Below are 118,094 nucleotides of genomic sequence, written 5' to 3'. Positions count from 1 at the left end.
ATGGCTGCTGTGGAAACGTTTTTTTTTTTTAAATAACTATTTTAAGGGTTTTAGAGTGAAAAGACATCGTCCAAAGCCAGTTTATGAGGACCCTGACCACTTCCTATTCCCCTCATTATATTAAAAACAGGACTGCTAATCAGCAGAGGGCGCCCGCGAGTGAGTCCTCAGTGAATGGGAGTAAATAGAGCTCAACGGCTAAAAACGAAAAGTTAAAATAGTTTCTAATCTTTTACCCAGAACGTTTCTTTGATTTTGCGAAGTAGAAGGATGCATTTCAGTAAAAAAAACAAAAAAACAAAGAAATCCTTCCTATATGTTTTCTTTTTTTCTACAGGTAACGGGTTTTGGGCAGCAGGAGGCGGGGCTTTACTTCTAGAGCGTGATGATTGATTGGCGAGCGGAGCAGCTCATTGGCTGTTCGCGCTCACTGACGTCACAGCACATACACGAGCGGCCGTTTTAAACTCCCATAGTTCGAGTTTAAAAGCTCTTAAATATATAACAGCAGTGTTCAAATGTTTGATGATATTCAGTGTTCAGGAAATTATTGCATAATTTTACATTAAAAATGTTTCAGCATTTATAAACCATGATCTTGCTCAAACGCTCCATATCAACCCATTCATTTTGCACTCACTCGGGAGCGCCCTCTAGCGTTTGAGAAAACCGTAAAACGTTGCAGAGTGGAAATTCTCCCGTCTGTAAGTTCTCTGCTTAGTCCTTTTTCAAAAGGTTTACTCCGTTTTCCGCCACAAGGTGGCGCCCAAATGTCAGAGATGCGGTAAAAGTCTACTCGAGGAAGCGCCGGAGCTGTTTCTCACGGCCTCATCCGCTAATCCCCCACTACAGTCCTTATTACAGGCCTTATTCTCATATTTACTTCACATTTCGCCACCACGAGTTCACTTTCACTTTTCGGCTCTGTGTTCATTATTCTTCTCTCAGAGAAATCACAAAACGGCAGAGTTCCTGTTGGTTCCCGGCGGTGTCTAATAGTCAGTCACTAAAAGTGCTTAGTGTTTTCCTAATGGGTTGATTTCTCAGTGTAAACGATTCTAATGGTTTAACATGTGCTCTGGGACTGATTCCGGATGCATTTGATGGTTTCCTAATGGGATCTAAAGGTGTTCTAGGAAACTAGTGCTTTCTAAAGGTAACCATTAAGCCAGTTCCCATTAGAAAGGCAAACCATTAGATTTTAATCCTAATGGTTTTAACAGTCTTCTGTCAGCAGGGACTCAACACATTCTCAAACATACAAATGTAGGCATATTTACTGAATTCAGCCACTGCACAGAGCCTAAGGTAATTACTCCCAATGCCAAGCACTAGCTACTCTTCAAGTGTTTTTTCTATTTAGAACCATGAGTTTTACATAGAACCATTTTGTGTTTAACCATTTCACCATGTTGGGATTTACACAACTTTCTATTGCTATGTTCTTCTATTGTTATGAGGTCAAGCTTGTAACAATAGAAGAACCCTTTTTGATGCTATATAGAACCATTTTCAAAAAGGTTCTATGGAGAAGCATATGCAGCACATTCTTCATCATTCAGATTTCCATGTAAGCATGAAATGGTTCTATATAGAACTTGTGGTTAATAGAGCTATTCTTACTTACCTTTACTAAAGAATCCACCTTTTTTAAGCGTATAAAGTCCAGCTAGGAAAATTTGTCTGGCCAACTCGTGGGCCACATCCTGAAGTTTACTCTGGCTCAGTATACAGGTAAGTGCTCAGTCCAGATTTGGCCCACACACTGTAAAGTGAGTAGAACTAATAGATGTGGCCCAAATCTGGCCCAACTACATTGTTGGTCCACAACCTTCACGGCAGAATTGGCCCACAAATATAGACACAAGGCAAAACCATGTGAAGCTGTCCAACATCTGGCCCCATTCTGACCCACATGCCTCTGCCCATCTGCCTGGTAATCCAACAATCACGTAGAACCAGAGAATCACGTAGAATCACCCCAAAACTGCCTGCTGTCTGGAAGTGCTATAAACACAGAACTGGGCTGTGGAGCAGTGGCACTGCGGTCTCTGGAGTGATGGAGCTCCATGCAACACCTTTGGAGTAAGTTGACATGGTGATGGCATGAAAGAGTGTGTTGTGGAGTTTTGATGTTGTTGGAGTTTTTAAACACCTCAGCGGCACTGCTGGACTGAGAACAGTCCTCCAAAAAAATCCAGACAACAGCATCCTTTGGGCAGCATCCTGTGACCACTGATGCAAGACTAGAGGATGACCAACACAAACTGGGCAGCACTGTAGAGAAATATGAGTTGGTAAGTTTCTTTACTTTGGGCTATTTCACATCAAACCACTCTACAGGAATTCAACTTTCAAAGACTGAATTATGCAGACCGGTTGTAAAATTGCTGGAATTCCCCTTTTACACCCTTGATTCAGTTGGATGAGCAGGTGTCTACAAACTTTTGCACTTGAAGTAAAAATTCAGTTCACACAGAGATGCATTATTGTATTCTGGGAAGAAGAAAAAAAAACATACAGCTGATGAAATTCTTGCCGAGCTCCACCATAGGGTGTGGCAGTGCACGCTGAGAGTAGACAGACGGGTTTTGAGCCTGGTGGTGGTAGAAAAAAAATGCTTGTTTTTTTCTCTTCTGCTGGAGACTGTTATGTAAGGGAGGGAGAGTCTTCCCACCTCCCCTCACTGTTTTTGTTTTTCTCAATGAGCCAGGCCTTTGCTCTCCCCAGCTCAGGCCCCTACGCCTGTCCACCGGGCCCCTTTCCTGGAAAAAAAAAGCCCAGCAGGGGCCACTCGGGGGCAGATTTTGAGGAGGGGGGTGCGTAGAGAGAGAGGAGAGCAAGAGAGGCAGTGAGAGAGTTGGAGGGGTGGGAGGGGGTCTTCTTCCCCTTCCTGTAAGTCACATGGCTTCAGATTTTGAGCTCGGGCCCTGCAGAAAAACCTCAGATTTGGCCAGTCCAGGCTGTTCTCTGGTTAGAACGTGTTGCGTGGGTGCGGGTCACTGAGGGCACGGACTGCATGTCACTGAGGGCGCTCGGATCAAGGTGGGATTAAGTAGCTCATATCCTGTTCGCTCAGCATTGAAATATAGCGCAAGTGTGAGGCGTGTTTATGTATGTGTTATGAGCCAGATGTTTACAGACGCTCACACTTATAGGCAGTGCTCAAACTGAACCAATTCATCTTGCTTTTCTGACATCCACCGTGTTGCAATAAGAGCTCCCATACAAAAAAACACAGATTTGCTTTGTCTGAACAGCGTTCGGCCTCCAGCTACCATGAATTGGAGAGGAATTCCACTGATTTTCCCATCTTTGTGTGTAATTCAATCAGGGAGACGTAAACAAAGTCATTCAGACTGGTTTGATGAGAAATGCCCTGTTCTAGAGAAACTTGATAACTCAGATTACCTTATAATGAGGGTGATAGGAACCAGGGGTCACCATGTCTCCGACACATTTTATGTACTATACAGACTGACCAGTGAACCTACACATCTTCTGATTTTTTTATATGGGATGTTGACAATGATGAAGAAATCTGAAATCTAAAGAAAGAAGCTTTCTTTGTCAACTGTTTTGCTTCACCGCATGGTGAAAAATACATTTTAGGCCAAAAGATTACCTCAGTATTTTAATTTGTAAATATTTTATACACTAATTTTTTTCTAAGGGAGCTTTTAGAGGCTTTGAACTCTTCAAGCATCTGGTTCCTACCACCACCATTGTGAACAACTCAGTTTCTCTAGGAACGGAACATTTCACATCAGACCACCCTGAATGACTTTGTTTATATCTTAACCATTTTTGTTCAAACATTGATAGAATTACACCCTCTTTCTATTGGCATATGACACATCTTCTTTGCTTCGGTGGCTGCTCCACTAGGCTGGAACTGTAATATGTATATCTGGCCTCACACTGATTTGATAATGATTCTTTAGGAAATTATTTATAGCAGCATGAAGTTGATTTCACCACGATTCAGTTAAATATGATTAGTTTGGTACAATCCAGAGTTATTGGATTAGAAAATTCACTGAATAAGTAAACTATTTGTACTCTTTGCACTTTTAAGATAATTACAGACATTAAAAAAATAAATAAGTATGAAAATAAGTTTTTTGCATTTGGCCATATTTCAGATTTTATTTTTCCCCCCAATGTGTTAAATTCTGCAAATAAACACTAAATGTGTGTAACGTATTTTCACAATCAGCACAACATGTGATCGAACCAGGGGTGCCAAAATTTATGTCCAGGGTTTAATAAGACATACAATCCAGTGTCATTTACAGTATATTACAAATAATATCTACATTTTTACAGTGATGCAATGAATGCACAGAAATTGCGCAGTGCTGCCAACAGAACGGTGGGCAGGGCCACATTAAAAGGCCCATTGAATATTATTACGATTGATTATAATGGATACTGACATTCCAAAATCAATACAGTTGAATCGCCATCTAAATCGATAAAAAATGTTTCTAGAGCATCAGTGTGTTGATGCTGTACTGCTAGCACAGAGGTATTGGTTCATGAACTGCCTGTTCTGATATGTAACTGTACATTACAGGATTGGCATCCCAGGTCAAATAACAGGACAAACAGCAAGGCCAACATAAGACAGTAGTCAGTAAGTGCTGGAGCTCTGGCACTCAGGCTGAATCAGGCTGTGTCCAGCTATGTGTTCCAAACCAACCTATAGTCACATGGTTTCCCAGGTGATTTGGTGTGTTCTCCTTAAAGGAACCATTTAGTGACCACTTAGGTTTGAGGTTGTGTGGTTCATCAGCTGAGACATGTTTGATGTGGAGAAGTTTGCTACTTCACTTCTGCACCTGTGCTGCGAGGCTAACATATGACATGGTTGTTCACATTGTAGCGTGTCCGCTATTTAAAAAGGCACAAGTCATTGTGCTTTATGAAGCGGCTGTAGTCGGCCACAGCCGCGCCGTACAGTAGCCAGGCTTTTGGCAAACAACTAGCATTACACACAGCTCACATCTGCACTCTCTCCCTGCCAGTTCCGACTGACCACTCTTCTTCCTTTTCTAACAGATACATTTTCCCAAAGAAGGCCAAAGAGTCCACCTTCTCATTAAGAGTCCTTACCAGAATAAACCCAGATTAAACCAAAAACTCAGATTAAACATATACACATCCCTGGAACATGCTACAATATACTTTCCAGTACAAGCTATTCGTTTTTTGTGAGGGGATACCATACCTGTATAAATAAGGAGAAAGTAAAAAGAAGATAAGTTTTAGATAAGTACATTTAAAAGATACGGTGATTAGACTGTTAGACTTCTAACAACTGAGCAAACCCTGGTGGACCACCAAAAGCGTCTCCATCAGATAAACAACACTTAAAGCTTTCATATTTGACAAAATCAAGCTCCACTCTGGCTTCAGATCTGAAATAATCCAAGAGTCGACATACAGTTGGGATTGCTTGGATTGTGAAAAGCAGAAAATGCAACCAACTTCTATGGCTGAACTTTAGTGGTGTGGAAAAACATCCCTGTAGATTTCTTTGAGAAACTAAAGCCAGGTGTGTTGAAGACCGGAGGCTGTAATGAAGGCAAAGAGTGGACGCATTAAATACTGAAAATATGCTATTATGAATATTTGTTGTGGCTTCTGTGTAAAATCTGTTAAAAATGTGTGTCCTGAAAAAAATTAAAGCTGTAATAAAGGTAAAATGGCAACACTATTTTGAAAATCTTATTATATTCAGTTGTTGACGCTTTGTGTAATTTTCTGTTAATTAGTTTCTGCTTTTTCGAGATTGAAAAATGAATAAATAGTGCACAATGGTGGTTCACTGGAAATCAAAAGGCTAAATGAAACAGTGGTTTCTGACTGTTTTACAGTAAACGCTTGATTTTTTTTTTCTTTCCAAAAAGCTATTGCTTTGGCCTGGACTGCACGGTTTAGATAAATGAACATAGACCAAGGAAGCTCAATCAAGCTCTACCCAGATCTACTCTACTACTCTCTCCCGTCACGTTTAAAACCCATTTCAGTCACTAAGTTCAAGTTCAACAGACTCTAACTCTGCTCTCCTTTCTGGAGGTGCTGTGGATCCAGCTTAAAGTGGTGGTAACAGAAGACGGCTTTAACATTGACCTTTGATTGAATTGGAACATTCTGAACAGATCTGGTCCTGCTTGCTTATTCAAAGCTCCCACTGGTTCCTTCCTTTTGATTATCTGGTTTACATACTGACCTGTCATGTATGGTGGTGGTCCACATCACAGGCTTTATACATTGCAAGATTAATACCAAACCAAGAGCTGCTTTGCGACCCCAAAAGCTTTTTTCTTCTTCTTTTTTTTTTCTGTAAAGAAGAGCATGCTTCGGAATTCTCCAGCTCACGGTAATTTTAGCTATGCGTCTGCACGGCTTCCACGTTTCGGAAACTAGGAATGTAAACAGTGCTCCCATTCTTGTTTACGTCTTGGTTTTGCGGTATAGAATTGGTCTCAGTTAGGGCTGGGCAGCAGTGGAGCTTTCTTTCTGAAGCTTTTCCTGCCACTCATCCTCTGCTTCCCCGCTTAATGGAGTTTAAAACCTGAATGTTGCACTGTAGTCCCTCATATAAGGTTCTGAAAATGAGCATTTGTTTTTCAATATTAAGTCAGAAGTGTGCAAAGTTGGGGCTAACACATCTACACAGGACATGCTCATGCACACCTACTGTATACTTGCAGAATTTAACATGTTAGGAAAAATAAACATAAACATGACTTGTGCGAAGGTTTTGGCAGATTATATATAAATGGATAATGTGCCAAAACTTTTGCACACGCAGGATGATGCTATATTCAAATGTATTCTCTGTTGCTCTGAGAAAACCAACTTGACAAGGGTGCCCAAACTTTTGCATACCTCTGTACACTGTGGTTGTTAAGTTACACTGTGGTCCAACTAGCAAGCATGGATGTATTGTGTATAATCTTAGTCTCAGCACTGAAATGCCCAGTTTCTCCTCGAGACTCTCAAGACTGTGTTCGACATCTGCGAGAGTGTAGCTTTTAAACCCAGTGTGTTTAGTACTTTGCATGTGAAGAACCGTGAGGTGTAATTGGTTCATTAACCCCCCCAAAAAACGTAAGTAAAAGAGTTTTTTACTAAGGTGAACGTATGATGTTCTACACAGCTGTCACTTCAAATAAGTGCAGTTTGAAACAATCTTTCCAAAATAATTTACACTATTTAGTTTAACAAAGTCAAATCTGCCTCTCACAAAAATTCAGCTAAAAATCACAGTAATTTACTGTGTAATTTATTTGTCAATTTACTGCACCTACACTGTACTGTACATTTACAATACTGTTCACAAATAAACTGTTGATTGGTAAATATAGCTGTTTACTGTATTTGTACAGTTCTATCCTGCACACCTTCATTTCTAATGTACAGCTCATATCAATGTAAAATTTACAGTAATCATTGGCAGCAGAGCTCTCCAGAGTGCTGATTTACAATACTTTATTTTTGTTATTGTTATTATTATTATTATTACTGTTATTATTTAAGAAAAAGAAAAACTATGCAAATGGGAACCATAAAAGCCCAAAAATGTCCAGGCAATCTAGTTTAACTGAATTTACAACAGCAGTACTACAACTACCACTGCACTCTTAAAACAGATAAAAAACAACACATTCTGTCTTTAACTGGACACATCAGAGGGTTGAAGGCAGCATATAGTGTTTTATTTTTAATCCAAAATGGGTCAAAATATTTCTACGCTCAGTTTCTGATTAAACACAGAATGTGTTAAATTAGAAAACAATGACACGAAGTGTTTAAATAGGTAACACAAGTGTGTTGTTGTTTAACATTTGACTTTTTAGAGTCTTAATTCTACTACTACTACTACTAATAGCCGTACATTAAGTAATAATAAGAACAGTAATAATAGCCTAATAATAATAAGAAGAAGAAGAACATAATAATAAGAAGAATAGCTGTCCTTTTTGTAATTTACTGTTTTATTATTAATATGATTATTTGTTGACATTATTATGATAAAATAACAATTTAATAATAATAATAACAATGATAATAATAATAATAATAATAATAATAATAAAACACTACACCACCGTTTCTTGCTAACGTAGTTAAGTGTGATTAGTCTCTGTCTCTCTCTCTCTCTCTCTCGCTCTCTCTCTCTCTCTTCTCTCCCTCTCCATCTTTCTCTCTCTCTTCTCTCCCTCTCTATCTTTCCCTCTCTCTCTTCTCTCCCTCTCTATCTTTCTCTCTCTCTCTTCTCTCCCTCTCTGTCTCTTTCTCTTCTCTCCCTCTCTGTCTCTCTTCTCTCCCTCTCTCGCTCTCTCTCTCTCTCTCTCTCCCTCTCTGTCTCTCTTCTCTCCCTCTCTCTTCTCTTTCTCTCGCTCCCTCTCTGTCTCTCTTCTCTCCCTCTCTCGCGCTCTCTCTCTCTCTCTCTCTCTCTCTCTCTATTCTCTCTCTCTCTCTCTCTCTCTCTCTCTCTCTCTCTCTCTCTCTCTCTCTCTGTACAGTTCGAGCAGCGCTGGAATGTTTTCAGTGTGGCGCGCGCGGAGCGGGGCGCTCCGGCTACGCCCACTTCCCGATCAGCCAATCCGGGGCGGGTAGCTGTTTCAAGGCGCCCCTCTAAAGCCCGTCGAAAGCAAAACAATGATAGAATAAGTAAGAAAACGGCGCTTTTCCCTCTCCGCCGCCGGTCCCGGTTCGCCCGGATCGGAAACGGAGCGAAACGGGCCGGTTCGCGTTGAACATCGGAGCGCGGGAGGAGCGCGCGCGCGGGGTTGTTTATCTGTAGTAAGGGGAACTTGAAACCGCCGCCCCCCCCACCCCCCTTTGCCCCATGTCCTCGGTTGTTTTCCTTCTTTCGCCTGGATTCTCCATGTTGTCGGAGCAGAACCGAGGGGCTTCCACTCTCCACCGCGGGGGGCTCGGGGTAAACACACACCGCACGGCGGAGAAAGCGGGGACCATGAGCCCGGAGAAGAGCTGATAAGAGGACAACAAAACACGAAGTGCCATGCCCCTCCCCTGTGGAAGGCGGGAATAAGTCCGTATTAAAAACAAGATAAACAGCGCAGCGCTGTTTGTGCAGTTGGGGCGGAAGGTAGATTTGTTAATGTCGAGCTGGTCGCAGACCTGGCTAGATAATGTTTTAATGTGTTTTTTTTGGGGGGGGGGGGGGGGGCGGATGTTGTGTGCGTTAGATGGAAGTTTCTGTCTATCATCGCACAAGTGCAGAGAGAGCGCGAGAGGGAGGGAGGAGGTTCAGCTGGCGTCGAAAACAGGTACGTTGTGGTTCTTCTTCTCAGCTGTCAGCCGTGTTTGTTCACTGCGAGGCTGAACTTCGCTTCTCATTAGCCATTGTTCGAATTTCCCCGTTCCACCTTAAACGGTGCAGCACTAAATATTATAACGCCTCGGGCGCCAGAACGTAAAGGCTGCACAATTTAAGGCGGAAGGGTAAAATTATAACATGAAGCCGAGTCCAGCTTCGCTTATCCGATCCCCTCCGAGTGTCTGGCTTCGGTGCGTGTGCGCGCGCAGAGCGACCGAGTCCCGTTTCCAGCACTGACAGCTCCGCTCTGGCTGCTGCTGCTGCTGCTGCTGAGTCGCAGGTCGTAATGGCAGTAATAACAGTGAGCGCTGTCCTGCCCAGAGCTGAGCGCGCTAAGCAACTTGTTTACTGACTCTTTCAGCGGTGCGCGGTCTTTCTGAGGGACCTCAGCACATCGCACACCACAGATAACACGGGGGAAATAACGCAGGAAAGAACGGGATAATGTCCTGTATTAACGACGCCCGGAAGCTGCTTTAAATCGCGTGTTTATTTATTCGTGTGTTTAAGCTGCTGTACGTTTTGTGTATATATAACGTTAAATATGTAGCGGGGGGGGGGGCAGGAGGGGGGGGCAGGAGGGGGGGGGGGGTCCGTTGGCTTGTTGTTGTTTACAGATTGAAACCCTCGATCTGTTTCTCACATTCATTAGCTCGTGTTTCTGCCAGCGCCGTGTTGACCTACATAAATATCGCATTTGTTCACTCTAAAATGACCCGTTTTACTTAAAATAACATAACACGAACTATTTTGCCGCCCAGAGGAAAAACCTGAGTCAGATTGAGGCGCGCGCGCTCAGTGCGTGGCTTTTTTTGCACAAACTGAACCCGCCATTTTGTTGAGTACAGCTCGTCGGTCTGAGCTGCAGAAAAACGGCAGATCGTTAAAAACAATGTGCACCCGTCGCCCGGGCGTGGAAACGCAAGGTGCCGCGGTGGAATGCGCGAACACGCCCGTCGGGCGCGCGCACGGACGCGCTCCCGCCCCCTGTCTCTCTCTCTCTCTCTCTCTCTTTCTTTCTCTCTCTCTCTCTCTCTCTCTCTCTCTCCATCTCGCGCTGCTGTCAGAGGAGCGGAGGGGAAATTGACAAAGCAGCGTTTCTGTTAATCAGATACCTAAAGCCGAAGGTCGGGCCCGTCCGGCCGGAGCGGGGTTGGGAGTGAAGGGTCGCTCTGGTCTTAAAGGGGAAGTCCTCCGGTTTTTCGAAATTCCTGCCTTAACCGGTTGAGGTGTGAACACAGTCACTCAGAGCTGTTTGGTTTGAGCCGCTCGGTTGTGGAGAGTCGTACTGAGCCAGACTGGTTCACACGGGTGATGATGGGAACCGGACACCCAAAGTGTTTAATGGCTCTGAAAGTCACAGAAAACACGTTTTCCGTATTTCCGACACTCTGAATGTTTCCATCTCAACAACTGAATTATGCATTTAGAAATTCAGAAAATTCCGCTGAATTCCCCTTTGGCTCGTCCAGCTTCACTGCGAAGTCTGGGGGGTATTTAACAAAGAAAGATATTTTATTTCCTTCTGTCCACCTGAGGTGTGGACTTCTCTACCAAAAACAGTCATTCATTTTTACAGGGCTGTTTCGGGTTGGAGCGCCTGCTAAGTGGTGTAAATGTAAATGTAATTTTCCGACCTGGCTTTATCCCTCAGATTTAAACAGGCGGTTTTTCTCAGTTTGCCTTAAAGACTGATGTACGTAAATGACCCTGTATTATCCCTCATTCAGAAACGCTCAAACACTCCTTATAACTTCAGCATGAGTGAGTGGCCGAGTGCTGCGTGCTGAATAAACACATAAATAGGTAAACGTGCTTGTTTTTGTGACATCACAAAAACGGATCATTTGAAACAGGCCGTTTTTGCAAATCAGATGCCGCATATGGGCCATAACAAATGTTTTAACAAGTATTTAAAACAAGGAAAATTCAGTTCAGTGTGTTCCTTTTAAGCCAAAAGTTAATCTGCCCAATAGGAGAGAAGCTAAGGGACGTTCCTATTGGGCAATCCTCATGCTTTTATTCAGCTTAAGTGTACTGAGAAATCCTACTCTGTGAAATAGACCCCCGGTGACAGGAGCAGATGCCATGCCATCTGAAAAAAGGAGAAATGTTCTGCATTTGTAAGCTTGTTTTGCCACCATGTTGCAGACAGTCAGTCTTTTCAGTAACGTTAGACTCGTTCTGAATGCAGTTTGTGCTGGTGTCCATCGTTCAATCACTTGTACTTGAAAAACGGCCAAATTCAGTCCTACAACGGTTATTTTATGCTTTTGTAGGTGTGACTGTGCGTGAGACGCTTTATGTGAATGTTTACGAGGCTGCTGGTTGCAGATAACCAGTTTAAAGGAATAGCTTTATCCCAGGACTGTATGTAATGTGGAATAGCAGATCTTGGAATAAAGAAGTGGTGAACTTTAAAATGACATCTGCGTTAAGAATTCGTCACTTGCTCTGAGGGTTTATTATAAAGCTACATACAGTCTTTGGGGCCTATTTTTGGCCTTAGCAGAAAGGGCATAAGCAAAGGGGGGGTCAGGCTGTGTGTGATGCAGCCAAGTCCTGTCCTGATACACAGAATAATCTTAGGATTGTACTCAGGTTCATGGGCTCCTCAGACATCAACTACATTTATTGGTGTAGAGCACTCACCATACCACTCAATCGGTTCTGTGAGGAACTGAAGAGGGAACCGTAGTTCTTCATGTAATGGTATTAAAGCAGTGTTTTTATCTGCCTTACAGGAGTGCCTGTAGACTGTCTTCACATTTGCTTGAGTTACTGAGGAATCATACAGCCCCCAAAGTTTCTTTTTAGACGGAGTCTGTAAACTTCAGTCTGTTTTGTCTGTTGTGAGTCATTTGTTGTGTCCTTTAGCGTTAATATGATACGCGGCAGCTGCAGGGTAAGTGAAACGTCTCTATTATTTTGTAAACAGCACTCAAATAAAGTGAGGTAAGCAGGTAAGACGTTTCATGAACAGCCTCAGTATCTTAGAATCCTTTTTTCTATCTAGTATTAGTATTAATATTATTCTGTCTAGTGTTATTTGCTCTCTTTGGCGCTTCACTTTATCTCCTTTTATTTCTTCTGTGACCTATTGATAGTTTTCCAATGATGTCGCCGTCACGCTGCCACCATTTCGGTAGGCAGCATCGGGTTCACACAGCAGTGCTGTGGCGGTTGGTAATGTAACAAAGCCCTAACAGATAAAATCGGTTTAAATCTCACCTTTAGAGCATTTTAACCAATATATGTGAGTGTATTGACTTGACCCTTATTTGGTTTGTTGCTGTAGTGACAACAAGCACACTAAATAGCGCAGTAAGCAGTGTGCAAAAAAGTGGCAGATATAAGATCTGACGTGCACTCATTAGTGTAGTGGGTGAAGTACAGAAGGGTGTGGTTTGAGACGCGGCGTTAAATCAACAGTGAAGCAGCTCATTAGCTGCTGAGTAAACATCTCCAAGTGAAAGTTTAAAGCAGGTGTTGATTAAAGATTATTTATTAAGGTAAACGGATGTGTTTGTTGAGGCCAGCTGACGTTGGCTTCACATTCACTAACTTGCGAAATTCATTCTGCATTTAAGAAAGCTCAGTGTAAATGCAGCACCGTTTAAGGTGGAACGGAAAATTCAGATGAGAAGCTGACTACAGCTCCATCATTATGTATGAATTTATTATTTAAGTGCTTTGGCAGTTTTGGTGGCGTTTCTATTCGTTTTGTAAAACACCACTGGACTCTGCAGGAATGCAGGTTATACAGATCCAGTCCACCAGGCTAGCTAATCTTATCCTCATAGGTTTTTCTGGAGACGGCATCTTAAGCACCTACATATCTCTTATCTTTTTAGTGGTCATTCTGGTCTATTTTACTTGGTTTTTATCCACTTGCTGGGTTGTAGCTGCAGTAACGGTGATGAGACGAGCTCTGTCAGAGTCACAGTTCGCCAACCAACAGGCAGCGTGGTGTTCTTAACGACATATTCAAATACTGTGAGTTTGTGTGGAGATGCGTAAAATATTGGAGGTTTGGTGATGTAAAGGAGAACAGCGGCTGTAGAGCTACATTCTGCCAGTGCACCATGTCTGCAGGCAAATATTCACAAAAGTAAGAAGCAGTTCGTTGCGGTGTTGTTGTTTAGTGCTTATTGGTGATGTAGAAGTTATCCAGCTGAGATTTAGTTTGAGTATCGATAACTGAGGCGAAAGCCTGCAAACTTTTAGTTGCTTAATGTACCGAATGTGTTCTAACGCATACCTTACATTTAAGACAATATCCTGTATTTTCTGTTCTGTACTGTGAGAAAAATGGCAATTTTCATAGTTTCTTGCATGTATGCCATCATGTTTTCCTCTGTGGAAAGCGTGTCAGAACATCATTTGACTGTGTAAACCTTGTGTGTAGAATTTTTTGGTCTGCTAAACATGGCTTTACATGACTTGAGCTTCCCTGTTTATCATTTAAATCGCACACTAATCACTAAGCTGATTAACCGAGAAGGTGAAGTGTAATTGATTATATGCAGCAGCCTGAATCATATGCTTTTGTGAGCATGTTGAGGATATTATTAGGGCTGGCTCTCAATTCACTACTTTTATTAAGCTGAATTACTGCAAAATAACAGGTTATTGAATAACGTAAACCACTCGGCTTGCTTATTCCAAAATCTAGACTACTGATTGGCTGATTGGCCGGATTACATTCTGCATTCATGTTATTAATTCTCGATTAGCCTACAATCCATTTAGTAAGTGCACTCACTTCTGGCAACTCATCCTTATTTCTTATTTAAGCCACACTCACTTTTGGTTAATAGCTAATTCCAAAGAAGGTATTGAAAAAAGTATCGCTGAGGAAGTTTAGATATTAGTACTAGATAAATTGGATATGGGAAACTCTCAGTGCTTAAAGAACGCAGCTGTGTGTTTTGTTACAAAGAGCGTGTCATTAATCCTATTTAATAACATTTAAAAATGATTGTACTCATTTTTTGCACTACTGGCCTTTTTGACTTGTTCTACCAAACCTCGAAACAAAATACAGAATATACATGATGTCATTTAATCATTCAGGTAGCCTATTTAAACTCAGTGTACATCCAGGGTGACCCTCCTTTACAATGTAGCTGAGCATTAAACAAAAACTAGACGAAATATATAATATAAGTGTAACAAAGCAAGTGGGATAAAGCATAAGGATATTATTAAAACGGCATGGAAGACAAAATAAACTTTAGGCTCTTTAAAACAAAAAAAACATCTCAAAAGAAGAAAATAAAACTGACGTAGAAAAATAAAAAATCAAATAAAACAACCAAATAAAGAAAAAAAGAAGAGGATAAACAATAAAAGTGATAATAATCAAATGGGAAAAGCCAGACAAATATTAACAGATAGAAAATGAATTTAAAAAGATGGAAAAAGGGTTTCGTGTGTTTTGTGTTCAAACCTGTGTTTGTAATCTGTTTTGCCATCACATGACGTCTTAACTGTCAAACAAACACCTGGCGTAATGAGGTTGAACAGTGTTGGTGGTGTTTTGTTGGGGGGCGGGGCTTGGGATTTTTTTTCCAATGGCATTTAAATGCATTTAGTCAGGTTTGTTTTGTAGGGCGTGTTTTGCTGTAGAGTGGAGAACACAAAGCCAGTTACAATCTCCTCTAAGAACCACAGAAAATCGCCCAATGAATCAACAGCCCCCCTTCTCCTTCCTCCCACCCCGTTCACTAGCCTGCTTCTAACGATTGTGCAACACTGTTCCATCTGTGTATATCAAATCTTTCAAGGGCCGTCGAGTTCATGGATCACGTTCATTCTCCTCCATTTCCTGCGCCTTTTGTGCTAAGCGGAGCTTTATCAATGAGACGGACGAATGCGGAGCAGCGAGCAGTGACGCAGGAGGCCATTTTCCCCCCTCATCCCCTCTTTTCACTGCACACGCCGCTCGTATGTTACATAAGATGATTCCTATGGCTACATAAGCCCCTCAAAGAGAACAACATGGAGGAAGGGAGGAAGGGAGGGAGGGAGGGAGAGAAAGTGAACGTAGATGGCTTTTCTCATCATTTCCAACACTTTTAACTCGTGGCATTAGCAGCAGTAAAATTCTGCCGTAGTAATGTGTAAACAGGTTCCCCAGAAACATCAGTTGGACTGTCCGTAGAGATGAAGCTCTTCCACAGTCAGGAGGCTCTTTCTTCTGTATTTTTAATCTATAAGGCATGTCCCAATTTCAGGTTTCTCTCCACTGCAAATATTTGAACAAAATATGACAGAGAACTTTAAATATGCGAGAGGCCCAGAAGCCCAGCCTAAAAAGCCCTGCCGCAGATGTCATGTTACAAAACACGAGCTCCGATTTCTGCGCCCGTCTTTTGTGGCATATGCACTGCGAGGGCTCGTTCCTGCCAGACTCTCCTGTGATGAAATGGCGGGAGTGGTTAGTGTGTGTATGTGTGTGAGTGTTTTGCACTGAAGGTACATCTGAAATGTGTGGGCTTTCCCGCCCTCTGCGATTATATAACATATACCAGCCATGGCCAGCAGCCTCATTTAAAACAGATTTTCTGTTTTCTGTGCGGCGGAGAGGGGAAGTCGAGCAAACAGGATGATTTTCTGACTCTGATGGCTGCTGCCTAAAAACATCGAAGCGCGTGTTTCATTCCTTTTCAGGGTGTCAGTGACTCAAGACACTCAAACCTTACATTTGCTCGACTGTTATTGTTGGAGAAAGAGGAATAGTCTTTCTTTTGGGATGAACACACAGTGCTGGGCGGCGTTGCTGGAATTCAGTATCATGATATTTTCCGAAGTTAGCACAGCCTGTGACGAGTGTTTGAAGATTTAACTCTGCATTAATGCAGTTATTGAGCACATGCTTCCTGAGTGCTGGTTAAAATACTCTACATTAAAATAATTTCTTAGAAACTTGACCCAGCTTGTTTTGGGACTGTTTGCTTCTGTTAAAGTGACACCATAAGACACCAGCCTTACACAATACTGGAAATGTTAACTGTTTGTTCATAACAGTTTAAAGCACCCAGCAATACTGTAGGCTTACCTTTTTAGGTTTGAGCACCGGTGTTGCTCTAAAATGTAGTAGCACGAGGAACATGTTTCAGTGTTCAAGAACAGCCTTGGCAGATCTCTAGGTTTTCATGGCTGCCTCTTCAGATGAGTTAACCAGTGTTTTTTTTGGATACCGATGAGAAATTGTGTTCTGCGTAGTTTTTTTCTCCTTTGTGGACGATGTGCCAACATGTTTCTGGAGCTAGCTAATATCAACTAGAATAGGTAGCCCAGTTAGTGATACAGCTGCGCTATTTATGTTGTCTCAGGCGTGTCCTTAACAGTGTATCCCTGGCAGTGTGCTCACATTCAGGCACTCATGGTGTGGAGAAGCAAACTGTAATGTGACATGTTCACTTGCATATTTATAAGCAAAATCATCACATTTCACTGAATTGTTAGCAAACATCAGAATAGTCATTTCAGTATTCATAAACTATCACATCGATCAGTTAATACCAAATACTCGGTACCCACGCACATCCCTAATGTTGTTATCAGTAAAAACTAAAATAAATGTTTTTTTTGTGTGAATTCAGTTGCAGCACAGACAGTATATCGCCTAGTGCTTCATACCAGTACTAAATGCATTCTTACGAGCTGATTACTTGATTAAAAAACTGTAGTCAGTGAACATTTCCATTACTGATGATTGGCTCCGAGATTAGTTCACACGTTGGACCTACAGGTTATAATAATGCTGTGGATTGCAGATTCTCTGTAAAGGAAGAGATATTAATGCTCAAGTTGCTTTTGTGAGCATTGTTGAAAGGGACAAAACCCACACCAGCAGATGCCCTGATACTGCATATTTAATATTGTCTTACTGGCCTCTCATGATTAGAAACAGCTTGATGGAGACATTTTTATGTTTTTTTTTGCCACGCAGTGCTTATTGTTTATTAGGTATTTTGAAAGGTTTTGTTTTTATTTTTGACCAATTATTCTGGAATCTTTCGTTATTGTTTAAGAATGTTTACTGTTACAAAATGAAAAATGAATCATTAAAATAATCACCACATTACTCAGTCATATGATTTGTACTGACAGCCCTGATTCCTACACCGTACTAGGCTTGTGTATTGAAATGCTTTGTTACCCTCTTGAAAGGGTACACACTCTCAAATGGGTTTGGCCTTGGTGTGTCAGACTGCTGATAGCCTTAAGAGGGATCCTCGTATACCAGTGGCTTAATCTTGTTATTTCGTTACTTCTAATGTAGTATTATATAATGTAATTAGCAGTTAGACCCCCAGAGCCTGTTTTTAAAGAAGAAGCTTATATTGTTTTTTGTGTGTTTGTTTTCTTGTGGATCCAACAGATATGGCAGACTGTTCCTTGAATCAAAAGCCTGGATGTCAAAGCACCTTTAAAGAACTCAGCTTTTTGCCTTCAAGCTCAGGATGCCCAGCAGCAAAGCAGCACCTTCCCATGATGCCTTGTTAGTGCCGGAGGACAAAAGGACTGTTGCCAAGGTAGCTATAGCTTCCTCAAAGTACCTTTGTGTCAGTGATCTGTTCTCATACAAACCCTGAATGCAGAGCATGGACAGTTTTTCATGTCCAGGAGATATCTGGGAGGGAAGCTGTTGTCTGGTGCAGTGTTTACAGTGAGGATGTTCTGTCTATAGTAAGTCCATAATTTATCAGTGTCTGCACTTGTGAACTTATGTACAGCGGATCAGTAGATCACGGAACATCTGCGTGTTGCAGGACCTCTTTCTGCAGGTCAACTAGTGGCTCTACATTTTTTTTCTGTTTTATCAGATTAACTCGGACGGTAGGGTGAAGTGATTCTGCGTTGAGCAGTGAAAAATTCAGTCCTCTCCGTAAAGACTGCCATGTGGAGATTAAACGGACAGCACAGCTGCAGCTTGTTAAAAGGTTGAGTACAACTGTCACAATAAGAAATTGCACTTTTATAAATGTCGACTTGCTTGCTCACGTACAAAGACAAAATTCCTTCATTATTTCCATTAAAATATATTCCATTAGTTTTATCAAAGAGCAAGACTGTGAGGGACCTTCAAAACAAGCTAAAATGACATTTAATGGCTGTTGTGGAAAAAGGCTTAAAATGAGCATGTTTTATGTAGTATTTTCAAATGTGTTATTGGGAGGTTTTGGTCTGTTCAAAAAAAAAACTACAGAAAAATAAATAATGTTGATACATCATGATGAGGGTCATGTATGTGAAAACGGTTCCATATTTTGAGCGGGAAGAGGTTTAATTCTTCTTTATTATCTGTTAGAAATAAACTATCTTGGCGGTAACAAAACATTAGCCGAATTAATTAAATCCTCACAATTTTTATAATGAATTTATTGTATTTTAAAGATCTTATTTAGAGTCATTGTGGACTATTTCTGTCGGTCCGTTTGTCATGAATTAGTCACACGTGGTGTTTTTTAAAATGTGTTGCTGTAAAAGGTGAAAACACTCATGATGTGACGGCAACTAAATGCGATTTACAGAGGTTTAAAAATGCCATGATGACATTTTGCTTGAATTTCACCATAATCAGAAACCAAATCTGTACTTTGAGCTCAAATACAAGTTAAGGACAGCAGTTGTGGTTTTGTGAATGCAGTGCTGTCCCATATCTACTGAGCAGCCCGTAGACGCCAGGCCTCAACTTATACTCATCCGCGCTGTTGGTAAATCATGGAAAACAGGCCGTTGGTTTACCTGCTTTGCTCTGATGAACTTTTGTCCGGCTGAGTTGAGCTCCAACACCAGCTTTATGCATAATAATGAGGCGCTGCAGCTCCTCTCATTGGCTGGCTTGTGTTCCTAGGCTGTGGAGCAGCTATTCTCTAAAGCCACAGGATTGTCTCGCTCACTGGAATGAATCTGATGGAATATTTGGACAGAGAAGAAAGTGCCAAGCAGACGGGTCCTCACTGAGGCATATTAAAAGCTTTTCAGTGTAAATTATGAGAAAGTTATGTCTGCAAGTTATGTCTTTAAGAAAAACAAGAACAATAAAAAAAAACAGAAGAAGGTGTAAAAATATGTGGTGCATCGTTTGATGTGTATCATCAATTTTTAAATGCTACAGTTGGTTATAATCTGTGCTAAAGTTATCCTTAAGTTTAAATTAAAAAAGATCTGACATCACACAGTTTTCTTATTGAGAAGTTAAAGTTTTTCAGAGTGGTTTGATGTAAAATGGCTCATAGTAGATAAACATAGACTAGGATTTCTTTAAAATAGTGGTGATAGACACCAGGGGTCACAATGTCTACAACACAAGTATAACCATTTTATTTTCTACGAAATGATATTACCAGTGAATCTACATGTGTCATATGAATTTTTATATCTAATGTTCATGATAGCAAAGTAGTAAACTGAGGCATATTATAGCTTTTCGTAACCATTTTCTCTGAGCTACCTTCAGACATCTGGTTACTATTACTGTTGTGTACAATTCTGACTGAGCATGTCACATCAAAACATTCTGAATGACTTTGTTTATATCTTATTAATTTAATTTATAAAAATCAGTGAAATTTGCATTTTAAAAATGTGTTAGCCTATATTTGAATGTAGAAATGAAAACAGTTAATTGTTTTTTATTGTCAGTATGCAAACATTTGTACAATTTACATTTTTTGTTATTTATGTAGTAAAAAATCAAAAAGAGAACTTGTTTTGTGGTATTTGTCAGCTAATGTAGTAAAATGCAGCTCCTGCAAACGTTGGGACACATTTTTATATGTTTTGTTTTAGGCTGTTAAACTACCAGATAAATAGAAATTGTGCACTAAAACTGGCAGAAAAATTGACACATAATTTGACCAAAGGTGCATGCAACTGTATATTCCCCTACTGTGTAGTCTAATTTATGTGTTCAATATAGTTTAATACTAATTCCGAATTATACTAACATAAATCACATCACACTGAAACTTGAGATTTCATGCACTGAATTGGTCCCTAAAGAACTGTAATCATTTACATAATTGCGAGGTGAAAGATTTACAGCAATGTTTATGGTTTAAGACTGAGTAAGTGTTTACAGCTGCACTGTAAAGAAGGCATGAGTCCAGTCGTGTGTGGTGGATTTGTTTGATTTACAAGGTGACCTGTTACATGAAGCAGTCATATACATACATTAACTCGCTGTTTGTTGACTCTTTGGCACTGACCTCTAATGATTTTGTCTTGTTTGTAGATCCCAGCTGAATGTGTGGTCATAGACCTGGACACGATGCTGGGGCATAGCTTGCTGAAGGTATTGACCCCATGGTATCAACTGTATGGTGTTACATGTGTTAGGTATTTGTACTCCATAGGTCCAGCAGCATGTCAGGTTTAATGTATAAACCATATAACTGGTAATACTTAACCCATTTAGTTAACATTCATGAATAACACCTTAAAGTTGAAAAAGGGTAAGAAATCGAAACTCTCTTCCCAAGGATAACGATGTGAAGCACTGCTTTTGTAAAACATCAAATGCTAAATGAATGCTGATGGCACCCCTTTGTGGAGAGTTGTTAGCCTGCTACATGTACATTTTCAGAAAGTATCTTTGCTAGTTACCAATAGCTTAGAAAAAAGAGACCTGAGCTCAGATCCTGCTAGAAACAAAAGTCACTGTAGATACCCAGAAAAAAGGAACGGAGTTGAACACAGAACTCTGTGCCATGCAATGCAATACAATACAATACAGTAAACTACAATACACAGTGCGTTCCACAATACAGTAAACTACAATACACAGTAATACAATAAATACAATAAAATATGAGTAGTGCAGGAGTGAGAGTATGCACTATAATGCTAGCTTGCTTGCACAGACTCCCCTTAATTTACGTTACGTGAGTGGAAGCGAAAATTAATACTGATGTGCTTTGGAACTTCCAAGCAACTCTGCAGTTAAAAAAACAAGTTAGAATGACGAAGTTAACATAGAGCAGTAACGTAGAGTTAACTCTAACCTGAAGAGAAAGTTCCTCTGATCTTCCACTATGGCTGGTGTGCAGTATTTTCTGTGCAAATTAAGTGCCCTGGTGGTAAGTTGAATTATGAAAAAGCAGCTGTAACAACAGACAACTCAATGTTTTTAATGTGAAAAACGTGTGGGTGTGGTTTCTCCGGCAGGGTGTGATATTAGCACGCAAGTCGCTGTGAATCTGCTGCAAAGAAGCTCATGAGCGCTTCTGTTTACAGTAACGTTTATTATAATGATGGGTGAAGTAGTTCTCAAAAGATGCTGGGTTACTCAGTATCTCGTTGTTTAATTTGTGTGTTTTTAATTTTTCATTAAAACAGTTCATATTAAAAAAGCATATAGACTGAAATAGAATAAAAAGTAGGTCAAAGCTGCCGCAGACTGCTTCTTTTTTTGGGGGGGTGGGGTTGGGGGGCAGTGTCTTAGATAATCGCAATTTTTTAACTATAAAATGTCTTTTATTTATTTTTTGATATCACCCAGGCCTAGTAAGGTGTAACACTATATTAAAAGGTCCACAGTGGATGGCTTTGGAAATCAGTGCTGCAACACTATTAAATAATGAAATTACACTACTGTGTAAAATTAAAAGTTGGTAACACTTGAAGCCGGCTGTACTACATTGATGTGTCATATCTGATGTCATATGCTTTCAAGAAATGTGACAGATTTTGTAAGTGTGTTGGCATTATCATAACATGTTTGATGTCATGGCAGCTTGTGCCACATGCCAATTTTTACTGCGCTACTCTGGTTAGATGTCATGACATCAAACCTTGCGGCATCTTATGACATGACATTTAATGCTGGCATGTTACTCGACAAAACCTGTCACGACAACTCATGACAGCATTTGACATCCGATATGGCATGTATTGGTAAAGCCAAACATCTGGGCAGTAAGCAGTAGTTCGTTTGAAGAAATGCTAATATTAGAATGAACACAAACAAATAAACAGTACATTGTGGTTTGATGTGTGTAACCATTTCCAAATCTCTCCTCAAGAACATCCAGTATTAGCGTACATTTACTCTCCAGGACCTGCTTCACATAATCTGCCCTTCAGTAAATTATAATCAGGTGCTGCTGATGAAATTGAACAGATCAGTGCAACGGCTGGAGAGCACTGGGGTCAGGAACCACACCTGTATATCTCACCAACATATATTAATCATTTTGCTGAAAACTAGGCCTGTCCTGATCATGATGTTTTAGCTCACGATTAATTGCCATATAAATAAATATGATCAGTTTGATTATGTTTTTTTAAAAGACAGCTGAATCGTGTTAAAGTACAAGTCTAAAGCGGCCAAATAGGTTGATTAGCTGTCAGCTTGCAGTGTATATGTAGTAGATCCCCAATGACGACATTACATTACGTTACTCACTGCTGCCCTTTATAGGTGATAGAGCAACAGTCAGACGTTAGAACTTGTTTTCGTGTCTCAATAAATGCCTTTTCGGTTTTCTCTTATTTACATGTATTTGCCTGAACCCAAATGATAAAAAGTCACTCAATTCATGTTTTTGCGATGGAAGCATAAGATTGTGAAATCTAACAACTATAGGAAAATAATTGCAGCCAGCTCACATAATTGTGAGTGTATGAAACGTATGACAGGCCTGTTGTAAACAGTTTGACTTTATTTGTGTTTATTCTATCACACAAGATCATTTCCTCATGGAATATTTGAAAATCTAGTATTACATTACAGTTATAAATACTCAGTCTCTTCTTATACAGTTATTATGAAACTTGAAATGCACACATGTGAGTATATGCAAACATGGATCACTGTGTGGTTATTAATTAATTTACCTTGCCTTGTCCTTAGGGTGTACGCAGTGCACAGCGGATCTCTCTGAGTCTGTGGAGACTGAGGCGCCCCCACACAGCAGGTGAAGACTTCATGTGCAAAGCATGTTGGTGTATATGAGAACTGAGAGACTGGTAATCCCCTGCTAGTGAGCTGGTGTTTTTATTAGCTTACACATTGAACACAAATGGGATGTGCCTGAGGACAGAGGGTGATTGTTTTTCTGACTTCAAGAGTGGACAGAGTGCGCCCTCTGGTGGACAAGGGGTGGAACTGTCAAGAACCATAACGTATATTGTTAAATTCTCCTCCCTGTTTTTTTGTTTGAGAAAACAGTAACACTGTGTTCATGGTCTTTCAGCAACTAAACAGCTGTGAATGTGTTTATTTATTTCTTTGCGGAGGATCTTATCACGTACATATATTCCTTGAAACCTTTAGCTCCTTGAAATCCTGTGTTTGGCTTCTGCCTGGTTCAAGTAATCCAGGATAGGTTGGTTCTCACTGGTACGGCCTATTCTTGATTACTTGTTTCAGGAGGAAGTTACCAGCAGCAGAACGGAAAGCCCTACCATGCTCTCACGATTCTTAACTGGAGAGGAAATTAATGCTGTTTTGTGATCAGCTTGATAAGTCATTTCCAAGATGCAATTGCTCAGGTGACGTTGGGGTGGTTTTAGAGCTAATAAACGTATGAGCTAGAGTTGAAAAATACTGCAAAGTAGCTTAAATAGAAAGTTGAATTTCATGGTTCTGAATGTTTTATTACACCTTGGCTGCAGCTGGTTGCTTGCAAAGTAGCATGATGACGCCTGACACACCAATGTTTTTAAAGTGGTGCATGAAGATTCTTTCACTATTTTGCCAAAATAGCTGCAGTTTTAACTGTAACTCACTTATAGGAATAAACAAATAAGTAAATGTGTGAAAAACCCTTTAACAATAACAGTAATTGCAAGCTATGACTGGACTAAAGAACAGATTGAGTAGATGTGGAAGTGGCAGAATGTCATTCATCCATTTAACCTATTTTAGTGCCCAAACCCTTAGAAATTACAGTTATCTGTAAGGTCAACAGCATGCTGTCATTTTTCATCTGTTATTTCTGATGTGTAGCTCATGGAGAGAGGAGGAAAGCTGGGGATGAACGTGTAGTTTCGAAACTTTCAATCAAGACCATGTTTATGTTTGTAAGTACAAGCAGAGATATTGTATTATGATTTGGCATTATAGACACTGTTTATCATTAAAAAACCGAAAACCTCACTAACGCAGATCCAAACCTGTCGCTGAAGAATGTAAATTCTTTCTTAATGTGCCGTTATGCAGTGAACTCTTATTAACTGTGTAGTTCTGTTACATTTAATAAGCAAAATGACAGTAATAACAAGACATGTAAGAGCTCACTTATAGACCTGCACTCCAAACCTCTACATGCAGACCATATAACCTGCTCTTCCATGTTCTTCCCAGGGTGGAGTGTTAAAGAGCTGAGCTGCCTCAGCCAGGAGCCCAAGACCCTTATCCTGGACGAATCGTCCACCCTGAGAGCTCCGTATGTAAACTGCTGCCCTTGTCTATCTACTTTATAGTGTTATAGTAGGAAAAACAGGTTATAGTTGTAAAGTGTCATGTTTAGGTGTAGTATGAAGTTATTTTGAGGCAAGATATGATCATTTGATTAGCTGGGTAATATTGATAAGCTAATGAAATGCTAAACAGAACGTCCGTGTATCCTGATACTATCTTTAGGATTATTAAAGCGATAGTAGTGATAATTCACACAAAAGCAGTTGATCAGCCAAGACGTTTGGTTGCTAAGCAGTATAAAAACTTATACAATACAAAGTTGTAAACTATATGTTTACGATCATCATGCACTCTAATCGTTAAGTATTGACGATTATAAAGTTGCATAGCTAAAAATAGTAGCAGCTGCCAACTTTCTCTTTACTTTCGTCCATAGCTGTGGTAAAACGTTGGAAATGGAAATGCAAAACTCACAGACCACCATTAGTTTATTCAAATTTCACTTGAAAAAGTCATTAAGTTGTTCAGATGTTTTTCAGGAGGTATTTCTGAGAACAGATAAAAGATAATCCACTTGCCCAGGAAAATAAGTGAAAAGTCAGGTTTTTTTTGAGTCTCCAAAATAAATAATAAAAAATGAAGAGGAACAAAATTCATTATACAGAGAAAATAAGACTCCTAACAGCCATGCAAAACCTGGCAGACCACCAAAACTCCAACTCCGTCAGATAAACAACACATAAAGCTTTCATCTTTGAGAGAGAGAGGAGGAAATGAAGCTGCACTCTTGCTGCAGATCTGAAAAAATTCACAGGTGTTTCTGTCCATCCTTCCACTGTGAGAAGACAACACTGAATCTGAAAGGATGTGCAGCTGTTTCTGAGAATAAGACAAAAACGTAGCTGCTGGTGTTTTCAGAACAATGGACTGGCCACTCCAGAGTCCAGACCTCAACATCAGTGTATGTGTTTGGGTTATTTGAATCATGAGAAGCAGAAAATGCAGCGAACGTCTATGACTGACTATGACTGGAGGTGTGGAGAAACAACCCTGCCGAATTATTTATAATCTGAAAGCAAGTCTCCGAAAAGAATGGAAGCTGTAATAAAGGCAAAGAGTGACACGTTAAATACTACAAAAAGTTATACTTAGTCGTTGAGCTTTCTGAGTGATTGTTAAATGTTTTAAATATGCTAATCAATGGCTGTTTTGATGGGAAATTAAATAAACGAATGGTGGTCTCTGACTGAAGCGCAGTACTATATCTTAGTTGATGAACTTCATGTGGAGTAAGGAGGCAGTATTTGGTGTAAATAATTTTTTTTGGCCAAGCTATCAATAGAATTTAAAATATTCACACAGCATTAGTCCTCAGGAGTAGGAGACTGTTGAATATCTTTGTTCTGACAGATTCCAGGGCCTTCATTTGATGGACGATGGCGAGTTTGGCAGACCAGAGCGCCACTGAACCCAGAGAGCTCTAGATCAAGACCCATCGAGATACTGCGTCTTACTTGGTCCCTGAAATATACTAACCTCCCTATTGAGTACCTGACACAAACAAAAACACATTCACACACGACTGTAGACACATAAACAGAGGTCTGGTTACACTCATAGAAGCTTTCTTCATAATTTCCCATTTCACAGTAATGGTGTTAATTGGTTTTAGCTAAAATTGTAAGTATGAAAAATTTGGTAACGTTTTGGAGGCTTTGTCATTATGTTGTTAGTGCCAAAATGGAGTGTTCAGTCATTTATTTCAATAACAAACATAATTAAGATATAGGCTTCAAAGGATTTTAGCCTGAAGTCCAAGTCAGTTAAAGGTCTGAAAGGGCTTTAAACTCTGACTTTGAAGCACTTCGGTAGAATGAGCCGTATATTCCGCCGCGTTCCGAACTCGAAGGCGTTGTTCTCTGGATGCGGCGCATGACGGAGTCTAATAAACTTGAATAAATTCTTATACTGAAGGACCGAATGCAGTGCATTTTTTCTCTATAGCATTTGAATCCAATGTTGTAGCCCTGAATTATTGTAAATTCCTCTACTGAACAGACTACACATTCAGTGCTGTACGTTTGAGTGGTCGGTCAAAGCTGTCCGTATAATTAATGATCTTCTTCCTGCCACAGCGTTCACAGCTGTATCGTTAATGCATGTTCATGTGTTTGTGATTCAGACTGTTTACAGCTGCTCACAGCTTAAGAAATACTAATGTACCATATTTGTACTGTATCATTGTGCCTTTAGGCGATGGACGTGTCTGTATATGATCAGAGCTCAGTTGAGAAGAAAACACTCATGTAAACAAAACTTGCTGAACTGTCGTTCTCTTATCAGTGCACTTGCATATTAATTCAACATGGTTTTAGCTGCTGACATATGAACTTAAAACAACAATGCCAGTTACAACCGGTACAGTATTAGGCAAAAGTTACGGCACCCAGCTGGATTACATTTTACTGATTTTCTAAGTGAAGTTATAGGTGTGTACAAAGGTTTAGGCAAATGATGTCACAGAAAACACGCTCTGGCACACTGCACATATTAACACAGTCAGTATTTATTTGCTGAATTTAACATGGTGGGGGGGGATAAAATCTAGCTGGTGTAAAAGTTATGACACTGTATTTTATTATTTCCCCCCAATGTCAAACTCTGCAAATAAATAGAAATTATGTCGTACAATTTGCAGGAAATGCTGTATTTAAGGGACGTATAACCTTATTTTCACTTTTTTTTTCTACTTTTGCATGCAAATGTGAGCGCTTCTGCAGATTTTACAGTCAACCTGAATCCAAAATGGACCTTTTTTCCATACTATTTAATGTGCCTGGTCATATTAAGCATGACCCATCATATCATCTCATTTAAAAGCCCAAAATCTTGTTTTCTCGTAATCTTCCATGAAAATGTAATGACATTTGCTGACTATAAAGCAGCTCTTGAGTTGTAATTAGGTCACTTGTGCAGCAGTGGGCAGGGAATAATATTAAATCAAATGCCCCCAACCTAACTAGAATGAAAAAGCTCGCTTAACTCAGAGACCCTCCCTGAAACTGATTCACTTAGCAGTGCGTCACAGTACAGAAGGAAAAGTGACAAAATGTAAACGCCGTAACTTTTGCATAGGGCTCTGTTGCTAGTAGCCCCATCTGATCATCTGCTCTACACATGACATGCAAAAGCACCTAGACAGCTACTTGAAGATGCAGCTATTGTTGACTCAGGTGTTCAATTGGAAAGCACTACCAACAGAATGAGGCACTCTGCAGCAGCGACTGATGAACCTGGATTCTCTATGCTTAATGCCAAGTGTCTGCTAGAGGGTTGTAAAGCCCTCCTGGACTGTGGAGCAGTGGAACTGGGTTCTCCGGAGTGCTGAGCACTGCTGACTGATACTTCTGATTTCAGAAGAAACTAAATTCTGCTGGGACAGATGGCAACTGGTGTAATACCTAACTATGTCACCAGGGGTGCTGACATTCAGTAAACTGAGCAAAGGCTTTAAAAACCTCACTTTCTCTGAGCCAAAAGAACCAATCAAGACTGCATAAAAAGATTTTATTTAGTTGCATGAGTGATGGCAATTGCTTAGAAAGCTCAGAAAAAAAAATATGGCTTTGTGGAGGAGTGAAAAACATCTGATAGCACCTTGATATAAAAAAAGTTTACAGATATATTAACAGCTTCGTCATAAATTCTTTTGTAAACATGGCGAACTAATATAAAATATTCCTGACAATTACAACAAAATAAAATGTGAAAATAAATGTAACTTCTACAGGCAACTTAGGAATCTAATACACAGGAACACAGACGTCTCAGAGCAGTCAGACTGGAGTCGGTGTGACGGAAGGAGAACATGCTTGCATGTGACTTTGATGACATCTATAAAGGTTAAAAGTCATTTTCAAAAAACAGCCTCTTTTGTTTCTTTTTTAAAGACGAAGGCCTGGTAAAAAAGGGAGTGGAAAAATAATGTGCGAAATATCTCCATCAAGTCTTCTGCTGTGGATTGAAGTTAATCTAGCAGTAATTAGTATAAAAAATGCTGTACAGTTAAAGAGTCCCATTTTAGAATCCTTCACATCTGAAGATGAAGTGATGTGGTCACAGTTTATAAGCAGGGATCTGAAGGGTTTTGCACTGATTGTACAATAAAACACATCAAGTTCTTAACAGCAGATGGACGAATTTAAAATGAGTTCTAAATTCAGAACCTTCATTCAAATTTTCAGCTCCACCTTATATAGTGCAGCTGTTACACTGTGGCGCCTGTACATGCCTGAACATAACTGCTATGCCATTTAAGGTGGAACGGAAAATTCCTTGTGGAACCCTTTTAAAATCACAGAACATTTGATTAAAATCAGCATCAAAAGAAGACTAGCAGAGGTGATTTTACTAGAAGAGTCAGCGTTGCACTAACTGGGTCACCGCAATGTTTACAAAACTCCTTCAGTGAGGACGTTTCCTGAATTGCGGCATGTCCACACTGGGTGATGTATTGGAAAAACGTGGGAACTGTGTTTATGCCGGTGCTTTAAAGTGGGAAAGAGCAACCGTGTACAATATAGAATGAGGTCATCTTGCTGAGTCAGCCGTCACAGAGAAACTCACTAGAATACAACATTGTATGGAAACAACCTGGAGGGCATTTCACAAAGCTGGCCGTGAACCGCAGTTAGCTAGATAACTTAAGCCAGAGGTTGAGACTGTCCAATAGTAACCTCTTGATAAAGTCAGCTATAACTGAGGAATCTGGCCGTGTGAAATGTCCTCTTCAACTGGAGTTCCACAGATTCAGCAGAAGGTCTGAGAAATTCTGAGAAAGTCGTTCAAAGTGGTCTGATGTGAATCTTCTAGAGGAACCGGACGTCTCAAGCGTTTAATAGCTCTTAACCTCCCTCACAGAGGACATGGTTATGAATATGCTGTCTGTTGCCTGAGACACTGTTTTACAATAGTTCTAAGGAGGTTTTGTCCTAAAATATATAAATACAAGGGGGGCGGAGAGTAACATGCAGGGTGTTGTAAGGCAAAATAGTCCCCCAGAAAACAGATTTTTGCAGATTACCACTATTTTACCATCATTAACATTATCTGTTATAACTGGGGAGCATGTGCTGCTTCACTGGTTGTTTTGTATAATAAATTAAATAGCTGTAGTTGTGTTGTTGACATTTCGGTTCCTACTACCACCACTGTAAAGAAATCCGAATTTCACACTGAGCCACTGTGAACGACTGTCTACATCTCACTGAACCATGCAGAACTTTTGCAGAAAAATCAGTGGAGTTCCCCTTTAAAAGCATCGCTAAACAGAAACTTTATAGCAACACGTGTACATACATTGCCAGGCACAGTAAATAGATTGAGAAGGAACAAAGAAACAAGTAAGACGTGGTCTTGTCCAACCACACTGTTAAAAAGGAAAACAAGAATAAATAAATAGTAAAATTCACTGTAAAACACTGTAGCTCTCTCTCACGTGGAGAGTACTTTTATTATTGCTACAAAATTTTGCCACGTAACATAATGGAATCAATGGAAGTCGAAGTCCGACACAAATTGTACACACGTGTTTTTCTTTCTTTTCCTTTTTTTTTTAACCTTTTTACATAAAATATGCATATTAAATTACAAAAGACAGCCACATAAACACTTTTCACTTTGCAATAACTTTACACAACTATGTTAACAAAAGATGTACACAGATGTACATGTAGAGACAACATGAGAACATTCTGAGAGGTTTTTTAAAAAGAAAAAAAAATACAAAACAAAAAATCGGAAGACTTTAAATGTCTTAAGAGTTTACTCGACGGAGTCAGAACTTTGCTGTCTACTTTGCTTCTACACGAAACAGAGAATGAACATGGGTGTAGTGATATATATATATTTTTTTTAAGCGACATCGAGAGTGTGTAAAAATACGGCGGGAGTCCATGACAAACACGTCCAACTCACTGTTTTCTGCCCGACAGGAATTCTCAGATAGAAAGGTGAATTTTGTTTGCAGGAATTATATTTATTTGGAATATTCTGGTGCCAAAAAGGGAGTGTCCTGCGAGTGTTCATATAAAAAGACTACTGTCCCGCATCACTTGCATCAGGGTATAGAAAAAGATTGGTACCTGATGGTTAGTCAACCCCTTTGTCCTCAACTACCACCGCCTGTTCTCAGCCTTGACTACCACAGGAAGACAGGCTGTCGTAGAGGGAGTCGCTGAGAGACTCGGGGGTTTCTAGGGTCTGGGGGTGGGCGGGCGAGAGAGCATCAACAGGCCTCTCTCTCACCAGCTCCAGCCCAGGATCCCTCGCCGCATCAGGGCTGACGGGACCACGAGGTTTGTCTCTTCGCACCTGGGCCACCTGGGGGAGGCTTCTGGGGCCACCGTCACGACCGACTGCGGCTTCACTAGTCTTGGTGCGCTGCGATGGGAGTATAAACAACATTTCAATTTTAAATAGCATAAATATGCAATCAAAGAGGCTGGAAATTGATCTATAATGGAAAGCTGAAGCACATCACTAACTCCATTTAACATGCAGAAAGTGTTGCATATCAAATGGAAAATTATTCTGCTTTAGCATTTTTATAGATAACACAAAATTACAGCATCAGAACTTGATTCAGAAGTTGATTTGAGCTCGTATGGTTCCCTTACTTGTTACCTACAATACTGTGCAAAAGTCAGAGCTTTGAATGGCTTGCTTATCCTGGTCTTGGCCCAGGTGTGAGAAGAGAGACTCACCCTCCTAAATGAGCTCTTCTGGGTTACTGGTTCTAAGCCCTCACCTACTCCAAGATAAACATCAGATGACTCCGTAGATCCTTTGAGGTTGGGGAAAGTCCAGTTCTTTGTGGGCCCAGATCTCATAGGTGCTCCACAGACGTCAGCACCTTAAAGCATAAACATACCCACCAGTTACATTTGTGGAGGAAGTAAAAATCTTACGATGCTAATGTGTAATTCAAGAGTGGTTTGATTTGAAATGCTCTGTTACAGAGAAACTTGTCAGAATTGTTTACAGTGGTGGTGATGGGAACACTCGATGTCTGAGGAGTTTAACACCTTTACAAGTTACCTCAAAGAAAGTTATTTAACAAAGCAGTTATGAATACTCCACCTGATGTGGTAAACACTGTTTTATGTCAGTTTTGAAAAAGATTTTGTCCTAATGCGTTTAAAAAATCCATTGTGGAGAGATAATTGTAGGGCACTGTAAAGCAAATTAGTGCCCTTTTTTAAACTATCATCACCATTAAATATAAAAAAATCTACACGTGTTCACATTTTAGATAGTAAATAAAATGGTTTTATCAGAATTTATCGGAGTTTTGAAAAAGCAGCACTTTCTCTTTAAGAAATGATTAAAAAGTAAGAAAATAAGCAAATAAGTTTAGTCAGCTGGAATCTCGTGTGCTATTCAGATGGTCGTGTTCAGCTGTCAAGGCTGGGGCAAGAGAGAAATGACCCAGGGCTAGTACCTCCAGCATCAGCATGGTGTCATTAATAAGCTACTGAGAAATGGTGCACAGGTGGCTCTTTGGGAAAAGTCCAAAAAAAAAAAAGCAACAACACAAACATTAGAAGCCGTACCTTCATGACTCATGTTGGCAACCTGACTGGGTGCAATCTTGCCTTCCAGTGTGGCACCATCCACCTCCTGACCCATGATGTAGTCCTCTTCCAAAGACGACAGCTCTCTCTCCAGAGTCCAGGCCTTCTGAGGAATCTTCATCCCTGAGCCATGTCTTCCCTGGGGAAGGGAAGGATCAATCTCCCCTTGGGCCTTGCCTTTGGGGATGCTTTTACATCCAGCGTTTGCACTGTAGTCAGGCAGGGGAAACGTGCCAATACCGCTGTCCAGGGTGTGAGTGGAGATTCCAGAGCCTGTAAGAAACAGTCTGTTATTGAGCCGGCTACAGAGGAGGGGCGAGACTCTGTACAAATGTAGAAAAGATTCTAATATAAAAAAACAAGCATTTAAACCTGAGGATTCATTTAAAAAGCATCTTTAAATTTCATTGTAAATATGTTCATAAAGCTGCACTATGGTAATGCCATTCGTTCGTATTTCAAAGGAGTTCATCCCATGGAGTTCGCACAGGCTCAAAAAAAAAAGGAGGACCGGCTCAATGTTTAGGTCTCATTACACTGATGAAGATAGGATGACCGTAGTAGATAATTCACTTACATCCTTGGAAGAGAGTTCTCTTTGAACACTCTTTCAAGTTTCAGACACTCAAGCCACGATTAATCCTTGAGAGGTCTGACATTTATGATGAACAGCCAATCGCTTGAAACCCGAGGGAGCTGAGCGGCATATTTCCCATAGAAGGAAGAAGTCACACTATTTAACCATACAGAAAGCAAAGCATTTATAATGGTAAAGGGCAATGCTGTCACCACTGCCACTGTGTCAGCTGAAAAGTGTTTTTTTCCGTGTGCTTGATGCCACAGGTGTCACAAACTTAACTTAACTTGCCCTCGAAGAGGTTAGACATGCAGTTTCCATGGTGACGTAGCCCAGTAAAGGTCAAAGTGAGAGAAATTTCCAGGGTTAGATCAAATTTATTTATCTACTTTTAATGTTTGTTTGGTTTTATGTACCAAACACAGTCATAATTAACACTACCCTTTTTCCAACCTCTCTTTGTTTTACAATTAAAAAGACTGTTTTTATGAGATGAATGAGCTGTCCTGTATTTTTCTTCACCCAAAAAGCACCTGGAGCTGAAACACTCCTTTCAATTATGAATGAAACTGCTGTAGGCTGAATAGGTGGATATACTGTGTGTAAACGAGTTGGTTCAAAACAGCCTGTTTTTGCAGCTTACTTTGCATATAGGGACTTCAAAGACCAGCGAGCAAATGATATGTTATGAAACTTTGATTACTTCAGTCTCCTTTATTAAAAAAAAAAAAAGCATGAGAAATTGCTTTAATCTAATGATATGGCCCCTTTAAAAGTTAGCTGGCTAAGCAAGAAATCTTCCTTTGTGAGCTTGGCCCCTGGAGTGCTCAGTCTCCAATTGTGAGATACTAATAACAGGTTCTACATAAATCTTCCTCCCCGAATATTCTGTAAGCCAAAAGATCAGCGGTCATTTCACAGCCAAATGTGCTGCATATGCTGCAAATTCACTGCTGCAAGGGTGTGATTCACTGTAAAACCTGCAGGGAGAAATGTGTGAAGCCACTAAACTTGTTTATAGCTAAAAAAAGCTTACTCAATAAAGACTAGCTGATCAGGTCCAGGCATGTCTGTGAGGTGAGGTGATGTGCTAACCCAGTCACCTGATCCATCATCTCAGTGTGGACTCAAACCCTTAAAGGTGTGATCCTAATTGCTGCATTAGTCCTACCTGCAAAGCGCTCATGGTGGATTGAATCTGCCAGGTTCTCATCTGATACGCCATCCACTTTACTCATTAAAACAGAACCCTGAGAGAGAAATAAATAAATAAATAAATCAGCATAGCATTTTAAAATAACAGTCCAGCTATAAGGTAGACATAACTTTTAATATAAATAATACTAAAAGTCAAAGACCACCTTCCATTTACATAATTACAAACAAGTTATACATTTTTCATGAGGAAAAAATTCTGAATCAATAACAGGTAAAACGGAAATCCTAACAACCGTGCAAGACTTGGTAGACCAGCAAAATTTTCCCTTCAGATAAACTGTACTCATAGCTTTTATCAACAAAAGAGAGGAGAAATCAAGCTCCACTCTTGCATCAGATCTGAAAAAAATGCAAATGTGTTTGTCACAAATGAAACACAGAAGCTGCAAGAGTTCTCAGAACAATTTACTAGCCACCCCAGAGTCTAGACATTGTTACTGAAAGTATTTGGGACTAGTTGGACCATGTCAAGCAGAAAATGCAACCAACTAGTAACAATGAGTTGTGGAGGTGTGGAAAAATCCCTGCCCATTTCTTTGAAAAACTGAATGCAAGTCTCCAGAAAAGAATGGAAGCTATAATAAAAGGCAGTGGACAACATCAAATACTGAAAAAATGTATATTCTATTTCAGTGTTAATGATTCCGTGTTAAATATTTGTTTTCTGCTTTTTTCTGATGCTGAAAAATGCCTTTGACTTATTAGCTATTGTGACTTCAAAGGATGGTCTCTGACTTTTACACACGTGTATATGCGACGTTACCTTTTCCATGTCCTCGCTGCTTCTGGTCTGAATAACAGCGGTACTATGATGGCTGAAGACAGGCCTGGCTTTACAGTCAAATGAGAGGCGTCGATGGGCCACACTGACACTTCCAGGATCCTTCCCATCCACCCTTTTAGGAGAACAGAAATAATATTTATTATTCAATAAGTGTTTTACATGATATTTACATGAGAAGACACACTGAGCACAGTTGTGTGTGAATGCATGAGTGGGTGAGAGAGGGAATGTGTGAGCAAGAGCATAATCATGCTTACCGGTTGAGCAGCTGCTGCATGAAGTTATCTGATGGCACTCCCCTGTACATAACAGACAGCTGTCCTTGGGCCTGGTCCATCACCACCTCACAAGAATGTCCCTTTCCTTGTCGGTCCAAAGCAACACCATTCACATATGCCCGTTCTTCTTCCAGGGCTTTGTGCAGCCCCTCTGCTTTCTCCATTAGCATCGATATGTTCAAGCTCTCACTCTCTGGCTTTTTAGCAGACGATTTAGAATCCTTACCCACTGAGGATATATTCAGTTTCCACTCTCTCTTGTCATCTTTGCCTTTTGACGCCTCCGGTTTCCGGCTAAGGGCGGGCAACTTACTTTTCCGCAAGCCAAACCAATTGGCAATACCGTTGGAAGCCTTCTGTTTGACCTCAGCTACTTGACCTTTGTCCTGTTCTTGAAGCTTCAGCATATTTTCCTCGATGCCTTTCATGACCTTTTGTTCGATGGAGGACTGAGGGCTGGGTGCGGAGTGCCTCTTCTCTTCAGCTGACTCTGCCGGCCTTGGTGGTGGAGGAGGAAGGCTCTCCCCAAAGGAGTTCTTCTTCTTAGTGGCTCGGAGTTGGCTCCTATCCTCAGATTTGGACAAATATCTCGGAATCTCTTGAGTAGGTTTCCCATCTCGATTCAAAGATGGTGGTACAGTTTTAGTAGGGGATTTCAGAGGAATTTTATTGGGGCTGCTACTATGGGTGCTGGTAATATTTTTGCCACCATATGAAAGACTGTGAGGTGCTGCACTTTTAACAAAGCTACGCAAAGCTTGAGCAGCTTCCAAATTGGTAGATGGTGGAGGCATTTTGGACTTTGGGCTTTCTGGCTTTGCAGGGGACATTCTGGATGGCTCATTTTCCAGTTTAGAGATGACAGAACTTACAGGGAGAGATCGGAGTCCTTGGTCAGCAAGCTGATATTGACTTTGTTGTTTCGCAATGGCACTATCAATATGGCCTGAGACAAATGCCTTTTCATCAATACAATCTGCATTTTTTGACAGTCTATTTTCTCCAGTTTTACAGTCAGAGTTCCTGTCTGCAGTTTTGCTTTTGTCACTGCTTCGAGGAAGCACACTCATATTGGGTTGCGCTTCTCTTTTCTCAGTTGGCTGGGAACAAGCTGCTGATTCCTCTGGGTTCCTTAGCTTACCAAGAGCAGCCAGTCTCTCTTTGAAGGAATGGCTGGATTCACCCGAGTGTCTACCCATGCCTGTCTTCTTGGGAATTGGTGGCGGATCATTTCTTTTGACAGGCGATCCTGCAGTTTGTGTGTGCTCTTTTGCCAACTCATTTTTCTCTTGGCTTTTGGACCTCATGTTAATGCCACTAAGCTGTGACTTCTGAGAAGACAACTGACTGGGCAAACTGCGGTGGTTGACCTGCTTATGCCAAACAGAGCTGTCCGAGTTCTCTTCTTGGTCTGAGGAATCAGAGTCAAGCGATGTGTCCTTTTGTGACTTGAGACTTGTTGGTCTCTCTTGACCAAAGTTTCCTTGCTTTCCTTTGACTCTTTCAGTGTTGGAGCTGGCATAACGGAGAGCTGTACTCACTTCTCCAAGAACCTGGGATATGTCTGTTCCACTCGTGTGAGAAAGATCAGAGACATTTTCATAGTGTGGTATTTTCTGGGTGTTCTTTTGAGGGGGAGCGACTTGCGTAGGTTTGGCACCTCGACTACTTTTAGGAATGCCACAGTTAAGCTCCTTTGGTACCACTGGAGGGGGCTCATCAGGCTGGGGTGGTGAAGTCGGTGCAGAATGTGTGGAAGGGTAAGAGTCTAATTTGGGACAAGGTGGCGGTTTTTGTCTCTCTGTTGTAGTTGCTTTGCGGGAAGCAACCGGAGAATGATGCACCTCATAGTTGTTGCTACGACAAGGGATCTTTGAGCTGCGCGTTAGCTGAGGGCTGAGACGTGGGGGATTGGCTGCTGGAGCACGCTCTCCAAGGGTGGGAATCTTGAGGAACTTGAGAAGCTTCGAAGGGGAGGCCTTGACTTCTTTAAGGCATGACACTTGGTTTGGACTCACAAGTTTGGACCGGTCAGCCTGAAGCTCTTGTGAGGTGCTGTCTTTGACAGGTACACATATCTCATCCAGCACTTTTGAGGCAGTATGGTTCTCATTGGGAGAAAACAGCAACCCTTTATGCACAGGTTCGCTGCTTTCCAACTCACAGTACTGGTCCTGCAAGTTTTCCTTCAGACTAAGAGCAGGCAGCTTGGAGGTGTTGGGAAAGACTCCGTGGACATCAGTGGCTTCCACTTGCAAAACCTCTTCAGCTCCTGTGACTTTCTCAATCCTCTGTGATGCTACAGTATTTAAGTGCTTGTAGTCCTTTTCCAGAAGACTCACATTGTTTGTACTCTCATCACTAATGTGTTCCTCACAGACAGTACTACTTGACCTTTTTGATAAGAGCGAGTCCACAAGAAGATCTGACATTCTATTTTCATCTATTATCTCTCTCTCTGTTAGTGCAACGGAACTGGATGGTGTATGATCAGGAACTGTGCTATGGTCTCTTTCTGCCACCGCCAAGTTAAGGTAAGAGTCTGGAGGTTCCGTTGGCGCAAGTTCACTAGACGGGTCAGGGTCTTGTTCCCTTGGAGAAGCTGACACCTCAGCAGATTTCCTGTTTACCATGAGTTCACTAGTACCTGCGGCAGGCTTCACGAGGCTCTGTAAGTCTTGGTTCTTGTGAAATTCTGGTAGAGCCAAGTTCAGGTTGTCAATAGTAATGGCATTTGAAGTGCAGCAATTGTGGCTACTGTTTGCTAAAGTGATCGAGTCCTTATTGGATAACATCAGGCATGTGTTACAGCTTCCACACTTTACACTATTGTGCTCCCCTCCGTTCAAATGCTGATGTGTGCAAACGTCTGAACAGGAATGCGGACAGTGCGATTTTGTCACGTTACACCTGGGAGAATTGTCTCTGCAGGCCAATACACTGTCCTTGGAGACCAGAGCCTGGCTGTATTCACAGAGGGAAGAGATGCCAGAGGAACGGTGGTAGCGCAGAGGGTCCGTCTCTTCAAGCTTGCGGAGGACCTCCAGAATGTGTGCTTTCTTTTTCAAAAACGGAGATAAGGCCTCCATGGAGGTGGTGGAGCTTTGGGTGTCAGGAAAACAATTTTGTGCACACTCCCCATTTCCCTGAAGAGTAAAATAAACAATATTAGTAGAAGGAACACAGTATTTACAGCTATAAACACAAACTATACTACAGGCAAACAGCATTTAACAAGCTTCAAATATTTATGGTTTCCAAAAGGTTACTTGATTACTGTTCTCAATACTACTTTTCCATACAAAATATTTCCATTTGATAATTAACTATAATTTTAGTAATGTTTGTTCATTTTAGAAAGCTCATTGCATCAAAGCATTTCAGTTTTTAAATTTGTAACAAAAAATTCAACACATTTAAACGTCCCTGTATACTTGGGCTGTGATGTTCTGTCAAATAAGGCATCTGACTGGAATTTTGCTTGCTTAGACGGTGGCAATGATACAGAAATAACATCAAGATGAAATTCATTAAAAGAATGGAAGTTCATATTTCCTCTTAAGCAAAATAACTTCTACAGGTGAAGATAAAACTCATTCAGGAGTAGTGTGGCTGTGTTCATCCTTTAGCTAATATTACCTGGGTATGACATGATTTTATATAGCCTAATGTTTTGTCTATCATTAAGTAATTGCCATTTTTCCTGGTTTTATGATAAGTTTATTTTTTTCTGAAAATGTCATGAATCCACAAGACTGCTCTAAAATTCTGTTGGGGCATAAAGGGTTAACAAGAGAAACAGATTCTGAAAGCTAAATCAGTAAATGAATATCAACATAATGAACAGAAGTTTGAGTATGCAAATTACTCATGGAATCCCATAGTACATACGTAAAGGAAGTTACGTTAGGTTTTTTTTTTTGTTGTTGTTGTTTTTTTTTTTAAAAGGTCAAGCACTGTTGATATTCCTTGTGCATTGTTTTTACCTTGGCTTGTGCATTCCTCTGAGTCTCAATAAGCTTGCTTGCGTCACTGTGTTGTAGCTCAGCTATGTGCTCCAAGCAGGACCCAGTCTGAATTCAAAACAGATCTTCTTTAGATTATGCATTCCTCTACAATGATACAGCATTCAGTAATGTAGCAGTACATTTGCTATCTGTAAAATACATATCTGAGTCATTTATCTTTTCTGTACTCCCTCGGAAAGAAAAAAAACCCTTCCCACCACCCAAATAAACAGGAAAGCGCAAATTTTCCTCAATTTGTCATGTAAAACAAACATAACCAGCAAACATAATAGTACGTCTTATACAAACAGTTTTTCAAGCATGCTAGAACAAAACACAATTATGTCTACACCGGGTTGGTTTTATTACAATAGCTTTTAATATTTTATACTTAATTTACCTGCTGATGGGCACATGACTGATTGTGCAGTTTCTCTTGAAGGAGTTCACATAGTGTTCTGTTCTGCCTCTCCAAATCAAACACACGCATTTTCAGCTTGATGCACTCCTCCCGAAGATCCTGCAACAAGAACACCCACAATATTACTGCCAGTGGTGATGGAAGTACTTTTCAATAGAAATTTTATCTTAAAACACCCCAGAACCTACAAGTAGATATCAAAAACTGATGGACTTTACCTTCTGGTTGAGCAGAGCCTGGACGACATGGTTGGCAACCTATCAACATTAAAAACACAAACACAACCCGAAGAATGATGTTTAATATTTGCTGAAATAAACTTGGACAAGAATATCAAGTTGTTACCTGTGATGCTGTTTTTTTCATTATTCTACCTTAAAGCAGAAGATGCCAACAACATTGTGGAAGATGGGATATAAAACAACTCCCCGTCTATGAGTCAGGTTATCAGAACTCACCTCATCCAAGCATCTCTCATAAGCTTCTCTCTGGCTCTCGTTGGCTAGGGAAAGGGCAGAGTTCTCAGCCTGGTCCAAAAGAGAGGGCATTCATTATTTACCACAGTGATATTGAACAGATATGCACATGTAGAATTTTTCACAGTAGAGCTATGAGGTAACGTAGTGGGGAAGCGTGACTCACTTGTAGCTCTCGGACACGTTCCAGGAGCTCACTGCTGCTCTCCTCCTCCAGATATGATTCTAGGTCGCCTTCTTCGGACTCCAGGTCCTCCTCAAGCACTCTGTGCTGGGCCTCCTCCGACATCATCTTCACCTACAGTGAAAAATGTAGAAGCGGTCATAAAGATGTCTGAATATAGTAGCAATTATTAATAAGGTGATTTCATTGTTGAGGACAATAAAATACAACATACAAAAATAATCCGGCTTCAAATCTTGGCAGCCTAGTTTCGAAGTAAAATCAAAAGGTCCCTTTTGTTAAAACGTCAACATATGAGTACAAAAACCCATCATAGTGGAATGAAGCACATCTTTTAATGGTGCTCCAAAGATCTCCTTACTACTCCTGGAACAGACAAACAAAGGTGGTTGACTGATCCAACCCCAGTTTGGAAGTGTTGTGCCTTACAGGGTCTCTGTGACAGTAGCAGAATAGGACTAATGGCCCAGGCTTTGGCTACAGACCCATATTAATAGAGAGGATTAGAACGCTTAGTTCTGTCTAATCACACCAGTGGATCGCAGCCATGTCACAGCCCTATGACTCCAGCTTAACCTGCATTAGTGACCAGGGCACAAGAGCCCGTTTCACATGGCCTACATAAGCTCCTACAACAAGAGGCCTACTTGACAGGGGTATTTGTTACAACATATTTGCATTACTTCAGGCCTCTTGTTTTCTGGTTAAGTGAAACAGGTCACTACCTTGTGGAACCATTGTGCAAGATATTAGCAACGCAGTCGCCAATCGTAACAAAGAATCGGATTCATCTGGACTATACTTGACCTACTCATGCCCTATACGAAGGAGTCCACCCATTCCTGTTATTGCATTACCATAACCTTGACCTTCACTATGCACTCGGGATAATACCCGCACACAGGCTATCCTGTTACAAAACTGAATCTAAAAATCAATTCACATGTCCATGGCACTCATTCATAATTGATGCCTTTAACGTTGTGCGCGCTACATGTCTTAGCAGAGCTGCCCGGTTGTTCAGGCAGTGAACTGGTTTAAATGGACACTCCTCTTATGAAAACAGATGAATACAAAGCCCACTGGGGTCACAGAGCTTTGACGGAGCACAGTGGGTCAGAGAACACTGCCCCACTTTTACTGTGGAGGATACGCCACAGAGCGAGACTGTCTGCAGCGCTCCAGTGCCAGGAAGCTCCACTCTCCATTTCAGCTCAGAGACTTGTTTAGAATAATTACTTGGCAGTTTGTATGAGGATATTATATTATATATATATATATATATATATATATATATATATATATATAAAATGCTACAAAAATTATAAGAAGTGATGGCCAACTAACATCACACAACAGCTACGTTTCCAGAGGAAATACAGCTCATGTGAGTATGTAGTGTCTTAAAAGCTAAATGTTTTAATAGATTGAATATCACCCCCCTTCCAAAAAAATGCTCAATCAATTGTAAACATAATTGGTAGATTTTCTTCATTATTAATATCATAAATAGTAAAATCTTTACATTAGGGGAAGTCGATATGGAAAAAATTGTGTCACAATACATTTTGTGATATTTGAGTAAAAACTGCCATCCTAAACTATAAATACAATGATGATTCTTAAACATCACTTAATGTACTGCACTAAATCTAGTTAAACAAGACTGATTATGTTCTCTGTGTAATGAAGCATGCAGCTGTTCAGTTGTTTTTAAGTAGTGATACCCACAATATGCTCAGAAATGCATCACAATAAGAAAAAAAAATTAACAAAAAAAACTTTGTAATGATAACATAGGCATATCACCCACCTCTTCTTTACGTGATTAGACAGATTTCATAATGCAATTAACTCAATTTTAAGATGCCTCTGCACTGGATCATTAAAATAAACCCCAGCTTCAGTTTGCTATGAACTTCTCAAAGATATGAAGTAAATGCCCTCTGAAACTAAAGGGTCAGTAGAAGCAGTGAAGTTGCATCATGTACAATGAAGCACTGCATGGTGTGTACAGCTAGCTTTCAGTAAGACATCCACAAAGTGCTTTCAGCCAACCATTTGCTTAAGAACTTCTCTTTTCCTTACAAAAACCTTCTCTAGTACTGATAGAGTGGGGTTTATCAAACCAGTTGGAACAACACTGTGCCAGTAGTCATCCATTTAAAAAGCTGTACAAACATTATGCATGGCCATGAACTATATTTAGCAGCAAGCTGAAAAAACAGCCAGACCTGAGAGCTATGAGGCTTTTTTTTCTGTACGGGCCGACCTAAAAGGTTGTGGCTGCTTTGTATCTGTTCTTGACTGTGAGCCAAAAAATGCTTCTCTTACACAGAACTGGAAAGCCATTGAGACGCACCCGGTAATGAATCCAGAAGAATAGCTTATTGGGTATAAGACACTGGGGCCCAAACCAAACAAAGCATAATCCGCTTCATATAGACTGAATGCCAAGTTTATATGACCACCATTGTGTGCTGGATATTGATAGAGGAGGTAAACCTTTCAGTAATCCAGGCCGGTTTTCTGGGTTCTTTCAAACGAAAACAACTTGCTTTAAAATTACAAACCTCCTTTCAGAGCTTCGTGTCACAATTATATGTATGCACGTGAAGCTTTTGTCTGTCTGTGAAACATATGCGAGGATGGTGATTTTCCAAAGCGGAAGTCAAACCTCCTGACACCAATAAGTCTGAACACAAAAGACCCTGACCCTGGATACATCTGTCATCCAGAACTATTATTCAGGGGTGAATTAGCTATGACTGCTTTACACAGGCAAAATAACTGGTACAGCTAACGAAACCGTTTCTGACCATCTCAGAAATGTGACTAGTCCTGCTGAACAGTATAAACAAAAAATATGCAGAATTTTGCATTCGACTGCTAACATTAGGGTTCATGCTAAAAATCAGACAGCTAGGCTGGATGCCTCTGGTCCATCTTTTACTCCGCACCCCTGGTGGGATGTGGATCTCCATAGGTTCAGACTGCATAGGAAGTCGGAACTCCCCCCTCAGGAGATTATCTGAGACGCCGCATGCAAGGCCGCCACCAGGCTTGCTCATCTTTCCTTTTCATCTCTGAATCACTGGCGGGCAATGAAAAATTAATGGATGAGTAAGTCAAATCCACTGAGGCAGCAGCTAAGAAGTCTAATTTGAAGTGTTTGAGATAATAGTGGCGGCAGAGAGCAGACTGCACAGACAGCGATTTGTGCAGTCGCCTTCAATCAGGAATTTCCCTGGACTATGAGGTATTCTCCCAGGGTGGTGCTTTAAATGTTCCAAATAGCCTTAGCAATAGCCCAGCTTCCACAGAGAACAGAGCAATGAGCTGTATTATGAAGTACATTAATGCAGTGCCTGGTTTTATCACTACTACACAGAAATCAGTTTGCCAGTTGAAGAAAGCCTCATCAACAATCGGATCATAGGGAAAAAGAGCCCATTAACATGGCAGACGGGCAGATATTCTGATCGTTTATCAACTGATAATGATAGCTGAGAACTAAAGTGCTGCAAAAGTTAACACGCTGCAAACACGTGCTAAAAACACTGCTATTAACAATTAAACACCGTCTTCTAGGTCGAACCATCAATGGTAGTACAGACTGAAGCCAAGCTGCTATGAAGGAAACAGACTGCAGCTCTCTCCTTCAAACACAGCTTTTACATGGCTCACATTTGGCACCTTAGGTCATGAATGGACTACTGACCAGCCCACTGCAGGTAGTGCCCAGGGGCCTCTGACTGCCAAGGGCTTTGGCGGGTCCTTGGACCACAAGGCGACAAATTAGTCCAGAGGCAACCATTTAACAAATAAGTAATACATTTATGAGCGACTAAATCAATTAAATGCATGAAGAAATGTACGTTTTCATGCTGTGGTCAACCTGGCTCTTCTTACAAATCTTCAAAATGTTACACTTTTTTTTAAAACAAAGTACACACAATAGGACATTTATAAATTAATAAAGCTTAAGGGTTCATTTTGTTTAGTTTCATGACTGGTGACTGAGAATGAGAGCAAGAGGCAGAAGAGTATATATGATATATTTAATAGTGGTATGCAAAAGTTTGGACGCCCCTGGTCAAATTACATCTTTTGTTGATTTCCTAAGTGAAAATAAGTCAATGCATCCTCTACAGACAACGAACAGGTGCACAGTTTAATGCCCGATCACTATTTATTTGCCAAATGCTATTGGAAAAGAACATAAATATGAAACAGAACATGCCCTGTGCAAAAGCTAATGCAAATTTCCTATTTAATATCTTTCTTCCCTGTAGAGGACGTGTGAACTTATTTTCACTTAGAAAATCAACAAAATATGCAGTGTGACCAAGAGATGTTCAAGCTTTTGCAAACAACATACAAACCTACTCACAGGTAACACATCATTTAGAACAGGCAGCAGCCACTGGAGCTACACGTGGATGTTGGTGATAAAGATTGGGAAAATATCTTACAGAAAACGCAAGTCTTTTCTTATTATATTTTATTTGAAAGACAAAAAGTTTACTATATTATTAAAAGTAAAAAAAAGAAATCATTCTGATTACGCTTATTTTCTTTAACAATAATAAAATGCATTGCTTTTAATCAGGAAATAAACTGCCTTCTGTTCAGACTTGAGCACATTAGGAATATTCATCGCTAGACAAAATAAGATTAATCATCATTAAATATTTGAATCCTCTAATACTCCCACATAATTATCACCTTGCTGTGGCTGAAATGATGTGCTATGAGTGGATAATTAAAACTTTGAAGGTGGATCGTTGATTAAATGTTACACAGATGTGAAATAGCTGCAAACATAACATGACAATTACTGTAAACATTCACACATTCAGCAGATGGTCTCATCCAGAGCTACTTACAACGTTATGAGAATGTAACACGGGCACAAAAGAGACACCAAGTTGCCGGTTGTTCATTACTGACCATAATTTCTATATCAAACCAACAATAATTATTATCTGTGAACAATACACTGTGCCAATATGGGGCATGTCTACTGGCTTTGAGACAATGCTGTCATGAATGTCTCACTATGACTAACTGTTTGCTGAGACAGTCTACAATGCATGCAATGCTATTCTGGGCCACCGCATCTCTGTCAACAACAGATGTCTTGATGGTCGGTGCTTTCACCTACGATCATTTGTGACAGAGCTAAGTCACTAAGTCTTCGTTCCCCAGCAGCCAACGGGAAAAGAGGGCTAATCTTCTCTTGTCAGGACCAAATGAGATTAGCATCAGTTTGCATCTGGCCCTGAACTTTACTTTTGCGTTCCAAACGGGTCTAATCTGAACTGTCTGCACACACCACCTTTGGTGTGAAAATCCACCATCCATGATTCATTGGTCAGACACACTTTACAGCTCGGCTTGATTAGTCAGAGAAGAGCTAGAACCTGAATAACCAGGGAGACAAGGCGGCTTGCGAAAACGAAGGCACGCTATAGCCTCCACGCTGACAGGAGTCTTGGCAAGACTACCATGCTGCTAGCCCCATAATCCTGCGATATCCTGAGCAGTAAACATAGCAATAAAACACTATGGCATAGACATAATAGAGCCCCCTAGCTCATTTATCTGTAAAGCAGTACATTTATTGAACCTCCGCTGCCCAGAGACTACTGGCGGTGTTTGGAGCTGGAAGACGGAGGCACGGTCGGGACTTTATTGTCCTGATTTCCCCATGCTTCTGAGTCACCGTGTTGGTATGATGGCCAGAGGAAAGTCTCCTGAATGTGACTAAGGCTGGAAATCAGAGGTTCTTTCTGCAAACTCGTACAAAGCTTCCTAAAGCGTGTCAGTCAGACACTGCGGGCAATCCCCTCCGTTTTTGGACACATCAAACGAGAACGACTGCTCTCGCCTGACAACGTGGAGCAAGCAGACACGGCACTCTCTGAATGTTGGCAAACTCGGTGACGTGATTTAGAGGGACTGACAGACAAAATGTATTGGTTGATAAAGGAGTAGTCAAGGAGGAGGATGGTTTGAGTTTGAGGATTAATGTGGCATAGAATGCTGATCCCCCACCACCCCCACCCCCACCCCTCCTTCCTAGTAAAAAGGGCCACAGGCAGCTAATTTCAAGGTCCATCTGGACACTATGCTACATTCAGGCATCCCAGCCATGATAATGACTGCAACAACACATTCTCTGTTCAGTCATTGTTATAATATTTTTGCAACATCACAAATAGAATGAGTGGGAAAAGGATTCTTGATTCGAACCTCAGACCAGTGCTGAACAAAGAGGAGTCTACAGGCCTGACTTTACAAATTGCTGTTTCACTGCATTGTGTTCTTTAAAGAAAGGCAGAACTGTTTTCCTCACAATCCAGCTTTCAATCATTTCTATATATGTAGAAATGCGTTTATGTGAAGGTGGCATTTCAATTGCAATAATTTTTGGAGTCTTAAAATTGATGTAATTGATTATTAGAATGTTATTTTACATATGTATACATTTTTTAAGTATTTGCCCATTTGTTTTGCCTAAATAAAATTCTGAGATTCTTAAATTTACTAGGATAAACCTTGAAGTGTGCAAATATAATGCCATGCTTAAAAATACTTTCAAGCCCATTGTATTTTTGACTTTTAATGCTTCACATACTGTGCTGCACCAAATCTAATTAAACAAGCCCAATTATGCTCTCTTTGTAATGAAACATGAATTTAGACCGTGTTCTTTTCCTACTGACCATATCTAAGGTGGGGCTTTTCAATATTTTCAATACAGGTACTTTAATTTCGATATCAATTCCTTTATTTTGTCAATGCTTCCTTAAAAATTACAAGCTGAAAGTGGCTGTGGCTTAAAGGAGAAATGAGCCAGAGTTCCAGGAAGTGGGTTTATTTACTGGCCACAACAGACTGCAAGTTAGACGGCAGTCTAGATTGTGTTTTTTTATGTACTAAAGATACCCACTATAAACTCATTCAGCATAGTGTGCTATAAATATCATCATTATGCTAACCCCCAACTTGGTGTATCAGACTATATTCCACTATCTTCTTTAAAAAATAGTCTTGTATTGCATCAAAATAATCAAATGGAATATTTTTTTTGGAAAATTTAAGATTTTTTTGACGCATTGAACCATTTCCTAATGAACTGAAATCAAACTGAGATCAGAAATTTACACTCTGAATAACTTTACATATTTATGGGCTATTGTGAGTTTCTAATCGGGACAGGTTTGCTGTTAAATACTGAAATGGCCCTTCCTTTCACATCCAGTGAGGAACAGAGGTCTTAATTAATGCAAATAATGATTCGGAGTGAAGAGCAGATAAAAAGGAATATTGGTGGTAGTGGGAGGGGTGGAATAAAGCCAGCAAGAAGAGGGCAATCAAACAGAAGTGGGGCTCTTTCTGGGATCCCTAAACCACACTGCCTGCCCAGCCTCCATCCCCCCACACTCCAGGAGTTATTAGGATGCAGCCAATCCCCGTCCGTGGAGACAGCCTGATTATTCACACCCTGCACAATGGGCACACAGCCCTGCGACACCCCCAGAACCCCGATTATTGATCTATTTCTGTGTGATTTATGAGCTGATAAAATGATGAATGACCTCGGAAGAGAGACTAGATGGTTCCTCTTACGCATACAACAAAAGGGATTAGCGGATAGGTGTCATCTGCTCTTTTCCATCTGAGGGGAAAAGCAAACAAACATAAAAAGGCTCGCAATCAGTCCCACGGGGGGCATTATTTTTTCCTTCTGATGTGAACTATTCTGGGAATAAAACATTCTCCGTAGAACAAGGCAGTCTCTCCTCTTTAATATTCCATTAGATTTAGAAAAACCTTCAATAATGCAGGGTTCTTGCAGTTTAATCAAAATTTCCATTTCTATTTCTTTTATGTCCTTTCAAGATCACTTTATCCACTTTATGCAGCACTAATGCATCCATGGCGTCAGCATCAGCAGGCCTAAAATGCAATGCACTCACTGACCCTCCATTCTACTCTCCTCACAAGTGCTAAAGCAAGGTAATGGTGAGTCTGCAGCTAAAAGCGGAGCGGCCAGTCAGCCATGTGAAGCAATCAGCAGCCTCATAAACCTACGCTGTCCTTCACACTGTGGCAAAACCAGGGTTCTCAGAGGGGCTTCTCTTAAATCCTCCCTTCGCCTACTGCGAAGGCCTTGGAATTATCAAAAGACGTAGCAGACGAGACAAAGTAACCACCTCGCTCTTCCAAGGGCTGCTGGATGCGTGTGGAAATAAACTACGAATTAGCTGACAGTGGGGTGTGAATTACCCCACTTAATTAGCTCCCACCTGGGTTGTGAATGGTGTTTATGCTGAGTCAGGTTCTCCGTCCCACCCTAAACAATGAATGCTCCACTAACTGCACTGATGAGATATTTAATCGTTTGAAAAATTCTTGTTTTTATCAATTGCACCTCTAGCATTTAGTAGTGCACATTTCAGGTCCTTCCAAAATTACTGCAGTGAGTATAGATCATACAGATGGCAAGCATGACTTCCTTTGTTTTTAATCTGAAGGAGTGCAGAACAGGAGCGTCAGGCCAAATCCAGATGTTTACGACACCTAGGCCTCATGTAATCAAATGGTTCAGTAATAAAATTAAAACACCTCAACAAATCCAAGCACTTCCCTTGTTCCTAGGGCAAACTTCACTTCGGGAATATACTATTAGTTTCAATTGTGCCAATACAATTGAAGAGAACGTTTCAATAGCGCCCCACTTAAAAATAATTTTAGAGACCATTAATAACTCATTTTACTGCAAAACTCATGGTTAGCAAGGAATGTGGATATTGCTACACTAGTGAGACAAGAAATGAGTGGGTCCTTATCCTTTCCCTGGCAATCTTCAAATCTAATCTCTAAAATGTACAATCAGAAGTGCTAAGAAGTAATAAAACAAGGTTTTTCTATGAGCTAATAACAGAAACATGCGCTGTAAAAGATGACTTTACCTTAGAGCATCCTCATAACCTGCCAGCAAGCCAAGACAGCAAGATGAATACGAGACACAGATGCAGGATCCGAATATGCCACAAAGAGTCCCATGCACCCCTGCCAAAGCAGACGGCGGTCAGCCACCCGCACAATCTCAGCTTCAGACGTGCGTCCGTCCCTCACTGTGGAACTGAGAAGGCTGTCCTTAGGTTAGTCGGTGCAGGCCATCTGAGGCGGCTTCCATGTCCTTCCATTGTTCCGGGGAGAGTGAAGCAGGCATCCTGCCCCTACAGACCCAGCCTACTACAACAGCTGTGGGCCAGCCCCCCACCTCTCCACTCCCAGAATCTCCCTCCTCCAACGGTTGCAGCCAAACATTAACCCTGCAACTGCTGGAGGGGCCATAAAACAGAAAGGGGGTTATATTTCAAAAGGAGACAACGCAGCAGCCCCACACAAAGGCGAAGGACAGCAAAAGGATATCCGAACAGGCGAAAAAAGGGAGTCGTGGAGTTACCCAGGCAACACAGCCCATGTCAGGGAGCAGGAGCCTCCTCTTAAGAGGATTGTCCGACTGTGGAAGACTAGCGTTGATTGGATTGCAATCGCAGTCACTGAGACGGTCAACGTAGTAAGTGCACAACAGAAAATGTGACCTGGTTATGAGTGGTGGAACAAGTCAGGTTAGCTAGAGCTGAGAATGAACAATGTGCTGTTCTTTTTGGGATATAAAAATGATTCACTAATTCATCATCAATGAGATGCAGCGTGTTAGCACCTCACACTGAGACGCAGAGCTGCAAGAAACACTTGACCTGAAATGACATGATTTGAGTCCCAACCTCAACTGACTCCCAATCTAACTCCAACTAGTTCAACCATGTTGGCGAGAATCTTTATTTTCTTAAAATACAAAAGACTCTGGTAGTGAATCATAACCCAAATTTTAAAATAGCATTACCTTTGTGAAGTAGATTATAATTAAATGGTCTTTCATTGCCGATTATGATTTACAAATCCATAAAAATGAATCACAAGGCATGCATCAAGACATTTTTCATTGAAGAGGCTAATTCTGAATAGCATCCCAGCAGTAAAATCAGCAGAACTAATTGCATTATTACAAGATGCACCGATAGGAAAATTCTAGGCCGACTCCAACTACTGATGTTTCTTTGTGGCTTATTATGTGATACCAATATTTCAGATTAATTACCAGCATAAATACGGACTATAAATCAGATTAAGTAGGATCAGCAGGTTTACTATTACAGTAAATATCTTATCCGCTCTGCAATTTGCCTCAAAACCAACTCATGGTTGGAAAAAATAAGGAGAAGGCTTTTTCTGTGCCAACACAAGTCTCATTGCTCATCCAGACGTGTGCTAATTAAGGAATTGCACCTGAGCACAAAATATTGCTCACATTCAAGTACTTGACTGACAACGATGTGCTAATTTTCAGTAATTCTCTACAGATACCAACGGAGAACATGAATTATCATGCATTTCTAAGATAAACACCACATCCTTTAAATCAAAAGGTGCTCAGACGTCTCAGTGAAGGCTGCCGTGAGGATCCCCTAACAGGATAACTGGCCGTTTTCCAGCGCAACAATGGAATCCTTGTGAATGATTTTCACAGAAAACATTCTTAAAATACCACGTAGACCTTGCGGCTGAAGGGCTAACGAAGAAGCCCTGCAGCCTCTTCCCAAACTGTGCCTGAACCCCTGATCATGCCCCTGTCAGCCACACATTCACATGTGGCTGCAATTCTACCTAGACTATATATCAGTGGCTACACATTAAAAGACCCAAATTGGATGACATGACCCAAATGCAAGAGGGGGTCACATGTTGTCCTGGAGCTAACAATCAAGTGGCGAGAGAATCCGCAACAAAGGGCTTTTGTGATCCCTGCAAATGGTACTTTCACTCATGGAAAGGGCCGTGAGCTATGCCCTAGAGAGCCAAGGCCTCGTAAATATCATATAAAATGAACGGTGATGAGGTAATGTGTGAGAAAGTGGGTGGTAAAGATTTAAAGAATTCAGAGTCCAATCTCTTGAGTCAAATCCACTTATTGTGGATCTTCTGTGATATTTCAAGTACTACCAATTTGGTGCTCAGCAATGACCGGCAGAATGGTGCACACTTGACTAAGTCAGGCCGCCCCAGGTGTCGTATGGCATTTGCTTTTAACATACATAAGTACTCCAGCAAACTATCTCTCTTGGCTCACAGCTGGATGTCTGACATAACTGGAACATCTCAAAAAATATGAAAACAAGAAATGACAGTACAGAAGGCTCTGCCGATTAAAGCTGGGCTACAGATTGGACAAGGTGAAGGCCTTGAACAGTTGCATAATCACAGCAACAATGTAATTTGATAAAACTGCAATTATCTGGATAACAGGGATCGATCTAGGTGCTTTGCTGAATTATGCAACGTCGTAAATCTCTAAGATAAAGGCAAGTGCTGAAAGAAAAATCATAGATGAAAGAGTGAATTGACAGATGGTGCGCAGCCTGAGGTACACACCCGTCCAGGGAGTTGGTCAGGCTGCACTGCAATGCTGTGGTGAGCGTCCTGGGCCAAGCAGTTGGTTTGCGCTGCAGCGTTGTGGTGAGTCCGGATTAAGGGAATAAATCAGAGTGCTGGCGAAAAAGCCCCCATTGAGAGCGAGACAGCTTAATGGGCTGTAATGTGCTGAACTCCATGTGAGGTGGAGGGGCTGATCCACCTTTTAGAAATGTGACACTAGTCTGGGGTGGGGGAGGTAGAGGTGGGGGCCTGTATATAACTCTTAAACTGACCCCTGCTCTTGTCTGCTGACCGTTTTCATATGACTGACAGCACTGATCAGCAATACAAACTGTACATGCCCACAGACTTTGTTTTGAGATAAAAAAAAGAAAATCTTGAGGAAAAAATACGAATGACCCCTCTCCCAAGGGATTACATGGTTATGCACGTCTCCAATGTCCCACCCACGCCTCACTTAAGAGTGAGCACATCAACGAAAATGTTTGTGTGAATGATAAATACTCCAGTAACTAAATATAACTTGGTAGCATTGACATTAAATGGCTTGACAAAGCAAATTTGTCTCCAGAGTCACAACCATGCATGCAAATGTTGCGTCTACTAAACAAGGACGTCTCAGATGAGCCCGGGCCGAATCCTGGTAACCATAGTTACCACCTTGGGTAAATGTCACACTGGCTACTGTATACAGCTACCGTAAAAAAGAGGAAGAAATCTGAGCAAGTTCCTCCATTGATAAACAATGAAAGAACAGCACACATGAAATGAAGTTTGACTACTGAAAAATGAGGAACTGCAAAGAAAACATTTGAGCATATGCTTTGTTTAAAGGCTGGTATGCGAGCGGCACTGACCGGGGGCTGCTGTCCCCTGGCCGGTGCCGCAGTAAAGTGCAGTGAAGCCTGGCCTTCAGTAGGCTTCAGGGATACGGCCACGAAACATCTGGACACCAGGCGCAGCGGCTTTAAGTGAACGCCCTCTGGCAACCTTTCGGCTGGGCCATCATGCTTTTGTTCGTCCTCTCGTGATAAACCAAACATCTGCCTGGATTACTGCACATTGCATGTATGGGGACGATGTACAAGGCCTTCTTTAGCACCTTCATTAATCACCTGGCTTTGCCTGCACTGTATGAAGATATATGTGAATTCTGCTGCCAAAAAAGGCTGCCCAGGGGTAATGGACGGCCACATGTTCCAGCAGACTGGACGGGTGGAAAAGGCTCGCTTTAAAAGCAACGGCCCTCTAGTGAAACGGTTTGCATATTTAACGTAAACATGGCATACATCAGGGCTGGTAGACCTCTTAAGGGAATGGTTTGGCTGTAATTAACGGGATGAGGGGTCACAGGACCCCAAACCACCAAGGCTTTCATTTCCAGAAAAAAAAGGGAAACGAAAGCACATGAGCCTCTCTTCAAATAGTGCTGGTGGTGGGGCTTCTCGGAGCGCTGTATGAATGTAGCCATTTTGCGCCAGAAATAGAAAAAAAAAGAAAACCCCTGCCATATCAAATGTGCCACACTGGGCCATTTCTGATGCCGTTTGTTTAACTCTTGTTGCTGTCCGACCAAGTCGCGGACATTTATCCCTCCATTGCCCAAACAGGATGTGCCATTGACCTGGTTTGCTTGAATTGATTAAGGCCACATTCCGACACATATTTCCGCTTAGAGCAAGTATGAATTGAATGTTTGTTGCAGCTGAAGACTGGAGCTCTGTGAAAAACCAGTTCAAATGTTTGCATGGCCTCAGCTTCTTCAGTGGGGCGGATTCGAAGCAAAACAAATCTTGGCACAAGCTATGCAATCACTCATTTCTTTTTAAGTGGCCAACGATAAGACTGCACTAGCACAACACGCTGCATCGTAATAAAGAGGCACTACTGATGGTTCTTTTTTCCAAATGGGTGACTGGTTGAAAACTGACCCATCTTATATAAAAAAAAAGAAAAATGTGTGAATAAAAATCATATTTCACACCTGTGAGCACCCACTGCTCCAACAAAGGCTGGGAAGCCCCAGAAACGAAACAAAGACCGCAGGGGGAGATCACGGAAAGCATAATTGCCTTCCTCCAAATATCTGCAGTGTGTGGAAACAGCAGCGCGGTTTCGCAGAGTCGGCACCGTGCTCCCCCGCTGCGCTCCCGTCATACATCTCCGGCTTTCCTGAGCAATTGATGAATTCTCTACATGCTAATGTGCCCCGCCGGTCCATAACCATGGTAACCGCAAGCTGGGGAACGGGATGGAAGTGCGTCGGCAGAGGGGGGGACTGATAACAGTGCAGGCAGACGCCCTAACAAGGTACTGGGCAGACAGATCGAGTGAGAGAGAGAAAGAAAGGAAAGACTGCATGTGTGCCTGTGGGAACCGGTACGTGCAGCCAAAGTGGCCGGCTTGACCAGCCAGTGCACTTTTACTGCTTTTCATGTGGACAAGCCGAGAAGAAGCGTTGTGATGTGCAGAGTAGGGGTGTGAAAATGCGTCTAAAAGGTGCCCATTCAACTTCCTAGATTCCTAGAAGATTCTGACAATCAATTAGAATAGTTTTAAATGTTCAATAAAATATGCATAATTTTTTGGCAAAAATAAAATTAGGCTATTTTTAAATGTAAACATCCTTTTAAAAATAGTATATTACTGTTACCGTTTATATTCCACTGCTCTGTTCCTCCAGTCCCACTTATATTCAGTGCATTTTCAAAAATAATTCTGAAACATACCAAAGGAATCTCATTATAATTGAATGAAATTTGAGATTTCACAAAGGTGCACTAACTAATTTCCTAAAGAATCATGATCAAAACATTTTGAGGTCAAGAGATTTACACCTCCGGTAATGACCACTTCCATTTTCTCACGCTAACATGAACAGTTGCGGAGCTCCAATCGGGCCGAGCACATGGAGAATAGCTCCTCCAGCCAGAGGATCCCAGCCAAAGGTCTGATTTCATGCTTCAGTCCTAATTATCCAGAGAACCGTGTTTGGATGCCTGAATGCAGCATGAGGACAAAACCGCAAACACTGGCCACAAAACGCCACTGTTTCAGCCACCAGATAAACTCAAGAGTGTGGTCATCCCCTCTAACCTACATTCTTGGCCTACGCCCCCTTAAATATGAGGGGACAGGCACTGCATAACAAGTGGGATGCATACACTTCTTTAGAGCAGTGTTTCTCCATCCAATCCTCAGGGCCCACCAGATGGTCCTCTTTTCTTGCTGTAACCTTGCAGCCTGTACACCTGTACCAGGTATTCAGAGTTCAATGTTAGGGGTACATGATATGGGCTGCTATTATTTCCCCAATAATTGGAAAAATGTCATTGTTATGGTTTCAATAATACAAGTGCACACATACACACTCGCTTGACTTCACAAACTCACTAAAAAGGATAATATGAAAGCTCTGAGGGTTTATTCCCTGCCCCAGGTGGAATTCCACTCTTAGACAAGTAAGAGTGCGTCTGCAAAACTCTTTATTTTATGTTTGCCCACCCTTGTGAGCCCCGATAAGAGATTTTTGTGTGTGTGTATGTTTACACTAACTTATGTCAGATTATATTGATGCTCACTTACTTTATACAACGTATTAAAATGTGAAAATCCAAAAAACGTTATTGGTTAATAGTATGGGCATTAGCCACAAGGTACCAATTACTGGTTAATGCCAGGAATTATATGCACTTTTTTAAGGGATAGTCTGACCAAAATAAAACTAAACCATTAGTATATCTGTCGTAAACAACTGTACTCTAGTACTGTCATGAAAGTCTCCAGTGTGAGATTTTCCAATTTAAAGATCAGGAAAACTTTGGGGATGATATTAGAGAATGGGTTGTTTGAAATGCTTTGGTTAACGCAGAAGAAAGCCAGCTAAGAAAGACAGCTATAAATACCGCTTGGAAGCAGTAGTACTGCTATTTCACGTCTGTAATTATTAGCTTCTACATCAGTGGCCACACTAGTCAGGATTTCCTTAATGACATGGGGGGGATTCCCAATGTGCAGTGGCTATTGTAGTGAGAGAACACAGGACAAAAACACAAAAATGAGACAACATCATAAAGTGTGTCAAACCGATGAGGCTGAGAGACGCAAATGCTGCGCTACAGAACACGACATAGCATATCAAACAACATTCAATGCCAGTTTTAGGCAGGAATGCCCCTTTGATGGTTGGCTCAGGTGTGTTGGGGGCTGGAATGGAGCTAAAACGACTGTCTGGAAAGCCCTGTGAAGTGCACTGAGAAACACAGCTTTATAACGTGAAGCCCTGCACTCAAAAAATTCCCACTGCTTTGTCTGTGATGTCATGCCTTTATCAGACCCTTCGGCAGGGGGGGATATGGGGGGGGGGGTGTCTGTTTTTTTTGTTTTTTTTTTAAAACACAACTCGTGGTTTTTCTTTTGCGATAGCAGCTGATCAGCCTCTTGGCCCAGTGGCATGATCAGGTGGCCAGACATGATCTCTCAAGACCATTCTGGGCTCGGGTCCATGAAATAACATCATGAGGCTTGAGAAGGAAAAACAGACACTGTTCACTTAGCTACATAACAGCCACTCTCTGTGCCATGTGGGAGGTGTAGTATAACAATCTAATATGCTGGATAGTATCATCCAGAGCCACACGAGGATCACATTTTATTGCGCTTCTGCTGTAAATAAGGTTACGCTGTGTGAAAAGGACCTGCTTTGCTGTTAACCACCTCAAACAGCCAAATGCTCATTAAAGAGCCCTTGTGGCTTTTGCCTTTTTTTTTGAATGATCGAGTGAGACGCAGTAAATCACTCATTCAAAAAGAACATGAGTACAAGCTCATAAACTACAACGTGACAAAGTGGAAGAAAAACACAGCCACTTCATTAGACTGAGTATTCCTTTAATGTAACGTTCAGAGAATAGGCTCCTGCTTTCAAATGCTTCAGATTGACAGCTGTTTGGCAGGACAGATTCATTCCTGGGGCCTAAGTGTTTTCAGAGAGAAATAGGACAACAATTGCACGGTCATGAGAATGCGTCCAACAAGAAAATCTGCCTCTCACCCAGCGCCCGGGGCACTTCAGAGTCATCTAGAATGGATACACCCACAGTGGCATGTTTAGAATCTGACTCAAAAACACGCACGAGGAGAAACTGGAGCACGCCGATAACCTGCCCGTTACAAATAAAACAAGTTAATGTTTTTCACACACTGCGGATGGCAAAAGGGCAAGAAGGAGGGAGCGAGGAAAGGGGAAAAAAACCATGACCTTTGCGGATTCCTCAAGACGGGTTTCTGCAGTCGCGAAGAGATCTGCTCATGTCATCTGCCTTCCATTAGGGACAATGCATGTCCCCTAGGCATGCAAAAAACATGATCAAAGTCTCGGCGGAGAGGAGATAAGGTGATCATGGGAGTAGCTCGAACAGCAGCCCCCCAACCGTGACTATCTCTGGCAGTGGCAGCAGGGCCGCCCGCTCCCTAGATGATGATGTGCTTTGTGGTCGTTCTAGTTTACAGAGCAATTTGTGAGTTTATCTTGCTTTGTGTTGCTTTCAGCTATTTCTGGTGGAGCATCCTCGGATTTGCTCCACTCTGCTGCGTCCTGTTTGGATCCAGACATTCCAGAAAGCCCTCAGCAGGAGTAAATATCATTAAACTTCATTGCAGTGCCTCCGAGTTCGGACAATTACATCTCTCAAGAATGGGAGCCTATGTTAACTTGTAAGCTGCTCTTAATATGGGTTTTGGACATGGGGCTCGCAAATGTGAAAAACATCTGTAAAATATTAAAGGGGAGGGGCTGGTAGAGGGGGTTGGGGGGTGGCATGCTTTTACCCTCAATTACACTTGAATTAGTTGCTGTTTTAGGGTCTAATGCAACATGAACGGTGCCAGAATGAGCCATTTTACAGTGCAGGGCTTCTGATTACAGGAACAAACAAGAAGTTGGTGACTGTAATAAAAAGTGCGAGCAGCTTTCTTCACAGGCTCGCTAGACAGAGTTTAGTAATGGCAGGGAAGGAAGGGGAGAGGGGGCTGCACCTTTAACCAACACGTTCTGGGGTAAAACAGCCCCGAAAAGCTGCTAAGTGGTCTGAAGTCTGAGGGTCGGCTCCGGCGGTGCTGCTGCTGCGCGGTTATCTGGTGCTAACGTTAACGTTAGTCCGCGCAAACATGGCCTCGGCAAGCCGGCGAAACGAGGTATTTAAAGGGCCGGGGCACAACGCATCCTGTCCGGATATCACGGCGAGCATCCTCCTCCCTCCCAGCCGGTGTCGTCCCAGCTAGGACGCAAAAAACGGTCCCCTTTCCTTTAGTCCCGCCATGTCGTCTAAGGCGAGTTTAAGGTCGGGGGCCGAGCCGAAGCGTTTTCGCTCAGTCAGCACGGCTGATTCCGCCGCCACCGAAGCAAACATGCAGCATCGGAAGGCTGAAATACAGCGAGGCCAACGCCGGGAAAGTAAAGAAAGGCTCGTTTACCTCAAGCTGTTCGCCTCTGGAGCCTCGGACGGTCGCGGGGACGACGTTAAAGCCGACAGGACACGCTAGGAAACGCCTTTCGCTGCACTTTTACCGCGTCCAGCCGGTACATGTTGCCGGGCTCCCCTCACAGCAGCTGCTCGCTCACTCGCATACGGACGGACGGCTGGCTGGCTGGCTGGCTGCTTCTCTCTCTCTCCCTCTCTCTCTCTCTCTCTGTCTCTCTCTCCCTCCCTCTCTCTCTGTCTCTGTCTCTCCGCCTCTCTCGCTCCTCCGGCCGTGTTTAGGTTTGAGCACTAGGCAGGAAAAGTGATGTCATTGCTGGAAATGGTGCTGCCCGCCCCGTTTTCAGCACAGGGGCCCGTCTTTATGTGGTCCACGTAGGCTAGCGGTTTCTTATAGCCTCCCTGATTTTAAACCGCGGCCCAAATAAACACTTCAGCTCAAACTTAAAGGGGAACCCCACCGGTTTGTCAGAATCCCTGCACAGTGAAACCAGGGTGTAAAGGGAGTCGTTCAGAGTGGTTTGGTGTGAAACGCTCCGTCCTGGAGAAACTTGCAGGGTCAGTATTGTTCAGGGTGGTGATGCTGGGAACTAGACATCCACCTCCGCCAGCTCTCTCGCGCAAAGTTACGACTTGAAATGGCTCTGAATACGTTGCCTGATCTCGGAGACATTATTTTGGAGCAGTTTTGCGCCCAAAACATATTATAATGAGTTTATTTTAATCTATTCATAGCGGATGGGTACATGACGGCTGTTAAAAGGCAAAGTAGAGCCCAAAGAAAACGTTTTTAAAATATATTTACCACCATTTGACCATCAGCATTACATTTAAACATAATCAAGACACGTGTGGGCTCACTGGTGGTTTTGGGTAGTTATTAGATTATATATTTGTGTTGTTGACATTGTGACAGCCTGGCTCCTATCAGCACCCCTGGAAAGAGTCTGCAAGTTTCTCTATAATGAACAATTTCATACAGTGAATTACTTTGTTTACATCTCAACCACCTGAATTATGCAAACATCGTTTAAAACCGGTGGAGTTCCCCTTCAACACACTGCTTATCATGCAGCCAACTGCTTATCATGTACCTCAGTTACTGCCGCACCATGGGCTTTAGATTAAAACTGACAACTTGTTACTGAGGGGTTATTAAACATATATAAACGAAATCACGTTCACTTCGTCGGAGAGCTCAGACTCCAGCTCCTCCCAGGCGAAGGGGGGCTTTAAACTGAACGTGATCCAGCTTTCATTTATATATATTTAATAACCCCTCAGTAATAAGTTATCGGTTTTAATACTTCATGTCTAAGAGCGAGGCTTCTGGACGTGTCGAACGACCTGCTTTTCTAGTGTTGAGCTACAACGTACTTGCAACACATCAAGCCCACGGTGCTGCAGTTACTGTGAGCCTCAGATGTCAAACAACACGAAAACAATGGTTTATGTTCATGAAGTTGGCTCAGCTGGCACAGTGAGACTATGGAAACTTCGGTCAGATGCAATGGATCTCATTACTTGTTAAAACACTGCAGATGCAAAGGCAACACTGCTTGCTCGCCCTCTTAAAGGTTTATGTAGTGTAAACATCGTTACATTCTCCATCCATATAGAAAAACTACACTTCAAAAACACCTCGTTTTGACTTTGTGAGATCACAAATGTGTTTACGAACACGTTTAGCCCCGCCCATTCACTTTGAACTTATACGTAGTATTTCTGCCCCGCAAGGTGGAGCAGCCAACCAGAACGTACCATTCACATCAATTTTCTTAAAAGGCATAAAACCAAACAGCACATTTAATCCAAGCCAAGCAGAGATTGGAAAATGGTAATGCAAAAGTTAAGACTTTGGTAGTTTAACTGAATCATATGGACATCAACAGCATGAATAAGCATATACCAAGGATTCAGGACTACAGTGACAAGTTCTGTTTTATTTCCAAGTAGATTCAGGTGCAGTTTCTATGTTAACATCAGTCCTCTAGCGATTACCTTTTATAATACACCTCTGAACGTTTTCCATAAGTAGGGTACAGTCTTTGCACTGCGGGGCAGGCTTTGTAAATATGGCTTTTGGTCAGACTCCTCCACGTTCTGAAACCACACCAGTGCAGCAAGTAATGAAGTCTATAGACAGCTGAGAAATTCGGGTCACAAGGTGCTCAGGATGTGGCATCTGTTGTTATTGTGTTGGGGTCCTTTGATGAATTCTGCGTGGCATCCTCCTCTCCTGCTGTCTCGGGTACCTCTGACACGGCCTGGGGGGAAAAAAACAGAAACTAAGTGCTCTTGGATTTTCCTGTTGAAGATAACAGAAAAGCAGTGGCCTCAGCAGAGGCTAGTAACAGGTCACAACTCATCATGGCACATGGCAACTGTGTTGGTAAACGTCTACTGTAAATGGTTAAAGACAAAACGTATACATCTGAACACTGCTATAGATTTTACCCTGCATATGGCCCTGCTTTAGTTTTATTCCTGACTATACTTGCTTATGCTTTTTAATGTGGTGTACTTGAGTCATCTACACTTGAGGGAAAAGGATACATAGGACATACAAAAGTGCAGTCAAAAAGCCACAAGTGCATGTTCTATATAAAGAAAGTTTTAGTATTAAAGGAGTGAATTATTGTGATTATTTTGCTACATCAGCACCACAAAGTGTGAGATCACAGTATCGTGGAAAGTGTATTCAGACTACAGAACTGTGACATTTCTTTTGTGTATAAAAACGCCAACTATCTAATGACAACCATCACTGTCTCTGCACAGTAATTTAAACTGTGCTGTCGTGTCAGGTTTTATTCAGCACTCTGAATGATGAAAGGTCAGCTAAGGCCAGTTTTGAACAAAATTCGTCCAGCTCGGGTTAGTTTTGGACTAAATTTATTCATGTGGGTTTTGTCCGTCTTAAGTCAAGTACAGAGTAAAAACTTGACCAGGTTTAGTTGGACTCTGGCAAAGTGTTTGGGCTGTATTCTCGTCTAGACTAAAACTTTTAGACTCAAAGATCTAGTTAGTGTTACTGCAGAGACACAACCCTGACGAGCTTAAGCTTGGAATGTTTCTTCAAACCAAGCTAAATCCCCATTTTAATGTTGGGAGAGTAAACACACCATTTGAAGACTTTGATTTTAGCCAACCAACAACTACAACAAGTTGCTGGTCTTCATTCAGGGATAAAGAACTGACATGACTTTAGCAGGAGGAACCGAATCTCAAACTTGAGGCATGAAGCAACCTGCTGTAAATAACCTTTAACTTCAAGCAAATGGCTTCAACATGGTAAAGCAAATGACAGTGCATGATTTACAGTACTCTTAGGAATTTAAAACACTCCTTTTTTAAAAAAGTATTTTTGCCTCAGTCTCTAATTTAGTCTCTGCATCCAAAGGTATGCTGCTGCCATGAGCAGTATGGCCAAGTTTCTCATCCTCCAAGTTTGGCAACACTAAACATTCAATTATGTGACAGTGACCCACATTATTCCATTCCTGCCCAGCCAAATTCATTCAGCACAGCTGAGATCTGACCCCAGCACTGGGCTGTAACTCAGGCTTGCAAGCAGTGTTTAAGATTCTTTATTGCCACACATTGGCAGAATCTACCAAACATCTCTCTGTATATGCACTAATCAACAAACAGTGAAGTACAAGATGAGATGCAGGAAGACAACATATAAGCAGTAAGTAATAAGACACATGAAACACCACCTAGTTGAGAAACGCATGTAACAGAGTAGTGCAGTATATGTATAAATGTTTACATTAGTGCACCACTTTGTATGCAGAGAAGGCAGATCAAATGCTAAACACCATGTCTGCTTAAAGGAATAGTTTGACAAATTCTAATTTACACAATTTTCCACTTATCCCAGCTGCAGTCGATCAGCCAACATACAGACTGTGTCCAAACTCTGCTTATTCTGTTTACTACTGGAGTTAAGAGCATAATATTGCTAACAATCATTAGAAGTTAATAATCTTGTGTAAATATGTAAACTTAAAGCTTATGTAAATACATCCTAAAAATTTCTCAACCTGCATCCAGATCTTCATTAAGGTCACAAAGACTTGTCACTGTTGTTTAAGACACAGAATGACTTACTTTGACCCATGAAAATAACCTTTCACCATACACGAAACACTGGTCAACTCCCTTTTGTGCAGACGCATATCTTGGAGGCATATGGAGGCTAGGGCTGAACAATTCAGGGAAAGTATCTAATTCAGCTGTTATATATCACATTTTTTATTTAAAAAACTGAAGATTAGCAGTTTTTTGGAAATGGCAAACTGCGAGCATAATTTGCAGCATCCTTCTGGTTGCATGCAAACAAATGAGACATGGATTCTGCAAGGATGTCTAAAATGGCTGACTGCAGTATTCAGCTAAACGGCTCTGTTCATTTTTATAGTTAGTCTTACTGTGTTCTAAACTACGACAAATCTGTGAAACGTTAATCATGACCTAAATGATTTCTGAGCAGGTTGAGAAGTTTGAGAAGCACTTACCAAAACAATTGGCTTGACAGCTACATTATCCTTGTAGCTCCGGTTTGAAACTAAATACGCAAAATTTGGACACATGGATTGGCTGATCAGCTACATCTGGGCTAAGTATGGAAAAGTGTGTAATTTAGATTTTTTTGCCAAAGCATTCCTTTAAAACCATATTTACCTGATCTATCACTGACATTTCATCCGTTTCTGAAAGCTCTGGGTCATGTGACGAGCCGTCCAGATCTCCATGCTCTGCCCCAGTCAGGATGTCCATGGGGGCCTCAGCTATGGCACGGATGGTCTGGTCCTCCAGGGCCAGTGCTGTGTCGAAGAGCAGAGGTGACGGTGGGCACTGCATCCCCTCATCTCCCACCACATCCAGATCCTGCAATGCAGAGTAAGCCTCACAATTATCTTTTAACCAACTTTTGCTTCAGCATTATAACCATGTTATAACTAAGGCTAAAGTAGCTATTAAGTAAACTCTATAGCTGCTATAGATGGGTCTAAATCAAACTTCACTTCAAGTTGCTAAATAATCTTATAGACGTCATAATGTGGACAGACAACACAGCATAGTTATAAACATGGAGCAGAACCTTTGCAGACAAGACAGGCCACAGGTAAAACAGCAGCAAGGTTGGACAAAATATTTTTTTCAAGCCTACTTTAGTAGCCCTATTAATGAATATCAATAACAACACATACATCACTGAACTCCAGTGGCAGGCTCTCGGTGGGCTGCAGCTCTGCAGCGCTGAGATACAAGTCCGTGGGGGCTGAGGCCAGTTGCTCTGGGGCCAAGGTCTCCTGTTCAGGCTGATACATGGGAGGCGGCAGAGAGAGGTGCAAAGGGCATCGTGGCTCCTCCGACTGGCCCATATGCACAGGTCGGTCACAGGGTACATCCTTCAGGCCAGGACACATCTTAAACAGTACCTGACTACTATCTTGGTAAATGTCTGTTGTAAACAGTTAAAGAAAAATTATTTACAGACATGAACGGTGGGCTATGTTACTGCAGAGATCTAGCAATGCATGATGAGCATGAAGTTTGAATGTCTCTTCAAACTGAATTGATTTTTCCCCATTTTGTTAGTTTGGGAAAGTCAACAGACCATGTGAAGACTTTGATTTCAGCCTCTGTTTGAAACCAACAGCTACAGCAAGTTGCTGGCCTTGATTCAGGGCTAAGGGACTGAAAGTAGAATGCAAAGGATTAGGTGCATAAACATGGTATGGCTAAATGTAGGAAGATGTACATTTTGGTTAATATGCAGCATAAATCAAACTCTGAGAAGAAGGATACGAGAGACACAATGTCGCGTCATAGGCAGGCACTGGTTTGAGCATCGTGTTCCTTCCACAAAAGAAATGCACCTCTGGCTTGGTCGTACTGAGTGAGCCTGTTGAAAGATCACATAGAAACTTATAACATTACATAAAACTGTTTGTGATCAAGCCTATTAATACCTGCCACTTCATTTATTTACATTTCACCTATATCTGCCCACATAATTGAATTTGCATCAGTGTTGCTATTCCTACATTACATGCAAATTCAAGGAACTCTATTCCAGAATGTCCAAAAACAGGCATGTCAGAAGTTGTTTTATCTAGTTAAGGCATTTTATAACTACTGTAGGAAGAACAAGTATTGAAAAATCCACCCTGAAGAAACATACATATACACACAGCTCAACTAGGACAAGCAAAAGGGTAGGTAAGTGGAAAAACAAAGAAACAGGGGTGCAATGACTCACAAAATTCAGAATTTGATTTTATATGGTGGCATCTTGATTCAATAAAGTGAATATGATACAGCCAGCAACAATGCAGCAAACCAGAAACTGCCTGAAAATCTTCCTTATGTTACCATTTTCTGTTCATTCGAGCATTCAAAACAAAAAAAACAATACTTCCTTCCTCTTCTCAATTTTGAGGTAAAGGGGATGCACTGGTTGCTTTCATTGTAGGCTTGCTTATTTAGTTTTCACTATACCTGATGTTACAATGAGTAGTAAACTAAGTACTTTACTCTGTTGAATGTAGGAAAAAACCTAAGTAGTGAGAATCATACAAGATTTAACTCTTCAATCACAATTACTTCTTTATCTGTTGTTGATGCATACAGTAACACTGATTACATTTTATTCTTGTGCATAACTGATGAAGTGCTGCAATTAACAGCTAGATGAGAAAGCTTCAAAATAGTTTTCATGTTTTCTGAAAATTCCCAAGGGAAAGCGTTTGGGAAAGAGAAAGATTTATTGTTCTTCTTTGGCATTATGCCCCTTTTTGGCCTCAGCACTAACAAGGTTTCACCTTTTAGGACTAATTCACAATAGCAGTTGAACACTATTTAGAGGCCAAGTTTAATAGAAGCAATTAAGTTTGTCACTTATGAACAGTATGAGCATTCTGCTGTCCTCTGTCATGTTTGATCTGCACCAATAAATAAACATCCATTACCATTAGTCTGTGACCTCAGCTCACACGAAACCCAGGCATTCCAAAGTTCCAGTCGCATGTCTGTTTCAATACTCATGCATGCTGAACTGAGAGGCACTGAATGAGACATTACACTGAATAGTTTCACCTCCAGTAAATAATAGTCTAATAGTAGTCTACTATGTCCACTGTTTGCTTTTCACACCTTCACATTTATACAGTATATAAACTGCTGTCCTTCAATCAAAAGAGACTTTAGCTTTGGGTGCCATGGGATTTTTTTTTTTTAAGCTAAATTCAAGACCAATGCGCATAAAGATGCACCCTATATCTGAGCTAAATTCTATTCTATGTCTCTGAAGAAAAGAGGGGTGGGGGGGTTATGTACCAACATTAAATAAACCTCAGGACTGCCAAAACTGAACTGACTCTAGCACTGAAAGAAAAGCTAAAAGCCCTATGCATATTTAGTTAGTAATTCATCTCTCCCTGCCACCAAATCAAATCCACTACGATCATCAGATAGTATGCACTAAAAATAAAAAACCCAAGTTAGACCACTGGGTGTTACCTGTGGCGTTCCTCCCTCACTTATGGCTTGTCTGCGTTCTCTGAGCTGCCTGTGTAACAAAGCCTCAACACCATAACGACGACGGTAGCGCCGCAGAGCCTTCAGCTTTCTGAGGTTTTCGCGCTCCTTCATGGACAGGCCTTCAGGTCCCGTCAAAAGACTGCTGCCTGTTTCACAACACAATGGTGCGTTACACTAAACAGCGATGCACCAATACACCAATGGCTTATTACAGTCACAACGCATATCAAATCTGTAGGTACTCGTTAACATATAGTACTGTATTCTACCATCAGATGCAGAAGGTTAGTGAAGTAATGTTACCTATCGTCTCATGCTCAATCTTGCGGCTGTGCAAGTAGCGTCGTTTTTTTTTCCTTCAGCAAGTGCTGCAGCCGTTTAAATTGGTCTATGTAGAGTGACTGGAGTCTGATGAGCTTTTCACGAGTGATAAGTGCAACTTCTTCTGCTGTGTACACACCAGCATGTCTACAAAAAAAATTTTTTTTTTATGTAGTAGCACACCCTGTAAAATATTCATCCGACAATTCAAACTCTAAATACAGGAAGTTTTGTATCTCTGCATCACGAATGTTAAAGCCACTCACTTCAGAGGGTCTTCGTGGTCACTATCTATGCTGTCAGCTTCACTGTCTGGATCCCCTCTCCACATTTGATCCAACACCACTGGATCCTGCTCCTCTTCACTCCAGCTATCCTCATCTACACAAAGAAAGACAGGTTCAGAGAGAATTTACCGCACTGATCATCCTCCAACTTCAATCTACAATTTCAAGTTACTGTTCATAATCTTATTACCCTTGTTCCATTTTAATCTACACTGCAGTTAACAGTAATTGTTATTTATCTAATAAGAGTAAGCTAAACAAAGCTGGAAAAACACCTGCCTAGAATGCGGCTTGCTTCACTGCGTCCATCTTGGCCGAGGGCTCCTGATTCTGCCCTGCTGTAGCCGCTGAGCTGAGAGAGCAGCATCTCGGGGGAAGGTCCAGAGGAGGCCTTGCGCATCTGTGCTTGCAATGCCAGAGCGTTTCTATGGGCATGCTCAGCACAAAACGCCACACTAGAGAAAGAAAATACAACACAGCCCAAGTCAAAATATTTGTTTCAGAACAATCTGAAACAAATTAACATTGGTTTCATCAGAGAGATAAAACAACCACATAAGGCATGCAGAATATAGTAAAAACACTGGCTTTCCCCCAAACCAGGGCTCTCCCATCTTATCCACAAAAGGCTGCAGGCTTTCCTTGTAACTGAGGCAAAAGAGCACCTCACATGAGGCATTTGTTTGTAAACGGACTCAGACAAATTATACAAGCGGAGTCAAGAGTGCTGTCAATTGGTTGGAATGAAAACCTGCAAACATGCCAGCCATTTGCAGAGAAGACTGGTGACTCCCAGTCTGAACTGCATGATAAAAAAATATCTTTACCCATCCTTCTTCTCAGGTTTCGGGGCTGCATTGGGACAGCGCTTGCCATTTTTGTTGGACACATAGCTGCACTGCCTGTAAGGAGCATTCTTGTCCTCCAGTATGTGTTTGATGCAGAACTCCCAGCCGTCCAGGCGGGGTTGTGAGCATGCTCTTTGGGTGTAGGCACAGGCCTGGGGCTCCTGGGTGCGACCAGCCTGAGTGACCCGGCCCCTGCTTGATGGCAGCACGTGGATCCGAATCCGGTTCATCTTGGCCTCTAGAGATGAAAACCTCAGCAGTCACTCACAGCAGAAAGGATTCAGACTTCCAGGTCATATTTAGATTCATTTGTACACGGAACACATCCTTCTTAGAGGAAGTTCTGCTTAATTAAACTGTTAACACGTAAACGAAGTCAATCAATCAGAGTGGTCTGACATGAAACATGACTCTACAGAAACCTGCCGAGTCCAGCGCTTCTACGCAGTTATGAACATCAACATTTCTGAACTGATGCTGAACGAGGACGCACCACGTGTGCGGTCGATGACGAAGACGTCTGTATTACCAAGCTAAACGTCTTTTCCAACAATCTGGCCGTCCACATCTTCTACACTACGGTGGCATTTTCGTTAAAGCAGTTAAGCTAACAGTGTTCATTAGATAAATCTTCTAAAAACATCCCGAAGCCGCTCGTCCTGCACATCACGGCCAACGTAGCTAACTACAGGTCGGCCATCTTTGAACGGCCACTGAGCTGCTAGCACGTTAGCTCGAGGCAAAATCCCACAAAAAGCCACTTCGACTTCAGAAATATAGGCAACTGCGATTACTACAGCTAAATCAAATACTAAACACTTATCTTATGATCTAAAATACTCACTACTCACCGGTGTTTCACTCCGCTGTAGCCAAACTCCGGCCTCCGTCGCAACACCAAACACAAGTCTGGTCTTGCCCAACGATGAGCCCGTCCTCCCCGATAGGCCCGCCCACCATCCTTGTGATTGGCTCGCTACCTCTCACTGCGCCGTTTGATTGGACACACTAAACGCGTCAACGAGACACGCTCTTCCCCTATTGGCTGTTCAGTTAGTCAATCTTTGCCAAATTAATATTCATCATCTTCAAACGTCCTTGTACAAACTAGACTGCAGGTGTTTTTCCACATGTTACTATAGTCTGATGCATCAAGCACATATCACTGAAAGGAAGAAACACACCAGCATGTATATGAAAATAAATTATTTAATGTAAAATTGCAACGCCAGAGGTTCATTTCTGAAATTCATGTTCTGCATAAGTTAATTCTTTCCATAAAGTTGCCATGCCTTGTACATTCTTCTTAACTTCCTGAGATTTGGTTTGGGGAGGTCCTGTGGATAATAAATAAGACAAGACCATCATAATTGAGCCATACATACTGAATTGTGTAAAGATTTTGACTGTAATAGTCAGAGGCTTTCCTTCATTTATTTAATTTCCAGGTGAAAATGGGCATTAATTACAAGTTTTTTTTAATCCCTCCTCTGTGAGAAGACACTTTGGCGCTATGGGTCCAAAAGTAGGTGTAGCTGTCAGGAAGGCTTTTTTCTTGAGCAGGAAACAGAAAATATAACCAACTTCTAAGACTGAACTTTGGAAGTGTGACATTTCCCCCCCTAATATTGAAAAATGAATAATTTGTAGTGAGTGTCTGGCTGTTTTGCCTTGATTTTCAATAAATGGACGGTGGTTTCTGACATTTGCGGATCATCTGTTGAATACTGAAGTCCTTACTGTGGAGGAAACCTCTGTGGCATTTCCCCTACTTTAGCAACTGTTAGGATGCATAATAACTACTGACAGTTACTCCTATTGTGGAACTACACTCTCAGAAAAAAAAAAGGCACGACACTGTCACTGGGCAGTATCCCTCTTGTCACTGTGGTGGTACCCTCAGGGGAACATCCCAGTACCTTTAGACAGGGAACATAACTGTACCATAATCTACTGAAATTATATTTTCTAATCTCTACTGACTCCACACCTCCCGTCTCCTCTCTGTTCCTTTCTGTTTTAAAACATTAGGTTATGAAAAGGTACAAATACATACATTTCCACTAGGAAAAACCCATGTAAGGTACACCAGTGGACCTTAAAACCACTGTTGTACCTTTGAGGGTACACTTAAACTGTTTATACCTTGATGAATGAATCATGTACCTGCGTAGGGGGTTTATTTCTAACAGTGTATAGTACTGATGAAATTCTATTTTTACCAGAAATGTAACATGTGCAGGACTCAGAAATACCTGTTCGTTATCTAAATGGAGAAGATTAACTAGTGGGACGATGGAGGGCCTTCCGTGAGCACACTGAAAGGGCAGCTGACAGGATGCGAGGGATCCCACCAGGCTGCGGCACTCTTCTTTACTCAAAAGATCATTGAATTTAATTGCTCCTGTTAAGACAAGACTGATTAGACCTGACAGCTATCTGGGATTAAACTGACAATCATCCAAAAAGTGCCAAATATGTTTGCGCAACTGCTATAATCACTGATTTGAATGTGCTCTAAAGAGCACAAATGTCTCTTGTAATGTCTATTGTTTATAACAATGAAAAGTCTTTTCGTGGTGTATTCAAGGTACTGACCATGACAGGCTTGTGAAGCAAGAACATTGTGGACTGTTAGAGGAAGAGTACTTCTAACTCTTCCTGCCGAGTGCAGAAACTGAAAAAGATGAGTCAGATCTAATTAAATGAAGTCTGTTAGTTCCAAAAACATCTACCTTTACTTTGATCATATAAGAGGACATAAACCTAGTTGTAATCCAATTTCGCTTAAATACGCACAAAATCCAGGCAAGTATGGTGCAAAGCTCTGACCTACCTCAATGTGCTCTCGCAAGTATTCCTGAATAGACAGAAGAAATAAAATCAATTACCAACTTCTTAATTAAGCTTCTAGTGTAATTTAAAGCCCTGAGTAAGACTGTTGCAGGTCTGACCTCTGCAATAGATTTAATGACGGTGCGTCTGCCACGCCGCAGCTCCGTGCTCTCCTTCTCTATGAAACATGTGGGGAGTCGCTCTAGTAGTACATGTGACTCCTCTGTCTGTGGAAAGCTCACTTCTAGAGCCAGATCTCTTAGAAGAGGCTGATACAACCTGCAGAACAAAGGCATTTGCAGTTACTCAGTGTTAGTACACATACAATTAGTATTTACTAAGCATGCACAAAAGTACATCACATAGCTAATAGCATAGCAGTTGCAGCAGCCATCGGAATTGTGTTCATACTTTTGTCCATTTTATGGATGACAGTGAGTTTGAGATTACATAAAAGATCATTCCAGCAATTTTTAACGTTATATGCATGATTCAATTGTTGAGATGTAAATAAAGGCATTCAAAGTGGATTAATGTGAAATGGTACATCGTAAGTGGTGCAATCATCTTGGCCTTATCATCAGGAGACTGAGTCAAGTCTCCAGGGATGCCACAGTCATTCATGACTGGGACTCTCTCAGGTAGAATGGTGCTTCCTTTGCTTCCTCTCCCCCCACCACTAAGCGCATTGTTAACCAACATAGGCATCTGTTAGCTGATGTAACCGAATTGGCAGTTAGCATTCTTCTCTAAGTGCATGATTCAGTGGAAGCATGTGCTGGCTATCACCCTCCCAGCTTGGTAGCATCGTGTGATGGGGGGGACCTACTTAGCGGGGAGAAAACTGGGAAAAATAAAATGAAAGAAATGGTATATTGAAGAGAAACTTTCTGACTTTGACTTTTTCCACAGTGGTGTTAATAGTAGGAGTCACAATGTCTACAACAAAATATAGCCATTTTATTTACTATCCAATATGACCAGTGAACCAACACATGTCTGCTGAGTTTAAATGTAATGTTGATAATGGTTTTCTAACATTAGCCTGGTAGTTTCTCAGCTCTTTGTAGTAAAGAAACTTTAGACCAAATGTGTCTTGGTTGACTACATTTGGGGAAAGAGAAAAGTTGTGAAGAACTAATTTCAGAGTCAACTCATTCCTTGTCACCACAGACGTGTGCTGCATGAGGAATGAAATATAGTTACTCTAGGACACAATGCAATATTTAACATGAAAACAGCAGCAGACAAGTACTGGAATAAGTGGACAATACACTGTACACTAAACTTTACAGCCTTTTAGCACAGGACAGTGGAGACTAGACAGGATCAGGATGGGACAGAAAAATGGGTAAATAAATAAATAAGCTGCTGATCTTTAACAGCAATGACTGCTATATTATTAGCAGTGTGCATTAGTAAGAGAACAGTAATGGTCCTTAGCAACATATGCATTGTTAAAAGTGCAATGTGTGTCCAGTGCATATACAGTACTGTGCATGTTTTGTTTTATTCAACTTTCAGTCAAAATGGCCATTAAGTGCAAGCGCATGAAATCTTTACTTTTGCACACCCCACTGCCACTTTAACTCTTCCATCCTTCTGATCTTAAAACCAACCAGTTACAGCTGAGTCCTCCCAATAAAGGCTGATCCCAAAAGAGACACTGACATTATTCTCCTCTTCAAAGAGACACAAATATCTAATCCCACCTTAGCCGCTTTGCAAAATTTTGTCTGATATGCATCTAAAATGGCTTAAGATATTTCTGAGATCAGAAATAAGCTAAATATATAACTGAATATATGAACTTGAAAAACTGAAAGCAGAATGGGAGGTGTAATAAAGGCAAAGGGTGAAGTAAATATTGAACAAAATTGTATGTTGTTCTTGAGGCTTTTTTGTAATTTTATATTAAATGTATGCTGAAAAATGAACATTCAATGGCTGTTTTGGTCATTTTTCACTGTGCTATCACTTTAATCCAGGATGGGAACTTGGACAGAACCAAAACTGACCTCAAGAGCCTCATCTCCTCCTCTGTCACAGTGATCTCCAGGGGAGGACTCACACTGGATGAACAGAGTCTCTTTTTACCCGGTGTGTCAGGGTCATCCTCATAGGACTCTACATGAGACACAAGAATGTACTAAACACGTCAGTATTTCTTAGGCGCTAAAGTGTTTCTGCAAATCTACAGAGCCTGACTACATTTTTGGCCACACAGCTCATACTTAGATTTGCATATATGCTTTCTGTGTCCGAACCTGAATGAAGCTCTGATAGACGTTGCTTCATGCAGGTTACTGGTTTTACCTGTTAGAAGCCCCTCCAGACGGACTCTCTCATGTGCAGCATGTTGATCGACCAGCACCAGAAGGTTTCCTAAAACAGCAAATACAGAAAAGGTTCGGCATCTTCATGCCCAGACAAAATTTAAATTGCCAGAGCCGAATGGAATGTCGTTATTCAGTATGCTTGATAATACATTAAGCATATAGAAATATGCAGAACCCCTGACCAAATTATATATTTTTCAGATTTAAAGATTTTAGATTAAAGTGACAAATAAGTTAGCAAATCCTCAACAGATGGCAAATCTAAATAATTTCTGTAAATGTTATTGTGCCTTTATGAAAAAGAAAAAAACAAAAAAACAAAACAAGAACTTTAACATGAACCATGACGTTTGCACAGGCTACATTTTACGTTTTATGCTCAGTATAGCGCTGTTGTCTCACAGAAAGAAGGGCCTTGGTTCAATTCCCTGGCCAAGCAACCAGTGTCCTTTCTGTGTGGAGTTTGCATGTTCTTCCTGTGTTTACATGGGGTTTTTTTTCTGGGTGCTCCCGTTTCCTCTCACAGTCCAAAGACATGCTGTCAGGTGATGTGGAGATGTTAAATTGGTATGAATGTGTGTGTGAGTGTATATATCTGTGTGTCTGTTCTGCAATGGACTGGCAGCCTGTCCACAGTGTTTCCTGCCTTCCATCCAATGAGTGCTGGGACAGGCTCCAGCACCCCCACGACCCAAGAGAATAAGTGGTTTAGATTGTGTGTGTGTGTGTGTGTGTGTGTATATATATATATACACACACATGTGTTTGTTCAATATGTTAAATTTAGCAAATAAATAGTAATTGTGCATTAAAATGTGCAGAACTGTGTACCCTGTAAAGGAAGTGTTAACTTATTTTCACTTTAAACTGACCGGGAAGCCCAAATTTTTGCATGCCACTGTACATACCTCCACTTTCCGTTGTTTCAGTAGTATTCTGGCCTGTTGTGTTTAAGAGACAGGCAAGAAATTTCTTGTCTACTTGATGAATAACCTGCAGTATGAGCAAATAACTGAGCTTACTATCAGCTCAATCACTTATTTCTCTTTACTCACATAAAGTTGATGAGGAGAACATTCAGATTGACCAGAAATAACATTTAAGTGAGCTTACTGAAGGTGGTACCTGCCTTCATTGAGTGGATCATATCTTTAGTGAAGCGGTAAGGGAAGAGAATGTTATGGATTTTCACAGCAAGGCCTTCTGCTTGACCACTGGTCACATCCACAGCAACCTTTAAAATCATAACAAAATAACACATAGTCAGATCAAATATCAAGGTTAAATTCTAGGTGCAGGATCTTTTGTCAAAATATCAGAACAGAGGACAAGCCATGTCTGTTAAAATGATTTCAATATTATATTATAATCATATTTTTCTATACACAATGAATAAGTGGCAATACAGTGAAACCATTCCTCTATAAATTACTCTGCTGATTCACTGCTGCATTTCCTTTGTTTTGGCCCCCTAGCAGTACCACCACTGGGGCTGAAAACTACTGCTTTACATGTTGAAGTAAGATCTGTTCTGCCTGCTGAGGATCTAACTGATCTTTCCATGATGGCTTATCTGAGTATAATTTTTGTTGAGGTTAATTGATTCCAAAATGCAAACATCCCTCGAGGGCAGATATAATGTTATTTTTTGTGGTCAACTGAACATGATTCAAAATACGTTTTAGAGAAGAAAGGACAGAGAATAACCTTACCATTGCTTCCTGTTACAATGCAAAGTTGGACCATTTATACACATATGCACACAAACACAACTGGGTAACACCATTACAACCTACATACGCTCTATATGCTATATTGAAATGCATTTATAAAATTTATGAGCCCCTTGAGATCATGAGACCATAATATGATAATAATAATTGATGAAGTTCGTACCTAAATATTATTTAATGTTTTCTTTAAATATTGTGAAAGATACTATTACATAATCATGATAGTTTAAAATAATATACAAGCAACTACAAATACATTTTGGGCTATTATTTACATGTTTAAACATTTTTGTTCGTATATTCGGGGAAAAAAAGATCTAAATCAGGCCTCAGTCTCGTCTCAGACTCAACTGCTAAAGATCTTGGTCTTGACTCAGATATGTCCAGTCCACTTATAATAAGCTCTGTCTTGACTCAGACTCGGTTCTAGCAGCCTTTAGAGCCGCAACACCTAAAACTAATGAAATAAGCAATTTCTATGAATAAGTTAAAATAAGCTTCTCTATGTAAGCTTTGGGGGTTTGGAGACCTCTCTGGTGGAAATGCATTATTGCATGCAACACGTGGAAGAGCATTTTGTAATGCGGGTTGTACTTCAGACCCCCTTGAGCAGATTAATATGTTTGCGAGAGTGTTAAAACAGCATTCAAAGCAAACTCAGTCAAAACTTGGCGAAGGACATGCCTGATGATGTAATGAATTATGAACTATTGTAATTATTTCTCCATCAATATAAAGTTGATTTTGCACTCGAAACATCAAGCCAGACGCTCTTTTTGAGGCTGTGTCTATGGTGTTAATATGTAAAGATGCACGTGGTACAAAAAACTCCTGACTTTAATTCATATCAGCTTTACAGAGTGACTCACAGCAGCACACAGGCACCATAATTTAGCTTGACTCAGTAATGATACAAAAAAAACTTATATAATCTTATAACATTTACAACAACATTATAACAATCTTAGAACTTTAGAGTATTTAAAATGTTTTTACTTGCCAAGATACACATTTCTTGCAGTGCATGATCAGTGATGGATGGTGCTGAGCAAAAATACAGCTTGCTTACCTGAGGGGGTCGTACAAACACTGGGTTGTTCCACTCGGAGAAAAGAGCTGACAACGAACCAGGACCTTCATCTTGCTCATCATGGAAACAGCGAGAGAAGCACAATCAGCGGGAGCAATAACACAGTTTGTCATCTTGCCTACTTTAACTATTGCCATGCATTACCTCTGTCATCTGTGTTTGAACTAAGGGTTCTTTCTGCTCTAGGTTTGGGGAGAAAGGGCAGTACAATGTCTGTCTGAAAAGGATAGCACCTGTACTCAAACCCTACAGGCAAAGAAAAACTGATTCAAACATACAACTCAGTAAACACAAAGTATCAGTCAAAAGACAGATCTCTTAATAGAATGGCACTTATTTTCCACATTTTTAAAAAACAACAATAACGATAAAACTGTTTTATTACTTTTTGTATGTGGATTACATTTTATTGATAAACTACCTCAAAATACAGTTTTAAAGAGCTAAACAACAATTTAGGTCTTGGGGCAAATATGGCCTGGGGGTCACACTTTGGACAAGCCTGGTTTTGGCGATGCTGCAGTACTAGGCTAAATATGCATTTTATTAATTTACTACATTTGTAACACTATAGAAATAAATATTATCATTTTTCATATTCCAGGCTGACCCAGTCCCAATGTGTAAATATAATGGATGATTCGGTATCAGAATTCACAGATATGTGCATGAAAAACAACAGATATTGGCATCAACCGCTGTTTTGTTGTATATCGCAGTATTGCAGTTGGGACGGCTATTTGTTTGATTTGCTTCAGAATTAAATTGATGAATAGGCATTAACTTACACACTAGATTTGCGATAGGCACATATTTCAAGCATACGTTTAAAGATTAAAATGTCTGTATGGTTGCTGCCACTGTATCAGGGACAATTAATGTGGCTAATACAGTATATTGTGTTGTATTTTGTTTGTAAGAAAGACTTAAACTAAGATGTGGTTCATAAGACTGAGTTAGGACATAGAGAACACAGTGATTGGGAATAAAACTAGCTATAATACCTGTTTTGGAAACAACACTGACTGCCATATTGGTGACATCTGTGGTGCAGGGCACTGGCGTCGACTCCAATGAAGGAGCATCATATTTACTGAGCCCCGTCGCTTGATTGATGTAGACCAGCTTTCCCAATGAATCATCGTAATGTGTCAGCCAGTCATTTGATACTGGGACCAACCCAATCACTCTCATGGCCTTGTCCTTCATCTGGAGCCTGGTCCACATTTCCTGTTTTGGAGGGCACAAGGTTATGTTGTGATGCAGGGTTAATTATTTGACCTGAGGGGATAGCTGGCTCAGGGGAGGTCATTTTAGAAGTGAGCTGAGTGTCTCCATTTGTGGAGGTGGCGGTGGGTGTTGATGGGTCATGTCCATGGGGAGCAGTGAACGTGGGTTCATCTGGATGGCCATCTTCAAAGGAATCATTTGTTCCAGAGTTCTGGACAGTCACACTATGTTTTGAAGAACCATCACTGCTCTTGAACATATCCCAATGAGAAACCTTGTCCACAGAGTCTACATCTTGCGTTATAGAGCTAGGAAACGTTTCAATCATGGGGGTCTCTTTCATTTTTGGTATCTTTGAGGTTACCTTCAGACAGTTTCTTGCTCTGTACCTTGTCGCATTTTAAGTGAGAGAGCTTCGCAGCCAATGATATTCTACTCCTCATGCTCACTGATGTAGAACATTTGAGTTTGGTGTAAGCAGAAAGTGTAAGTGAACTGTCTTTCAACAAAGAGTTGTCTGCATTAATGTCTTCTTCTTGCTCAACCCCAAGGCTAAGTGAACTGCTACTTGCTTGCAAAGTAGGCAACGCAGAACATTCTAAAGGTTTAGAAACTGATGAATGTGCACCATCAGTGATTTGTGCGTCCGTGGCTTGCCGTTTTGTTTCAGCTCCCTTGCCATACAACCTTTTAAACTTGTCGAGTGACCCGGTTTCAAAAGACAGTGTTAATTTGCGACATGGTATGACCTTAGCAATCTTTGGCCCACCACCACTTTCACCTATGTGACTCTGAGCATGGAGTAACGAGAATTTCCTCTTTGGTACACAGTGAAAGTTTTGTTCAGTGAATCTCCTCAAACTATCCTGGGCTTCTTTATGATCAATCATAGTAATTCTGGTATTTTCACAATGTGTCATTTTATTATTGTTCACACTCAGTGGCAAGTCACTGTTAATCAAATCAAGGCCCTGTGTATTCTGATCATCTTCAAGCATATTCTGGTCTTCACAATTGTCAATCTGTGGCACAGAAACTAAATTGGACTGCAAAGGCTTGTCGATGTCACAGTTCTGAATTTCACTTTCTGGCTCTATATCTGAACTTGCCTTAAATTCTGTATTTGAGCAGGCCTGTTCAAAACTCTGGACCTCATGATCTTCGACAATGTCTTCTTGATTAGTGTCTGTTTCCCTTGTTGAGCTAGAAAGTCCTGTCTCTTTCAAGTCATCTTCAGAGTTTCTGTGAGAAGTTTGAGTCTTTGCATTTGTGCCCAGACTGCTTGTTTGACCACAAAAGAGACTCTCAAAGTTTTGGACGTCATTCACCGAAAGTTCTGATACCAAGTTTTCCTTTGTGAGGAACGATTTTACACCTTCCTCAATGCAGATGAGGACACTATCCCAGTCTTTGAACTCTATGAGACTCTTTGCTGGCTCCAGGCATACATCATACTCAGAATGGTGGCACTTGATGTTGAGGACATACACTCCATGTAAATCAGTCCCACCCCTTTGTTTAGGACTTGAGATAATAGGAGATGCATTTGGACTGTTGTTGGAAACATTTGAACTACTTAATTTCCTAAGAAGGCAATTGAGTAGTTTGTGAAAGCGCGTTTTCAGAAGCAGTCTGCTGTTTACGAAGAGGAACTGTAAGCTGTTGTTGTAGTGGCCTTCGCGTCCAATGTGCCCGGTAATTTGAAATTGTTTATAAGTGTAATTCACCTCTCCAAGCTTTTGAGCCCTCGCCAAACCGTGGATTTGAACAAACCTGTAATAGGTGTTCCTAGCTTTGGGAAGCTGTACCAGCATGGTACCAGTGCAGTCCTTTTTCACAGTGAACGACACAGATGGATTCATCAGGGATATGGCCTCCACCCTCTGACGAAGGCGCTCAATCTCCAGAACAGAGTCCATCCTCTTTCTCCTGACCGGCATGTTGTAAAAGAAGTCGCAGATAAGCACTGTAGTGCCTGCAGACGGACGAGTATCCTGTGCCTCAAAAACGTCCAACCCCTTACCTTCACTGAACATTTTAACAAACGTTTTCACAGACATCTTTGTCCGGGAAGATATTTCCACTAGGGCTGCAAAGGAGATGATGCTCGCAATTGCCTCCCCTCTGAACCCGTAAAAGCGAAGGTTATCCAAATCCTCCAGCGAGCCACATTTGCTTGTGCAGTACCTCATTCCTACCTTCTCCATGTCCTCTCGGCCCATCCCAGAGCCATTGTCTATCACCTGGACTTTGCAGGCTTCTATGTCTATCTTCACAGCAACACATGTTGCTCCAGCATCAATACTGTTCAGTACAAGCTCCTCCACACACTGCTGCAAAGAGAAAATGGCAATTCCAGAGCGCAGCTTTGCTTGGACTTCTTTGGACAGAGTCTTGATCATTCTGAAACACAAGATAGCACAATCAGATTAAAATCACTGTGAACCAAGGCACACAATAACAATGCATGCCCCACTATAGTATACACTACACAGCATGCCCTCACACGAGGACAAGCACCCCTTGTGGGTGCATTAGTCTTTAAATTAGGCACATTTACCTCAAGTTTTGAGAAGTGTTAGAGTCAACTCGGTTAAAATGAAGAAGTATCACTTTTAAAACAGGTATCTATCTCACCACCTTGCTTCTTTCCTCAGATACAACGAAGTATTAGCCGGCTAAAATAGCTACCTAACCTAGCTCCCTGCAACACAGCCATGTTTACTATGCCAGCTGTTTGTACCACATCAGTAACGTGAATGAAGCAACATGTTTTAATGTACGGCAACCTGGACACCAAAGCGGGTACGGTTATCCTCACAAAAACTCTCTGCACCGGGTTTGTTATGAACTACAACGGACGCAGCAAAGTTGCGACATCCGACTTGGAAACGAATCTTTCATTTGAACAGGTTCGTTTAAATGAGTCGGTTCAACCAGACCAGCTGAATCAAACATGTTTGTAGCATGTAACCAGTCCCTGCTACAGACTGAAGACGCCTAATAACATTTCAATTATCTTTTACAATTTGCCATATATATAAAGGACAAAATAAAGCTAAACCGGGACCGATCTTGGTCTTGCGAGGCCACTAAACACAATTTAAAAAAACGAATTTAAAAAGTCAAATTTTGTATTTAAAGTAAAATAAGCCCGGGTGTCCTGTTTTTACTTAAAAATAACACTTTGGTGTAAGTTTTGAAGATTTTTTCCTAAGACTCGAATCAACAACCGAACTTTAACGCAAAAACATAGGTAGTTGAATATTCATATCATAGCTATAAGTACGTTTCTGTGCATAGTGATGTTCGCGTGTGTGAATAGTTGATTCAGTCGTTTGATGCTGTCTCGGAGTCGGTTCGGTGAACTGAGTCGAACTCTCCTACTGGTCACTGCCAGCGCCGTTGACGCAGTTCCTGTGACGCACCAAGATTTTAAAATATTGTCCTTCTCAGTAATGGCGGCTTCGTTCTCGTCTCCTTCGGCGAATAACAGTAAATGGTACTTCACTCGCGAACAGATCGAAAACAGTCCGTCTCGGCGAGCGGGACTGGATCCCGACAAAGAGCTGTCGTACAGACAGCAGGCTGCTAACCTGTTACAGGACATGGGACAACGGCTCAATGTGTATCCTTCTCTCTCTCTCTCTCTCTCTCCCTCTCTTCCCGATATCGTTAGCTGTAGCTCACCGCGCAACAAAGCTGCGCTCAGCTTCCTTTCTGTCAGCTTCCTGCTCCACTTTTCCCGTTCCACATTAGATGGTGCTGCACTGTTTAATGGAAAACGGGAAAACTCGCCCGAGAAGCCGGCGAAACGAAGCAGAGTTCAGCTAGTTAACCTAGCTAGCTAACGTTAGCTAGCTGCGTCGCTGCGTACCCCTTAGAGCTGTAAGCCGGTTCAGACGGTCCGCTGGGTGCTGGCCCGATACGCCGGCGCTTGGTCCGCTGTTTTCTGGTTTGGAAAACCTTTCAGTCGGTGTTGAAGACCTAAGTTTCTTGTCCGTTCGCGCTGAAGCAGTCTGTCGAGCGAGCGCCCCGGCTGAGGCGACGTTAGCCTGCAGGCTGAGGCTTGTGGGATGTGTAGGCCTCGGCCTAGCCTCCCGCAGAACAATAGCGGGGACGCTGCTGTGCTGTCACAGCCTCGGTCCTGTTCATACTGTCCAGTTTGTGTCTGCTGTCTTTTTACAATTGTAAAATAAGTACTATAGAAGGCCCCTTATAGCCAGGCAGTGACCTTTTGGTTTATATTTGTAAACCAGGCTGTTTTTGCACTTAATATTAACGCTAGCTAAAGTAGCGCGCTAGTCGGCTAATTGGATGTTAGTGTTAGCACCAACCTACCTGCTTTATTCACGGCTCATTTTGTTTTTAAGATAAATGGTTCACTTTTACGCTTCCCTTTTAGTAGTTTAAAGTATTTTAGCTGAAGTAGATATGCCATATTTTGCCTTTGTTGTACATTTACTGCTAGGAAGCTCGTTTTAGTATCATGGACAGTTTCAGTTTCGATATCCTGCAGTGGCGATAGTCTTATGGTTGACTCGATATTTGATTTGTTTTGATTGCATGCTTTCAGTGTTTCTGGATAGCTATAATCCTTAACCACATGTAAACAGGTCCCAACTCACTATCAACACTGCCATCGTCTACATGCATCGTTTCTACATGATCCAGTCCTTTACACGCTTCCACCGTAACGTAAGTGTGTCACCTTCCGAGCTTGCTCTTCGAGTCCAGCTTACCGTGATGTTTACTGACAGATTGTGTTTGGTTTAAATGGTAGTTTCCAACGTGTGTTTTCATGTTGTGCTCTGATGCAGGTGATCGCTCCAGCCACACTGTTTTTAGCAGCAAAGGTGGAGGAGCAGCCTCGCAAGTTGGAGCATGTGATTAAGGTGACCCATGCATGTCTCAATCCTCAGGACCCTTGTCCAGACACTAGAAGTGATGTAAGTATTGCCTAGATGGTGTGATTTATGGAGATGTCACATGTGTGCTTGTATGAGTGATCTATCTTAAGAACTTTGTGAATTTGGCTAAGCAACATTGTGGTCTGTGATGGGTAAGTGGTCTCCATAAACCACTACAAGAGAGTTTGGTCAGTGTTTTGAGCTGATTTTGAATGATGAGTCGATGTTTTACGTTTGTTATTTCTAGCTTAAATGGCGTCCAATTACTCATAACCTTGCTCAGATTACTAAAATAAGATAAGGCTTTGTCATTTGCATCACATGTGGTACATGAGGTGGAACGAAATCCAGTACGCCGCACCTTTAGGCCCAATCCCATTTCACCACTTGCCCCTAACAATTAGCCCTACCCCTCCGTTTTGCGTGTTTACGTCTAGGGGTAGGGTTGTCCCGACTTGTTGAGGTGGAGGGGTAGGGTGAAGTTAGGACTACATGGCCCTTCAAACAGAGATTTTTCAGAGGCACTACAAACAGAGTGTTATGAGAAAATTCCCAGAGTGCCCTGCGAGATCGGCAAGATGGCTGCACAAGCAACCAAATAGACACATTAATGTAAGTATTTTCTCTGTTAAAAAGTTGTTTTGTAAGAACCATTATAAAGCGTTTTATGGTCATTTCCTTCTTAACACGCTAGTAAGACACTGATGTTTTTGTTGCTACTGGGCGAATTTTCCATTCCACCTTAAATGATGCAGCAGTTACTTTCTGGTCCCTGAGGTTGCTGCATCATTTAAGGTGGAACTGGAAATTTTGATCATGAAGCTGGCGGTTAGAAAGCTAAGTTCGACTTCATATCACCGAAGAATTCTTGGTGGCGATAATAATTAATTATTATACCTATACCATTTCAAAGGGTGAAGATTTCAACCACAACCCTTGTAACTCAGTTCCACGGGGGAGGGTTACACTTGAAAACAAGGGGTAGGGGTGAAAATAAGAAATGGGATTGGGCCATACTTTAATTATAGCTACTGTTAATCATACTGAAAAATCATGTCATCCAGTCGCTATTGCACAGCCTGTTTTTGTTCAGTTGATATTTTCATCTTCAAACAGAATTCTCCGCAGCAATTGGCTGTAAAATGTTTCACCAGAGCTTTGATGTTTCTCAGAAGCCACTATTCCTTGTACCAGTTTTCCATGAAACATTGGCTATGTGCTAATTCTCACATTGAGATTTTAATTCATGATTTTTCTTCCTCTCAGGGTGGATGTTTGTGTGCCTGTTACTACAGTCGTATCTCTTCCGTGTCTATGTATATGTATATATACATACATATTTGTATTCTGGATCTGTTTTTGCTGCCATGCATTGACTTAAAGTGATGGATCTGAGATGTTTATGATTGGCTGAAAAGAGTTGCAGTAAGGGAGTGAGAGAGCGAGAGTGATATGAGAGCATGCGACCCTGTGAGTAACCTGCCTGTCCTCTCGATCTCAGACTTACCTGCAACAAGCCCAAGACCTGGTCATTCTTGAGAGCATTATACTCCAGACCCTCGGTAAGTTTGGAATGGTGAAAGTGGGTCTATGAGTCACCACATTAGAGAGAAGCACTGATTAACCCCATTTGCCCCCCGTTCGCAGCACAGTACCAGGAGTCATCTGGAGTATTGCAAAGCTCCTCATAAACAGCAATTGTTGTGACTGTCTCACCTCTTTCAGTTTTCCCTTGTTCCCATGTCAGCCTGGTAATGTAGTCATCTCTGTGTGTTTTCCTTTGTCGTACCATTACAGAATTTTTGAGCCATTCTGTTCTGTCCAGGCACCATTTGGACCAGTTTCCCAGAAACGGCTTAAGCCTGAGACTAGACTGAAAAGAATTTGCAGTTTAGCCCAAGACTAGGCTTAACCAGTTTCAGGGAAACCATTCCTTTATGTTCAGACATGTTATTGTCCAGTATGATATTGCTGTCTTAACAAACCTCATATCTCCATAATGGTCCATTTTTGGAAAAGGGAGATACGTTTCTTATTTTATTATAATGATTTTATTCCAAGTAAGTTTGGTTCATTTCTTTTGGTGCATTCATCGTAATGAATTGTTAACGCAGTGTAAAGGCTATCTGGAGTTTCAGAGGCTGTTGGCCAAAAAGAGAGAAGAAATGCAGAGTTATGAGGTTTTGCAATGACGGCGACAATATCTAAGGGTGATTTTTTTTCTGCTGCACGTTCAAAAACTGACCCAAACAGGAACCAGTGGACCTTAAGGATCTAGTTCTAGTTCTTTGTCCATTTATGCATATACAGCTGGAACCATTCTAATAACACAGTTAATGTTTTTTTAATCCGTCTAAAGAGTCTAATTTGGCTAATTAGTTTAATTTCTTGACATGAAATAACATACATTATACTGCACTGTTCTGTGCACATATAATCATGTGTGGAATTAAACAGCTTTGTTTTCTGTCAAGTGTGAAAAAAAGTAACAAATACTTGTTCTATTGAGGGCAGCAAGAATGTTAATGGAGTTAGATTCCTAACCTACCATAGCAAACTGTACAAAGTAATGATGTTAGCAGTTGACACAACAACATACCATCCTAGTTTATATCGTAGTGCACCTGTTGGTCGTAATAGTACTAGGTCACTTTTATCTTCACCAGGGAGAGTAAAGAAATCAATAAATGGTCGTTGGCTTCAGCTTCAATTGTTAACAAGCACAGAAGAGAACTCCCTTAAGTACCATTAGGTTCTTTTGGTACCAATCTCGAAAGTGCCAAAAACCATAAAACTGGAACCTGTGGTACAGAGAGCTGTTGACTGGTGGAAAAAGCCCAGTTCCAGTTTTCTGGTGCCAAAGGTTCTGGTACTTTGTGCAGTGGAAAAACACCTTAAGTTATAGCCAGGCATCGTCAGTTGTCACTAATGGTCATCTTTTTTGTTATTTTTACGTTCCTCTCTGTGTAAGTGGTTGACCGTGCGAGTGGCTTAAAAATATGATAAATATGCCCCGAAAAAAGCTTTCCTTTTTTAACACACTCATTCATATTTGTCCTATCTAGGATCAGTCATCTGAAGAATCAGAACACTTCATTACAGTCAGTCAAAGCCTGTCTTTTTTACATGGTCAAGGGTACAATGATGAAAATCTACATTTCCATTGTCACTGAATTTTTTAAGCCAATCTACAATCTAAACCCAGCTACATTGCGTTATACAGGTCGGGTTCATAGCCATTTAGCAAAGTTGAAGATGCTGCTGTTGTGTGTCGCCTTACTCACGTGTCCTCCTTTGCTTTGTTTCTCCTTTGCCCTTGTCACTCCAGGCTTTGAGATCACCATTGACCATCCCCACACTCATGTAGTCAAGTGTACCCAGCTTGTACGAGGTAGGTCTTTTTTTTAGGTTTTTTAGTAGCTGGATCTCGTGGTCCTATACCAGTGCATGGTATTTCATCCTCCCAGATGATTGTGGAAATTTGCTGGGCTTATTTGTATGGATGTTTCATTTGGGATATTCTTAAATTTGTTGTTCCAGCGAGTAAGGACTTGGCCCAGACATCATACTTTATGGCAACCAACAGGTGTGTTAAATCTTGTTCAGAACAATCCAGATAAACAGCTTTTCTGACTAATACAAGATTATATTCAGCTTTTGTATAGCTGATTATAGCTTGTTGGTTTGTCGATGGCTGTGTTAAACGTGTCCCTAATCAGTTCCCCTCTTCTTGTTTTTTTTTTTTGTTTTGTTTTTTTTTTTGTTTTGTTTTTTTTTTGGGTTTTTTGTTTTGTTTTTTTGTTTGTTTTTGTTGTTTTTTGGGGGCAATCATGGACCATCCCACAGTCTACACTTGACCACATTCTGCCTGCAATACAGTCCACCTGTCGTTGCCTGTGTGTGCATTCATTTGGCCTGCAAATGGTCCAACTGGGAAATCCCTGTGTCCACTGACAACAAGCACTGGTGGGAGTATGTCGACCCAACAGTCACTCTTGAGCTCCTGGATGGTATGTTAAGTTGGAAGTAACACATTACTTTGGTTGTGCATTCAGTCTCTTTTATATTACTCTGTGCTGGTTTCCTCATCTTAATGTTGGAAATTGTTTTGCAGAGCTCACTCATGAGTTCCTTCAGATCTTGGAGAAGACCCCTAGCCGTTTGAAGCGCATTAGAAATTGGAAAGTAAGTAATATTGACTGCAGGGTTTTACTATTATTGTGGAGCTAATAAGCCTGTTCACTGTTTTTCTTTTCTTGTACGTCAGTGGTTCTTCTTTTTGGAGCAAGTGCCACCCCCAAGTAGAATTGAGAATTATCATGCTAATGTCACTATGTGCTAATAGCAATTTAATTTTCAGCCTTGTATTGTTTTCATTTTCTTGTTAAAACTAGGAATAAAGCTTATCAGACATTTCCCATAGTTGTCATTCAGTACCAAAATTCAGAAATTTTGTAGTCTCAGCATCCATGAGCCAATTAACTTTTTTGTTTAAAAATCTAGACTGACAATTTGCTTTTGAAATGGCATTCTGTGTGCATAGTATTAATGACATTGCTCCATGATAAGTCTGCCATACATAACTTAAGATTATGTACCATTTCCATTATACTCATTATTCTCAAACTGCCATCTCTGTGTGGTACGGCAACTGCTCCGCATCTGACTGTAAAACGCTCCAACGGCTGGTGAAAACTGCCCAATGCATCACACACTGCCTGGGCAGGGCAAGGAACCTCAAGGATGTTTCTCATGCTAACCATGGACTTTTTACCTGCCTCCCGTCTGGCAGGCGTTATAGGAACCCCCACTTCCGCACCAGCTGGCTCAGGAAGAGCTTCTTCTCTGAGGCTGTGACCCTGCTGAACTCCACATAGTCACTTTAACTGCATCTTTGTGCTCACTGCACTTTTACTGTACTCTATATCCTGGTATTTTAGCATTATATACATTTGCATAGTCTACTACTGCACTCTTGATATTTGCTCAGTTACTGTACATGTTTTAGTCTCACACCTATTCTTTTACAGTATGCTGCTCTCACAGTACAACCGACATTTGCATTTTCTTTGTATACAAGTATATTTATAGTTGCTCATCTTTTTTTTTTTTTCTTAAATCTGTCTCCCATCTTCAATTGTACATATTGTAATCATAGTATCACATACCATACCTACGTCCTGCACTTTATATGTAAATAATATTGTATTTTACACTTCTGGTTAGATGTCAACTGCATTTCATTGGCTCTGTACTTGTTGATGGTAATGTTCACTTCTTGGAACCAGTTATGTCATCTTTATTATCCTCTCTTTTCAGGCGGCAGGCCAGACAGCAAAAAAACCCAAAGTCCCGGAGGAGGGTGATAAGACGGAGACCATGATGAACATGATCTCCATGGCATCATCTGGGAGTACCCTGGCTGGCCTGATGAGCCTCTCAGCTCCTCCCTCTGGTTCCTCCTCCTCCATGGCCTCTTCTTCTGCAGATGAGAAGGACCGCAGCTCGGCCGGGGGCTCCCAGCATTGGCAGCCTGGGGGCAAAGAACAGCAGCAGCAGCAACCCAACAACGAGCTGCAACCTCCCACTAGAGTCTCCATGAGCCTGAGCGAGTACCGGGCCAAGCATGCAGATGAGCTGGCAGCCCAAAAGAAGAAGCTGGAAAACATGGAGGCCAGTGTGAAGCGGGAATATGCCACAGCTGCCCAAGCCTTGTTGGGTCAGCAGAGGAAGGAAAAGCACCATCATCAGCAGCATCCCAGCTCCCACAGTTCAGGCTCCAGTACTACAGACCCAAGTAATCCATCACCTATCGTCCTGAAGATCCCCCTGGATGAGCGGCAGGATCGTGGCTCACTGAAGATGCGTCTGCACCCCAGCACTGGTCAGTCACAGGGGCACAGCAGCCGAGGCCCCGAGCAGGATATTAAAGTACGCATCCGTGTGCCGGACAGACGAGGAGGTTCAGGAGAAGAGGGGAAGAGTAGGGAGAAGCACAGAGAGCGGTCCAATCATCATCACCATCACCACCATCACCACCACCACTCTTCTTCAAGTAGCGGTTCATCCTCCTCGTCCTCCTCAGCACATAAACACTCTAGTTCAGCGAGCGCCTCTGGAAGTAGCAAAAAAGTCCCTTCGAGTGACCCCATGAGAATGAGTTCATCTTCGTCTTCATCTTCCTCCTCCTCATCCAGAAAACGAACACACCCCTTGGAGCCTTTAGCAAGCTCCCACCCTTCTAAAGTCAGCAAATCCTCCAGGAACTCGTACCAGATGCCTCCTCTGCCCCTGCCTCTAGCTCACGGTGCAGACATCCTGCCCTCTCTGGGGCTTTCGCACCATCAGGAGAGCTACTCGCACTCCAAAGGTGACAAGGCTGATACCAACGGCCATGGTGCTGCTGGTGGGAACCAGTCCAACGAGTACCAGGACACATTCGACATGTTGAATTCACTGCTGAGCGCCCAGGGGGTGCAGCCCACCCAGCCACAGATGTTTGACTACCACTCCCAGTACAGATACGGAGGTGGCTCGAGAGGTGGAACATCCCAGCTCCCGCCACTCCCTTCAGAACCCCCTCCACAGCTACCGCCACTGCCTAAATGAACCCATACCCCTCCTCATCTATTCAGCCAAGCCAGTCATGTGCACAGTCCTGGCCTGGGCTTCCTAGGTTCCGTCCCTTTGAATTGTCAGATTTATTTTGACAAAGTACCACTAATTTGACCTCTCTATCCATGGTTCACTCGCAAGTGCGATCTTTCGGCTGTTGCTAAGCAGGTGAAATTTGAGCTTTTCTTATCAAAAATACTGAATCACACTCTTAGCATAGATTGTGTCACTTTCACAAATATACAGATTAGTCCAAAAAAGGAAAACACTCTGCAAATGTATGTATTTTTGACAAAAACGGACTTGCGCATTTAATTTTAATTGGGTGGGATTTTTTAACATAAAACTTTTAACACATGTTCTCGCAACAGTTGGCAGGTTTTACCGTTTTTTTTAAAGGTTATTTAATCACTTAGCCCCCCTTTAAAAAAAATAATAATAATGAAAAAAAAAAGATTTGGGGTAATTGTGCATGGGTGTTTTTTTTTTTCCATGACACCTGTCTGTGTGGCAATAATGGTTAAATTAAAATAGCAAAATATAGCAAAAAAATGCAAAAGCAAAATGTTATTTATTTAAAAAATGTAAATACTATTTTTGATGTCACTGAGTTTTATATATACAGTATGTCTAAAAAATGGAAATAAGTGAAACGTTTGTGTAACTGACCGATGGGGACCTTGTGTTTTGGCCATTGTCCTCTTTTGAGTGTAACTCTTGAATAGGAAGATGAAATGTGCTTGTTTTACATATGGATTTTTAAGACTTGCTAACAATATTAGTGTCTTTTCTAAACTATATTTATTAATAGCCTTTTTCGGAACGTAACTAGAGGTCGTTGCTTTTGAAGTAATCTGGATTTATTTTTGTATTGTTTTAGCCTGCTCCTATATTTTGCATCTTATTCATTTTGTGACAGTTTTAAGAGAATGGAAACCCAAACCACATCTTGACTTCCAAATTTGCATCAAAATGTGTATTTCTAAAGTATGACTTGTCTTTTTTTTCCCTGCCAAATGTTAGCTTGGTATTAATTATGTCAATGGTTAAATACATGAAATATTTTTACCTTTTTTTTTTGTTTTGTTTTGTTTTTTTGGAAAGATGGAAAGCCTAACCTAGGAGAACCTGTATTATGAATTTAGAATTTGTCAAAGCAGTCATTGTTTTAAATGGTTGTACAATCATGCTGAGTATATTATACACGTACACATTTCATTCAATACTGATTCAAGCAGTATCTAAATGGAAGGTTTAAACAGGTTTTGTTTCTGTATTGAACATAACCTGTGACACATGGACACAATGATAAACACACAAGCCTGCGAATTTTTTTTGTTTTTAAAGGATCAACTTGACTTGTAAAGCAGGAATTTAAATAACACTTAATTGCAAGAGACCATAAGCCATTGTGAAGCATCTACATACTACAAAACCATGCCGTGTTTAATAACTTGCTTTACCGTGTCTACCAAAGTTGTACTTGGACACATTTAACAGCACAGTGACGTAGCTCATCATACACCAAACATAGCTGGCGTCATTGATTTTTCAATGTCCCGTCTCTGTTTTAAAAATGTTTGTGCTTAAGTGTATTTGAGTAAAGCTTGTGTTCATGTTCAGCTTCTTGCTAAGAGGGGACACCTCGGTGTTGTAAGTCTTTGAATTAACATTAACATTGTTAATGGTTTTTTATGTCAAAAATCATTGTGAAAATACATCAAGCAAGTCCAAGTCCACTGAAGACAGCATTAAACTAGCGCTCGCTGTACCTGCTGCATGTTAATGATCCAGTATTGCGTATTATTAACACTCATTCTTCCCTGGCCTGAGGGTATGGGGTGTACTTCACCATGCCTCGTCACCAAAAACTCAAAGACCATGCTCTTTACTCTCCCTATTGAATCTACAGATGGTGCTGGAGATAAAGAGGTCAAATGAGATGTTTTTGTTGTGTTGAGTCGTGGTCCCGAGAGATGGGTGCCATGGCAGTGGGGGAAAGGCAATATTATTGCTTTCATGCAATTCATATCACCACTGTATCTTTCATATGTGAGGAAAACAAGATGATTTTATCATATGTACATGTTTTCTGTCTATGTTCAGTGGTACCACATGAACTCTCAGGTTTCGGATCGAATTGTTTGAGCATTTTCTCGGGCAGATGAACTTAAGGGTTGCATTTCGTGAACTCTGTTCCTTTTATAAATGTGGTTGATATAATCTCATGTAAATAAATGTTTTATGAGAAACAAAAGCCGGCTTCCTGGAGCATTTCAGCATCAGTCATACCTGTCACAGTGTGGGTTGACCATTTGCATGATATTGGATTATTTGTTTGCAGGTGTTACATTTCTGACACCAACTCTTAAGATGCTGTGAATCACCAGCGAGGATGAAATTAGTAGTAATACCAAGTCAAGGGAAATGGACTCTGGTTGTACTGTGGGGTGAGTCCATGAATGGTGTGCTGTTAGTTTCACACTGCCATTACTTTTTACAAATATGTGGTGGTTCATTGTAGAGACTCATTTATTCACAGTGGTGCTGATAGGAACCAGGGGTCACTATGTCTACAATACAAGTATAGCCCTTGTATTTTATTTTTTGTCACTGTAGCCTCACAACACCCTTCTAGGATTATTTGAAGTAATAAATCTCTGTGAGGCTGCTTTTTAGAGGTGGATGTCTTAACACCACTGCTGTGAAGAACTGGAAATGGAGATGTTTTTCAGTGTCTTTTTTTTTTATAGAAAACATTTTTACCATGTTTTTTGTCATTTGTTGACCATGTTGACAACATACAGAAAAATCTGCAGCACTTTACTGGAGGGCTATGTTCATAAGGATACATAGGCCCTTCATTACAACTGACATACACTTATGTGAGCATTTGTAAAGGCTTATTCCTATAGGCCTCATTCATCTACGGTTGCTTTAGTCCACTTTGGATCTACAGTTTCTCACAAAAGTGAGCACACCCCTCACATTTCTGCAAATATTTTATTTCTTGTCATGGGACATTAGAACAACTAGAAATGAAACTTGGATATAACTTAAAGTAGTGAGTGTACAGCTTGTATAGCTGTAAGATGGCTAACACCCTGAAACTGCGCTACAGCACGGTGGCCAAGGTCATACAGCAGTTTTCGCGGACAGGTTCCACTCTCAACAGGCCTCACCAGGGTCGACCATAGAAGTTGAGTCCACGTGTTCAGCGTCATATCCAGAGGTTGGCTTAAAAAAATAGATGCATGAGTGCTGCCAGCATTGCTGCAGAGGTTGAAGAAGTGGGAGGTCAATCTGTCAGTGCTCAGACCACACACCGCACAATGCATCAACTTGGTCTGCATGGCCGTCATCCCAGAAGGAAGCCTCTTCTGAAGCTGACACACAAGAAAGTCTGTTTGCTGAACACAAGCAGTCCAAGAGTATGGATTATTGGAACCATGTCCTGTGGTCTGATGAGACCTAGATAACTTGTTTGGTTCAGACGGCGTCTAGCATGGTGGTGATAGCATCATGGTCTGGGGCTGCATGAGTGCTGCCGGCACCGGGGAGCTGTGACATTCTGAAGCAAAATATACTGTGACATTCTGAAGCAAAGCATGATCCCCTCCCTTCGGAAACTGTGCCACATGGCAGTTTTCCAACATGATAACGACCCCAAACATACCTCCAAGATGACAACTGCCTTGCTGAAGTTAAAGATGATGGACTGGACAAGTATGTCTCCAGACCTAAACCCAATTGAGCACCTGTGGGGCATCCTCAAGCAGAAGGTGGAGGAGCGCAAGGTGTCTAACATCCACCAGCTCCATGATGTCATCATGGAGGAGTGGAAGAGGATTCCAGTAGCAACCTGTACAGCTCTGGTGAATTCCATGCCCAAGAGGGTTCAGGCAGTGCAAGATAATAATGGTGGTCACACAAAATATTGACACTTTGAGTACAATTTGGACCTGTTCACTGTGAGGTGGACTCACTTGTGTTCCCAGCTATTTAGACATTAATGGCTGTGTGTTGAGTTATTTTCACAGGCCAGTAAATCTATACTGCTATACAAGCTGTACACTGACTATTTTGGTATATCCAAGTTTCATTTCTATAATGTAGTCCCATGAAAATTATAATATTTGCAGAAATGTGAGGGGTGTACTCAGTTTTGTGAGATACTGTTTGTCTACTAACCCCTTAAATGGCCAGGACCCAACAGATCTGTTTTATTACACGCTTCTATAACCTAAGAATAAGTCAGCCAGTTTGCATTGTAGTCTGTGTAGTTACTGAATAATAAGCTGTAGTTTGTAATAAGTTTGGGATTTTGAGGGGTTAACACGTCCTGTACAGTGAACAAACAAACATCACTTATGGTGCACAATTTATATTGATTTGAAGAGTTTAACATATTGGACTGTATATGAAATATAAAGTGGTATTATGTTGAATTCTGTGAATAAACAGTAATTGTGTATCAAAATTTGCAGATGTCACTGCAGAGCATGTTTTGAAGTCGATACACAATGTAAACTGCAGTTCATTATTTTATAATTACATTTGAATAGACAGTGACCCACTGCTGACGGTTAAAGAATGCGTGAAAAAGCATGAAGTGTTAAAACCCCAATCCCAAAAGCGTGCTTTTATAATGACAGCAAATCCGAATCTGGGTGCACAAAAAGTCACAAGCGCCCGTGTAATCCTGATTAACCTTCCATTCCTGGCATATTTGTCTTAGCCTCAATGTGTGACTTGTTGTTTTATTGAAACAGTAATGCTGACTGCTATCCAAATCAGGATTAAGCCATTAAAATCTCTCAGCTAGCGCTCCTTGACGCTTTCTCTCATCCGGAATATCCCAAAATTAAAGGGATTATTGTTGAAAACGTAGAAATTCTTGGGCTACGTCGTCAAGGATTAATGAGATGAAGCTAATAAACTACAGAGTCAAGTTGGAGGTGAGAGATTCACTTTTTACAGTTGGAAAAATGTGGCTAAAGCATATTACACTGCATGTAAAATGACCATGACATTCAAATAGTTCCTTGTAATTGCAAATTCATTCAAATGGTGTCTGGTTTTCACTAATCCGGTTCAGACGGGAGCTTCCGTTTCTGATGTCACGTCTGAAGCTTTTCATTCAGACAGTCCGTTGATTTGTCTGGTGGCACTAAGTCAAGGTGAAGGCCTTGTGGTTGGACTGTTGGGTGATTCCACAAGCGAGGTACCATTACTGTCCCACTGACATTTCTTTATACAAATATGTTGTGTGGTTAATCGTAGAGACTCACATTTCTTTACAGTGGTGCTGATAGGAAGCTGATAGGAGGTCACAATGTGTACTACACAAATATACCCATTTTGCTTACCATCCAAAACCACCAACGAACCTTCAGGTGTCTTTTATATGTAGCTGGAAATCTGGAAAAAATAAGTTTTCTTTGGGGACTATGTTGCCTTACAACACCCCGCAAGTATCCCTCCACCATGAATAGATTTTTACATGTTTCATAAACAAAATCTTCTCAAAGCTACTGTAAAACAAGGCTTCTGGCATCAGGCAGCTTGTTTATAACCATTTCAAGTAAGAACGTTTTGAGCTTTTTGAGGTGGACGTCTGGTTCCTATCACCACCACTGTGAATTACTTTTCTCTAGAACAGAGAAAATCCTTTAAAGACAGAAGGCAGTTAAAGAGAGGGGGCTGAGAGCTGAGTGAGGCTGGGTCCTCTGAATAGCTGACAAAATAAAAGTCTCTGATGATGTAGAGCAGAGCATACATAATGCTAGTGTTAAAGATAGTAGAGATGGCTCCACATAATCACTCACCAAAAGCAATCCATTATAAGTTACTAATTACTTCTCCCAAAATGTAATGCAATTACTTATTACTCCCTAGAAAAAAGTAATCTTACTACTCATTACTTTCGAGATGATCTGTACCACATCATCTCACTACATTATCAGATCATTTTCCATGCCTTATTATTTCTTAAAACAATCAAGAATTGCTAGTAAAAAATGTCTGGTTAACCCCTTAAATGGCCAGGACCCGCCAGCAGGCCCCAAGATTTGTTACACACTTCTATACCATAAGGACAGCTCAGCCAGTTTGCACTAGTTACTGAATAGTAAGCTTTAGTATGTAATAATGGGTTAAATGAGAAATATGAGCTATATCTATAATATCTAGGGCCCCCATTTCTGTCTTTTTTAGGGCCCCAGAATCAATAAATCCTACGGTCGCTCTATATACACCACACTGAGCTTCCACTGTCACATACAACACAAACTCGATGACACTCAAAATACTAACACTTCTGTATCTGCAGGATATGTATAGAAATATAGAAATGGCCATTTAAGCTGCTTAAACGTCACTGACCCACTTCGAAACAAAGACTTCAAACATACCATTACATATCACATGTATGCACTCTGCAAGCTCGTTCTCCGTTCATTTTCTTTAATCTCGGTGTGACTTCCTAAGGTGAGCTATAAGCACCAAAAGCCGGGACTAAGCAATCTGGGTGCGTCAGATAATAAATTCTTTGCTATGAAAAGGATAATATTCTGAAAATGATATTATTGTGCGCTTTGATGCGCGTATTGTTTGTGTAAGCAGTGATTGTGCCTGGTGTACAGTAAGAGGAAAGAAGTATTTAGACACTTTAGTTTTTGTTATTTAATATACTCAGAGTACATATATCCACTTCAAGCCTGCACACATGATGTCTTTTGACTTCGTGCTTATACATATGAAAGAAAAGGTACATATACATCAGAATAAACAAAGACGTGTTTTTAAAAGAACTACATCGACTGGGGGGGAGTGTTTAGACACTGTATTCAAAACCTATACAAGTTAAAATATAACAAGTTCTAGATATTAATGCTGGAAAAACAATGTTCTTGTGCAAATTATGCCTGGTATTATTCTAAAAGACAGTGCCTTTGGTTTAGAAGAATTGAAGTAGCAGTTATGGTAAAGGTAGAGCCTCCTAAAGTTCTCAGGGACAGGGGGCCTCATTCGGTGATATCTTAAGTTTATTTTTAAATTTGTTCTTGAGAAAGGTCCTAAAAAGGTCTACAGCAGGTTCTTTGTGTTCTTAAACCCCCCCAAAAATAAGAAAACATTGGTGAATGTCAGAATCTTTGTGAAAACTGCGTTACTAGGATTAAAGAAGAAACGTCTTCTTAACAATGACTAGTGAAAGAGGCCAATTTTTATTAAAGCAAAAGACCTTATGCATCCCTGTTAGTGCCGGTTCGACAGTAGGAAAATGAGTGCGCCACTCAAGAATTCACAACGCAACCGTCAGACTAACAGTGGTGGACAGTAACTAAGTAAAAGTAATTCGTTACTGTACTTAAGTATTTTTTTGTGTATCTGTACTTTGCTGAAGTTTTTCCATTTTGGGCAACTTTTTACTTTCACTCCACTACATTTCAGCGTCAAACATCTTACTTTTTACTCCACTACGTTATGAGAAATCTGTCATTCATTTTGGCTTATGTGTGTATGAAAAGGTAACATATCAAAATGAAAGAAGTGCAAAGCAAGAGCACCAATCAGGGCACAGCGGTCACTTTGTTTTGAGCTTGTTTTGACCTGTTTTGCTGAGTTTGAGATTTTAGGACAAAATATACATAAGCTGTGGCCTGTGCAAAAGTTTTGGCACCTTTGTATGTTGTGTTTTTTCCCAATATGTGAAACTTACATGAGCAGAAATTGTGCAGAACAATTTTATAATAAAATGTGTTCCTTGCAAAAGATGGATTAACCTACTTAGAAAATTGGACTAAGTGCTCATATTTTGCATTATTATTAATACTTTATTAATACATACATATTATTTGTGTAATATATAAAATATTGTTACTGTAAATGTATTTTTTTGTGCTCTGCAGAACCTTTTTCACTAGGAGTGTATGATAGCTCCCAAATGTTGAGAAACGCTGTGTGTGTGTGTGTGTGTGTGTGTGTGTGTGTGTGTGTGTGTGTGTGTGTGTGTGTGTGTGTAAGTTGGTGCACTTTGGGAGTGGCTTATATTCAGTCTTATATTCAGACTGTGATGTCAGCGTTGGGCTAATTTCACATATAAAATAGAAATCCATCTGGCCTTTTGGGTGGATTTGGATACTGAACATACTGGAGAGTGAAGAAACAAAATGAAGCTGTTTTCAAGAATTTTTATTCTGGTCCTTTTTTCAGCAGCCTTGGCAAGTAAGTATTCATATTTACATTCACACTCACATATTATATACACAGTTTTGCATATTCATTGTGCTTAATCTCGTCATAGTAGATACTTTGTATTCTGCTGGAAGTCAAGTAGGGTGCAATGCAGGATGCTTGCTGATTGGGCCCTATTTGTTATTCCTTTTAATAAATCTTACAACATCTACTTGGTAAAATCAACACTGCAGGTCACAGGCTTGACATTTTAAACTGATACAGTATTTTTCTCATTAGTGCTTGTGATGTAGAGGCTATGAATCTGCCAGTACTAGCAAGCGCAACTGAAAATTAATGAAGTCTATTATAATGACTATTACATCTAAAGTGGGGTTTATTAATCATTATAAGTAAAGCGATTTGCATGTACATGTATAAAATGAGTGTAATATGGTCTTTCTGTACAACTTCACAGATTTCAAATTATTATTAGAGCACTGGCTGTAAATGAGGAAACATTTCAGAATAATGAACAACCAGTACAAAGTTTTTAAATGACTAAGAAAGATGTATAGCTTTGAGAATTAAAGGGCCCATATCATGGAAAATCACTGTAAAAAGACATGGTAAAAACAACTTTTTTATTGTAAGGAATACAGAGAGGATGGAAATGGCCATGGAAAAAAATCACTTGTGAATTTTTTTTGACCTAAACTAATGTTGTAAATGGACCTTAAAAAAGTACAGTAAAAATGTAACAATAAAATTTACCATCATATTTCAAAAGTGCTGTTCCGGTCTGAAGCAGATAACTTCACAAAAACGAATGAAAAGTATACAATAACAGTGTTTTATTTACCATTTTGGATTTTTTTGTTCATAGAATCCTTGAAATATTGAAAAAAATTACCAAAAACATTTAGGTGAATAGGTTATTACATTATATATATATGTGTGTGTATGTGTGTGTGTGTGTATAAATATATTTGACTTATTATATATTATATTATTATTATTATATATATTATACTTTTGGATAGGGTATATTATATTTTAATAGGGGGTTTAGCAGCTTGTGTCATATTTGCAGAGAGGAAGGAAATAGAGCTCGTCAATAAGAGCTCATAGTTCTTTGTACTGGAATGCAGCCTTGACGTTTTCAGCGCGGCTGTGCAGACAGGCTGTACATGAGCTGCTACTATAGTGACACCTCATGGCCAAGCATAAGAATCAAAGCAGTCCTGGGCCTCCAATCACAAGCGCTTTAATTATGCCACACATTTCTGTACATACCATTTAATAAAAAGCTAGCATATTGTCACTGTCGGAACAGAATCTCCTAACTTTTACAGGAGGGTGAAAAAACATTCTTACCTTTCTGTGTTTATTTTAAATCATTTTGGAACATATTTATTGGTTATTGGTCCATTGGTCATGAAATATTGACACAGTGGCAGCTGGTGTTTTCAAATTAGATAAAAAATGAAGAATGAAATGAAGAGACGAGGTTTTGCTCCAAAAAGCAATAATATATAAACCTCAACATGAAATTTATGTTTAAACCTACTTTAAACCTGCACCAAAACATATTTCATATCATAATTCATTTGTATGTGACCATTTTCCAACCTCTCTTTTCCCTTAGAATTAAACAGCCTATGTCTGTTGCTGTGCCTTTAAGAGGCATATGTAAATGATTTCTGTTCTGATTGGCCTTGTTTTGTGTCTCATTCCAGAAACAATCTCAGTTGAAACACTAAGACCAATGAGAATGGATGGGGCCAAATTGCTGTAGGCTGATTAGGCATGACAATACAAACACAATAAATTCAAAGTGAATTGTTCTAGCTGCACATTTTCCATGTATGGACACGGACATATAATGTCTATATGTGATGTTTATGTGGTTTTGTGTACACTCATGACCATTTTCATGACCATTCTAACCTCTCTTTTTCTCTTAGAATACAACAATTTTTGTTGCTGTGCCTTTAAGACGGATATATGTAAATGAGATCTGCTCTGATTGGATACCATGTGTTGTGTCTCATTTAGAAAGCAGTCTAGGCTGAAACACTTCTTATAACTTCGGGTGTGAATGGGCAGAGCTGAGCTGTTGTAGGCTGAGCAGAGGTATAAGCGTAAATGAGCTGGTTCTTGTGACATCACAAAAACAATTAACTCAAAACGGGCTGTTTTTGGAGTGTCATTTCCATATATGGACTGTACAGGCTGGGGAGTGAACGGTACGATTTGAAACTGAAAATGTCACGTCAGACTCTTTTATTGTTAAAATTGTTTAATGTTACTGGCCCTTTGACCCCTTAAAAAGCAAAAAAGCTAAGTCTTCTTATACACTTCTATAACCTGAGAAGAGTTCAACCAGTTTGTAATGGAGTCCCTGCAGTTACTGAATAGTAAGCCTTTGTATGTAATAAACCTTTTTTTTTTTTATGGGATGAACACTGTTTGCAACAAACTCATTTACTTAAAATAGGATAAACCTGACCCTAAATGCTTTGCTAACACAAGAACTGATGTCCCCTATGCTCCCTTATCCTTTCTGAACAACGGCCCACTCAAGCAAGAGCTAAAGTGATTTTAGGATTAATTGATCTGAAGCTGTTTCGGATTAAATCACGGGCTGCTCACTAAACTGTCTGAATTAATTGGTTAAAATCCCACATTAGGATTTTGCATTAAACCAATTAAGTCTTCTCAGTGGTGCAGCATTTGGGTCTTGCTGCTTTAAAGCCACAATAGGCCAAAAAAAGGGGCAGCTGAACAATCGTCAGTGCCTTGTTTAAGTCTTACAACTTTTGCGGTTCCGCTGGACGTCTGCCAGAGTTCTATAATACTGCAATTGTAGTCAGGATTTGGAAGACTTTTCACCTCCGTCGCTGTGCACTCCTACAGTACAGGCCAACATATGGTCACATGTGACTAATCACATGCATTGGATTGAGGATGTTTGGAAATTTGGGCCATTCAGGATGGAGGTTTTAGGGACTACTTCAGATTAGCTCAGAGCAAGGAGTGTGCCAGGTACCCCGCCAGGCACACTTTCATGCCCCTGAGAACCTATTCAGAAAAGGGGGCTAAGAAGGTCACAGTTGAGGAAGTGTGTCAGATTCACTGGCTTCTAGAGATCCTGAGCATGTTCACTTTTTAAGATTACCTGACTCAAAAGAAATATAAAACTCAAATGTTCACAATTTATTTATTTGATTTCCAGTCAAAACAGTCAGTTATTGATGTTTTAGGAAAGTTTCTACAATTGGATTTCAAAAGTGGGACTCCCAACAACGCTGCAAGACATGGAAGACCACCAAAACTGTCCCCACCAAATAAGCAGTACTTAAAGCTTTCATCTTTGAGAGAGAAGAGAAAATCAAGCTTCATTCCTGCTTCAAATCTGAAAAAATCTACAGGTGTTTCTCTCCATCCTTCCACTGTGAGAAGACAACTCAACAAGGAGTCTGAAAGAATGTGCAGCTACTGTATCTTGAATTAGTTACTGATAAAACCAATTGGTCTGACCAACCAAAGTCCACACCTCCCCATCACTGAATGTGTGTGGGATTACTTGGATGGTGTGAAGCAAAAAGTGCAGCCAACTTCTAAGACTGAACTTTGACGATGTAAGAAAAACCCCTGCCGATTTCTTGGAAAAACTGAAAGCAAATCTCCTGAAAGGAATGGAAGCTGTCATGAAGACAAAGAATGGATGCACTAAATACTGACTGGCTGTTTGACTGGAAATTTAATACATGAAGGGTGGTCTCTGACTTTTACACAGTGCTGTATGTGTTCTCTAATAAGAATGTATTTTTCAGCTTTCCAACTTTTAACCTTTTTGGGTTACTGCATCTTCTCATTTAAGGACAAGTCCAGAAAAGTGAGCCCAAACCCAGATTCATACGGTACCAGTCATGGAACGCAAAGATGTATCCGGTTTGGAAAGAAGGGGACCCACGATACAGAAACAGCTGGACGGGTACTGTCATCATTAAAGATTTTTAGATTCATCCTTACATTTTATAGCAGCTGTATCCGATTAGATTAGATTAGTCCTATTGCCCAACAGCAGTTTGTCTTGGATTTTTGTCATGTGCTAATACAATAAAGCCATCGTAAAACACATAAACACATATAAAACTCCTTCAAAACGGCTGCCCTATTGTCAGAAGTTCAATCCCAGGAGGTGCCACAGCCACCTGTGACCTGGTTGTCTCTGGGTGGGCAGGATGATCTTCCATCTCCCATTTCACTCAGCACAATGCTGGCCAACATGGGTGTTTGTTAGCTGTCGTAACATAACTGGCAGTTAGCCTTGGCAGTTAAGTGTGTTGTTTGAAAAGATGTGCCAGTGCCCCAGTGACTCAAGAAAGCTTGTGCTAGCTTTCACCCTTGGTAGCTTGGTAGCATTGTGTGGTGGTGAGTCTTAGCTGGCGGGTGGAATTGAACATGAACAAATTTGGGAGAAAAAAACATACAAAAAACTTACATTGAGTAGAATCTGATTTGATTCCAATGTACTGTTACAATGTTAGTGTTATTTGTTAACCTTACATTGACCACACATATTATTTTGGAAGGTATCTCAGGACACTGACTGTGCCTTTGCATGACTGGTGTGCTTTGTAATTTGCTTGTAAGGTGACTTTTATTTGTGGCCGCAGGTGGAGACGTGAAGTTTGATGTCCGTAATGATGCGCCGACTCTGACTGGTGCTAGAGTCACGTTCAATATCGACATTCTCTTCCCATCCAGCCAGACAGTGCAGCCTGATGGACAGGTCGTTTGGGCCAAAAACTGTATTGTCAATGGTAGGTCTAGCAAAGCAATACCATACGAATAGTGTTACACGGTTCTCATTCTACCATCCAGCAACCTCTGAACTCATGATTTAGCGCTCAACTGACCTGACGTATCTGCAGTCGTATACAAAAGTTTTAACATTCTCAGTCAAATCACATGTTCCATTAATTGAAAATAAGTCAACACACCCTCTACAGAGAGCACACTTTAAATACGACATTTGTCTGCTAATTTTATTGGACAAGTTCTATTTATTTGTTGAGTTTAACTGGAAAAAAAAAAACAAAATAGAAAATGTACCATAACTTTTGCACAGGTCACGTTTCATTTTTTTTTCTTCCAATGTGTGTCCTTAAAAAAGCAGATTCACAAAATATAAAAGAGTGCAGTGAAACATCAATAGGCATAAGAATATGAGCAGAAATAGGGCTTGTATGTTTCCTAACATTTAGTGGCCCTAAGCTACATCCTCCTTGGAGGGCCCAGCCCACCTAATCATATGATTTTACAGGCGAAAACAAAATGCAAAAAAGTTGAATGCATGCTTTAAGCAGTGGGTAGCGCTGTCGCATCACAGCAGGGGTTTGATTCCCCGGCCGGGCGACGAGGATCCTTACTGTTTGGAGTTTGCGTGTTCTCCTTGTATCTGCATAGGTCTCCTCTTTCAGTCAGGCCAACTGGAGATACTAAAGTGCCCTTAGGTTTGTCACTGTATGTCTGTGTGTTTGCCCTGTGATGGATTGTTGACCTGAGACGCTGAGATATTGTGAGTGCATGTCTGTGGGCCCCCCTAGTGGCTTGGGGACCCTAAGCAACTAAGAAACGGCCCTGACTGCAACAAAAGGAAGAAAAATAAAAATAAAGCATGCACAATAAAATCAGTCAGTCTCATTCAAAACTTATCTTTCTAGGCACTCAGCGCCACAAGGGTAAGCTGGTATACCCTCAGGAGAATTCCTTGGATGACAGGGATGCTGTCTTCCCTGATGGTTCTCCACTCGGCAAGCACGGAGACAAGAAACCACCTTACGTGTTTGTATGGAAGACATGTGGTGAGTTCAGTGGTTCTTCACATGACTTAACAGAAAATCACAGTTCCAGTTTCCCCTTTTAACCCCACATGTAGTCAATCACTTAACAGCTCCACATAGTTTGAGGCAAGTACTGAGACCTTAGATATGTACAATTGTGATCTATTTAAACCCTGTGCATTAATTGAGATAGTAATAAGCTAAATATATCGCTGATGTCGTAACAAAACCTCAAACCAAAATACTAACTTTACAGGAGAAGCAAAAAACATATGTTATTTTTAATGTACATCAATGGAACCAGGATTTTTTGGGGTCATTTTGGGTCATTTCTTTTGGTCCTTTCATCATCAAATTAACACACAATGTAAAGGGCAGCAGTTTGTTTAAATTATGTCAAAGCCTGAAAAGCATCCAGAACGGACATACATGGTTTTGTTCCGACAGCAGCAATATATAAAACCATCATTAAAAGGTACTTTCTATTAGGAGGTGTCTGTCGAAAACTCTAACCAACAAATTGTAATAGTTTTTTTTGTTTTAAAGTAAAGCTAAAAGATTTAGATTTATCATGAGGTGAATTTTAAAAAATGCTGTCCTACATTTTTATGTCACTACCGAAACACAAAAACTGCATTCATTATGCTACACTATAGTATACACTTTCTAATGGTGGAGTACTATTTTTTGACATAGTATGTGGTTTTGGACACAGCCAAAGAGGACTTGTAGCTACAGGCAGAAGCTGCCCAGAACTCCAACCCAAGTTCTCAGTGTTCTTGCCCTCAATCAGTCTTCCCTCATACTACCACCATATGTTGGAGGCATGATCCAAACAAAGTAATTGCTGGAATTCGATTTTTCTGCTGACTGTCTGTTCAAAATTGCATATATATAAAACTATGACCTTATCTAACTGCTTCTGATTTGCTTTGTAGGAAAATACTGGCAAGTGTCTGATGGACCTTCCTCCTCTCTGACCATCGGCACAGACAACATTCCTCTCGGCTCCTTCGTAATGGATGTGGTTATCTATCACTACAGAAAGAAGGACAAATTCATCCCCATCGGATACGCCTCTACTCAGTTCTGCATTACTGGTGAGCACAAAGCTATGACCTCCAGACAGGAGTGAGGTCCACTTTTTACATCTGAACCTCCAAGCATCTCGCTGTCTACTTTTCATTTCTCTCTAAACTGTTCCTTTAAATAATCCAGATATGCATTTATTCCTCTACTTCTACAGATCAGATCCCCTTTGCCGTCACTCTTTCACAAGTGAACGATAAAGATGAAGGTGATCAGAAGTTCATCCGGAACAGAGCCGTTGCTTTCGGCGTTGCCCTCCATGACCCCAGTGAGTACTTGGGAGATTCAGACATCACATTTAACTGGGACTTTGGGGACGGCAGTGGCACGGTCATCTCCAGAGAGCTGACGGTCACTCACACGTACACCGCCACTGGCTCCTTCAAACCCCACGTCGTTGTACAAGCAGCCATTCCGGATCCGTCCTGCTCCACTCCTCCAAACATGCCTACTGACGGCAGCCCCACTGAAAAGACCTTTCTTTGGAAAGAGCACTCCCAGCCTGCTCAGCTCAGCTCAACAGGTAAGTGTAGGACACATGTAATAATAATAATATAATAATAATAGGTCTAATAATGACTTTGTATATTTTTAACTTATTACTATCTCAATGTTTTAATTACTTTTATAAATGATTGTTTTTACTGTAAGACTGCAGTTTGAGTTTTTTGGATGATCTATATCAGTTTTAAAGGTACAGTAACCCAAACATCTGCTTTATTTCTATGGGCTAGATGGTCAGCAAATTTTGGTACATAATCAGAAATGTAGGATATGGATGGGCCCTTTAGAAACTATTCATTATAAAATAATCGACAGGAGGTTATAATCCAGGAGTACAACTGAACATGTATTTAGTGATTACACTGTATTTGGCATGTGCAGAGGTACTGAATACAGTGTGATCAGTTTTAATGTACATGTAGTAAAATTATTGCTGAGTGAGTGTTTAAGTATGAAGTTGCCACAGTTTATCCTCCTCATTTCTGCAGAGCCCTGCTGGTGACATCCCACATAAATAAAAATAATAGGTGGTAACAACTTAGTAAGGTATGAAAATGAGATAATTCAGTGGTGATAATGAGATCGTAATGCATGGCCATGATGTTGTAACATGTGGGAACCAGCTAATTAAGACCTGGCCACAACTTAGTAAGGCTTGGGAATGAGATCCTAATGCGTGCCCACAACTTAGTAAGGTTTGGAAACAAGATAACTAACTCATGGTCATGACTTAGCAAGACATGGGAATGAGATCCTAATGCATGGCCAAAACTTAGTAAGTCATGGATACAAGATGATTAACTTGTGGCCACGACTTAGTAAGGCGTGGGAATGAGATAATTAAGCCTTGACCACAGCTTTATAAAGGCATGGCGTTGTTTAATACCACTTTCACGTTTCAAACAGACAGTCCAGGTAAGGAGGCTGCAGATGTCATGGGGCAGTTCAATCCTGCATCTGTATCTGGCATTAAAACAACTCCTCCTGCACCCACAAATGGAGGCGTCGACCCAGCAGGGTCAGCTGAGGAGAGCGCTACCATCTCATCTCAGACAGACGAAGCTGCTGTTCCTGATGCATCTGCTTCAACCAGCCCTGCCTCTGCAGTGGATGATGCTATAGAAGTGTCTGGTTAGTGACTCTTAGTCATGACTTCACACCCTGTGTTGCCTATATAGGCAGCAGAATGTAGGTTTAAATGTAGGTTTAATAGATGTAGCCAAGCGCCCACAATCACCACACACCATGACAGCTTGAGCTTCGATAAACCTCATTCTTTCGTCTCACTCACCGCTGTAACAACTGTTTGTTGTCTTTATTAATTTATTTCAAATTATTTCAAAACTCTACATTGCAACTACACACTTAAAAATATGGTTCTTTAAGGGTTCTTTACTAAAGACAAAGGGTTATGGAACCATGAACACTCAAAGAACACATGCTTAAACGGTTGTTTGCATGGTGACATGGTTCTTCAGATTGACGGGACGTGTGTTGGATAGGGGTCTATATGGTTTGACATTTTGACTTGACATCATAACAATAGAAGAACCCTTTTTGGTGCTATATAGGACCCTTTTCAAAAAGGTTCTATACAGAACAATCTACTGCACGTACTCCATCGATCTGAAGAATCATTTAATGATGCAAAGGATTCTTTGAGTGTTCATAATTCTACATAGAACCGTTTTCTTTACCAAAGAACACTTTTAGAACCGTCTTTTTTAAGTGTAGGGATGCATCATTACTATTTTTCAAGTACATGTTTTTAGTGTGATACCAATACCAATTATGACACCATACTGAGTAACCTGCACAGAATTAAGTAGTCATTAATGTAAATGAGGTCAATTAACATATAAGTCTTTCAAATTTAGCTGATTTTATTATTATTTATAATGTTGATAATGTTTACACTGTTTCCTGTTTCTACTACTGAGTGCCTTACTCCTGTTACTCTGCTGCTGCTGTAATACTGTGAATTTCCCCGGTGTGGGACTAATAAAGGATTATTTTATCTTATCTTATCTTATTTTAAATGAAGTGCATTAGTGAGCTATGCTACAGTGGTCACCTTGGATGGATACATTTATTTGCCACAGTAGTTTTTTAGCATTAAAGACGTATTTGGCTTTAAATACAGATCAATTTTCAATTTAGCGCTTAAACACTCAAAAAAAAAAAAAACAATTATGTAAGAATCAGTCCTCAAAAAAGAAACATCAGGATTGTAAATATCAATACTTCATTATTGATCCACCATCCCCACCATGTAGACTCAGTAGGCCTAAGTTAAATGACCCACACAGCAATAGGAGTAGTATAATAAACTCATCCCAACGTGTGCACGATGTACATGATTCTATGCTGTGATGGGTTAGTGAAGGCTATCTGGGGTTAAAAACATACATCCTTGTGTGTTTGTTGCCGTGTGAGAGACATGAGAAGACAGTGAGTGAGAACTGCTTTGTTGAATTCCACAGGGTCAGTGATCGATCCAGATGCTGTGGTGGTCAGAGAGACTCTAGGGGTCCAAGCTGCTGTTGTGATCGAGAAACGTGAGGCATCAGATGTAGAACTGGACTGTGTTATTTATCGCTATGGCTCCTTCTCCACTGGCATTGAAGTGATTGGTGAGTTTGCTGGAATCAGTGAATTGGATTCGCACTGTTCAAATGATCACTATATTATATAATTTGTGTGTTTACCCGTTTCTATTGTGACACTGTTTATTTTATGTATAAAGTAAATGTCATTGAGATTTTGATGTGTTTTTCGCAGATGGTATTGAGAGTGTGGAGATCGTGCAGGCCACTAGCACGTTTCTGACGGCTGAATTGGAGCAGAATGCTGTGGACTTCACTGTGACCTGCCAGGGAAGGTACATAGTGGTGAAGCTCTTTCTTCTACATCTGGGTTTCCCAGCCAGGTGTTCACAAGTCTGTGGAGGATAATAGAAGAACGTTACTGTCAAGTTACATTTAAATTTCCATTTAATAATGATGCATTTAAAAATTACAGATTCATACAGTCATAGGCAAAAGTTTGAACACCACTGGTCACGTTTGAAAACGTGGGGCTCTCAAGTCATGAGTTCGATCCCCAGTGATGCTACAGCCATCCATGTCCTTCCATCAGCACGATGCTAGACAGGCATTTGTCAGCTTACATAAAAGAACTGGTGTTTAGTGCTCTCCTCCAAGCGTGTCCAGCTGTCCAATGACTGTCCAATGACTGTGGTGCTAGCCTTCGCCCTCCTAGCGCTGGTGGTATGATGTGATTGTGGGCTGCTCTAACTAGTGGTTGAAATTGAATATGACTTAAATTGGAGATAACATTGGAAAAAATCCTAAAAAAGGAAAAGAAATCAAAAATATTTTGTTGATTGTGTAAGAGAAAAGAGGTAAATATATGCTCTACAGAGAACACATAAAAAAATGTCATTTTCTGTCAATTTTAGTGTATAATTTCTGTTCATCTGCAACATACTGGAAAAAATAAAACATAAAATATCTAAAATGAGCCACAGCTTTTGCACATGGCGCATTTTATTATTCAGAAAATGAACCATAATTGTGTGTTCAGATGAGCAGAAGTGTGTTCTCTGTAGAAGATGTGTAACTTATTTTCACTTGTCATTTGACCATGGGTGCTCAAACTTTGGCACACGCCTGCATGTTGAAGCAGGCAAAACCCCTAAAATGTGCTGGGCAGGGGAGTTGCAGGTCCAATGTTGGAAACCACTGTTCTGTTTCAACACACATCACAAACGGCTGAGCTTGTTCTTCAGTGACACTGTTTTTGCCTCCTGTCAGTTTGCCTACAGAGGTGTGCACAGTGGTGTCCGACGCAGACTGTCTCTCACCAGTCAAAACTGTCTGCAATGCTGTGAGCCCTTCCCCAGAGTGTCAGATGGTTCTCCGCCACTTCTTCAACGACTCTGGAGTCTTCTGCATCAACGTGTCCATGACTAATGATGTCAGCCTGGCCGTCACTAGTACCAGAGTAAATGTGATGATAGGTGAGATACAATGTCTGAAACTTCAGTGTGGAAGCAGAACGTCTAATGATGTTCATCAATTTGATGAATATCTTGCTGGAAAAAAAAGCAGCACAGACCAGCAAGAATTCCATTATGGTTTATGCTATTCTGGTACTGGTTTAGTTGGTCATCCAGCATGGTCATGCAGCTTCCATTGCCACTGACCAGAAAACCAGCATTCAAAACACAACATATACTGGTTTTGCTGTTGAACAGACACACAGATCTATGCTGTTTTTTTTTAGCAGGGTAACTATTGATATATCTAGTCTTCAAAGGAATAGCTTGACCGCATGTTCCCTTAGCTCTTTATATGATACACCATACCTCAATATGATACATCAAGGAAACCTGTGAAAGGGTTGCCAAGGTTCCATTTAGGCTCATGGGTTCCTTTAAGTCATACAAGGGATAATGAACAGCTGGTTTTTCAACTGAAATCAATTGAAAAATCCTTTCCCTAGACTAGGCTAGCCTTAGTTAGCCAGTTAGATAGCTAAACATCCTTAAGAAGTTTGAGAGCAGCACACTTTAACTTCCTTGTTGCTAGTTTTGTAGCACTTAGCTTACTAGCGCCCTAGCAGAGTTAAGGAGTAGTTTGCTACATAAAGTCCAGCTCAAATTGATCAAATCGAAAAGCAAATGTTTTGAAACATTAAGCTATTAATCAATGGATAAAATGATTATTTACTCTTAGAAGCCTGGAAAAATAAGGCCCTGGAAACATCATGAATGACCCATTTTGCACTGGATTTATGAAGCTAATGTAGATAACAAGTAATGAAAGGCTATTTCACACCAATTAGCATCACACTTGCCTCAAAATGTATCTAGTTAAGATGAGTTTTTATCTCATTTCAAACAGTCTCGCTTGGCATAATGGTATCTACAAAATGGGCAAAAGTACAAGCAAAATTTAGGCTTCAATATGGCTGTTCTCTGCTGAAAAAGACAGCACAGACTAGCATGTATTTCATGCTGATCTAAACTGGTCTGTGCTGGTTTATGCAGGTCTTGTCCTGGTCTGGCTCTGGTTTAGCTAGACACCCCATCATGGTCATGCTGGTTGACAAGTATACCAGCATCCAAAAAACATCATGTTGGTTTTGCTGGGGTTTTTTCTGCTGTTTTAGCTCTTAGTTGTACTTTTGTTCACTTTTAAAATAACAGTATGTCATACAGCATCAGAATTTGAAATTACTCACCACATTTTGACACAAATGTGTGGTGATTTAGGTATGCAGTTTGCACATTGTAACAATAAGCAGGGTTATTTTTCCATTTCTTGTTGGCTACATTAGATTTGTAGCTCCAGTATAAAACTAAAGGAGGAAAGACACCAACATGTCTGACTGATTTTTCGTGTTGTAAAAGGGGGCGAGACACAAAGATGGATTTACTGAAAGAAAGTGAAGCAGTGCTCAGCTATCATCTTATATTTCTCCTTCTGTTGGCAGGTTCAAGGTTTCCCAGCATGGGCACTATTGCCATGGTGTTGGGCATCCTGGCTGTCGCATCAGCAGTAGGGACTGTGGCCTTTGCCTACAAGTACGTCTGGAATTTCCACTAACCGTTATTTGTCCTTGCATTGGTTAGGATCTAAAAGTCCCAATTTTGATCTCTATCTTTGGTCAGTGCTAAGACTTGGTAGTTCCAAGACAGTCTGTAAACCTTTGACTGCATGACTGCAGGTAAACGTAAATGCACATGTTCCTTTATTATAGATATTTTTCTTCTCCCTCAGGCGTCTGAAAGGCTACCAGCCCCTTTCTGAAGTTCTTGTTGCAGGCCAGTCTGGAAATGCAGGATGGAGTTCTGTGCCTTCGTTCCTCTGGAGCCTGGTGAACCAGCAAGTGCCTGGACAGAAGCGTTCAGTCCTTCTACGCAGGGTGGTGTAAACAAGATTCAACAGCATATTCAATAAAACAGTCATTCAAATTTTGTAGGAAAGTGCAGCCAAGAGAAAATCTTCTGTAGATGTTTTTTTTTAACTTGCTTTTTATACCAAAATTTGACCCAAACTGTTTTCTACATTCCAACTGGGTATTTTCAGAAGTATTTGCATTCTTTTTTATGCGTTTAATTTGTACCAGTACTGAAACTGCACTAGTTTTATGGGTGGATAGGAGGCACAACTGAGCAGATATATGGCATTTTAACCTGTATAATAAAATATTACAAAAGCTACAGCTGTAGTCTATTCTGTTAAGTGCAGTTGACCACTCCTCCACCAAGAAAGATTACTGTACTAATGCAATTAAACAGATGGCCAGTAGAGGGTGCACACTGCTCAAACATACAGTACATTTCCACAGCCTTATCTGTTTATGCAGAAGCTCCCGTTTGGGAGCTTTAACATGTTAATACCTCCCCGAGAAGCCTAGCATGGCCTTAATACCAACCCAGCTGTGTGTGTGACTAGTCTGCTGTTTCTCAATATAGATCCATCTCAAATCTAACACATTGCTGGGATTAGAGTGTCCTCTTTCTGCAAGGAAGCATTGTATTTCTATTAATAACCAAACTATAAATATTAATAAAACACATTCAAATAGAGTGCCAATCACATCTCTTTATTGAGTCACATTTTTAAAATGGAGTTGGCAGATGCACAGACAATTACACTGGCCACAAAAACAACTTACAGTATTCTTCTCACATTTTGAAGTAGACTTTACGCTTGATACGTCAGGAATATCGTGTGTAAATACTGGTCTACCATTTGTTTCCATTTTGTCCCTTACATAAATTAATCTAATACTCTTCTCCCTCTTCCTCTCCCTCACCCTCGATGGAGTCAACTCCAACCTCCTCATAATCCTTCTCCAGAGCAGCCATGTCCTCTCTGGCCTCAGAGAACTCTCCCTCCTCCATACCCTCACCAACATACCAGTGCACGAAGGCACGCTTGGCGTACATCAGATCAAACTTGTGATCCAGACGAGCCCAGGCCTCAGCAATAGCTGTGGTGTTGCTCAGCATGCACACGGCCCTCTGCACCTTGGCCAGGTCTCCACCTGGAACCACAGTGGGGGGCTGGTAGTTGATGCCCACCTTGAAACCAGTAGGACACCAGTCCACAAACTGGATGGTGCGCTTGGTCTTGATGGTGGCAATAGCAGCATTCACGTCTTTGGGCACCACATCACCACGGTACAGCAGACAGCAGGCCATGTACTTGCCGTGACGTGGATCACATTTCACCATCTGATTGGCTGGTTCAAAGCAAGCATTGGTGATTTCAGCCACAGAGAGCTGCTCATGATAAGCCTTCTCTGCTGAGATCACTGGGGCGTAGGTAGCTAGTGGGAAATGGATACGGGGGTAGGGCACCAAGTTGGTCTGGAACTCAGTAAGATCAACATTGAGGGCACCATCGAATCGGAGGGAGGCAGTAATGGAGGACACAATCTGACTAATGAGCCTGTTCAGGTTGGTGTAGGTAGGACGCTCAATGTCGAGGTTCCTACGGCAAATGTCATAGATAGCCTCATTGTCTACCATGAAGGCACAGTCAGAGTGCTCAAGGGTGGTGTGGGTGGTCAAGATGGAGTTGTAGGGCTCCACCACAGCAGTGGACACCTGGGGAGCTGGGTAGATGGAGAACTCCAGCTTGGACTTTTTGCCGTAGTCAACAGACAGGCGCTCCATCAGCAGGGAGGTGAAACCAGAACCGGTACCACCACCAAAGCTGTGGAAGACCAGGAAACCCTGGAGGCCTGTGCACTGGTCAGCCTACAAAGAACAGTATCAAGTCTGTTAGTACAAGAAAGACTAATAAATTATTCTATCATTTCTCAACCACGGTTCGATGATTACAGACACCCACCAGTTTGCGGATCCTGTCCAACACCAGATCAATAATTTCCTTGCCAATGGTGTAGTGACCACGAGCATAGTTGTTGGCAGCGTCCTCCTTTCCTGTGATGAGCTGTTCAGGGTGGAACAGCTGGCGGTAAGTTCCAGTGCGGACCTCATCTGGAGAAACAGATGTGGTTCATCAATTGACCAAAACAAACTAACTACTATTATTTTAATATACAAAATTATCCTGAATCCTACCTATGACTGTGGGCTCCAGGTCCACAAACACAGCCCTGGGGACGTGCTTTCCAGCTCCAGTCTCACTGAAGAAGGTGTTGAAAGAGTCATCTCCTCCTCCAATGGTCTTGTCACTGGGCATCTGCCCATCAGGCTGGATGCCGTGCTCGAGACAATAGAGCTCCCAGCAGGCATTGCCAATCTGGACACCAGCCTGACCCACGTGGATGGAGATGCACTCACGCTATTAAGAGAAAGAAAGTTGCATTTTTAACTAGGAGTCATTAACCATCATGTGATAGCACAACAATTGTCTTCTTAGCCTGGGTCATAAAGGAAACAGGAAAGGAGAGAAAGAAAAGCTGTAGATGTATCAGGGTAAATTGCAGATAATGTACACACATTCGAAAAGGTAGGGATAACTGATAATGCAAGGCCCGCCTTGGACTAATGCAGGGCCATGTAGCAGAGCTAGCAGTCATCAGAAAGCTCTCCTTTCACTGCAACGCTGCAGATACTGTGCCATGAGCCCCACCCAAGTGGCACAATCCAGCACAGACAGGCAAAGTGACCAAGTCAGCAGGGATCATCCTTCCTCTTTTCTAAAGCTTCTCACTATCGTACAGGAACTAAATGGTTCATATATATTTTCAGCCCTCACTCGAATTTTATTCAGTCTACTTGAAATTGCAGTCAGAAGGCTTACTTGATTCAAAGATCCCAATCAAACCTCCCTCATAACTGAATCAAATGTACACCTAACAGTTTGAATGAAGACGGCATGACAGAACAAAGACACTGCAATCTGCATACAGTTTCCTGAGGGCGACCACACCAACCAAATGAAAAGCAATGTCCCTTGAGGACATGAGCAGCTGTTAAATGTAACAGGAATAGGAACTGGTCAGTCATGCCAGACATAAGGTCCAGCAGACAGCTGCAGGAGCCCCCACCCAGTCTACTCCTTCAGAGAATGGAGGATGGGAGGATTGTGGTACAATGTTTCCAAGAACATTCTCTCCTCTTTCCCAGTGATAACCCAGCATCTTATCATCACTCCATCAGCCATCTTGATAAAAGAGTCCTTTAGGATTAATAATGAATTGTTTTGCAATAGCTAAGCAGAAACCGTGAGCTACTGAGGGAAGATCTAACCTTAAAATTTTATGTCACTGATCAGAAAGCAGGCAAGTCATGCACTGTGATGAAATGGGTGGTGTGTGTTGGACAATATGTTTTTTTGTGATATCATTAGATGGTTATGTTTAGAATCTTAATAACGGCAGCGGAAGAACAGGTTAACAGTTTATGCTCTCCATCAAGCAGCAGTACGGGTATGTATGAAGCCAAAGCTAGTTTAAGGACACAATGAATGAAATGGAGAATTTAACCAGACAACACGCAAAAGCCGGTTAGCCTTGCAGACAAGGACAACACAAACTGATATTTGGTGATGTGCTACAAGAGCGTCTTTAAAACGGGGTGTTTTTCAGGCTAAACCTATATGCTGCATTGTTTCATTGTGTCTGTGTCAGCCTCAGCCTCAGCCTCCATCTTGGTGAAAAAGGCACGCCCAGCCTCAAAGATACAGCCGCTACAGCTGTTTGAATCCGACGAGCCGAAGGATGAAATCAAATGAAATGAAATGAAAGGAATGGGCAATAGGAAACACATCTGTTTGGTCACTGACAGCCGAAAAGCTACACTACTCACCATTTTTCCGAGGGAGATGAGGCGAAATCAAAGGAGGCAGAGAATGTCTTTTATGTTGACACTGAGTTTAACAGCGCTGTCTGAGCAGCACGGGAGGGGGCGGGGCATAAACCTTCATGACGTAGTGTCGCATACCGCGTCAGCCAATCAGAGCGGTCGGACGAGGAGGTGTCAGGCTGGCGAGAGTCCAGATCCGAGCCAAAGCTGACACACCTGCTCCAGATGTTCAAGGTGTTCTTGGACAAGTTTGGTGGAACAAGCACTGCAGAGGTTTTACTAACATAAAGCTGTTATTAGTACTCATAAAATAGAAATCTGACTATTTTTTATTTATTTTTAACATGCCTATAATTTTACACACGCCTATGTTTTATGCTTTCACTTGTCACTAGTAAGAATTTAAGGCATTCCCCAGTTCATTTTAATGGTAGGAACAATTTGATAAGCGTATATTAAAATTGAAAGAGTCCATATTCTATACATTTCTTTACTTTTTCCCTCTGAGGTCCCCTTGTGATATTTCTGTAGGTTTATGGGCCTAAAAATCTTCAATCATAAAACTTTTTACAACCTCTAGCTCTTTTGTTACTGGGCCTTTAGCACTAATAAATGTGAGCGAGCTCTGTTCTGATTGGCTGAATCACTCAAAAAGCTGCCAGGGTTGAAACACTTCTTATAACTTCAGTGTAGTGGGCGGAGCTAAACTGCTGTTGCCTGAATAGGTGGGTGTATGTGAATATGCTTTTTTGTGTCGTTTCTGGCTATTTTTGCAGCTAATTTCCAAGACTTAAATTCTACTGTTCACTACCAGTTCATATGGCCCATAAATGGAAATGAAGCTACAAAAACAGTCCAATTTGAATGTACTATTTTCATGAAGATCAACACAACTACTTATGTCTGTCAGCCTGTAGCAGTTTAGCTCTGCCTACTCAAACTGAAGTTATATGGAGTGTTTCAGGCTGCTTTATCAGTGAGACACAATATAGGGCAGCCAATCAGAACAGAGCTTATTTACATATCTCATTTTTAAGGGCAGAGTAGCAAAAGCAGCAATTCCAAGAAATAAAGAAAAGTAGAAAAATCAAAATAGTAATTATGACTTCACATAAAACCACAAACATTATAAAAAAACTGGAAATGAATTAAAGGGAAAAAAATAAAATGTAAGAAAAATAAAATATGAGAAAAATGTGGGATGTGGGGCCTTTTCCAATGTTTACATACGACATGAAACACTTCTTTCGAAACAGCAGCGACAGAGTCAGATTAACGTGGTAACGTGGTAATTGTAATTATTAGAACAATGTTCTAATCAATGTCTTACCCCTGAAAACTGAATTGCTGCCTGTTAAACTGCAGTTCTATCTCTGTCTGCGGTGGAAAACCGTGGGTTAAAAGACTGTAGCAGTGTTACGCTGGGGACTGCTGGTGGTTTGTAACAACACTGTAGGCTACTGTACAGCCTGTGATTTATAATGCGAAATGGCTGAATGCCTCCACTGTAGGAGGTGCTATCAGGCTGAGCTCAGCTCCTGTTCCAGAAAGTCAGAACCCTCCCCCACCACCATCCCCACCATAGCACCTCCCTCCGTCCTAGATTTGGCTGAAATGATGTCACCTTCTTGTCACGTGATCAGCTAGACTCTGGTTTTGCTTTGTCAGTGTGTGGCTCACTTCACTTCATATCCTTCCATGTGAGCATGTCAAGTAGCTCAGATGCATTCAGGGTCAATTCACTGAGCTTCAAACCAGTATTTCCTAGGGAAAAAAAAAACGCACCATCCGCACAATGCTTTTTGTGAAGGAAATGCAGTGGTGCAGTCTGCTAAACTGAGCACACATGACTCTGCACACCTAATTGCAGGGTGAGCACTTTCCAGAACACAAAGAGTGGCTTTGGGTTCCTACTCGTCTTCCCCACACAAGAATCTGTGGTATTTTGGCAGGTCTTCTGGGCTTTCACATTCTGATTTCATCAGCCCACACTGCTAAAACACTCGGCTTTGTTGACTTTCTTACAGTTAAGCAGACCTATTAGATTGGTTAGTCGAGAACACCAAGAAATACAATCATTCAGAGAGAACGTATTAAAGAAGTCTTGTGTTAAAACACCAAATTTACTGTTTACAACAGTCCGACAATTCTATTGGTTGTTTCATTGTGAAATTTTCATACATGGAGATGGAGATGATTTTTGGATAGCGACAAAATACTAAAGCTAACGTTGTAGCTATTTCATGTTAGGCATGATGAAATGAGTATTAGAGAATACAGCAACATAAATAAACCATTTACCTCAGAGCCTGTTAATAGAGGCCCCGCTTAGGGGAGCTTAGGTGATGTGGTCCCAAGTGGCTCTTGGGAGGCGCCACACTCCAGATGGAAAAAAAGGCGTTTTTATAGTTATTATAGTGTTTGAGTTCTTGTTGGGTTCATATGTAGCATTTGGTTTGTTAAATTGTGTCTATGGAGGGCTGCTTTGTGAGTCACTTTGTCCACCTTCCACATGTATCGTGTCCTCCTGTGTTGCCCCCCCCCCCGAGTTTCATGTTGGGGTAACACTGGGTAAAATATTTCTTGCTGCCTGTTGAAGTGTGTCTTCTTCTGCACTGATGCTACGATGGTTTTGAGCTGCGACTGTGGTCCTCCACCTTGTGTATTCCAAACCTTTTCCAAAGCTTCTGTGCTGAAATAGAAACCAGCCCATGATCTTAATAGCGAACAGCTGAATTACATGTTGCTCAGTATCACCTTTTCACCATCTCTCAGCCTAATAATTCTAAGACTCATTTACTGCCACTGCTGTTCTCACTGCAGACTAGTTGTTGTAGAATAGTACTGCAGACAAAAGATGTTTTCCTGAGTTTTTCCTTCGTCCCGTAAAGGAAGTAATGCATAGTGATGGCTTTGAGGCCTGTCAGCCATTATTTTGCAAACAATCAATTTTTCATCTGTTTTATGGGAACAACAGAACACTGGAGATTATGTGCTATTGTCAATAACAATGTGGTCTTCCGCCAACAAACTAGTTCCACAGGAACCATTATTGTTACTTAGCAACATTATTGTTACTTAGAACAATATAGATACAGTTGTTAGTGAACATATAGGCATCCCCGGTCAAATGTGATGCCTTGTTGAATTTCTAAGTGAAAATAAGTGATCTGAATTTAACATATTGGGGAAAAAGGAAACATGAAATTTGGACTGTGCAAAAGTTATGGCACCTTTGATATGTTATGTTTTTTATGTTTCAGCAAATAAATAGAGATCATGCGCTAAAATTAGTAGAAAAACATCATATTTAAGTTCCCTGTAGATGTGTTAGAAAATCAAGAGAGCGTGTATTTTGATCAGGGATGGTCAAACCTATGAGTATAAGTATAAGTATCTATCTAATTATAAAATTTTTGAACCAATAAGATTATGTGGTCAGTTTTGTTTTCTGTACTGTTAAGGTTTTATGCCATTTAAAAGTTTTTTTCTATAAACACACATCCGAGAAGTTACCATTTACTGTGTTTTATTATTTAGTGTACTTGCTATTTTCATTGAGCATTTACATCCACAGAGTTCCTATCATTCTAAAACTGATGAAAACAAACACAATAAGGATGGTAGCTGTATGGCAGGTGTTAAAGATGCCCAGTAGGAACGTGATAAAATCAAAATGCTGGATTGGAGCCAAGCATTCCGCTGGAAGGGCCCTAGCAGCTGGGATAGCTTGAGGAATTCAAACAGCTGTGGAGATGAGAATAGGACAGCAGGACGAGAGGCAGAAGCAGTTGCCCATGGAGAGCAGTTCTCAAACATAAACTGTTGAACTCATTTGGTCTTCTGCCATCTCCTGTGTGCACTTAATGTCACACTGTAGCCCATAGCGAGTGATGCATGGGCTTAACCTTCTAACTAAACAGAAACAGTCTTCCTCAATTGCGTACGGGATGCTGGTATGGCCTATTTTAAGACAGTGATTAATCTGAAGTGCTGATGATTCAAGTTGCAAAGTAGCACCTCTAGGTTTGAATGTGAATTCAAACAATTTTTCAGAATGTTTGTGTAATTCAGTTGTTAAAAGAACAGCTCGGCAAAAAATCAAATGTGCTTACTTTCAATTTTTCCACTTAGCCCACACGTAGTCGATCGGTCAAGACATATTTGGAGTCTTCTTTAGTTTAGAACTGAGGCTCTGAACTGCTAAACTAAGGCTAACACTGCTCACAAACACTAGAACTCAATAATCACTCAAATAGCCCAAACTGTTTGTGTAAAAACACATCACCAAAACTTCTCTCAACCCACTCAAGTCACCTCTAAGTCTTTATTAAGGACTTGCAGACTTGCCAATGTGGTTTAGAGAACAGCCTGACTTACTGTAGTGGTATGAAACTGAAGAAAACTTCCTACAGGTAGCCATACCAGACGACACCTTAGTAGGTATTCGCAGAGCAAAGCTAATCTTGAGTCAGATTTCTTCATATTTACGACTGTCATAGAACATGTCACAAACACTGATTCTAGATCAGCGCTCCTTCTACTGAGATGGTTTGTGAGCACAATCCTTGCTCTCTAATATGCCTACCTGCAGATTT

General features: G+C 41.0%; 7 protein-coding genes and 1 non-coding gene across 14 annotated transcripts; 3 read left to right on the top strand and 5 right to left on the bottom strand.

Moving 5' to 3' along the window:
- The first annotated feature begins 8,677 nt into the window (after positions 1 to 8,677).
- ctdsp2 (CTD (carboxy-terminal domain, RNA polymerase II, polypeptide A) small phosphatase 2) lies at positions 8,678 to 26,724 on the top strand. Of its 2 annotated transcripts, XR_005130741.1 has the most exons (8): positions 8,678 to 9,311; positions 17,754 to 17,907; positions 18,199 to 18,315; positions 20,613 to 20,672; positions 23,232 to 23,295; positions 24,330 to 24,403; positions 24,687 to 24,768; positions 26,154 to 26,724. XR_005130741.1 is itself a non-coding variant. In XM_037541285.1 (7 exons), the coding sequence occupies exons 2-6, from the start codon at positions 17,836 to 17,838 to the stop codon at positions 24,705 to 24,707; spliced, it is 291 nt and encodes a 96-aa protein (XP_037397182.1). In that variant the 5' UTR covers positions 8,680 to 9,311; positions 17,754 to 17,835; the 3' UTR covers positions 24,708 to 24,768; positions 26,154 to 26,724. The 2 variants fall into 2 exon arrangements, 1 of the variants encoding a protein (XP_037397182.1); XM_037541285.1 differs by lacking the exon at positions 18,199 to 18,315 and having other exon boundaries at positions 8,680 to 9,311.
- Positions 26,725 to 30,214: 3,490 nt separating this feature from the next.
- Positions 30,215 to 58,539, bottom strand: nckap5l (NCK-associated protein 5-like). 3 transcript variants are annotated; one of them, XM_017707975.2, is made up of 12 exons: positions 58,314 to 58,539; positions 40,305 to 40,436; positions 40,121 to 40,189; positions 39,881 to 39,919; positions 39,642 to 39,761; positions 39,221 to 39,307; positions 35,214 to 38,380; positions 34,936 to 35,068; positions 34,126 to 34,204; positions 32,357 to 32,650; positions 31,508 to 31,656; positions 30,215 to 31,184 (listed from the first exon to the last, which is right to left on the bottom strand). In XM_017707975.2, exons 2-12 carry the CDS (start codon positions 40,428 to 40,430, stop codon positions 30,933 to 30,935), a joined length of 4,515 nt encoding a protein of 1,504 aa, XP_017563464.2. In that variant the 5' UTR covers positions 40,431 to 40,436; positions 58,314 to 58,539; the 3' UTR covers positions 30,215 to 30,932. The 3 variants fall into 3 exon arrangements, with proteins under 3 accessions (XP_017563464.2, XP_017563465.2, XP_017563466.1); XM_017707976.2 differs by lacking the exon at positions 58,314 to 58,539 and adding an exon at positions 49,307 to 49,666; XM_017707977.2 differs by having other exon boundaries at positions 31,026 to 31,184; positions 31,552 to 31,656; positions 58,314 to 58,538.
- Positions 58,540 to 60,233: 1,694 nt separating this feature from the next.
- On the bottom strand, positions 60,234 to 68,272 carry kansl2 (KAT8 regulatory NSL complex subunit 2). Its single transcript, XM_017707971.2, is given in 11 exon segments — positions 60,234 to 60,585; positions 63,008 to 63,214; positions 63,538 to 63,791; positions 64,139 to 64,235; positions 65,852 to 66,018; positions 66,176 to 66,224; positions 66,226 to 66,340; positions 66,460 to 66,574; positions 66,760 to 66,935; positions 67,308 to 67,566; positions 68,173 to 68,272. Coding segments are annotated over 10 exon segments (1,527 nt in total). The 5' UTR covers positions 67,559 to 67,566; positions 68,173 to 68,272; the 3' UTR covers positions 60,234 to 60,489.
- Positions 63,886 to 64,023, bottom strand: LOC119264119. The gene has a single exon (XR_005130780.1). It is a non-coding gene; the product is annotated as a small nucleolar RNA SNORA2/SNORA34 family (small nucleolar RNA).
- A 247-nt stretch (positions 68,273 to 68,519) lies between the features above and the next one.
- Positions 68,520 to 79,434, bottom strand: mlh3 (mutL homolog 3 (E. coli)). Its single transcript, XM_017707965.2, is given in 15 exon segments — positions 68,520 to 68,665; positions 69,584 to 69,732; positions 69,927 to 70,005; positions 70,165 to 70,188; positions 70,283 to 70,442; positions 72,182 to 72,290; positions 72,480 to 72,548; positions 73,411 to 73,495; positions 73,632 to 73,736; positions 75,305 to 75,375; positions 75,470 to 75,571; positions 76,330 to 76,507; positions 76,509 to 76,892; positions 76,894 to 78,958; positions 79,116 to 79,434. Coding segments are annotated over 14 exon segments (3,651 nt in total). The 5' UTR covers position 78,958; positions 79,116 to 79,434; the 3' UTR covers positions 68,520 to 68,593.
- Positions 79,435 to 79,977: 543 nt separating this feature from the next.
- On the top strand, positions 79,978 to 90,337 carry ccnt1 (cyclin T1). Of its 3 annotated transcripts, none has more exons than XM_017707964.2 (9): positions 79,978 to 80,183; positions 81,172 to 81,253; positions 81,376 to 81,504; positions 82,967 to 83,027; positions 84,794 to 84,856; positions 85,006 to 85,051; positions 85,312 to 85,475; positions 85,580 to 85,650; positions 86,785 to 90,337. In XM_017707964.2, exons 1-9 carry the CDS (start codon positions 80,014 to 80,016, stop codon positions 88,072 to 88,074), a joined length of 2,076 nt encoding a protein of 691 aa, XP_017563453.1. In that variant the 5' UTR covers positions 79,978 to 80,013; the 3' UTR covers positions 88,075 to 90,337. The 3 variants fall into 3 exon arrangements, with proteins under 3 accessions (XP_017563453.1, XP_017563452.1, XP_017563451.1); XM_017707963.2 differs by having other exon boundaries at positions 85,000 to 85,051; XM_017707962.2 differs by having other exon boundaries at positions 84,997 to 85,051.
- A 5,873-nt stretch (positions 90,338 to 96,210) lies between these two features.
- pmelb (premelanosome protein b) lies at positions 96,211 to 109,932 on the top strand. 2 transcript variants are annotated; one of them, XM_017707959.1, is made up of 12 exons: positions 96,211 to 96,306; positions 100,142 to 100,255; positions 100,941 to 101,087; positions 101,991 to 102,131; positions 103,049 to 103,210; positions 103,357 to 103,722; positions 104,610 to 104,834; positions 106,187 to 106,336; positions 106,485 to 106,584; positions 107,519 to 107,724; positions 109,203 to 109,293; positions 109,490 to 109,932. In XM_017707959.1, the coding sequence occupies exons 1-12, from the start codon at positions 96,252 to 96,254 to the stop codon at positions 109,641 to 109,643; spliced, it is 1,911 nt and encodes a 636-aa protein (XP_017563448.1). In that variant the 5' UTR covers positions 96,211 to 96,251; the 3' UTR covers positions 109,644 to 109,932. The 2 variants fall into 2 exon arrangements, with proteins under 2 accessions (XP_017563448.1, XP_017563450.1); XM_017707961.1 differs by lacking the exon at positions 96,211 to 96,306 and adding an exon at positions 98,314 to 98,391.
- A 365-nt stretch (positions 109,933 to 110,297) lies between these two features.
- LOC108433351 (tubulin alpha-1B chain) lies at positions 110,298 to 113,612 on the bottom strand. The gene is made up of 4 exons (XM_017707855.2): positions 113,500 to 113,612; positions 111,808 to 112,030; positions 111,575 to 111,723; positions 110,298 to 111,480 (listed from the first exon to the last, which is right to left on the bottom strand). The coding sequence occupies exons 1-4, from the start codon at positions 113,500 to 113,502 to the stop codon at positions 110,500 to 110,502; spliced, it is 1,356 nt and encodes a 451-aa protein (XP_017563344.2). The 5' UTR covers positions 113,503 to 113,612; the 3' UTR covers positions 110,298 to 110,499.
- Between the last annotated feature and the right edge of the window lie 4,482 nt (positions 113,613 to 118,094).

The sequence above is a fragment of the Pygocentrus nattereri genome, chromosome 9, assembly GCF_015220715.1.
Source record: "Pygocentrus nattereri isolate fPygNat1 chromosome 9, fPygNat1.pri, whole genome shotgun sequence".
Lineage (NCBI taxonomy): Eukaryota > Metazoa > Chordata > Actinopteri > Characiformes > Serrasalmidae > Pygocentrus > Pygocentrus nattereri.
Note: the sequence above shows the minus strand (reverse complement) of the source record. Positions and strands in the feature narration are given on the sequence as shown.

Excerpts from the sequence above, each read along its gene's own strand:
- ctdsp2 (XM_037541285.1), top strand. The coding sequence starts at position 17,836 with ATGCCCAGCAGCAAAGCAGCACCTTCCCATGATGCCTTGTTAGTGCCG. Across the intron at positions 17,908-20,612 it reads ACAAAAGGACTGTTGCCAAG|ATCCCAGCTGAATGTGTGGT; the intron begins GTAGCTATAGCT and ends TCTTGTTTGTAG. Across the intron at positions 24,404-24,686 it reads TCAAGACCATGTTTATGTTT|GGTGGAGTGTTAAAGAGCTG; the intron begins GTAAGTACAAGC and ends TGTTCTTCCCAG.
- nckap5l (XM_017707975.2), bottom strand. The coding sequence starts at position 40,430 with ATGATGTCGGAGGAGGCCCAGCACAGAGTGCTTGAGGAGGACCTGGAG. Across the intron at positions 40,190-40,304 it reads AACGTGTCCGAGAGCTACAA|GCTGAGAACTCTGCCCTTTC; the intron begins GTGAGTCACGCT and ends CTTTTGGACCAG. Across the intron at positions 39,920-40,120 it reads ATGAGAGATGCTTGGATGAG|GTTGCCAACCATGTCGTCCA; the intron begins GTGAGTTCTGAT and ends TAATGTTGATAG.
- ccnt1 (XM_017707962.2), top strand. The coding sequence starts at position 80,014 with ATGGCGGCTTCGTTCTCGTCTCCTTCGGCGAATAACAGTAAATGGTAC. Across the intron at positions 81,254-81,375 it reads TTACACGCTTCCACCGTAAC|GTGATCGCTCCAGCCACACT; the intron begins GTAAGTGTGTCA and ends GCTCTGATGCAG. Across the intron at positions 85,052-85,311 it reads TACTTTATGGCAACCAACAG|TCTACACTTGACCACATTCT; the intron begins GTGTGTTAAATC and ends ACCATCCCACAG.
- pmelb (XM_017707959.1), top strand. The coding sequence starts at position 96,252 with ATGAAGCTGTTTTCAAGAATTTTTATTCTGGTCCTTTTTTCAGCAGCC. Across the intron at positions 96,307-100,141 it reads TTTTTCAGCAGCCTTGGCAA|GACAAGTCCAGAAAAGTGAG; the intron begins GTAAGTATTCAT and ends TTCTCATTTAAG. Across the intron at positions 100,256-100,940 it reads ATACAGAAACAGCTGGACGG|GTGGAGACGTGAAGTTTGAT; the intron begins GTACTGTCATCA and ends TTGTGGCCGCAG.
- LOC108433351 (XM_017707855.2), bottom strand. Across the intron at positions 111,724-111,807 it reads CCTGGAGCCCACAGTCATAG|ATGAGGTCCGCACTGGAACT; the intron begins GTAGGATTCAGG and ends CTGTTTCTCCAG. Across the intron at positions 111,481-111,574 it reads TGGACAGGATCCGCAAACTG|GCTGACCAGTGCACAGGCCT; the intron begins GTGGGTGTCTGT and ends TGTTCTTTGTAG.